We start from the raw sequence: 144,179 nt of genomic DNA, 5'->3' as shown, positions 1-144,179 counted from the left end.
ACTATCCAATTCCAGAATATTTCATCACTTCCAAAAGAAACCTCAACTATACCTAATTTCAAATTCTGTTTTCTAAAGAGGGTCTCGAATTGTTTAAGCCTCAAGCTCCATAAAAATTAAACCCATTCCTGTATTAAGAGACCTTTTGCAAAGCAATCTTGGGCCAGACTTCCGCAGCGCAGCCATTTCCGGAACCAGATCCACTGGGTGAGGAGAGGCAAAGATCCCCTGGAACTCAGATCCCTCACTCGCCTGGGGTTTCTGGTTTTGCCACTCCTTCCCCCAGGGCACTGGGAGGCTGGAGTCTCTTCTGAAGGACCCACCAGAAACTAATCTCCCTTCCTTTCCTGAGGTCTCTCCCCAGTCCTGAGAACTACAGGCTTTCGTCTTGTAGAAAAGTTCAAAAGGCAAGAATTTACCTCTTTGTTCTCTAAATTTTGTCTCCCTTCTCTGAGGCTGGGAAGAGAAAGCAATAGCTACCTTATCAAAGGTCACAAAATCACAGAAAGTAATGGTTACCAAAACCCCACCAGGGTTAATTCATCCAATTAGTGCCCTGAAACAACATAGCTCCAGGCTTTCAGAAACTTAAAGGTCACTGCCCAGGCACTTCTCAGACAGAGGAGTGCCAAGAGTGATGCCAAGTGACACTGCAGCAGGGACCCTCCTGGAGAATGATGCTACCTCCCCAAGTAAAAAGGTAGCTTTATTATCCATATTAAAAAAGGAAAAAAAAAATCTAAGGGTCCCTGTCTCCTTGCTACCACAAGCTGATGAGAGGGTACGGCGCCAGGAACTATGCCTGTGTGAACCAAGCCCTAATTAGGGGGTCAGGGCCCTGGGTCCTGGTCTACCAGGGAATCATTCATTTGGGGTTAGTGACTCACTTTCTCACTCTGAACCTCAGCTTACCACCTACAAATCACGAAGCTTTGGTGCTAACCCTTTGTGAGGTCTTATTTCCCTTCAGAGCTACGTTTTGTATTTTTATTTGATTTCATCTCATTAAAAAGATTGATAAATGGTGGTGGCATAAAAAAACCCAGAACAACCCTCTAGGGTGGCCTCAGCCAGACACTTGAGGGTCACCACTTGCTCCCCTGGAAGAAGACTGGACAAATAATGGAGCCAGTCCAGGTGGAGGGGCCCAAGGTCAGCGCCCTCTACGTTGGAAAGGGCAGACCTGAGGTTGGAGCCATTACAAAGTGCCCAGACGATAGTGATGACAGCGACAACAATGATGGTAGCAGCTCTCCTGTATTTACTACTTGTGAGGCCCTGTGCTGAACAGTTTCCATACAGGGCTTTGTCTCCTTCTCATCACCATTCTATGGTGGTGTTATTATCCCTATTTTGCTGATAAGGAAAAAACACAATAGAGAGTACAAATTTGAGCAAGGTCATACATCCAGGCATTGAGAGAGCAGCATTTTTATCCTGTCTTGCTCTTAACCACTACTCGATGCTTCCTCAAGCAGGCAAAGCCAAGAATGGGCCATCCTCTGGTCCCAGTGCATAGGGATGCCCTTCCTAGCCTGGACCAAACACTGAAGGTCGTTGGGGCCTCTCTCAGGTCAGGACTGAACTTTTACTCCTTTATTTGCAGTAGGGAACTGAGGATATCTGACCTCAGAAGCAACTACCTAAATTATGTAGAGAAAAAAAAAAAAAAAAAAAAAAAGAATCCCTACCTCACACCACATAACCAAATAAATTCTAGCTGTACCAAAGATTAAGTAATATATTGAAATCATAAAAATACAATTAAAAAACATAAAACAATATTATAATATTGGAATGGAAAAAGCTATTACAAGTAGCCACTTAACCAAACTGTCTTAATGAAAGAATAAAGCATTTTTTCTAGAGAAGAAAAACAGCATCATTAATAAAGCTGAAAGGTAGATGACAAGTTTATTACAGACAGAGGCCTCATTTGTTTTATGACTGTCTCCTACAAAACAAAACAAACACCAATAATCCAATGGAAAGTATAAGCAAAAGTTAAGAAAAGTTCATAACAAAGACATTACAAAAGGCTGTTAAATACATTAAAAGTGTACAACCTTGCTCATAATAAGAACATTCCAAATTAAAACTACCCATCTGGTTGGCAAAGATCTACAAGGATCAGCAAGAATGTGGGGAAACACATCCTCACTCAGTGCTGGAAGACAAGGACATCCACTCAGCCTCCAGGGAGAGCAATTAGCCAATCAATCTTTGATCCTACAATTCGACTTCTAGGAACATAGCCTACAAATATGCCAGACGTGTAGGAAGTGATTATGTACAAGAATATTTATGGTATTATTGTTTTTAGTAGTAAAAAACTGGAAGTAACCCAAATATCTGAGTAGAAAATTGGTTAAATAAAATATGGAACAGAATGCTATGCAGATATTTAAAAGGATGCAAAAGAATGAAATTGGATCCTTACCTCACACTGTATACGAAAATTATCTCCACATGGATCAAAGAACTAAATGTAAGAGCTAAAACAATTAATCTCTTAAAAGAAAACATCAGGGTAAAATTTCATGATCTTGGATTTGGGAATGGATTCTTAGATATGACACCAAAAACACAAATAACAAAAGAAAAAAATTGGTAAATTGGACTTCACCAACATAAAAAACTTTTGTGTATCAAAAGATATTATCAAGAAAGTGAAAAGACAGCCCATAGAATGGGAGAAAATATTTGCAAATCATATATCTGATAAGGGTTCAGTATGAAGAACATACATGTAAAGAACTCTTCTAACTCAGCAACAACAAAACAATCCAATTAAAAAATGGGCAAGAATCTGAAAAGACATTTCTCCAAAGAAGAGACACAGATGGCAAATAAGCACAGGAAAAGATGCTCAGCATCCTTAATCATTAAAAAAGTAAAAATTAAAACCACAGTAAGAATCCACTTCATACACACTAGGATATTATAATAATAAATAAAAATGGAAAATAACAAGTATTTAGCAAGGATGTGGAAAGTCTGGAACCCTCACACATTGCTAGTGGGACTGTGAAATGGTACAGCTGGTCTGGAAAACAGTTCGATGGCTCGTCAAAAAGTAAAACATAGGATTACCAGATGATCCAGCAATTCCACTCCTAAGCACACACCGGGGAGAGTTGAAAACAGGTATTTAAGTAAAGTTTTACACATGAATGTTCATAGCAGCATGTTATTCATAATAGCCAAGAAGTGAAAACAACCCAAATGTTCATCAATGGATGAACAGAGAAAAAAACTGTGGTATACCCATACAATGGAATATAACTTGGCATTAAAAAGAAATTAAATATTGATACATGCCATAGCATGGATGGACCTTAAAAACATTATGTAAGTGAAAGAAGCCAGACACAAAGAGCCACATATTATATGATTTTCCATGTGTATGAAATGTCCAGAAAAGGCAAATCCATAAAGAGAGAAAGAAGATCAATGGTTGTTAGGGGCTGGACAGATGTGGGAGGGGATGGGGAATCAGTGCTTAATGGGTATGGAGTTTCTTTTTGAGGTGATGAAAATATTCTAGAATTAGATAGTGGTGATGATCGCAAAACGTTGTGAATATACTGGAATCCACTGAACTGTACACTTTAAAATGGTTAAAATGGTGAATTTTATGTTATATAAATTTTACCTCAATTAAAAAAAAGGATGAGGAAGTCCTTTATGTATCAATAGAAATAATCTCCAAGATGTACTTTTAAATTTAAAAAAGGAAGTTTACCACTGCAGAACAGTGAAGGTACATGCTATCATTTGCTTTCTTCTCAATGCATTGATTGACCAAGTTTTAATATAACTTACCTCCCTGGGAGCAGAAGCAGAGAAAGAGACCCACACCTGGGCTATCTCCAGGCTCAGGGGAGGAACACACCCTCCTCCAAGGAGGATGTAGCTGCTGATTGAGCCCTTGCCAAGGCTGATCAGACTTGTTTACCCAGAGTGCAAAATCAGTCAGGCTGCCCCCACTCATCCACACTAATGCTGGGTCCAGAGCAGGCAGCCACTGTCTGGGGCTCAGTCCCTTTGACACAGCCCCAGAGATCCCATCATAACCAGCCAAGGAGGGGAACCTGGCAAGGCAAACTGGTCACCTTGTGACCAGTTGGAGCCCTGCTGTGTACATTTACTCCACAGTCAAAGCCAATCCCTCAGACAGCCAGTCTGATCCTCCTCAGTTGCTTCAGCTCAGAAGAATTGCCACGTTCAGCTTTGTTATGGATTGCATGTTTGTATCCCCCATAAATTCATACTCTGAAACCCTAACCCCCAATGGGATGGTATTAGGAGGTAAGGCCTTTGGTGGGTGATTAGGTTTAGGTGGGTTCTTGAGGGTGGGGCCCATAATGGGATTAGTGTCCTTATGAGAAGAGAAAGAAACTAAGGGTGTCTCTCCTGCCATGGAGGACACAGCGAGAAGACAGTTGTCTGCAAACCAGGAAGCAGGCCCTCAGCAAACACAGAATCTGCCAGCACCTTGACCTTGGACTTCCCAGCTTCCAGAAGAATAGAAATAAACTTCCGTTGTTTAAGCCACCCAGTCTATGGTATCTTGTTATAGCAGCCAGAATGGATGAGGACAGACCCTAAGAGTGGCCCAGAGAGAGAGCAAAAGATGCCAAGTTCCACATGGCCTGCACAGGTGTGGAGACGGCATGAAGTGGGAGCCCCAGCCCTGCCCTCAGTTCCTGGGGTCCCCTCTGGTACGAGCATCTTACCATGCCAGGTGCCATTTTAGTGTTAAAAGTTTTTTTATATAGCATGGCTCAAATATATATATTTTTATATAGCATAGCTAGCCAACTACTTGTGCTCAATTGGGGAAAAAAATTGTGTTCAGTTCCAACACTGGAAGAAAAACTGGCTAAAAAGAACTTTTTGAAAGATAGCACAGTACTGTATTTTATGGGCACTTTCAGGTATCTTCAAGGATAATTTTGCTCATATGCGATTCTCACTTCACGTGATGGCTATAGAACCTAACCCCTGAGTTGGATATGACTTCACTCTAATAAGAGCACAACCGATTTCTGCTTGTAGAAAATAAGAACCGAGAAACAGGCACAGTTGTATAAATGCTACCCAAAGATTCCCCAAACATCTCCCACCATCCCCTCCTACAAGTAAGTACTGGTCACATTCATTATGCAGGTAGCACAGGGAGGAGCCTGCATGTGTTCAAAACTTACTGTGTTCCTGGTGATCTACACAGAAATCTCATTGAAATTACATTATCAATAGAAGGTAAGAAATCTTGTCCTCATTTCATTTGTGGGGAAACTGAGGCTCAAAAAGGCTAAATGATGAACTGAAGGCAAGTGGCAGAGATGATGTAGGTCCCCAATCTGGGAGATCCAAAGCCCACATTCTAGCTGCTTCACCACTTTGCCTTCTTACTCTGGTCAAATCACACTGATTATCTCAGCTCATCTGCTTTTATCTCTCTATGCTAATTTACTTCTTCAATTTACATGCAATTTAGTCCCTTCTAATCAGGCAACTTCCTTGTCTGCAAATGCTCATGGGGAGATTTAAGACTACACTTACCAAGAAATGTGTTGACCTAAAACTACAGCCCAGGCACACATACCCAAGCTGACTTGCTGAGTCCCTGAAACTAAGCAATTGCATGGTGGATGGCTTTCTCCAGTAGCTTCTCAGCCTTTCCACTAATATTTACAGCCTCTTGTGAACCCCATACTATTCTGAATACTGCTCACATCCAAGACTACCTGCGGCTATTATTATTTTCCTGTCATTGATTTCGTGCTGGGATTTCTAACTCCCCAATACAGATCTCACGCTTTCATTCCTTTTTCTGTCCTTGGAATGTGAAATATCTCCCAATTTACTACCATCTGCTACCTTAATTAATAGGCTGTTTACCGCCCCTGTAAGACCTTGCAGTGATTCTCTTGGACTCCATCCCTAACTTGGTGCACATTGCAGGCTCTCATTAGTCTTGGTTCATAATTCAGCTTTCAATCTCTTTGACAGCTCTCGTCTCTAAGCCAATTTGAATTACATTTTTCTTGTAAAATTTCATAAGACACAAATGCTTTTTTGGAACCTGGAACAAATTACATCTACTACATTCCCTCTGTCCACTCCTTTTATAATTTGAAGGGCACCCCCAAATAAATAAATAATAATATCAATCTGGCTTGTTTGATAGAAATTCATGGGTTCTCTCTCTGCATTGGAGCCTCGGGTTTGCATGGCTATCTCTAAGGAGTCCTCTCCCCCACATAACATGACTTGGTACATCCTCCAGCTTCCCTTCGCCCCAGCACCCTCATTAGCCGATTTGAATTGCCCACAGTGCGATGGTACCCAAATGCATCAACAAAGATGTAAATGAATAAAGGGAATGGCTTTACAGCCTCAACTGCCAACATCACTTATAGTCAGAGGTGACTGGTTAGTCATTCAAACTAGAAAACAACCCATCATTAGAATTTCTGTTGTTGTTAAGTGGAATGGTCATTGTTGCAAATGTCCCTTAAAATGCAATCGTTCTCTATTCATAGGTACAGTATACAGAAGTGAAAGGGGGAAAAGGGAAGATTTGCATTTATTAAACTTCTCCTTTGTGTCAAGTCCTGAGGTAGGGGTTGGCTCCACAGGCTTGATTTCAGTGATGAGTTTTAAATCTGGCTTCATCAACCTCATCTGAAGATTTTGGTCAAGATGCAGACATCCTGACCTCACTCCGAGGTATACTAAGTCAGTAGTTTTGGGGTGGGGCTCAGGAATCTGTGTTTTTCAAAAGTGCTACCAGGCACTCTTGTGGTTACTGAGTGATTTGGGGAAGCATTAAATTCTCAAAGCAACCCAGAAATGTCCATTTCAGACATTTTTGTCCATCATTTGTTGGATGAGGGGGAAAAAAAAGGCTCAGAGAGATTAAATAATTTGCTCTGTGTCACAGACTAGGAAATCATAAACCCAGCATTAAAGATGAGTCTGTGGGCTTCTGGAGCCCATCCTTTCTCCATGAGCCCACAGAGCCTCCATTTTGATGGGAAACAGTTTTTTGTTTTTGTAATTGAAGACACTGAAGCATCATTTTAATGAAAATAAATACTTTTTCAGCACTGCCAAAAGACATTTAATGTACGCTAATGTTCGTAGCTGCATTATTCCCAATAGCCAAAATGTGGAAATAACCCAATGTCCGTCAGCAGATGAATGGAATACATATATAAATGTACCTATATATATATATATATATATATATATAATTCAGCCATTAAAAGGAATAACATTCTGACACACGCGACAACATGGGTGAACCAACCTTGAAAACGTTATGCTAAGTGAAAGAGTCAGACACAAAAGTACAAATATTACATGATTCCACCTCTATGAGGTATCTAGAATAGGCAAATTCATAGAGACAGAAAGTAGACTAGAGGCTACCAGGGGCTGGGGCAGGCGGCAGGGGAGGTTATTATTTAATGGGCACAGAGTTTCTGTTTAGGATGGTGAAACGGACTCTGTGGTGATCATTACACAACATCGTGAATGTACGTAATGCTATTGAACTGTACACTTAAAATGGTAAACTTTAGGTTATGCGGATTTTATCACAATTTAAAAAGCATGCAAAAGATACCTGGAAGAATGAGAGCCCCCTGGAACATACCCTAAGGGTGAGATTGTGAAGTAAGCCCCCAAGACTTTCTTCTGTTTTCCCCTGAAGTTGAGCGAAAAACCGATTTCTGGTTAATCAAAGGTTCCGGTTGGTCACGGCAACACTGTATTTTACTCTTTGCTCATTTTTTCCTCATAGAAAGAACGGCTGCGGGGGGAGCATTTTGGCGTGTAGGGTATGAAGTCACCCTGTGTGGTGGGGCAAGTGTATCTCCTGGTGCAGCTCTGCAACTCCTCTGAGGGACAATCAGACAATCCTCTGGTGTACGTGAGCACGTGACCCAAGTTCAAGGCTCCTTTTTGGAACCTGGAACGTCTCCCCTGTAAGAGTGCTGTGGCTGGTGTACGTGAGCACATGACCCAAGTTCAGCAAAATTGAGCCCTTCTCTTGGATATTTTTTTTTAATTCTACAGACTGGAAACATCCTCCTTTTTTTGGGCACCAAGCTCCAAAGATGCAACCCCCAAGGTACGGGCAGCACAGGTCATCCAGGGCGGAGAAACTTCTGCAATTGCCCGGAGGGGCCCAGTACCTGCTCCTGAGACCCTGGAGCTGACTGGCCCTGGGGCCCCACTTCCGCCCTGAGAGTTACCCCTCTATCTTTTCCATAGTGTCTCTCTATTTCTTGAGCAGGTTTCTGGTATCTGCAACACAAAAAGTCCTGAACACTATGGCACACTTTTGGTTAAATGATTGCTAAAATTTCTTGTTTTAATTTCTTGTTTTTTTAAAAAAAAAATTTTAGCTTTGGTGATTGTGAGGTATAATAGACAAATGAACGTTGTACATATTTAAGATGTACAACTTGATGTATGATTTGTGTGTGCGTCGTGAAATGATCACCACAGTCAAGCCAATCAGCATACCCGTGACCTCACATAATTGCGTGTGTGTGTGTGTGTGTGTGTGTGTGTGTGTGTGTAGTGAAAACACTTAAGATCTACCGTCTTAGCAAACACAAATATACAATAAAGTACTGTTCACTACGGTCAGCATGCTGTATGTTAGATTTTCAGCACTTGCTCATCTTGCGTAACTGAAAGTTATACCCTTTGACCAACATCTCCCCGTTTCCTCCACCCCCAGCTCCTGGCAGCCACCACTCTACTCAGTGCTTCTAAGTGTTGGACTATTTTAGATTCCACATATGACTGAGGTCAGGCAACATTTGTCTCTCTGTGGCTGGCTTATTTCACTTAGCATAACCTCCTTCAGATTCATCTGTGTTGTCACAAATGGCGAAATTTCCTTTTTCTTTTTAAGGCTGAATAACATTCTGTTATGCAGATACGTATCACAATTTCTTTATCCATTTATCAGTGGGCATTAAAAAAATAAAAAACATTTAAAGATTAAAAACGGACATTTAAAAAACAAAGTTAAATCCTCTGATCCTGCGAAAGTCGTTCCATGCCAATTGAAGCAAATTAAAAGTTTCCCTTTGTGAATGAAGTGTCTCGTCTAAGATCCAGGGTGGCCAGCACAGATGATGCTAAGACAAGATGAGAACAGGAGATATAGACGGGAGAATTATGAAATAATTCAAAATAATTAACTTATGTTTTTAATTCAGTTTGAGAAGTTATTTAAGGGAATTTTCTCCTCTTCTATGTTTTTCTAGATGATTTATATCTTCAAGGAAAATGTGATTACATCCTGCAGATCAAAGATACTGAAAAAGGATGCCTATAAAAGAACATTTTAGGCACATGAAAGTTAGGGCTCATGTTCTTCTGCAATGAAAAATGCAATCTGTTCCTTCTGGGAGCAAGAGTGTCCCGTGCAAGCCCAGCATTTGGTTCTAGCAAGGGGAGTTAAAGTTGGAGAAGAAATGCAGTGACTGTTGGTGCTCATTTCTCCTAGGGCTGTGAGTCTGTTGGATCCCAGGGGACAGTGTGGTGAAGGACATCCATCCAGGGGTAAAAATGAGGCTAATTGAACTTGGCAATGAGTTTAAACACCATGAATCTAGGCATGCAAGTGAATCAACATTAGATGTCCTGAGAGCCAGGAAAAGAGCTACAGCTTAAAGCGAGATCTGCTAAAGCAACAGGAATGGCATAGGCTTTAAATAAACTTCAGGTTTGTTAGAAATGCTTTTTTTTTCCCTCTTTTAATAGTTAACCTGACCCCAGCTCAAGAATCCAAGATACTGAGTAAGTCTATTGTGTACCTGGAGAAAACTTTCAAAACCTTAATTACTTATAATCTTGGTTTCAGCAATAATCTCAGTAATGCTGGGGTAACCCTCCTCTTTCACAGCTCCCAGATGCTCCAAACCAACATACATCTTATCTCCGGCAGGAGACTCTGTTTTTTATGATTTTAAAACATAGCTTGGAAGAGTCTCCATCTTATCTTGGAGCAGAAGTGGTGTCACTTGCCAGCCCAAATATTCTAGTAAGAGTTTTGCCTCTCACTCAGCTGCCACAGCTGCTTCTTTCAGCCCCAGCCAGACTCCTGCTGAGATAAAAATACAACTCATTTAGGTCAATGATTAAATGGAAAGTTATAATATTACTAATTAAGTTTGAGCAAATAGAGAACCAAAAAAAAAAAAAACCCCAAACAAATTCCTTGAGGGGTCACCTCCATACCTGTCCTCACAAACAATCCCCCCCATCACTCCTCACCCTGAAAGTAGAAAGTCTTAGGAAAGCCTCCCCCATGCCTTGTCACTAGGGTCTCCGCTTTCAATCTCAAAACAACCACTTATTGTCTCCTAAGCATATTTTTATCTGAGAGCCTGTGTGTTCATTGGACTGTGGAACAAACCTTCCAGAGTCAAGCTCATTTCCTGGGACCGCCAGCCCCTGAAGGAGCTGGGGAAGGAGATGCACACTGGAGAAAGAAGTTGGGGAGCCCACACTGAGAGCTATTTATAGTGCATAGGACTCAGATGTGGCGAAGACCGGTAATGCTTCTGAAGATTCAACCAGCTATCGAGGTAAGGCACACTTAGGACAGGGCCTAGGGAGCTGAGAGCCAGGCGCCTGGGATGCAAAGGGCTCTCAGGTGCCAAGTCTGCACTTACTGTGCCTCCTAAAGACTGGTGCCCTAGGTGCCTCCCTTGCCTTCTCCATCCCAACCCTACGGTCCACACACCCCCAAGGATGGCCATACAGGTTCCGTTCTCCCAACTCGGCTTGTTTAAAAGAAGACTTAGTGGCGGGGAGGAGGGGTGTTTCTTATAGTAAAAGCCAAAGCATGGCTGCCTGAGCTGGTGATCAACTCACAGTGCATACCCCTCAGCCAGCCACATCTTCTGATTCCTCCCCAAGTCACCAAACATCTTCCTGTCGAATTCGTGGCTCGAGTCCCAAGCAGCCTGGGCAGAAGAGCTGGGGCTCCCTCCCAGATCACGGTACAGGAGATTCCCCAGCCACACATGCACAGTGTCCTGGCTTCACTGTGCTTCAGCGGGGCTATTATCCCAGTGATGATGGGCTGACAGTTCTCAAGTAATTAAACAACCCCAGGAGTCTTTAAACAATCCTCTAATTACTAGTCTCACCACCAGAATTACACCTTCCAAATCCTAGCTGATGCTACCGTAGACTTTTGGGAGCTACAGACGCAGACGATGGGAGAAAGATCCCAAGAGAACGTCTCATCTGGGGTCATGATGTGTGAGTGGGTACAGTTTCCCAGGGTAGTGGCACAGTCAAGAAGCAGTTCAGGGCTTTCCTCTGGGCCATTCCAGCCCCCAAACCACAAAGACCCTCTGCGAAGACCCAGACTGGCAGGGATGTTTTGTTTCGATTTATTTTGTTAAGAGCAGTTTTACGGTTACAGAAAAGTGATCGGAAAGTACAGAGAGTTCCCATATAACCTCTCACTCTCTCCTCATTCCCACATATTATGAACGTCTTGCATTAGCGTAGTTCATTTGTTAAAACTGACGCACTGATATCGATACATTATTATTAACTAAAATCATAGTTCACGTTAGGACTCACTCTTGGTGTTGTACACCTTATGGGTTTTGGCAAACGTATAATGACCCGTATCCACCATCATAGAATCATACAGAATAATTTTACTGCCCTAAAAATCCCCCGGACTCCACCTATCCCTCCCTCCCCCTAAAACCGACAGGAATGTATTTTGATCCCCAATGTGCTAGAGACATTTGTATCTTTTTCTCTTTTTTCCCTTGAAAATAAATGGTGGTGATTCATTCAGGTCATAGGCTCATCACCAAGCTGAGCTTGCAAACTCTCATGAAGCCTGGTCAAGAACACACCGTACCTCCCGTGTGCCCTGTACAGCCTGGAGAACCTGGGCCACTCACTGGACCATAGCAGCCTCTCTCCAGGAGCCCAGGGTCAGAGCCAAACTCAATGGGTGCCCTTTTCTGCTGGTAAAGGATGGATGCAGACTGCCTAGTCATCCTCGTCCTACCTTCACGTTACCCAGTGATGGTTGGGTATGCATGCAGCCCAGACTGTGCTGTAGATAGACGAGTACCCAGAAATGGTGAGAATGCAAAGAGTAGGCAGAGCTTATCAGCTTAGAGCTGTGATTCTCAAAGTACTGCCCAGGCACCCCCAGGGGTCCCCACGACCTTCTCAGGGTTACATGGGTTCAAAATGATTTCCGTAACAAGACCAAAAATTGTCTGCCCTTTTCACTCTCATTGTCTGCAAAGTGTACAGTGGAGTTTCCCAGGGACTACATGATTTGTATCACAATAGACTGACTGCACAAGCCAGTACAAGAATCCAGATGTCTTCCATTAAGGCAGGCAATAGTTTTGCAAAATGTAAAATAATGCCACTTTTCGCTCTTATTTCCTTTGGAAAATATCGTTAATTTTCATTTAAAAAGTTACACGTATAATATATAATGAGATTATTATTGTTGATTTATGTGAAGTAAATACTTGTGTTTTTTCTGGTTTTATTTTCTAATATGGTATATGGATAGACATAGCCCAGGTTAACAAAGTTTTTTTTGGAATCTTCAATAATTTTTAAGAATGTAAGGGAGTCCTGAGACCAAAGAGCTTGGTCTGATTTATAGCAAGTGACTTGGAGCCAGACAGACCTGGAATGAAAACCCAATTCTGACATTTGGACGAGTTATTTGACGAGTTATTTACCCACAACCTGTCCACCCACCCATCCAGAACCTTGGCTTCTTTATCTGTCGAATGGTGATAATAATGTTTACTTCATGGGATGGTTGCAACGATTAATGACCTGACATATAAAAAAAGCACCTATGGGGCTTCCCTGGTGGCGCAGTGGTTGAGAGTCCGCCGGCCGATGCAGGGGACACGGGTTCGTGCCCCAGTCCGGGAAGATCCCACATGTCGTGGAGCGGCTGGGCCCGTGAGCCGTGGCCGCTGAGCCTGTGCGTCCGGAGCCTGTGCTCCGCAACGGGAGAGGCCACAGCAGTGAGAGGCCCGCGTACCGCAAAAAAAAAAAAAAAGCGCCTATGGTCGCTGGCATAGACGAGGCAGTCAATAAACAGTGCAGAGGAGAAGGAGGAAAAAGAAAGTTTAAAACTGAGTTCCCATTCTCCAAATGAATATACAGCATGAGATCATTCATGTATCAATACAACTGGGCATGAAACCACAGTAAATATCAAAGGGGACCTTCTCCCTCACTGTGTGCTGCAAGCGATGGCCGGCCGAAGCCGGTGGCCTTGAAAGATGGGGGAATTTCCATGAGCAGAAGGAAGGGTATTTCTCTGCTGTTCTTACAGGAGAGTAGCGGGAATGAAGGCTCAGGGGGAGCAGTGTGCAGAGCCTTTCTGTGGGACACCGAGCAGACGAGCCAGCCTGCCCCTGCGTACACTCACACACCAGGCACGTGGAACGAGTACGCATAATCAAGCTTCTTGCACAACCATAATATAATTAACAGGGCCTTGGTGTATCACAGTTACCAACCATCTCCTCTGTTGCTTTTTTTTTGTTTTTTTTGCGGTACGCGGGCCTCTCACCGCTGTGGCCTCTCCCGTTGCGGAGCACAGGCTCCGGACGCGCAGGCTCAGCGGCCACGGCTCACGGGCCCAGCCACTCCGCGGCATGTGGGATCTTCCCGGACCGGGGCACGAACCCGTGTCCCCTGCATCGGCCGGCGGACTCTCAACCATTGTGCCACCAGGGAAGCCCACTTTTTTTTTTTTTTTGACCGCACCACGCAGCTTGTGGGATCTCAGTTCCCCCAGCAGGGATTGAACCCAGGCTGTGGCAGTGAAAGCCCAGAATCCTAACCACTAGGCCACCAGGGAATTCTCATCCTCTGTTGCTTTTCAACCCTTGTCTGCTTATCCAAATCCCAGGCCCCATCCAGAGATCTGGATGCAATAGGTCTGGGTAGAACCCAGGCATCTGTATTTTTATACAAGCTCCACATGAGCAACGAGAGGAGAGTCCTCCAGTCCAGTCTGGGCAGGTGTCCAAGAAAGACCTGAGAGGTTCTGCCTTTAAAGAGCGCGCCTGTAACATAACTGGGAAGATGAGGTATGGAGAAGGCGCTAAGCCAGTCTGCTATGAGAAGAGAAGGCTCTGTCCAGGGGAAGCAAGACCATCAAGAGAGATCACAGGAGGTGAGAGAGGGAGAGAGGACTGAGGACTGAGACATCGTCAGGGCCTTGGCAGGAACTGGGTGGCACACTGAAGATAGGATCATTCTAGAAAGTGGAGTGAGAGGAAGCCCACAGTGCAGAAACAGGGCAACAGCACAGCCCTTACCACCTTCAGGTATAGTTACCATACCCCCAGGGAACCTTGTATGGTGTGGCCAGCTTGAGAGAAGCAGGGCCCTGGAGTCGAGTGGCAATGCCAGCCTGAGGTGGCTTCACAGGCAGGTAGCTGGGGATGATATGGAAGGAATAAATATCCCAAACCCAGTGGAGGCCAGTGGCCTGCTTGTGTGTCTATATGTGTCAGCCTCTGGGGCAGAGAAGGTGGGGAGAGTAGAGAGTGCTTCCACAGGGGCAAAGCGAAGATGTCAGCCCAGCTCAGATGGCCAGAGAAGGATTCTGAGCAATCACTACACACAATTTCAAAGTGGGAATACCCACTTTGAAAAGTCAACACATGTTTGGTTTGAGCCCTGTGATAATGTTCGCCTGCCCTCCTGGAAAAGGATTGGGGACGCCCTCAGAGAATTATCTAATGTGTCTCACTAGCCCAGGAGGAGGTGATGTGCGGCCACACTAGAAATTCTCATGAGCAGCCCTGGCCACAGCCCATCAGTGCTAAACACGGGAGGCTTGCCGGCCTGTGCCACGCACTCCTCCAGCACCTGGAGCCCCTACAACCCAACACAGCAGGGCTGGTTATATGTGGGCACTGAGGCTCTGAGGAGTTAAAGAGCCTGCCTGAAAAGAGAGAGCTAGACAGCAACCAGGCAGGATTCAAACCCAGGTCTATCACACAAGAGCTTGAGCTCTGGTCATCCTATCATGCTGCTTCTTTCCAGAAAATAAAGTGTGTGAGGAGAATTCTCCATGGGTACCTGCATCCTAAAACTGAAATAAGGGATTGTATTGGTCAGGAGAATTGAGGCTATGATGCAATAACAAACATACCACATATCTGAGAGGCTTAACCACCCAGAAGTTCATTTCTGGCTCCCATCACTGTCTGGCGCAGGGAGGCAGGGGGCTCTGCTCGTTGTAGTCACTGGGGGACCCAGGGGTCCATCTCAGCGTGTGCTTCCACAGTGGCTGTGGGAGGGGAAGGGAATGTAGTAAAGAGTTCTCACCCGCAAGTGCCACACGTCACTTTACACGTATTTTATTGGCCAGAGCAAGTGCTACGGCCCCACCCAAGTTCATGGGGGTGGGAAGTAGCTTCCTCCCCGTGCTGTGTCCTAACGACCTCCATGCTAAGCCCCTGGGCTCTTACTACGTGCCAGGCGCCGTGCTGAGCAGTCTGCACGTATCGTCCCATTTGAACTCCACAACCACCTACGAGGCCGAGTGTACTTATAGCCCCACTTCACCAACGAGGGCTGCAAGGCACAGAGAGGTTAAATAATTCGCTAAGGTCACACAGGTAGCAGGAAATAGGGCCATGGTTGAATCCAAGCAGTCCAACACACTTAACCACCAGACCCTGATCATTTACTGATTATCCAACTAACAATTATTTGTGCAGGGCCTGTATGGGAGGGACTGAGGACCCAGTGGAGATCCATGTCTTTTCACTGGTGGATCTACAGTGCAGAGGACCATGCATTCTGCTGGATTTCATCTTTAGAAGGTGCTTGTTAGGATTTTAACCCCAAATCTCCAAGCTGGGAAAAACCGAAGAACCCGAGTCGAAATCACCCTCTATCCCATCTTCATCCCATTTAATGCGGATTCTCTCCGCATCACCCCCTCCTCTTCCCTGGGGCCTTACAGCCTCTGTGTCAACACCTCTGTCTCTGGGGACAGCTCAGCTTACGACTTCTTCACGGCACCGAGCCCTCGGTCTCCCCATCCTGAGGCCAGGGGGAACTGGAGTAACCCCGTTCCTTGTGGCAGTCCCCTGTCATATACTGGAAAGCGTTACCACATCGTTCTCTGGATAAGAATCAGATAAGAACAATGTTTTCAATGCCCCATCCTGCTCCTGGAACGAGTGAGTTTCTTTAAAGAAAGGCAAAGTTCCCGGCATTTCCCAGCCTGGCCTCCTCCCCGTGGCTGCCTCTGTTGTTCTGGTTGCCATCATGTCCCCACTTCTTTCCTTTGTACCAGGCACTCCCTGAAGATAACATCTGCCAGGCCACCCCTCCGGGCCAGGTTTTTCTGTGGGTGGGGGAATACCCACTTTGAAAAGTCAACACATGTTTTGTTTGAGCCCTGTGATAATGTTCGCCTGCCCTCCTGGAAAAGGATTGGGGACGCCCTCGGGAGAATTATCTAATCAGTTCTAGTTTCCCAGGCCTTTCTTGTTGGGTTTTAACTTCATTTTTAAGAGAAAACAGCCAAGCACCACAGGTTACTAAATTTCTTTCTTTTTCTTTTTCCTTTTTATCATAAAGATTAGGCCCAGGCACTAAGATTTGAATTATTCTATGTTTTCTCAAATGGACCATATCAAGGGGCCATGTAACCATGATACCTAGTATTTGCTCAGTACTTTGAGGTTTACCTAGCACTTTTATATTTATACTCTTTTATTTGATTCTCACGTACTTCCAGTGAGATAGGCATCAGAATTCTGTCCATTTTACAGATCAGTAAACTAAGGCTTAGTGAAGTTCAGAAGCTGGCCCAATGTCACATGGCCTTTACGTGGGAGAGCTGGAGCTTGAACTTCTAGTTTAAACCTACCATGAGGCCATGGCCACTACATGCTTGCCAAATTCCACTTCAGTGAAGCATAATTTTCACTTTCGATGCTTCTGTGGCCCCAGAATGGAACCAAGATGTTTATTCAGCAAGTGTATAAAGCATTTCTGGGCAAGTGCTGTTTGGGAGTGAGCCTAGAAAGGGCAAGCGGGTGGGCAAACACCGGGGGTCCAGCCGAGAGAGGGTGTAATTCATCATTTATCCTCACAGTATGCACGTGGCCCTACTGAAGAGCCAACCGCAAGCGGGCCCCGGGCACTTCACTCGGGATCCGCAGAGAGAGGGCTCCCGGGACTGGGAAGCAGAAAAGGCGTCTCCCCCGAGGGAGAGGTGTGGGCAGGCCTTCGAGCTACGACTTAGAAGACCACGATGAAGGTAGAACGGGCATAGAGGAAGGAAACTGAGCTTCTGGACAAGAGCCCCCAAGGTTTCTCATGACAAAGGTACAAGCTTTGGGGGTCAACAGAGGCCAAAAAGGTGCCCCCCGGAGTCCCTGAGGTAAAACCCTTCAGCTCCAGCTTCTTGTTGTGGTTTTTCGTTTCCTTGTTTCCTCCCTCTTGGCTATAAACTCCCTGGGGGTAAAGAGTAGATTCATGAGACCCAGTGTACCCACCGAGCAGCCCACAGTTGGTGCTTGATCAGTGGTGGCTGGGAGACTGAATGGGAGGGGCATGGCCAGAGCAGAGGCTGGAACCAGAGTCATCAGTGGTACCACCTGGGCCGCTGCCTTCTCCTCTCCAGCCTCAGTCTCCCTCTTAGAGTCAAAAGGGTTGGCGTGGGTCATCTCTAAGACCCCTTGAACTGTCTTCCTCTCTCTCCATCCCAGGAGCATTTCTTGGCAGGCAGGCAGGGGAGTAGTTTTGTTCAGCCCCCACTCATTATCTCCTGGCCCTTTTTGCCCCAGAGCTTCTAAGTTTGCAGAACAACAGGGAGTTCTCATAGTTGGCATGCATGACCCGCCCCCCTACCGCACACCCCTTGGGCGTTGCTTAGCTGGTATGGGGCTGTGCTCTGAAGGAGGGGCCTGAGCTGCGTGAGGCTGGCATCTCCCAGCCCCGTTATCACAACTGGGCCATCTCTCGAAGCCACATTTCAGGATGACGGGTCAGCCTGGACCCAAAAATGTCTTCAGGTCTACCAGACTTAAAAACGCATCCAGGCCTCAGAGGTGTTAATGAGAGGAGGAAAAAAGACTCATCCCACAGCCAGAGGACCAGGGCCTGTCTGGGTGTTGTGTTTCTGGCTTTCTGGCACCCAATCCAACACCCACTCTCCTCACGTTCTCTCTCAGTAACGGCATCCTGATTTCCTTTTGGAAACTTGCAAGCTGTCTGATGAGACCGTCATTCAAGATGCCCCGCTCTCCCCAAGACAAGGGATGGCACCTGAGCCCGACAGAGCCCACTACGCAGGTTTTCCTTGGAATCTGAGTCATAAGCAGAGGGACAAGAAGCAGGAAATGGTTGGTGGCCTTGTTCCGGTGGCACTACCACAGAGAGACCCTCCATCTGCCTCTGCCAAGACTCTCAGAGCCGCTGTGCTCCGATCCTTCGGCCCTGGCTGGTCTGCTTTCCCCTGATTCCGTCCCTCATTTTCAATTGCCTGTTCTGTTGCCCACATCCCCAAAGCCCTATCTGATTCACCTTTCAAATCCAAAGGCAGAGGCATAGAGACTGCACAGCTGGTCATCTTGGGATAGCAGAGCGAGACCCCTGCCTCTTCCCAAGAATCAGGACCGTCAGTGTGGCAAAACCACAGGTGAGACCAGAGCGCCTGTCCCGATGCCACCTCTCAGCTGTATGGCCTCAGGCTTTGGACTTAACTACTCCGAACCTCAGTTTTCTCATCTCTAAAATGGGAAATTTTTTCTACCTGTTGGGACTGGGGTGTGGCTTAATAAAATGCCCAGAGAGGACCTAGCTCGGGGCTGGAAATTCCGGGAGGGTAGATTAGATTGTCATTCTGATGAGAAAGTCTCATTGCTTCTCATCTGTTAACCCCAGATGTATTTGAGAAACAGAGTCAGCTTCTTTCTGTTTAACATGCACTGAAATCATCACCTTCTCAGTTGCCCAAACCATTGGGTCACCAAGACAAGCCTTCCCAAGCCTCTTTCGGGAAAGGACTTCTTTTTCTAGCTTGAAACAAGGAGTCATTTGCCAAACTGGAATAGCACAGAAACCTTAGAACCCACAGATTTGAGTGAATTCTTGGCCCAAACTGGCAGGAGTGTGAGGGTGTGGGGGGAGGGGGTGGATGAGTCAGAGATTCCACCCTTCAGAGGGGGCAGCCTAATATGGCATTGGGGAGCCACGAGAGACGACTTAGGTATGCCTGGACTTCCAGACTGGAGCCACGACTCTGGCCAGGACCCAGCCGTACCCCTCCAGCCCCACCTACCCTCACATACACATGGAGCAGAGCCTTGGGTGGCGAACCAAAGCTGGGAGCCCAGATCAACCTGGGAGGAGCCAGCCAAGAGACCAGGACCTTGACCCCAGAAAGGATGGCACCCACCTTTCTCCCAGCACGCCCTGGGGCTTGGGCCAAAGGTGGACCTGTCTCTTCAGGCAGGACGTGGTCCTCGCTGACTCCAAGGTCTCCTGAGGGCAGCCGACATTGATCAAGTCTGTGATAGGGCACATAAACATGTAATAGTGAGTAATAGTGAGGCTTCACTCCACATAACCTCAGAGCAAGTGAAATTTATCTTCATCCCTGGAGAAAAAGACCGGGTAGGGGAGGACCTTCAAAGGCGAGAAGTGATTTCTGATGGTTTTACAGTTTAACGAAAACACAGAGATGCCTCTTCTTTTTTTCTTTAAGAATAGATACCTGTTTATGTATAACTGAATCACTTTGCTGTATACCTGAAACTAACACAACATTGTTAATCAACTATACTCAAGTATAAAATAAAAAGTTAAAAAAAAACAAAAACAAATAGACAAACAAAAAGGGATGCCTTTAAGTGGCGTGGGTGGAAGCACAGCTGACTTGTAGACCTGGCTTAGCTCCTCACTAGCCGTGTGACTTTGGGCAAATCGCCTTGCTTTTTTGTGCCTGTATATATATATATATATATATATATATATATGTTTAATCATCTATAAATTGAGAGAAGTGCTTCTCAAACTGGAGTGCTCATCAGAATTACCTGGAGGGCTTGTTTCCTGGGCTCGGGCTCAGAGATCCTGACTCAACAGGTCTGGGGTAGGACCTAAGAATTTGCATTTCTAACAAGCCCCCAGGATTACAGAATTGCTCAAGCATATTCATGGGAAAAACAAAGTCTCCTTGCCCTGGATGCCCAGCAAAGGTCCTCTGACTGGACTGGCCTTCTCATGGCTCCATCCCTGGAGCCAGCAGGTGAGTTCATTCCCCCAAACCACTCAGATCAGCAAAACAGAGATTGCCGATAACTGGGAAGGGTCAAAAGAGGGAACGATGCTAGAGAGGTAAGCAGCAAACACCTCCCTTGGCGTCAGAGCTGGCACTGGAACCCCGGTGAGGCATACTCTTCAGCCTCTGTTCCTTCCAGCCCACCTGCCTCCAAAGTGGACCAGATCTGGGAGGAGTCCTAGTTCAGGACCCCACCTCCAGGGAAGACTGTACCTAAACATACCAGACAGATGAACCCATCCACATCCTTCCAGGAAGGAGGTAATTACCTTGGCTCTCCTGACAGGTGTCCCCCGGGGAGACTTCAGCCACACGCAGGAGTCACGCTGGGTCATTCGTGTATAAACCTGCGTCCTGGACAAACAGACAGAAAACTCTCAATCACACTTGGGCTTGCAGACTTGCACAGTGTCTATTTGCTGACCTCAGAGACACTCCCAAAGGACGAGGGTGATGATGAAGGTGATAATGAAGGGACCAGTGTGTCTCTGCCTTTGTCCCTGAGGTTTGATACTCCCTAGGAGGTATCTGTTCAGATCAGGATTTCAGGTTTTAGATGATCTGTTCCCAAAAGTGAGCCAGCCGTTTATCAGCCTTCCTACCCAAGGAATCTGGAATAATATCTTCAAATAATATCTGGAATAATATCTTCAAAGTATTCATAGTCTAGGGGAAGATAAGACCCAAAGAAAGAGAAACCACAGTTCATGACAAACACCATTGCTGAGCTTTGAATAAAATTCTAACTCCACGTGCAAGAGACCAGGAAAGACTTCCAAGGGCTGTGATGTTTGACCTGGGCCGTAAAACAGTTTGCCAAAGAAAGGCATCTGGGGAAAGCCATTCTAGATATAGAGAACAGAACGTTGATTGGTGGAAAGGCTGTCCATGGAATGACGGGTTCAGAGTGACAGGAACATAAGGTCCCTCAGCGGGGAGTGGTGAATGGCAAGCCTGGAAAGTTGGTTAGTACGCCATGCTGCAGAGTTTGGATTTTATCCTGAGACGGCAGGGGCCAACAAAAGTTTTTTTAAGCAAGAGAATGGAATGGGATGAGACGTGACATTTTTAGGACTAAAACTGGTAGAGGGTGGAGGGTGGCCTGGCCAGGGAGAGACGGAGACAGCCGGGCTAGTCAGGAGGCAAAGAGATGGGAGGCCAGAGGGAAGGCCATGGTTATGGAGATGGGAATGACAGGGACAGAGCCAGGACAGGACAACGGACAGGAAGTGGTGGCTACTGGACGTGGGAGAGGACAAGAGGGAGGAGTCAAGGCCACATCCAGAGTCTCCGGTCTGGGAGGCTGATGAACGGTCTTGACCAAGTTAGGGAGTGAGGAAGAGGAGAAGACTTGAGTGGCTTGGCATGAATGGAGCAAATGGACACGTATTGGGCCATTTTCTGTAGGCCACCTCTTCATACTTCACATGGCAAGTAACTCTTGAAAAATACAAATGACTAAGTGATACAGAGTAGATTTTCAAAATTTCCCCCCAGAACAATCATCTCAAGCCTGGAACTCTATCTCCTGATCATTAAAGCCAACAAGATCATCAAAAATACCTTCAAAGGGCAGGCAAGGATCAAAACAAGAATAACAAGCAAAGCAGTACTGGGAAGACAACCTCTTCTTAACTCGTAATTGAATCACGTCCACTGACTCTTGTCGGGTGATATAAATTAACACACTTAAGAGACATCCATGCTAGGGACTCTACCAAGGCCCCACGTCCGTGTGTACCCCAACTGGGAATGATGCACAAAGTCCCCTTTCGTGCAATCCTCTCCCAATAGAAAAAGAAAAAAACAATTTTAACCACGGAAATAAATAGAGAAGATGATGGCTTCAAAATTAAATGTTGGAAAAACGTCATGCAGCAAAATCCCAAACCCCAGTCGTGGTTGAGGATGCCGCAAACCACACACATTTGCACTTCAAGAGTGAAAGATGTTTTGAAAGAGTCCTTGAAATAAAGATTCCCAGGTTCCACTGGGGGAGGACCAATTTCGGTCCAAAACACATCTTTATGGCTGGGTTTTCAAAGCCCAGGAAAGTGTTCCTAATGGAAAGGCTGACCGGCCTGTCCGCACACCACACCAGTAAGGTCGTGGCTCTTTAAGAAAATGAGATTTTCCTTTGCAACTAGGTCAACGTGGAAAGAAAACATGAGTTTCTTCTGGAAAGTTCACAGTTTTCAAACGGGACATTAGAAAAATAAGTTCCTTATGGAATGGGATGCCTTATTGCTTTCTCTTTTACCTGAAGCCAGGTTAACTGGTTGAGAAAACAAAGTGGCAGAAAAACAGGAACCACCTGTTGTCCAGAAGTGCTGTCTGACGGGCTGGGAAGACAGACCCTTCCTAAGTAAGCAAGTTCTACTCAGGTGCCACAGGCTCAGGCCCACTGAGCCCAGGCAGGTGCATTGAGAAGTGAGGCTGGCCAGGTAGGGGCTGACAGGTGGAGCTCATGTGCCTGGACATGAGGGGACAAATGCTAATCTGCTCTGGCCACTGTGGCCACGCGATGCCAGTGTCACCAACATCTGAATTTCCAGGAGGAGCTTGAGAGGTGCGTGTTTATGTGAAATCTTCTGAATTTGAACACCGAGAACCAAGTCCAAAAAAACTGAAACACAACATGGGCCAAACACAGCCCAGCTTGCTGGCACCATTTGAGATCTCTTCTGTCCCGTGCTAATCAGGATTGAGGCAGAATTTCAACATGTCAAGAGAAGGAAAGAAAAGAGAGGACTCGTTTGTTAGGCACTATCTTGATACTAGAAGCCGGGAGACTTGGGTTCCTGTCCCAGCTCTTTGACTAACTCCTCGGTATATCGCTGGGCCAGCTGCCAGCTCCCCCTTCTCCGGGCCTGGGAAAGGAGGGGCTAGGATGAGGTGAATTCCAAGCACTTGGCCACCTACAGCCTGGGATGCTATGCCCTCAGCTGATGGAAACCATTCAACGCGTAAGAGGTGTTTTCTGGGAATCAGGGGTGACCCTCTGTACTCCCCTCTCGGTTTTCAGGTGATTCCTCATGAGGAATCTCCCTAACCTCCAGAAGGAAAAAGAGCTGATAAACTGAAGTCTCAGTGATATGGTGACCTGTTTTCCCACCCGTGTGCTCCACAGGGATCTGCTGAGGCATTGAGACTCTAGGCATCTCATTACGCCTCAGCCTCACAATAAGCCTGCAAGGTAGGTACCCTTGTCCATTTCTTTGCCTGCATTTTGAAGATGAGGCAATGGAGGCTCAGAAGTGTTCATCACCTTACCCAAGGTCACACAGCAAGGAGAAGGCCACGAGAAGGTCACAGTAAACTGAGGGTGGTCTCTATCAGGAAAGGCTGGCCCACCCATTTCCAGGCAATGAAATCCCAAATACTGTAAGAAGAGAGAGCGTCTCAATTAAAAATGGGCCATTTTCAGCATCTTTGCACACTCTGCCCCTCCTACAACTTTCCTGGCCACATAGAGACAGCCGTGGGTAGCTCTGCCTTAGGTCCAACGTAACAACTCCTTCTGGGACCACATTTCTGTGGTTTTGAAAGATCAACCAAGTAGCCCACCCTCTTTCTAGATAACTCAGTTTAAAAAAAAACAAAAACAAAAACAAAACACAGATTCGTTACCTGGAAAGAAAATCGCTTTTTCTCCTTTCTCTTTGATGGTATTTTCTCTCAGAACCCCGGATGTGGCAAAGGATAGGATATTTATCTGTGTTTATCTGACAAGTGCAGGGGCCAGGACTGCCGGGCCACCCTCATCCTGGCGGGTGTCCTGACATCAGAGGAGACATAGCAATTATGCCTTTTTCTCCAGAGAAATGACGTTCCCCTGTGCCCTGGGAGAACTGGGTCTCTCTTTCTCTGGACCCATGTGCCTCGAGCAGCCAGAAAGAACCAGAGAATCCACACCGCCTTGTCCACAGCAGAGGGTCGCCCCCCACGGGACCCAAGACTCATTCCGTCATGCCCGAAGCTCCCCTGTGAACGTGGGGGTCTGGGCAGAGGTATCTTCTTCGTGACCGAGACCTTAAGGTTTTTTATTTACAATCACGCTCGCAGTTGCCCTTTAGACCTGTTTCTGTTTTGCCTCTTTCCAGGGCTTTTCCCAAAGTTACTTGACAACAGCTGTGTTGGGGAGGTGGGGCCAAAGATGATAACTGTCCCTACGTTATAGATGAGAAAGCTGAGGCTCAAGGGACTAAGTGGCTTGCCCAGGGCCATCCGGCTGGTGAGGGCTGAGCTGGGTTTCAAGCCCAGCTCCTGAACTCCACTGGGCTAGGCGGCCTGCCTCACTCTGCCCCCCTCTCACCCCCACGTGAAGGCCGAGAGGGCTCCATCCAGTGAGGGCGGGCAGGAGATGCCAGCCCTGGCTTTGAAGCCCATGGCTACTCAGAAGCCACCCCACTGGCTTGGAGAGACAGGTGTCATGTCTACAGCCCCTGGCTGAGGTCTGTGGAGAAATGCAGCCTGTATCCCGGGGGGACGAGGTCTGAGGGCTGTACGTGAGACCAGGAAGGAAAGGAGAGGAGGAAGAGAGGGAAAAGGACAGCTATGGACTGAATTGTGTCCCTCCTCAACTCACGTGGAAGCCTTTGTTCCCAAATGTGACTGCATTTGGAGATAGGGCCTTTAGGGATGTAATTAAAGATGAGTGATGTCATAAGGGTGAGGCCCTAATCCAATAGGATTGGTAGCCTTAAACCAAGAGGAGAAGAGTCCTCTTTCCCTCCCTGTCCTGTCTCTGTCCCCACAGGCGTTGAGGAGAGGCTATGTAAGGACACAGTGGGAAGGTGGCCATCTGCAAGCCAAGGAGAGAGCTCTTCCCCAAACCAAATTGCCTGAAGCCGTGTCCTGGACTTCAAGCCTCCAGAGCTGTGAGAAGTGAACGTCTGCTCTTTAAGCTCCTCAGTCTGGTACTTTTATGGCAGCCCAAGCAGACTAAGATGAGCACAGACTCAAAGAAGAGGGCGAAAGAGCAACCTCGCTGTGGCCGGCCACCACCCAGGGTGCATCACGCCACCCTCACCCCTCAGTTCCCATGCCTGACACCCTCCCCCAGGCCCGAATCTCTTCCATCTCCAGGAGGCCTATTCCACAGAGACCTGGGCTGAGATCTACCCCAGTCAGCCCAGGTAACCATTCTTTCCTTAAAAACTCCCCTTCACATGGACAGATTTTCTCACTGTTGACTCCGTTGTCCACCAGAGAATGACCCTCAAGGTTTCCTCTGACCTGGGTCATGTGCATTCCTCCTCAGCCTGTTCTATCCTCCAAGAAGGTCAAGTATGGGTCACCACCTCACCCAAAGCTCATCCATCGGGGAGGGACTAACTGCTGGGCAGCTGCTGGAAGTATGCATAATGAGGAAAGTCTCCCAAATCTAGAAACAGGCCAGCTCGGGTTTGGATCCCGGTCTCCCGGTGGCAGCTGTGGAACTGTGACTACACTGCCTCAACTCCCTGCACCTGTCTCGGGAGAGCGGTGCGAACATGAAAGGAGATGCTAGGAAGACCCACCCCCGCTGAGTCCCCTTCTCGCCAGGGTCAGGCAGGGAACGGGTTTACTGCTCTGTCCAGTCAGGACACCAGAAGGCCCTTGGATAAAATGGGAGCCCCCAGATCCACCAACCTGATTGTAAAATTATTTGAGAGGCCACCAAGTCTCAAATATCCCACCCTCCTCCTCTGTAACAGGTTGAATAGTGCCCCCCCAACCCCCAAATATGTCCATGTCCTAACCCCTGGAACCTGTGAATGCGAACTTTTTGGGAAACAAAGTCTTTGCAGATATCATTAAATTAAGACTTTCAAGATGTGATCAACCTGGATCATGAAGGTAGTCCCTAGATCCAGTGACAAGTGTCCTTATCTGAGACGCACAAAGGAGTAGAGATCATAAGGAGAAGAGGAGAAGCCATGCGAAGACAGAGACAGAGATGGCAGTGATGCAGCCACGAGCCAAGGAATGCCTGGAGCTACCAGAAGCTGGAGGAAGCAAAGACACATTCTCCCCTGGAGCCTTTAGAAGGAGCACATCCCTGTTGATATCTTGATTTGGGTCCCGAATGGTGGCAGAATAAATTCTGCTTGTGTTAAGCCACCAAGTTTGTGGTAATTTCTTACAGCAGCAAGAGGGAACTATAGGACTATTCGACAATGAATAACGGCTAATACACCCTCCATCCCTGGGGCAGTGCTGGGCCCACAGCACATAGTTCGTGACTGGCTGGCTTGGTGGAGAGTGCTAGAATGAACATCTACGTCATCTCAGAAGTTGTCCCCTGACAAAGCAACTTCACAAATGTCCTTTGGGAGAGTCTTAAAGGGCCATCTCTGCAGGTACCATCCCCCTTTCTCCTCACCCAATGTCAACTCTACCCAAATAGCCTTTCCTCCCCTGGAAACAGGGTGTGGCCACACATTTCTAGAATGCACCGTGACCCTTGGTTCTGCCTCATGGGAGCTAAGTGAAACACTCCACTGGAGCATCCCTTTGCACAAACTCTGACAGCGTGTCAGCTGTGCAGGACAGACACTGCCCCACGTTCATCCCGTGGAGCGGGGCCCCGCACCAGCTGGAGTCACGCATGACTTCCTAAGGGGCAAGAAAGGATGCTCTGTGCTCCTCGCTGCCTGCGAGGGCTGAGGAGCAGGGGTGGTCAGGAGTGGTTAGAAACTTGGTCTGGGGGACTTCTGGGGAGAAGGCCTGAGAAATGAAACTGCTCAGGCTAATTAGACCTCTCAGAAGAGGCGGGCAGTGGGGGGAGGGGGGTTAGGGACCTTTCAGTGCCCCCTGTCCAATCTCCAAGGCCTGAAATGCAGCAACATCAACAACCAAACCATTTGATTTACATAAAAGTAGAACGCTGGCAATGAAAAAGCAGCTCCAGACCAACTCCCTAAATCCTCAAACCACCTTCCACACCAATTTCAGACCCTCCACCAATTCTGTGAAGAAATTCTGGAACCACCTCTGCCCTCCCACCTCTTTCCTTCTTAATAGCCAGCGTGTTCCTCTGTAGATGTGGAAGGTGTGCTCGGTTCCCATGAGATCTTAAATAACCAGGAGGCCCTATGTCGTGGGGCGACCAGAGGAATTCGGAATATTTTTATTTTTCTGAAAAGCTCTAAAAACCTCATCTACAACAGTGCGTGTGCACAGACACAGGCAACCACAAATCCCCGCCCGGCCGCTGCCCAGGGGCCCCTTCTCAGGTTCTCTTTGGGTCTACAGGTGCCATGTAAATCAGGTCAGGCCAACAATGTGTACCTTTCAAGGGGTAACCACTTACATCCTCGCCTTCTCCCTCGCACCCGCCCCGGTCTAGGCTTTCACCCTGGGGAGCTGCCAAAGGCTCAGCTTCCCCAGAGCAGCTACACACGCCCCGGCTTCCTTTCCCAGGAGTCCCCTTCATGTCACATATCCTGCACTTGACTAAACTCACCTGCTTTCAGGTCAGAAAAAGAAGGGCTTAGTGCTTGATTTGCTTTAAACCTCATTTAGAAGACAAGGAAAAAGCTGAGACCAGATCCAAGCATTTTTATTACCTGTATACATTTATTGCATATGTAGGTTTGCTTTTTTTTTTTTTTTCCTGGATCCGTGTACGTGGGAGAGTCGCTTGTTGATTTATGGGATAAGGGGCTCTGTCATTTCAAGCCTTCAGCAATCTGACCTTTAGAGATAACTTTAACTCCAGCTTTAGGGAAGCAAACAGAAGTCACGCTCAGTGATGGGTCCAGGTGAACTCAGGCAGCACCAACGTGATCCTCTGATGGCCTCTGTGTTCAGGGAGAAGCTTGGACCAGAATGTGTGCCTACCATCTCATCCATGAAAATCTTAATGCACGCGAGAACACCGGAGTGATGGAAAATAAGGTCCAGCCAACAAGACCGTAAGGAGGGCCACCCTGCCCCCTGACCACAGTGTCCCAGCCCTGCAGAGGAATACAGAGTGTGACGGTCCAAAGGTGCTCTTTCGCTGGGAGAGATCAGATTTACTTCCTGCCAAACAAGCATCATTCACATCCGAATGTCAACCGCTCTCCTTCCCCGTTTCTGAAAGAACCACGTTATTTATTTAGGCTTTGGTTTGGGGCTCTCTGTGGCAACCTTGTTTGGAAGAGTACCGGGCATGCTGGTACACGGTGCTCCAGGGGAGAAACGGCGCCAGGAAAGCTTGTCTCGACACATCACATTGGCCGCTAACTGTCTCCAAAGGATCTCAAAACATCCCGCTCGGTCAAAGGGTATTTCTCATGACTTTCATCCCCACCTGCCCAGGCCTTTCAAGTGGACCCTGATCCTGAAAGCATCCCCCAATTTCAGAACCTTGTTATTTGCTACTATCCTTGACCACGAGCCACTTGCATGGGCCTGGCATCCACCTGGTACATCATCATCTAAACCAGGGGTCCGTCAACTTTTTTGTAAAGGGTAACAGATAGTAGATACCCTTACTTGTGGGCCATTTGGTCTCTGTTGAAACTACTCAGCTCTCCGATATAATATGCACTGAAGTGGCCACATACAATAGATAAATGAATAAGCATGGCTGTGTGCCAATAAAACTTTACTTATAGGCACTGAAATTTGAGGGTTATGTAATTTTCACATGTCACGAGATACATCTTTATTATTTTCTTTCAACCATTTAAAAATGGTTAGCTTGCAAGCAGTACAAAACAGCAGGTGGGCTGCCAGATTCAGCCTGTTTGTCCACCCCCATGCTGCACGAGAGAGAGACAAGCTCCCCCACTAGCCACACCCCCAGCCCCAGTCATTTCACTGCCAGTTTCTGGTTTACCGTTTTGTCTTTGCCTTTTTCATTCCCGGCTCTGGCTACTACGGGGTGATGGCCAAAACGAACCAGGAACTTCTGTATTTTGGTTAAATCTAAATCCACTTAGAAGCAACCAAAGGGCTAGTCTCATGGGGAATAAAGACCAGGCCAGGAAGGAGTCTAGGTTTCTGATTTCCTCTCCTGCTGTGTTAGCATATGCACAGATACAGTTAGCCTTTTTCCAGAAGAGGCAGCAAGTCAACTCACAAAACAATGTAAAAAGGCAGCTCCTATTCTGAATAAAGGCTCTGGCCACCTTCTCCCATTTAAACTTCTACAGTACGATTAGCAGCAATGAGAGATGCCTGTAGTCGGCCAGATTCCCCGATGAACTTCCCCACAGAACGGAGAGAGCTTATTTCAGCATTTCCAACCCTGTGTGGGAACTTAACGCTAACTTCACAACTCTCGAAGATTCGTCGGGACCGCCCCTGAACAATTTACAATCATAATCCTTGGACAGCACTGCTTCAGGCCTCCTCTATTTTTTCCATGTGATATTTCCATTTGTCACGGTACCAGTTTTGATTTGCTTATAACGACATCACATGCAGAGCCAGAGAGGAGCTTCCCTTGCAAAAAACCCTTCCAAACTTTTACATTTTTGGTCTGGTCTGCTTTTTTTTTTTTTTTTTTTTTAACTGTGGTACTTAAACCCTTCACCAGCTTGGCTGGTACAGTCCTGAAAGCATTGAATCGTCCCTTAGAGCTCATCCGGGGCATTGCCTGGCAGTATTTATGAGCAAATGCTTGTTTTTTTTTTTGTTTTTTTTTTTTTTTTTGCGGTACTCGGGCCTCTCACTGCTGCGGCCTCTCCCATTGCGGAGCACAGGCTCCGGACGCACAGGCCCAGCGGCCATGGCTCACGGGCCCAGCCGCTCCGCGGCACGCGGGACCCTCCCAGACCGGGGCACGAACCTGCGCCCTCTGCCTCGGCAGGCAGACTCTCAACCACTGCGCCACCAGGGAAGCCCCAAATGCTTGTTTTAAAAGGGGAATATAATTAACATTCTACACCAACCATTCTTCAATAAAAAAAAATAAAAGGGGGACATAACAGGTTCAGTGTTGTAAACATAATTTCATGATTTAAAAAAATTTTGATCATTATTTTCACTGACTTTAAACTTATTTTGTTTGTTTGTTTACAAAAGTGGGGGAGACATGGTCCTAGTGAAATTCACAATTGACTAGCAAGTTCATGAATAAGTTTCTTCGGTAAAAATGACAATTATAAACACATACACGTACATATATTTTTCTTTATATCTGTCTCTACATCTATGTCTGTCTACATCTAGATTGCTTGATCGATAGATTAAATAAAAGAACAGCTAATATTTGAGTGCTATGTAGCAGGCACTGTGTTTAGTAAAATCTCACTGAATTCAACTCTCACTTGAGAAAGGGATCATTTGTCACGCCATTTACAGACCAAGAAAACATTTCCTCCTTTATTCTTAATTTATAAATCCATAAATCTGTCCCTTTCCAAGTACATTATGCTGAGGATTTTGACTCGTAAGCGATGCAGGCAAGATTCAGTTAAGTGCCGTCAACTAAAGAATTAGAGGGAAAAAGAGACTCAAGAACACACAACCCAACAGAAGGCAGTATCCTGAGTCACAGGAAGAGAGAGAGATTACTTACCTGCAAATGTATTTTAAGCCTAATTCCGTCACTAAACTACATGCCCTAGAATTCAATTTTGCAAATAAAAGAAATCCACTGCCTTTTATTTCAAAGGTCCCGGGAGGATGGCAAGGGCTGCTGGAGTTTCCAGATGATTGGCACCGACTGTCCTCATATCCACTGTCCTCTGTAGCACCTCATGTGACCTGTGAGACAGGCCTTGGAGGCAATTTTGAAGCCCCTGGGACACCGACACAGCGGCCAAGTTTATTGGTACTGGGGCTGCCACAGTTGGTGTGGCTGCTTCAGTGGCCAACACTGGAACAGTGTTTGGCAGTTTCATCAAAACCCCCGGAAACCCTGAGGAAAAGAGGACACAGAGGGGCCCCATTCCAGAATGTCACTTAAGACGTGGAAGGCTTCTGTAGTCCTTGCCCAGCCAAGTCATTTCAAGGCTTCCAAGGAATGAAACGTGAGAGAAGATAAACTTCGCTTTCATCTTCAAAAACATCAAAAAATAAATAACATCAAAATGCAGGCTGGATAAGGACGACTCCAATGTGCATACATAAGTAATAGTGCATTAATCGGTCCCAGGGGATTGCTCAAGCTCACTAGACTTTATTTGCTATAAAACTGGGGACATGGGGCAGAGAGGCACTCAAGGATTCCAGCCAGAAAGAATCTCTGTCCCTCTGCATCACGTGTTAGTGCTTCCTTCCTTTCTCAGTCAAGAGGAAAGACGTGGAATTGATCAATTTCTCAGGCCCTCTACTCCGTGAAGCTCCACTGAGCCCCCTTAGCTATCTCGGCCAGTTTATAGGTGCCAAAGCCAGCCAATTCACTGAAATATCTTGTTTTAGAAAACCCAGTAGCTATTATGTACCTTGATCCATGATCTAAGTCTTATTTCCTCAGCTATTGAAATCTTAGGAAGACCTTTTACACCCACTAGGATGGCTATAATAAAAAGTATGGACAACAACAAGTATTGGCAAGAATATAGAGAAAATGGAACTCTCATACACTGCTAATGGGAATGCGGAACAGTGCAACCATTCTGGAAAACGGTCTGGCAGCTCCTCAAAGGTTAAACACAGAGTGACCACATGACCCAGCAATTCCACTGCTAGGTATACAACCAAGAAAAACGAAAACATACGACTACGCAAAACTTGTACACAAATGTTAACAGCAGCACTGTTCGTCACAGCCAAAAAGTGGAAACAAGCCAAATATCCATCAACTGATGAATGGATAAGCAAAATGTGTACCTATCCACACAATGGAATATGATTTGCCAATAAAAAAGGAATGAAGTACTGATATACGCTACAACATGAACGAACCTTGAAAACACTATGGTAAGTGAAAGAGGCTAGACACAAAAGGCCGTATATGATTCCATTTATGTGAAATGGCTAGAACAGGCAAATAGCAGATGGGTGGTAGCCAGGGCTGGGAGAAGCGGGGAGTGGGGAGTGACTGCTAACTGGGACAGGCCTTCTTTTTGGAGTGAGGAAAATGTTCTGGATGGTGGTAATGGTTGCACCATCTTGTGAATATATACTAAAAAATCACAAATATACAAAAACAGGTTCTCAGGAAGAGAAAACGGTTTATTAATAGAGTACCACCTGCCAGAGCTGAGCTAAGCTCCTACGGGCAGCCCTCATGGTAAGACCGTGACACTGGTGATAACCAGTTTTACAGCTGAGGAAACGAAGGTCCAGAAAGAATCCAGGACTTGCCCGACATCACCCAGCTGTAAGAAATAAACCAATCCAGTTCCCTCCCAATCCACTATCCATTGTCTTCCTCCTGGACGGCATAAGGCTGCAGCCTTGTTTACTTAGACCATTTCCCAGCCATGTGACCCTTAGGAACCTCAAGCAGACCCTCAAATTCCTGATCTGTAATAGTGGTCTCTGTACCTAGCCCTCCTAGAGCCTCAATTATACAGTACAAGCTAGCAGACCAACATCTTGTTTCCAGAATGGGGCCTGGGTCCTCAATCCTCAGCTGTTCAAGTCTGTCAGATGGTTTACTGTAACTGCACGTTTTAGTTTCCTATGCGTGGCATCAAGGAACTTCCCAAAACATCTGGTGGAGGGGAGCTCCCTGAGGTAACAAGGGATGGAGAAGCTGAGAGGAGAAATGGGTACCCGGTTCTCAGGGAATCCACCCAACGCCCCTGAAGGCCTGACTTCTCCACCGTGCTTCTCCATCCACGCATCCTTTCCAAGTTCGCCACCAGCTAGACCTTGAGCAGCCTCTCGAATCACCCCGCTTCCGGGCTGGAGACAGCAGCGTCAGGAACCCCTCCTTCCTCACCAAGATGCCTGCGACTTTTGGTTCTTCATGTCTCGATGACAATCACACTGTGTTTCTACTCATTCCCATTGTTTCCTTAAGTCTCAGGGTGGGAGGTGGGCTAAGCTAAGCGGGGCAGGGGGAAGCCTTATGCTCCAGGATTCTTACCAAGCCTTGCCCGTGTCGGTTTATTTGGGGTAGGTATCAAAAAAGAAGTAGCTCCCATCCTTCTCACGGACCACATTACCTTCGTTCCCTTGATGACAAATCTAATTCTAAAACGAAAATGGCCAACAGCTAGGAGTATAATCTACCTTGTCTATTTACAAGATAGCTTACATTGTAAAAAGCCGTAACCTGCTCCTTCAGCCTCAAAAGTATAGAAGATGTACCATGGATTTGCATGGATGTGAACCAGCAAGTCCTTCCCGCAGCCTGGCCAAGGGGAGCCCACTGGTGTAGATGGCCAGAGGGCTGCAGAATAATCTTCCTGAACACATGTGACTAAAGGCTGCTTTCCCTTTTTTGTTTAATTTTAATTTTTTTTATTGAAGTATACTTGATTTACGATGTTACCTTTTTTTTTTTTGGCTGTGCCACGCAGCTTGTGGGTTAGTTCCCCGTCCAGGGATCGAACCCGGGTCAAGGCAGCGAAAGCGCCGAGTCCTAAGCACTGGACCACCAGGGAATTCCCGTGTTATCTTATTTTTTAAATCCCATTCTTTTGCGTGGGATTATAACCCTGCCCTGATAATAAATAGCAGAGGAGATTGGCAAATGCACAACGAGGGCTGAGACCACGCTTCAGTTGGCTGGTGAGACCCTCACTCTAGCACTAATGGCCTCAAACAGAACAAAGATGCCACCTTCTTTTTTTTTCCCCCCCAGGAGAAATATTTATTTATTTATTATTTTATTTATTTATTTATTTATTTATTTGCGGTATGCTGGCCTCTCACTGTCGTGGCCTCTCCCGTTGCGGAGCACAGGCTCCGGACGCGCAGGCTCAGCGGCCACGGCTCACGGGCCCAGCCGCTCCGCGGCATGTGGGATCCTCCCGGACCGGGGCACGAACCCGTGTCCCCTGCGTCGGCAGGCGGACTCTCAACCACTGTGCCACCAGGGAAGCCCAAGAAATATTTATTTTATTCTGAACTGAAAAGTTGAGTTCTGGCCAAGGACGGCACTTTTTAACCACCAACAGCCCCAGAAGGTTCTGAGAGCGTGGCTGAAGTTCAGAAGCCGGATTGTTTTTGTCTCCTTTTCCTGGTGTTGAGGCTGGCAAGCGAATATAATGAAGCCGTAAGAGTCACAGATTCACATTTGTTAAGAGGCCAAAAAAGCCCTTTCCCTCTTCAGATGCTGGGTGGCATGGAAATAAGTAAAATTATTTTGAAAGTTTGTTCAAGTTGTCTTTCTGAGATTTTGAAGCAAATTCTACATCATGAGGAAGGCAGCCTAAAAGATTTCAAGGTGCCCAGTATCCAGACCTTCTGACTATCTCCCTCTCAATACCTCCCAGCCTTAGAACAGCTGCCCGTTTGCGGAGCTCCCTCCGATGCCATTCATGTGCTCCTCTGGGAGCGGCTGGGGCCCAGGAAGGAACACGGACTTCCCTGGGGTCCCAGGGAGCAACGGAGCCAGGACTTGAACCAGCCTCTTCTGATTTTCCATTGGACCCACCTGTCGCAGGTACTGCTGGTCGCGGACAACCCCTCTGACAAGCCACCGTTTGTAGCAAAGAACAGACCTCCCCAGCTCTGCCTTCCTTCCGCAGTCACACCACACAGCACGAGTCCGCACCTCCGAACACGGGAAACCATTTGGTAAGACACGAGTATTAAAAAAATAAGCTGCGTGACATTTATTTTGTCTTGTTAACATTAATATCTGTAGAAACATTTTTATTGTCAGCATAAAAATTAACAGGCTTTATTAAATACTTTCTCCAATTTCATAGCGCGTTAAAAATCAGTGTCATCTCCATTCATGCTGCATGGCTACAGCAGAGTGAGCAGGTGTTTCGAAAGCAAAACACAGCACTTTCATATAGAATGGACAGCGTGGCAGTATTCTGACGCTGGCATTACGTGGGATTCTTTTGGTGAGGTCCTGCTAGGCGGAAGCAATTCCTTAAGAAGGTGGAAGGATCCCCCAAACTATCAGCAGAACAACTCGGTGTTTCCATTTTCTTCGACGGGACGTGAAGATTCTGCAAGGCTTCTCTGTCGCCAATGAATCTGGAAGCCATTATGAAGATTCGCCGAAGAACACAGGCGAATCTGATCAACGTGCAACTCAGGGGCAGAAGGCCAGCTGCCGGAGAGCAGGACACTCTGCTAGCATCTCAACGAAGGGCCCTCCTTGAGGAATGGACTAAGGCATCTTTTTAAGAGAACGGTGGTACCATTTGTCTTGGCGAGCCCAGTTAAACGTTTATGGGCCCAATGACAGAGCTGCACCAAAACAAAACGCCTTCTTACTAACGAGTCCTTTTTAACGTGGGCATCTAGGTGGTTTAAGAGCAATCACCTGACAGCAGAGTTGAAACACAAATAAATCAAAACTTCATTTTCCCCAAATCAGTCCTAGTTTGTAAATATTTCTCTTTTCAAAGGATCTGATAACTAGTTAAGTCCAAGCAAAAGGTTAGCTAGTCTGATGCGCTGCCGGCATACAAATGCCACTTAAATTACCAAAAAAAGCCAAAAAAACCCCCCAAAAAACTATAAACAATTGTTTTGTATATTACCAATTCATTAATAAATTAATGTTACACCATTTTCCCTGAAAGCAAAAGTATTTTTCCACCTCTGCTCGGTGAAAATTAAGAAATTCTGTGTAAGAACAGCATTTAGCAAATAGCTATTTAAAAAAAAAAAAGAGAGAGAGAGACCAATTCTCTAGGTGCATTGGGACATCCATTTAAAATCAATACAAAAAATAATTCCTTGTAAATATATAATATATATTTATACATAATTTGAATATATTTACATACATCCAGCACCTATATACTGCAATTGTGCTCTATAAGTATGTGCTGACATATATTTTCTCCATTTATTACAAAATTCACAAGCAATGCAGAATGCATGTTTGCCTTGAGTCTGGCTGGTCCACAGCCAGTACCCACAGTGGGTCTTCAGAACGTTATGGCCCATGGCAGTCCATTGCCCCAGAAACATTCTTCTTCTCCTGGTGAAGATTACAAATTCTTTACACGTGTGCGGATTACTTTTCCAATTATTTACTCCTCTGATACATATACACACACAAGCCAAGACAACAGGCTCCCAGAGGCAGGGCCTCCCTGCTCAGTACAGCTAGGTTCCCGGTGCCGCCCTGTTTGCGGACGGGGGGACAAGCCCATTCATGTTTTAACACTGCCGTTTCTATGTGGATACTGAGGAAGACAGGGTTCGTAAGGCATGGGGTCCGGAGAGAAAACAGAATCATCTCCCGAAGAGCAAGAACTCCTTGTGTCAGGGTAACTAGGTGAATACTGTTCGAGAGGCTGACTGAGGTCCAAGTATTCCTGAAAGAAGGGAAGAGAGACGTTTTATTTCATCTCGGGTCAGGATAACAAGGTGAATACGGTTCGAGAGGCTGACTGAGGTCCAAGTATTCCTGAAAGAAGCGAAGAGAAGACTTTTATTTCAAACGCAGGCTCTTGAGACGTTGATATGGGAGTTGGGACAACATGGGGGCACCCCCAGCAGGTTGAGACCTGCCCACCCGGGCTTCCACAAAGACCACCTTGAGACCCCAACTTTATCTCCTCTAGGCTGCCCTTCACTTTTCTTCTCAAGCCATCTCAAATGAACTATCGGCAAGTAGGGAATGTTAACACCCAGCTGAGCAGCCACCTCGACGGGCGCAGACCCAAAGACCTGCTTGTTAGACCACACGGTTCAAATCCGCACCCAGCAAAATGGAAAAGACATAAGATGTCGTGGATGCCCGGGACCCCTTTCCATAGCTGAGACCATGAATATTTATTTCACGAATTACATTTTACTATTGTAGCTTCCAGGATAATTTAAGGGATATTTTTATGTCTTCATTCAGCAGGTAATTTCACAGATGCAATTCATTACTCTCAGATGCTCTCTGAGTTGAAAATGTAAACAGGTTCAAAAAAGGCTTGGATATACTCTGTTTGTTACATCCACAATGGACTGTTGGAGAACAGTTTAGGAAAATGCAGGTTGCGTTTTAACGTTTTGAAGGTTTGAAATTCAAAAAGGGCTCTTCTGCTCCCTGAAGTATCCATCGGTGTTGCTGTCAGAAAGCCCACCCGATGGCCCCTAGATAACATTGCTTCCGACTTAAGACAGGGTGAGAGCTTACTGCCTGCTCTTGTGTGGCCCGTGAGCTAAGAACGGTTTTTTAACATTTTGAAATGGTTGGGAAAAAAATCAAAAGAAGAATAACATCTCATGGTATTAAAACTATGTAAAATAACAAAATTCACACTAAATTTAAATTTTAGGGTCCATCCAGTTTTATCTAAACACAGACATATTCATTTACACATCGTCCGTGGCTGCTTTCCTGCTACAATGGCAGAGTTGAGCGTTGCTACAGAAACCCACAAAGAGGCCCATAAAGCTGAAAGTTGACTGTCTGGCCCTTGACAGAAAAGGTCTGCAAAGTATGAAAAGATTTCTAAACTGGGAAACTTCTGGGCATCACTGCCTCAACTGGGCTAGCATGTTGGGGTGCTTCTGCTCACACCCCCAAAAGCCAAGAAGAATACTATGACACATGGTTTTGCTGAAGGGGGGCAAAAAGTGCAGACCACAGCACAACCAGCCTCAGTGTTATCAGAAAAGAGCCCACAGAATGTTGGCGACTATACATTTTAAAAGACAAAAAAACCCAAAAAAACAACAAAACCCAAACCACCCCTGTAATTCATCACCAGGTTTGGCAAGAAAAAGAGTCCCCATCCAAGAATGGGGGATGTGTCAGTTCCAACAACATCAGGAGGAACTGTACAACTGGAAACAAACACGCCCACCACATCAAAAGAGAACTTTTTTGCTTACAATGATAAAAATGAAATTTTGTCCTAAATGGAACCAATTTTCTCCAGCATATGGTAATGATTTTCAGAAGGAAAGAAACTTCGATTTTTATATCCGTTAGACAATATGGCATTCCGCTTTTTAATTTTAGGATGCTAGATGTAAATTTCAGGGTGAAAATGGGCCCACTTTAAATGTAAATATATAAATAAACAGCACAGAGCATGGACACAAGATCATTAAAATGGAACTTTAGTGCTCTCCCAGTTTCTGACTGAAGCCATAAATGTTCAGATCTGATAGGGAAAAAAGAAAAAAAACTAGGGGTATCAGTGGATTCCAAGTCTAGGGTTAAAGGAACTTATACTAGAAACAACAATTTTGGCAGGAGAAGAAAGTTGGTGTTTTTTTTTTTTTTCCCTTGAACTGTTCCTTTCAACTTCTGAAGGTCAGCTGTATTCATTTAAATGCAATCTCTCCCTTTATCAGCTACAGTCAGACACAGATAATATTGCTGGCTTAAGGCTTCAAATCACAATATTTGATTATTTTTTTAAAAAAATCAGTCTGAAACTATTAAATGCATTATTTTAAAATAAAGGTATTCTTTTCCTTCTAAAATATTTAGGCAATTTTAACCCGTTTTTGCTGTTATTAAGACAATTGTAGGGTTTTTCTCCCCCCCACCCCCCACTGTTTGGAGGAACACTATTCTACATCCTCATCAAATATCTCTAATTCGTTCACTAACAAGTTCTCCCTATTGTGGGGTTTTTCTGGCCTTGACGGGTTTATCATCTTTCCTGCTCAGACCACTTTGTTTCCACAACCAGAGATGACTCTCTCCGCATGGTGAAGCAGCCACTGACATGGCCGAGTTTGGACAATGAGTGACAAAAGAGGGTTTCTTTTGTTGATATAGATTATAAATATTTTCTAGAAAATAAATATTTTAACAAAAGGTATGAATTTTCACTTAAAGATCCTGTAAGTCACTCATTAAAGGAAACTCTGTGTACATTTACGCTGTGACCAGGCAGGGTCACATCATTATATAGAAGCTGGAATGTGTCACATAGAAGCTGTGTCATGTGTTATATAGAAGCTGGAATGGCACAACTTCAATGCATCCCATCAAGCTCATCAGTAACGGACCATCAGCAGCCCTCACCCTAATGACCAGGGCAAGGAACCCAACCAGCACAGAAATCCCAGCTCCTTCCCACACAAACCCAAACACTGCAGTCGGACATTTCTTTCCTCTCCCCGTCCCCCTACATATACGCACCCTGGACCCACCACCCACATGCCACAGTGAGGGGCAGCCTCAGGTGGGGTCCTCTGTCTCTGGTTTTGTGAGACAGAACTCTCAAAATGTAGTTCTGAGAAACGTCAGGAGTTGGGAGGAACACGTAGGTTCACTCTGTCTGATCCCTGTGGAACAAGGATAAACTATACCCCAGAGTCCAACAGGGGAGGCTACATTTCAAAAACTGTGCTGGTCTCCCAAGCAAGGACCCTGGGCTTCTGGAAGGAGGTTCTTACCTCATTGGTTGTGAGTGTGAGAATTCGATCCAAGTCTTCTACCAACTGCTTGAAGGTGGGTCTCTGTGAGGGCACCGCATGCCAACAGTCTCTCATCATCATATACCTGGAAGAGATGGGTTTCCTTGGTGAATTAAATCCCTGAGTACTAGGGGGCATGGCTATAAAGCCAGTCTTAATAGTCAATGTGGAGAGATGTCCTCGATTACGAAAATGTATCAGAACTTCCCTAGCAGCTAAATTAGGGGGTGGGATCCACTTTGCCAAAAGAGGCACTGCTTGATTCCTCTGAAAGGCACTTGGATTTACAAAAACATCACGTTAACCAAAACGTTTTAGGAAGGTATATATGCCATCAAAAGAGACACTTCCATGAGTTTTCATGGCTGACTTCTGGTATCCCTGTGGCAGTGACTTATAATAGGGTATCACATTTCCACGGCACTTTTGCACACTGTGGGAAGAGCCCTAGAGGAGCAGGCGGGAATCCGGTCTTCCCTCCCCACACACCCCTGCCTGGACCAAAGCTGCTCTACTGTTATCTGCCTGACACTCTGAACAAAGGTTCCTCAGTTTTAAAAAACTGAAGTTTGAAAACTACAACTTTAAGGCAAGGTTCTTATGAATTAATCTGCTGTCACTGGGCTGTACCTTCACTTCCTGATTAACTCTTGGATAGGCCTAGGTTCCCCGGCCTTATCTTGAGGATGGGTTCCGACAGACCCTCTAAGGCAGCAAAAGCACCAGGAATGACAAGGAACACAATACAACGCAAGAGGGAGGGGATATGGGGATATATGTATATGTATAGCTGATTCACTGTTATAAAGCAGAAACTAACACACCATTGTCAAGCAATTATACTCCAATAAAGATGTTAAAATAAATAAATAAATAAATAAATAAATAAATGCCTTTATATAACATACTATAAAATGTGGCCATTCATCAGATGTCCACTGTACACCGAAAAGCACTCATGGGATTGCTGACATAAAATCCCGTGAAATGATACCCAAGAGACCGCGGTCTCTGGGACAATCCCTTTTCTTAGTCAATTCTGAGGGTTGGAAGGAGAGACTCCTTTATAAAGCACTGACGTTACTGCGCAAGACCCATGTCACCAACACAATGTAATTCCACTTAAAGTGCGGGGTGGGTTTTGCTAGAAACCAGCTCATGGTTTTAGAGTCAGATCGGGTACTCTAAGGATGGCACCTGGACAAGTTTTTAATTCTCTGCACTAAAATATGGGTAAAATATAGGTAACCAGACGCTAGTTCATTCGCCCTGAGGAATGTGGTTGAGGTCCATCTATAATAGCAATTTTCAATGGTCACAAAGAGGCTGCAGAAGCACCCATTCTCCACTACTCGCTGAGCAGGGGCCAGGCACAACCCACGAGGAAAGGGGGCAGCCCCAGGGCTTTTGAGCTTGTGTATGTGGGAAGCCTGATGTACCTTCCTGTCACTTTGACAACAGCAAGGTACAGTACAGTGGCCCAGGAAGATCACCGGGCTCGCTGTGTGAAGTCGGGAGCCCTCGGCCGGGCAGCCCGACACCCTCTGTGGTTTAAAGCTCGCTCCATACACCTCAGAAGGATGCTCTTTCTTTTGGACAGTCAGGGCTGTCCATAGAGCTCTCTGTCTCAGTTCCAGGATTGGGCCCAGAAAGTTTCAGCAATTCTTCTTCTTAGGACATGTTTAAAAAACCAGGGGCCTTAGAAAACCAAAGTATCCAGGAGAAGCATCACTGGCGGGCAGGGGCTCCTGGGGCATCGGGAGAGACGACGGCCCTTACAGTTCATTGGTGCAGTTTGCCGGCTTATCCATCCTGTGCCCTTCCTTAAGCAGCTTAAAAAGTTCCTCCACGGGAATCCCTGGGTAGGGCGAGCCCCCTAAAGTGAAGATCTCCCACATTAACACCCCGAAGGACCAGCTGCAAAGAAGGGAGAAAGCAGCATTAGTAATCCATCTGAATCACAGAAACCTAATCACGCCCAGTTAAGAAAATAAACGCCCGCTTACTTCTTACATTCAGAGACAACTGACCAGGGCCCTCCTACAGTTCATCCAACTTGCCCCTTCCTGCCCCCAAAGAGCATCCCCAGATGACAACGAGAGGCTATTCTGATGGAATTTTCCATCAACAGACAAGTGATAAAGTAAACCACCACTCTTTTGGGGGGCAGAGGGGAGGGTGGAGATTGGGGTTTTTTTTTTCCTCCTTCCATCATTCTCAAATAAAACTCTCTGTCTTAAGGCAAGTGTTATAAATATGAACTTCGAAACTGCAAAGCCCTTTATGCTCCTGTCCAGCTCCTCCGCCGGCCTATGTGCCTGACCCCAGGGCTGTGACCTACAGTATGAGCAGTTGACAGAATAAGGCCAGCACGCTAATTCTGAGAGGTAACAGCTGCCCAAGGTGGCCAGTGGACCATCTGAGGGCACAGAAGTTTTCCGACTTACTAAGGTCATGAAGGCAGTTAGCGCCGGGCTGGGATTAGGATGGAGGAGCCCTGTGCCCCAGACAAACTTCATACGAAAGAAAGCGAAAACATCTCATGGGGCACAATTTATACCTGACCGTGCAGAGACACATAGTTGGATCCGGAGCCTTGTTCAAGAGACTCACAATTCCTGAGCTGATCCTGCATTTGTCTATGTCCCTGGAAATACACCCTCACTGATTCTGTTGAGTTTCAGAAATGAAACCGCCTTTGGTTTTGTGCAGAGCGAGAAGAGCAGCACAATGCAGGCAGTGTGCTCACTGCAGAACTGGGAATCGTAACACTTTCCTTCTAGGACTGCTGAAGAGGACCAGTGGCTATAGCACGGGATCCATGCCTGCCCCAGAAATCTTCCCACCCCCAGAAACAAGAATAGCTCAACTGATTTTTTAATTCATAGGAACTTGCAAAAAGTAGAACACAGAGAGATCCTCTGTACCTTTCACCCAGTTTCTCACAATGGTAACATCTTTCGACCACATTTCCAAAGCTGGAATTCTAAAATACCAGTTGGAGCCTGGCCCTAATAATAGCTTTAAGTGTATCACAATAGAAACATTGTATACTTTGCACTCTATTTCTGTAACATTATCAAGGATGCTACGACAAGATCAGAATTTTTTCAAAGGATAAACAGGGAGCGGGCCCTGTCGAGATCATCCTAGTGGACCGTGTCCCAACCAGCTTTCCCCTGTGAGGACAAACCTAGGACGGGGAAAACATGACAAACTACTCTCGAGTAGGAGAAGTTTAAGGGCGCGAAGAACATGCCAACAGCTTGGCAAATTAGATAGCAGCTTTGTACTTGCACATCCGTGAATTAGTTCAAGGGGGAGAACTTCCGCTCTGGCAGGAGCAGGTTAGCGGTTCCACCTCCTGTGCGCTTTGAAGCCGGGCAGATTAGTAACAGAGCATTGGTTGCCAGCCTACCATAAAATCCATCCTTTCTAAGGCCAGCTCCTGCACCTTCTCTGCATGTGTGAAATGCAGCAGGGACCAAAGAATGAAGGAAGGCAAAGAATGTACGAGATTTTTACAGCTCAGCCCGAGGGAAAAGGCAGAGACAAGGGAATTACTTACACGTCACTCTGATGGGTGTACACTCTATCGAAAAGGGCTTCGGGAGCCATCCACTTGACTGGAAGTCGGCCCTGCAGGTGCAGAAGAAATGTAAAAACCAATATATTAAAACCGATTCATTTTAGCAGGTTCAACCGGGCTGTGCCCTGTTTATTTTAAGAGCTGACACTCTAATGGTTTTTGCTGGACAGTCATTAGCGCAGAAATAAGCTCCAACTGGGACTACACGGAGCGTGGGAGATGCACAGATTTGGACATGTTAATAAAATGTCGTTTCCTTGGATTCTCATCATCATCTATCTCCCTAGCAGGCCCTGACCAACTCCTAGGTGAAAATTAACCCAGAAACTCCCAGGCTCTAACCCTTGCTAGGAAAGTTCTTGACAAGGAGCCTTACGAAGATTCTTGCTGCTGACTACTCTGTATATAAGACTGGTTCACATTTACCAAGAGTATCTTAACTGTAGTCTAACTTTGCTTATTGGGAAGTTTATAAAGAGTAAGGCCAAAGAACAGGAATAAAAAGGCATTGGTCCTTCTAGCTCTGAGCAACACCTTTCACCTGGAACATTCCGTGCCACCTCTCCACCCCTTCCCGCTTCATCACTGCCACAGCTTACGTTTGTGGTCTTTTTGTAGTAGTCTATATTGTTGATATCTCTGGCCAGTCCAAAGTCAGCTATTTTCATCACATTGTTTTCTGTTACCAAAACATTTCTGGCAGCTAAATCTCGATGAATGCACTGAAATCGACAAAGAACTCATTTCAAAATGCTACAAGAATAAAAAGGTAACATAGGCACTTCTTATAATGCAGAGAGAAAATACATCTTACATCAAAAATTGGTATTTCTTTTCTAATTAAAATAAAAGAACAAGGCCCCAACTATTTCAAAGAGCAAAGGTATAGATAAGAAAACACGTGCCCTTTTGTCTGCAGCTGACTGGTATCCTTCGTATTATGAACAGCTAAATGACCTCTTTTTTTTTTTTTCTTTTTTTCGCGGTACGCGGGCGAGACTCTCACTGTTGCGGCCTCTCCTGTTGCGGAGCACAGGCTCCAGATGCGCAGGCTCAGCGGCCATGGCTCACGGGCCCAGCCGCTCCGCAGCATGTGGGATCTTCCCGGACCGGGGCACGAACCCGTGTCCCCTGCATCGGCAGGCGGACTCTCAACCACTGCGCCACCAGGGAAGCCCTAAATGACCTCTTTTAATGCCACAATTATTCCCCCTCTGCAGTTCCGGACACTGCTGCTTTCTTGCTCATTTTTGAAACTGTCCCCCCGCTGAGTTCTAAACCCATCCCTTCTCGATGTGAGTGAGCTAAGGCTCACTCTTTCTCTTTCCCCGATCCCTCAGATTCCTTGGCTTTAGCTTCTCTCTCCCTCAAAATAGAGGACCTGTCCCATTACTTTTGTGTATTTCCACATATCCGCATGGCTTCCATTCTTAGATACATACAGAAGACCTGCAAATCCCTATCTCTAACCTGACCTCTCTCCTGGGATCCAGATTCTCATTTTCAATAGGACACTTCCACATTGACATCCCTTTGGCACCTTTAAATTCAAGGTCTCTACTCAATTCTCATTTTCTTGGTCTTTTTCGTATACACCTGAGATATATACAGCTGAATTCTTTACACACTCCTCCCAAATTCTTTTGATTTCAACCCCCAAATGCCTCTCCAATTTGTCCACCCGGCTCCGTTCCCACTGCTAAGCCCTTAGTTCAGGGTCTCATCACCCTTCCAACAGGTCTCCGTGTTCAAACTCAGCACTGTTGCATCTTCTCTGCTTCCCTCAAATTATGTTTCTGAGGGAGCTGATCACATCTGTTCCAGGCTTATATGAAGGCTAATGCCTGTCTATTCATATTCTCTGTCCAGTTCTCACCCAACACCTGGTCCCCACACGGGGCCCAACCTGTGTCTGCCACATACACGGGGGCCAGATGCTGAGATGCTCGCTACAGGGCAGCTGATTTACGGTTCCGATACTAACTCTTTGGTCTCAGAAAGCTCTAGTCATTATAACTTCTATGTCCCCTTTCTACAAATGATACGTTTTTGTAAGCTGCTAAAAAGTGTTTTAGCTGTACTTTAATACACCAAGATTTTACCAGGATACATGATAATTAGGGACCCAAATCATCACCTCCTAGTTTTGGAAATGGTAAGGTATAAAGAAGTGAACAAACATCCCTAACAAACACTTTTACACAGGTTCTAGGCAAAGGCTAACTGTTATATGAAGGAGAGAGTCTTATCAACCGATCTGACATGGGTGAAATGGGGCTGATTTGAGATTGATACTCCACAACATGGTCCATTGAAAAAGGAGCAGACCAAACTCTCTCTGAAGAATAAATGCGGGATCATTTTTTTCTGCCCACCCTCCAACTATTCCTTGTTTTTAATCTGCTTCTGTGGCTCCCTGGATGGGCCAAGATCATTGAAGGGACGGCAGGAGAGCCCCACAGGCATGCCTGTGCCCGGCCAGAATGGAAGCAGGAAATGTGAGAGCTCCCAGAAGCTGCCCGGGGATCCAGCTGGGGCGGGAGCTGTGTTCCTGGTTTTGGAGGCCTCTTCAAATTGAACTTCCAAGCCCTGGGCCAAACTCTCCCAGTGGTGTGCTCCCTGCCGACACAACTCTGTGAGTCTGGCAAGCTGTGTGGTCAGAAGAATCTGACTCCCTGTGCGTGGGGCTCTGACCACACATAAGGGCTCAACTCAAGAGTCACTACGACGGCGACCCCCATTTTCTCCAAGAGAGCCAGAACTCAGCACCAACCTCCCGCATCCCAGGGTGCTAGGAAACACCAAAGCCCACCCTCTGGGCTGAACAAGAAGAGACTTGGAACCAATACCAAGAAAAAGAAAATAATCAAAGTCAAGCCAAATTCCCATCATCTGCAGAAATCTGAGTTATTCTCCAGTGCAAAGAGCTGACCATTTTACATAACTAGGGCTCTCGGACTGTTTGGTTTTCCATTTCTTCAATAAACAAAGGTCAACGGGTCGCTAAGGGAGGGAAAACTAACACCTCTATGACCCTGACAGTGTGCTGGGTGCCTCTGCACAGCTGATCCCATTAAATTCCCACAGCAACCTATGAGATGGGTATTATTATAGCCATTTTACAGATGGGGAAGTTAGAGCTTGCTAAAAAAAGAAAAGCCAAACAAACAAAAACAAAAACAGCTGCTCGAGTTTAACACCTGGGAGGTTTAACTGGCCTTAGGATTTTGTAAAAAAGAAAAATTAGTGTACTTTGCACTGAAAATAGAAAGGTTTCCATAACTGGTAGAAGGCTCAAATCCCACGTCACCTAATTGTACACATCATGGAGTTTCTTAACTTGTCCACCCCCAGCGTCCCCAGGTCAAGGGCAGGACTGCGGGTTCATCTCTACATTCCCAGCACAGAACCTGACCCAGTAAACGTCCATTGAGCTGAATTCCTAATTACACTCCATCAGCAATGAACCAGATGTCTCACCCAACAGTTCCTCAGGTGTGTCTCTAACAAACTTATCGCCATCCACCGGGAGGGAATGGGTGTGACGGGGCTGACCTGTCCCCTGCTTCTTCATTTTCCACTGTCAGGAATAAGCCCTCCATTTTTGGAAGCAGGTTCCACTCAGGGGACCATTCTTAAGATCTTGGTCTAGAACCCGCTTCAAACCTGTTCTAGGTCCTTAATCGCCGGTGGCCTTCAGCAAAGAGCTTTGGAAACACAACCACAAAGCCTTAGGAAACAGGACTCTGTCCCCTCTACCCCACCCTGGGTTAGCAAACAAAGCCCCAACACAGGGCATCTCAATGGTCCTCTTCTCGGTCCAGGGAGGCAGGGAATACCTGAGAGCAGGATAGGTGGGTAGAGAACAAAAAGGCCAGGTCTGGGACCAGCCACTTTACTCTCCAGGCTGACGAGTCCCCAACTCAGAAATTAGGACAGTGACTTCCTCATACCTGGGCTCAAAGCTTTCCTGGCACTTCCAAACACTCCCCTGCATCCTTATCCATAAGGTGGGGATTTAAACACACCTGTTTCTGTGTTGTTCTGGGGTTATGGACGATACTGTATGTAAAATGCTTGCTCCATGCCTGGCAGACATTAAGCTCTCACAAAGTGGTAGTGATTAGTAATGATGACAATTATTATTATTACAATACTATTAATAAGGGCATTTTCAGTTTGTCATTCTAAAATGTATCCTTTTCCCCATTTTGCCAAGTTCACCTGATTCTTAGCTCTCTCTCCACCACACCAAGCAGCTTCAAAGCAGGAAGGATCTCATCCTCGGTGGTACAGGGGGGACCCACCACTGCTCCACAAGCCAGACTCCACCAGTTCCTTTCTCCTCTTCCACCTTCCTGAGACTCCTTCCGGGGCCTCTGTGAACTACATTCTGGGTTCCCTCCTCCCTCTCTGACCATGTCTCCTCCGTCTTTTCCTGTGCTTTCAGCCCATCTCTAGATTTGAGAGTTTTCTCAGGGTTTGACTCCAGGCTTCTGTTCCCCCTCTTCTCTGTCTCTCCCCAACCTCCCCACCCAAGGAGAACCCATCCATTCCCATGGCTTGAAACTACCCTTCCTTCACTGGCTCCGGCGTCTAGCCCAGCCTTCAGAGCTGAGCCTCAGCCCGCAGCTTCCCGGTCGACACCTGCCCTCGAGTGACCCTCAGACACGTTCAAAACGTACCTTGGATTTCCCACCAGAACCTACTCCTGCCACCGCCCCATGCGCCCACCTCCCTCATCCCGATCAAGCTGCACCACCATCCAGTTTCTCAAGCTGGAAATCCAGGAGTCAGCCTTGATCCCCCCTCTTCTCCCTCCTATACCAACTCAATCCCTTAGCTGTCCTGATAGCAAAATATATCCCAAAGCAACCTACTTTCCTCGTGTCTATCGGGGCCAATAAACCTCAGCCCAAAGCATGGTCACAGGAGCCAGCTTTACAGCTTAAACCTGATCAAAATCACTCCCCCTCGGTGGCTTCCCCAGAGCCCAGAGCACAGGGCAGAGTCAGATGCCCTAGAGGCTCCACACAGCCCGTCCCTCTGCGGGAGGGCTCGCCCTTCACCTCCCCCTGCAACCTCCCAAGTCCCCCCCTGTTCCTGACCTCACACCGTCGGTTTCCTCCACAGCACGGTTCTCAGCCTTTCACATACTTATTTTATGCCCACATTTATTGTTGATTTCACCTGCTGCCCCCCACAGTTCCTGCTCCAAGAGGCCAAGGACTATGTCCATCCTGGTCACCTGACCCGGGATACCAGGCATCCAAATCAGGAACACTCAGGAATATTCGTTGAAGGATTAATAAAATGACCAGGCCAGTCTCCCACCACTTTGGATTTGTAGCAGCACCCGGCTGAATCCAAAAAACCCTTCCTCCCGCTCCCACACCAGGAGGACAGAGGACGGCCAGGACCAGAGGCTCGGGACGGGCGGCCTGCGGACAGGCTGCTTCTGCAGGGTTTTATTCAGCAATAATTCCAAGCTACAGAAAAGGCGAAAGAGAACAACAGCTGTCCAGGTTTGCCAGATTCACTTGTTATACTTTCTTGCTCTCTCTTTCTCTCTATACCCAGCCTCCCTGTACACACACACACACACACACACACACACACACACACACACACGTCTTATGGCTGAGCCACTTAAAAGTGAGCTGCAGACCTCATTAGCACATACCTCCCACCTTACACAAGACCTCTATCACCACCCCCAAATTTAACATTGAAACAGTCACATTATTCACTATCCTATCAATTTCGCATTTCAATTGTTCATAAATGTCCTTTATAAAAGCGGCAGCCCCACCTCCCATCCAGGACACGATCCCTTCCGGGATCACACACGTACATTTAGTTGTCACGTCTCTTAAGCCTCCTTTAATCGGGAACCATCTCCCCAGCATTTTTTGTCTTTTGGGACACGGATATTTTGAAGCAATGTCTTGTCAAATGTCCCACATTCTAGATCTGATTGTTTCTTCCTGCCAAAGACTTGCCAGCTGGCAAAGTCCGCTGTGCACACACACGTGTACACAATCGCACAACCCTGTTTCGGTTTCCTAAAATCTGTACTTTGGGACATCTTACAGGAAAAAAAAAGCTCTGAAAAGTCTTCAACTCTGGACTCTCTTGAAAATAAAAAAACAAAAAACAGAACATGTGGTGGCTCTGGCCACGTTCCCACACGGCTACAGACAGCACGGGCTGAGGTGCAGCCACCGGTCCCCAAATCCCTACTCGGTGTGATGTGACAGGGGCTGCCTCGCTCACTCATGTGACTGGCATGGCCAGGACCCAGCCCAGGCCACAAGGGGACAGACGGTCCACGCCCACCAGAGGCTCTTACTTCTTTGGGGACCAGAGGAACCCCTGATGCTGCATTAAGCTTCAGCGCGGTTAGGAACTGACCCACCTCTGCCCCAGAAGGTAGGTCTGTACTTCCCCCCAGGCGTGGGCCAGGGAAGGGTGTCTTGGGCCGTCCAAAATGCCCCAGGGGCTATCTGGGCACCTGTCTAACTGCTTTCACAATAACTCAGATGTTTCAAGTCCACTGCGTGTGGCATGATTGGACCACAGGCGATTCACCTCAGGGGACCTGGCCAACTTCTAACCGCAGAGGGCCACCCCGCCAGCGAGACAAAATAAATCCAGCGGACACCCAGCACCCGATGTTACCGAAATACCCCTTCATTTGATCTTTGTTCTTAGACTATTTAACGTCATTTCAAACTCAAAACCATGAAGACAACACCCGAAGTCCACGTCCAAAGGCTCAATAACCACAAAAAAACCTCAGAATTAAAGGCAGCGCCCCCCAAACCCAACTGCTGTCCACCTGGAGAGCCGACTCCCCGGCAGACCACAGCCAGCCGTGCCTGCGAAAAGAGACATCTCTTCTGCTCATCTCTGCGGTGTCACTGCTGGTTTATAAGGCTTTGGCTTTTAAAGAGTTCATTAAACCCCAATGTGAATAACGCAAGACATAGTCTCCAGGTCGTACGAGACAGGCAAGGGCTCGATTCAGCAAATGAGCACGTCCCAATGGTCTGTTTTCTTCAAAGACATTTTTCACTGGAATCCACCCAACCAAGGAGAATGGGAAGGACTCACTTTTTGGGAAGCCAAGTACTCCATGCCCCGGGCCAGCTGGTAGGTGCATGACACCAAGTCCTTGAAGGTCATCTGCTCCTCGGGAACGCGGGTGATGTCATAGGAGTACTCCATCCCAGGCGGCCTCCGGGCTCGGAGGTATTCCCGGAGGTTGCCCTTTGAGGCGTATTCGACTATGACATAGAGCGGCCCTGTGGACGAGAACACAAGCTGGAGAGGCAGGGAAGCCTGGATCTGCCCTGGGGCAGCTCAGCAAAGGAGTTTTACTTATTACAACCCAGTGCTTTATCATTTTTTAAAAAAAATTTAAACATACAGAAAGCACACACAGAACACCTGCATTCTAATCTCCCCCAAATGACAACCGACGCTTGGTCAAGACAGACTCAACAGTCTTTAAGAAATAAAACAGCGATACTACAGTGAGTGCCCTTTCCCTGTTTCGCCCAGCCTCTCACCTGCGCCCTCTTGGAAAGCAACAGCTACCATAAATTTGGTCCTTGTAGTGCATTTTAACTATTTTACAGATACCTATGTATCAATAAACAACGTATTATTTTTAATCACATCAATGAGTAATAAAGACATAGCTTTGCACCATTTTTCCCCCCACATATTATCTTTCTGGAAGCCAGTCAGGCTGATAAAAATAGATCTAGATCATTCCTTTTAACAGTTACATAGATTCTATCATATAAATACACCACATTTGTTTCTCCATCCCCCTATGGGTTGTTTCCGGGTTTGGGCCATTGCAAACAGTGTGCAGTGAGCACTGCTATGCACGTCTCTGTATATATATATATGTGCAATAATTTCCCCATGGTATAGACGAGCCCGTTTTTGCGTGTAAATGTTACTGGCACACAACGTGGCCCATTCACTTCTGTATTGTCTGTGGCAGCTTTCTCACTGCGGCAGCAGAGATGGGTAGTTGTCACAAATCCGAAAATATTTACAGTCACCCTTTACAGAAAAAGTCTCCTGACTCCTGGCATAGACCTCAAAAGGAAATTGCTGAGGCAAAGACAGGCATTTTCAAGTTTATTAATTATCATCAAACTGATTCGCAGAGTGCCACAGATCACCCATGAGAGAAGCCAGGGGTCTCGCTCCCCTGAGGAAGATAATGTGCCCCTTCCTATCTGTCTCCCCTCTTTCAGGCCACTCGTGGGAGCTCAGCCGCCTGGTACCCATAACAAGACATGGGTTCCTCAATCCCCACTTTAAGGGAAGAACTTGTCAACCAAAATGTAGGATCTTATTTGGAGAAACCTCTCTCAGCACTTACAAAACGAAAACATAAGGAGGCTGCCTTTTCCGAAAACCCTCCAGGTTATACCCTAAAAACAGGAGGACGCTATAGGCCTTCCCATCCAGAGTCGCCCAATGCCCACCTTCCCGCCCCCAGAACCCAGGCACAGTCATAACGTCTTCTTTGTGTTCGTGGCCAGGAACACTTCCTGAAGGGTTTTGTTTTTTGGGTTTTTTTTGGCCACACCACGTGGCTTGTGGGATTTTACTAATTTTTTTACTTATTTACTTTCATTTATTTATTTTTGGCTGTGTTGTGTCTTTGTTGCTGTGCAGGCTTTATCTAGTTGTGGTGAGCGGTAGCCTCTCTTGTTGCGGAGCACGGGCTCTAGGCACGAGGGCTTCAGTAGCTGTGGCACGTGGGCTCAGTAGTTGTGGCTCGCGGGCTCTAGAGCGCAGGCTCAGTAGTCGTGGCGCACGGGCTTAGTTGCTCCGTGCGGCGTGTGGGATCTTCCCGGACCAGGGCTCGAACCCGTGTCCCCTGCGTTGGCAGGTGGATTCTTAACCACTGTGCCAGCAGGGAAGTCCCAGCTTATGGGATCTTAGTTCCCTGACCAGGGATTGAAGCCAGGCCCTAGGCAGTGAGAGCTCAGAGTCTTAACCACTGGACCGCCAGGGAATTCTCCCTGAGGGAGTTTTTAAGGAAAACTTTAAACATGCACTTGAGAGGCCCTAGGAGCAGGATCTAAGAGTCCATCCATTTTTAAAACGATGCTGACATTGAACCCTGGGTTATGCGGATGAAAGCTCTTTTTCCTCCTACTCACCATCCTGAGTGCAGGCTCCGAGGAGATTTATGATATTTTTGTGTTTCCCAATCATCTTCATCATTTCCATCTCTGACACCAGATCAGAAAGGTCCTTCTCTGTGGCATCATCTGGGAACATCAGGTAAATTACAGATCAGTTTCCTCTAACCCGTTGGTTGCTACCGTTAGCTGATGAAAATTTGGTTGAAGCAGCATGAAAGTCAACTTTAGAACCAGAAAAACTTTCCAAATCATCTTACTGGTGAAGCGGGAAGGGCCCAGCACTGCCCTGCTCCGTGTCGAATAGCTAATTTGGGGTCAATAGGGTCAGAAGTCAGAACAAATATATAGGCCTTGGATGCCAAGGCCAAATCTTTTCCAGCAAACCTCACAAACGAGGGGGCATTTTCCTCTATCGTGAAATAATTCCATCCTCTGGCAGACCTAAGGTACCTGAGAAAATCACATCAGACTTCATGGGGCCTGAAAGCAACTGTGAGGACTTCCGGGGAGGAGGAGGGAGAGGAGTGTGGGAGCATTCCACATCACTTCAGACTTTCTCTGCACCACGTGCTGCTAAGCTGAGCCCTCGCAGTCCCCAGGGCATTCACAGCTGGACTCAGAGGACACCCCGGACCGAGGACAGAGGTGCGTGTGCGCGCGTGCATCCTGAGGGGGCAAAGGTCCACGCCTTCCACGGGCTTCCAAAGGGGCTGGGATTCCCCTCCTAAAAAATGAAGGTTTTAAAAACCTCTGCTCCATAATTTCAAGCAAGAATGGCTTAGGTTCTGCATACACAGGCTCACAGTTAGCTTCCAAAAAGTGGCAAGATTCTTCTCCAGGTATCCCCCTTTGAGCTAATTCAATATGGGGAAATCTGGGCTTACTATAAAAAATGAGGTAAGGGCATGGATAGAAGCCATGCTGCATAAAGCCTTTTAGCTTCACAAAAGGAAGAGCAACACAATTGCCTGGAGTGTAAAATCCACGCAGACTCACGTGGAGGACTGAGCGCCTGCCCCTCGGATGCAGAGGCTCCACTGCGGTGACACTGTGGGGTCTGCTCTAAGCTCTGAGCCACCCACTGGCTGTAAAAACGGTCACGTCATAAGGGCTCTGTGGCTAAGGTCCTTCTCCATCCTAAGGGAAGGCCAGCCTTGAAACAACCAGAGAAAGAGAACTCCCAGACCTCCTCCCCCTGAGCTCCGTAAACCGAATCAGAAGCTCTGTCCACAGAGACCGGGAGCCTGGGCCTTCCGCATACTCGGCCCTGGTACACGGCCAGGGGCTGTCAGGGCGGCCGGTGGGAGCCCACAGCTCTCTGCGCCTGCCACTCGGCAAGGCAAAGGCACAGGCGGCAGGCCCAGGCCATGCAGGATGCAGGCAGAGGGCTGGCTGCCTCTGTTGGTGGAGCTGAGACACGCAGGGTGGGAGAACGTAGTCCTCCCAGGCATCACACCCCAAAGTGGGGAGCAGCTCAAAACACCCTAGTATGCCTTGGGAGCCATTCAGATCCATAGCTAAAAAAACAAACAGGAAGAAAACACCCAACACCTTTCTGACTATTTCCACCTTGCTCCCTCCCCTCAGGGAGAGACGTGGTGACTATCCCACAAAAACCCATGAAAGAAAGAAAAAGCCTAGCCCCCGGGGCGTCCACAATGCGGAGGCCCCCCATGTCCTGAGAACAGACCTCTCTCCTCCAGGACACGTGGGAAAAACTCAGCTTGGGGTGTCCTTTCTGAGATGCCTACAATGGGAATTATATTGCAACCATTCCCTATAACTCCTCTCATGAAAGAACACTGTGGGAGGATGAAGTTAATGGTTAAAAGTTCTTTAAGCTCCTTGGACGCAGGGTTAGAAGGTTAATGCAGAGACATTCAGGCTCCCACGAACGCCACTCGACGTTTACATCCCTGGGTAACGGCTCACACGTCCCAGAAGGCTCTAGACTAGCACCAATCCGGTGAGCCCCCTTTCAGCTTCCCAAGCGACTCCCACAGACAACGTCATTCCTTTGTTCCTCCTGCAAAGGAGTGTGTCCTCCTCTCCCTGAGCCTCCTTTCTCCCTCTGAAACGGCCAATTTTCCTTCATTTGTAAATTAAGGTTTGCGTCCTGAATCCGACATACCACTACTCATCTAAATTAATCAATTCTACGTGAATCGATACTTTCTAAGCACCTACAAATATAAAGGGAATTAGGCTGCCACTTCCCAATACAACTGGCTTTTCTTTTTTATAAGTGCACACAGCTCAAGATAAATAGTCTGTCCAAGATGCTGATTTATACTGAAAACTTCTCAACCCCTAGGTCAACTATGTGCTCTCTAACCCCCTGCCATGACAGAGTTCACATGCCACAAAAGGAACATTCTTGATAAGGCGCCCTCACCCCTCCCTTCCCCCACCCTCCCCACCTCCGCCCCACTCACCTTTCAACATCTTCACGGCCACAGTGACTGCTTCCTTGGGCTTCTCTTTGTCAATTCCCACTGCTTCAGCCATGACCACTTGCCCAAAGCAACCTTCTCCCAGGGGTTTGCCCAGCGTCAGCCTAAATGTGTAAAGAGAGGATTAGCAAACAGCATCTGGTGTAGCGAGGGAAATTCCTGAACTCAATATAAAAATCTTTCAGCGGCTTACAAAAGCATGGAGCATTTATCATATGGAACTAATGAGACTTGGGGTACACATGCGCTTGAGTATTTTCTTAGTGACGTTTGAGAGAATGTCAATTACTGCTGGAACAGCTATTGAATTTCACATTTGTATTCTCGATTTATTTTCTTTATGGACGGTATCCTTGCAAGTGAGGTGGTCAGCCTTCCTAAGTGCTAAAAACGAGGAGCTTTTGATCTTGAGCCTATCGAATTTTCATCATTTAGAATATCTCAAAGAAAACCATTAAAGCTGTTATTTTTTGTCTCTGTGATGTCTTTAAAAATCGCTATTATTCGAATACCAATGGATTTTATGGTCACATTCTGGGCCAAGTAACAAGATATGAATCTTAAACGCATTTCAAGGAATCTCTATTTTTTCATTAAAGGAAAAAGGAAATGCTAGAAATTGGGGCAATTTTTTTTTCGACATAATAGTTTAGAAATCCTTATGACTACCCAACATTAATAATGCAGAAATCCAAAGTATCACAACAAACTTAATTTCTAAGCTCAGAAGCTCTACATACATCATACTAATAGCCATATAGACTCCTTGGGCGTTCCAGAAACCAGCTGAATGGAAGAGACTTTGGAACACTTATGAATGTGGTTTTTTCATCTAAGCATAACACAGCAAAGTACCAAGCTGCCACTAGTAAGCAGTATTTTTGGTAAGTACGCAATGGTTTGCAAAAGTCACAGCAAAGACCGAGGGCAGTGTGTGCTATGCTGAGGTCATTCCCTTTCTATCCTGAGCTAAAATTAAATTTAATATCTTGGCAGAAAATAAACATTTGCATTGGAAAAGTGACTAATTTATGTCCTATTGCCCTGCCGCTACAAGCATAACAATCCTTTCTTTGTATAACGTCTGCCTCCGATCTAATAAACTGCTTCTAAATAGCCTCCATTCATTGGAAATCTGCTCCACCTACGGTTGTGCTAAACACTATTTTGAAATGCTTTGCACTCAGATTTTCCACACTCCGGGTACCCCGGGTGGGAGCTAACAGACAGACTCCCACTGTTGCCAGTGGTGTCACAGGTGTGGCAAAAACTACAGATTGAACCTGAGAGCTGCCGTTTCTTAAAATATCCCAGCTCCCAAACTCAGTCCTATATCCATAGGAGCGTGTGTACATTAACCCACCTCCTTGTTTAATCAAACCAGGGAGCTGGGAGGGCTTACGGGAAACACCCCCTTTCCACATTCTACAGGTAAAGAAATCATTCTTTGTTTTTTCTGGTACCTCACAGGTAAGTGTTCAGTAAACAAGTACTGAATGGATGAACAGTACACAGATAAACTGGAAATCATTTCCATTAACACTCTGACAGGATGACGTCGGTACAATAATTTGGTTCTAAGGTATGCTGTACATTGATAAATGAGCTGTTTATTATTTAAAGTAACGAGCCATTAGAAAACAAAGCTGGTTGGAGCTGTGTGAATCAAAATCACAAGTGCCATGGAAGCTATCTCTCCTTCCAAAGAGAGCACGTGATATCCAGACCCTGGGAGAGCTCATCTTTGTATTTCCAAATTTGTGCATGAGTTCCTTCTCCAGTAATTAGACACTTCTCCGACATAATCTCACGGAGATAGTGCAAATGTCAAGACCAATAGGGTTGCTGTACATGTCAAAAGCTTACAAGTCAAAAACTTACTCCAGCTGATTTCATGCAGAGGTATAGTCAGCGATTTCTACCTTCCATTATTCTCAAGCTGTTTGGACTCTGATTACTACAAGAGAGACCCTGGAAATGAGCTGACAGCCCTTCCATGACCATCATATTCATTTCAGAAGGCGAGTCTGGGGGCTGGTCCCTAGCTAGAAGTTGGAGGGCTGGTACTCCAAGATCTGTCCACTGACTCGATGCCCAGCTCTGCCATCTTGCTGAGATTTGCAGTTCAGATCTCTCAGGTTATGTATGAAGGGAAATGGAAGGAAGGGAAATTCACATGAGCCGAGAACTGTGCTCAGTCCTTGGAGGTCTGTACCGTGACCTTCATTTCATAGAAGTGAAGTTCAAAGAGAATCAGGGAACTCACACAAGGTTGCCCAGCCACTGGCTGGCAGAGCCGGGATTCCAATCCAGCCCAATATAATCCAAAGTCCCTGAACTTGAAGCCAGACCAAGAGACACACAGCTCCCAACAATGCCTTCAGCAGAGCCCAGGTGGCCACACTTTGACTGAACATCTGACTGGAACACACCCATGTCATCCGATAAGGAAAATACTAGGGACCACAAGAAACTCGATGTCAGGTACCGTATTTGAAGATTTCTAGCCCAATATTATATTAAAAACTATTAAAAACAGCAACACTGGGTGAAGATTCTTAAGGCAATCTATATGCTAGACCTAATTTCTCTAAGGAAATGAACTGTAGGACAGACACGTTCTAGGAACCAGAAGTTGGAATGTCAACTCTGTTTTATAAATGGGATAATCCCACTTTGATTCCATTTGACTGGGTTTGAATTATCTAGAAAGCCAAAACAAAAAATGCTACCAAGGTACCATTTTGTTTGGGGATCAGCCATGGCTTAGTAGCTCTGTTTTAAAAGAACTATTAAAAAAGAGAGAGAGAGAATTAGTTCTTCGTTTTTCTTAGAGTTGGTTATTTAGATACAATCTTACCCACTCCTGCTGACATCATCACAGCAAGACCTTGGCAGTTAAGGGTAATAAAAAGAAAATGTCAGCCCAATATCCCCATTTTATACTTCAGCCCCCATTCAGCGATGCGCCCCACAGAAGTACTCACTTATCTCTCGGAAACTCCCATTTTGGATCTTCTGGCAGCTCGTACTCGGAGACCCCCGCCAGCATGGGGGTGTCTGCTGTCGAGGAGAGGCGAGTTGTAATCCTCACCAGTGGGGTATTGGAGTTCATGGAGGAGCTGGACTCAGCAGAAACCTGGATACAAAATACAAAGACACAGATGTAATCCTGGCTCCACCTGCAAAGGCTGGAAGCCGGCCAGAGCCCTGCCAGCCAGTCAGCTCTTAGAAAGGTGGGAAGGTGAGGGTTGGCCACAGTCGTGAATTGAGGACCAAAACCCTGGATTCCAACTCCTCTGTCTTCCCATCCACGCAGTATGTGCTAGATTTCATCCAAATTACACGGTCCTAAGGCCAGGTTTCCAGACAACAGTTTTAGAGAGTGCCTGATAAAAAATGTCTTCTTTCTGTCCTAATTCCTCAAGATAATCACTTGAGGACATAGAGACAGACCCCATGGGCTTCATTCTTGCCTTTTTCCCTGTGCCTGTACTGGAGCCCCGGCTTATCGATCTCCTGCCCGTAGACCAGCAGGGATGGTGAATCAGTGCTGTGCTTATGAGATTCCATAAAAACGTCTGGAAAATCGGCTCTTCAATCGGCTCTATCTTTTGAAACGTAAGCAGAATACCTCAAGGAACTAGCTCTAGGATTTGAATGTGAAAAGCATTCCAGTAGCTCCACGTGCCTTTACTCAAGGTAACCAGAGACCCAGGCACTGGGGACCACTATCTGCTTCTCCCTAGTCCTTCTGGGAACTGGTTGATGCCCAGGCCATTTGGAGAAAATCAACTACCTCTTGTCAACTTCAGTTTCAGAAACTAGTGGAAGAGTCAAGGGAAAGAAAAATACCTCTTTATTCACAATCTCGTGGGAAAGCTCCACTCCCCCCGGGAAGCCTGCAGGGCTTCACCGAGTTTTCTCATTTACTCTAATCCATTATAGTCTGCATTTGATAAAATGGTTATTTCCTAACTATATCATCTTCCCCGTGCTGGTTTCTGTAAAGGAAAACACCATCGCGGGCTGCCTGACCATCACCTTATTCCAAACCGTGAACAAGACTCTGGCCTGACAGAGCTGGAATCGGGGGTTTGACGGGACCCCTCAAACGTGGTTCTGTCCCCGGCATGGCTGCCCACATCAACCCTTCTTCCCAGCTGTGCTTACAAACACTTTTTAAATCGAGGTGGCAAGGACCAAGTAAAGATGAACATATTTAATGGGGATGAACTTTCAAGGTGGAGCCTGGACCATTCCCACAGGGAACCAGAAGACTGTACTTTCCTGGGAACGTCCTACTTAAAAAATGTTGATTCTCTCCTTTTTAAACCCAGACTGCCCTTAAAAAGCAGGTAGGAGACCTGAGAAGTTGTCCAAGAATGGATTCGGAGGGAATCATTTTAGGAACAGGAAGTCGGTTTTCGTATTAATATCAAGAAGTAGGCAATTTTTAACACAGAATTTCTATTATCTTTTTAAATGTCCATGAAAACATTTCTGAGCAGTCTTTTTTCAAAGGCTGTTATTCCTAAATTTTATTATGCAGACAGCACGATCAACGTTTACTCGCTGTGAGCATAGTAAATAATTTTTTTTTAAGGAACTGAACAATCATTAATCTTGGAGCTGAGAGGGGCCTCATGAATAGATATGGTTCTAAGAGGCTGAGGCTTCACACCCAAGTGTCTGGGCCACAGAGGCAAAACAGCAGAAGCAAAAAGAAAAAGACGAAAAGCCCGTGGAAACGACCTCCGCAGTGCGCTGACCTCAGCTGCAGGGCCCACCAGTAATGTCCTCAAGACCTCCACAGCCTTCACTGACCACATATATATGTCTTGAGCTCCAACTGCAGAGAAGGGTTCAGAAAGATTCAAGGAATAAGTTGGGCGAAAAATAATTCCCCAAATCCTAACGCCCTGCGTCGGTTTTGAGCTATGGATGCAAAAGGAGACTGGTGTTCTCAGAGACAAAAAGGTCTCCCACGTGAAGAAGCAAAAATCACCACTCATTGCAGTGGGAACCGGGCTTGAAGATGACAGGGAAGAAGATTCGGAACAGCAGTCAAAGTCAGCCTGGCAATGAGACAGTTACAGGCCCCAACCAGACGAGGGCTGGCAGATTTCACAGACGAACACCCCCTCCGAGGCCAGCAGCGTAGCCCTCCTTGCTGGACCGCAGGGTGGCCAGAACTGCTGTGCATGGTGTGCTGGGATCGTGGTGAGGGAGAAACCCCTGGGGCGGTGATGGGGAGGCGCAGCTCTGGGTGAAGAGGCCCGTCTGGCCTTCCCTGCCACGTCCTCGCACATCACACACGGTTGAGGCTTCAGGACACAACGCAGAGGACTGGCCTTCCCATGGCAAGGTGTGAGGACACAGGCACTGAAAACAAGCCTCGGGAAGGATATATAAGAGGCTTAGCCGTGGTCAGCTTTGGGGAGAGAGATTATAGGACGTTGAGGGACGGGGTGGACTATGTCTTATTTCAGAACTTCCTAAACCATCTGAATTTCATTCCCATGCATATGTATCTCTTTTACGTTCTACGAAAACAAAGCACTTTTCTTTAATGACAAAAATGTTTTTAAGAATAAAGAGGATCTGGACTGAGGCATGGCACTGCGGGGGGGGGGGTGGGGTGGGGCGGAAAACAGGGCATATGCTTAAAATATACTGACTTCTAAAATGAGTTAAAATGACGAGATCACTGCTGTCGCCCCTTCCCTGGGCTAGAGGCTGGGTGCTGGGGCGTCTCTGCGTCCTTCCAAGTGGATACCCAGTGACCTCCCCTAGCCAAGCAGCCAACCCTAGCTGGTGCCCTTCCCCTGCAAACTGTTTATAATGTGGGGCCGTGAGCCGGTGGCGGCATCCTGACCAAGTGCACCACCACAGGCTGTGGGATCCCTGTTCCAACAGTTAACTGTGAGAGTTCCGGCAAGTCACTTGACGTTCCTCAGCTCCAGTTTCCTCACCTGTTAAAGGGAGACCGGAACAGTTCCCACATCACAGAATTACCGTGATGGTAAAATGACGTCACACCCATAAAGCGTTTGGTGCTGAGCCTGGTGCTTGCTGAGAGCTCAGTCAACTTTCGCTACCAACCCCACGAGGGTTTCTCTTAGCATCTTTCTAGAGTCATTTGCTGCTCAGATCCAAGGGAGCTCAGATGGCCCCTCCCCCGGGGAAGCCCAAGGACTTGGAGCCCAAGGCTGTTCTGTGTGTGAGCTCCTGTGACATGGCGTGCAATGTGGGAGAGAGAAACCCCACCGGCGGCGTTAAGGGCAGGACTTGCCTTAATGGTGTGAAAGACTAGATCCTCTGCTCACAGCCAGGATGCGCCGGGGCTCCAGTGAGCAAAAAAGCAAACCCCAGAAATTAAGGACCCAGGAGTCAGGGCACGGTCCCAGGGCAAGAGGAAAGCTAGAGAGCAAGAAAGTCCTCATGACACACAGGGCTTAGAGGCCGCTTCAGAAAGAAAAACGAAACAACCAGTCAGAAGTTAACTGCTCTGCGGCTAACCTGTGACCCCAAAGGAATCTTGGCCCACAGACCGTGACAGAAGTTCACGCCCATATACATCTTCCCCCACAAACAGATTGTCTCCAACAAGGTTTTAAGGTGAGAGTTTTGAACATGGAAAACCTTTCCAAACTTAGTTGCTGTCACTGTGATTAAAGTTATGGAAATTTTGCTCACATTAAGTGTAGAGATTTAGATTCCATGTACAGATCTGGAAAATACTTTTGTAAAACACACAAAGAGAAAAAAGGTAAGAAAATGCCCCCAAGTGTAAGAAACGACAGAATTCAATCACTCTGTCTGTGGACGTATATCTTAATTTTACCTCCATGCATTTTTACTATGCTTTTAAAATCCCCTCTGAGACTGTAAAATAGGACTGGCTTTCTCTTCACTCCGTTTCACTCCGCGTGCTAACGTGTCTGCAGGGCTGGCCCGACCCCTTGCAGGCAATTCCTCCGTGGAACACCGTGTTTCTGGAGCTTCTCTCCTTTGGACCACACTCCTTAAGAAAATCCACTGTCCACCTCTGAATCCTACTTCTGCAGCAATGTTAGATGATCGCTTTTTTTTTTTTGGCACAAAATCATAATCCTCTATCAGATATGCTTCTTCAACTCTGGGTTTCCTTTTTATCTAATTTTAAAATAGTCCATCAATAGAGATCATTTAGTTATGTACAACAATAAACATTAACAGTCTAAAACAAGCTCTTTTTTCCCCACTCCCAAATCCTGGCAGCCACTTTTTTAGCATGTTTTTTCACAGCCTCAATTCAGCTTCCTCACTTTCCAGAATCTCTTTACCATAAATTCCTCGTGCCATAAATCAAGCCTTTAACTAAATGTGCTTTTTGTCTATTTCCACGGTACATAAAGGAGATTAAGCAAGGAAGCCGGGCTTTTTTCTTTTCTTTTTAAAGGGCCACCGAGAAACTATGTTATCTTTTAATACGAGATTCAATTCAACAGTGAGAGGGGGGCCCACAGAGGACAGAGCAGACAGAGGCACAGATGCCACAGGGAAGAGGTACGAATATCCGTGTGCCTGCTTATCCTGAGGACTCACAAACGGACCCCAACCAGCCAGAGAAGCCCTCTGACTCTCAGTCCACGGGTCCGCATTCCCAGACCAAAGCACAACGTCCTGGAGTCGACACAGGTTTGCTATAAGCCCTGCCCATCACTCCCCGACGGCAGGCAAAATGCCTTCACCACCCCAAGCTGAAATAAAGGTCCAAGGGGTGTGGGGACGGGATTTTTTTCCTTCCGTAACAAATTTTAGGTCAAGAGGCAGGGTAGTTGATCTGGCACGCACTTTTCTCCCTTAGCAAGTCTCCGTCTCCCCAGACCTCCCCGCAGGACTCTCCAGAGTAAACCTATCAAACCCCAACCGGCTGGTCTTCCTAGAAGATCGCACCCAGGCCCGAGCTTACAAACTGTTGTGTCTTCTGGAAGCGGAGAGGAGAGAATGGCCAAATGGGGGCTGGGAGGGCCAGGCGCCCACACAAAAGGGCAAATTCCAGTTAAACCATCCATGACCATCTAATTACCCACATGCTTTCTGGAACTGGCGAGGTTTCATTAGACCACTTGATTGACCAAAATACAGAGAATGTTCCGAGATCACGCTGTTTAGCTGCTAGGTAGTAGATGAGCTTCTAGAAGTGGGACTGCCCTTCACGGAGTTCGGTATGTTTCATAGCCATTCATACCCAGCCCCGAGAACTGGCTCCTGAATCACACACGCCATCTTTGCCCTGTTCATGGCGCCCCTGGGAATGTGCCATCTGCCTCAAAGACATTGTTATAAAACATGACCTTGACCAGCCCTTGATTTTTCTCTGGCTTTCAACCTATCTGTATCGGCAGCCAAGAGGGTGAAACTGAAGTCTGAAAAACAAAAAACAAAAAACAAAAAACCTGCAGCCCCTTTCTGAGATGCTGGTGGTGGTGAGACAGCATGAGCTATACCCACATGTATGTCCCCACCCAGGAGCTGCGTTTATCTGTTTATGGAGACAGTTGAATCTCCATCATGCCCTATGGAAGTGCCTGGCTCCAGAGAAAGAGGCTGATATGCTCCCTGAAAAACCAATTCAACAAACACAGCGAGGCTGCTCGCCTCCTGAACAGACGTCCTCAATTCCCTTCACACCCCTCCCTGCCCCCACCCAACCAATTTGTGCAAAACCCCGGGAAGGGTAGCCCTCCCTGTAATTCACGGATGTGCAAGGAAGGCTTCACAAATGGCCACGCCGTCCACCAGCAGCCCTGGAAACGTGTACAAGGGCCGACAGGCTCGTGCAGATGCCCCTCTCTGGACTGGCTCTTGCTGGTCCCCTTGCCTGAGCCCCAGCTCAGAATGTGGGAGGACCCCCGTCAAGGGGAACCAGGAGATGCCCCGTGCTACCCGCCTCCCCCCACCTAAAAGTCGTTTCTCTTTCCCCAAACATCAAAACGCATAAAGAGTCTCAAAAAAATTCATGGTTACTGGGAAACGATCACAAAGAATTTCTTCCTAGGTACTGGAGAAAAAGTATTTTTGTCTCAAAAACAAATAAACTCAAACGTCTGTCTTACACTGGTAAGTCCAGTACAGATTAGTAAATGTCAATGAAAACAAAAAAATTCACAGTAGGATAAAAAAACTTTTTTTAACCTTCTCGTGTTCTAAAAAGGGAGCAATGATTGATTGAGTGAGATACGGTTTGTGCACCTCCAGGGAGGGGCGAGGGTCAGGGCCAAGAAGATGAAATTCGGACTCACCACAAAGACGCAGAATGCTACCCTGTGATAAAGAGAGCCGGGCAAATGCAGCATGACAGGCGCCTAGCAAATGCCTAGGAAAAACCCACCCCCTAAGACATCTGATTACAGGCTCACCTGTCGCCAGGTAAAGGCATGCGTGGCATCCCTGTGGTATGCTCTCCGTCATCAACATATCTGCCGGCCTTTCTGGGGCTTTTCATTCCAGCTACAGTCCAATAACCCCCTTTTATCCAGCTGCCTGCTAAGCGTCTCCTCCACCAAAGGGGCTGTGCTTATTATGGACGAATCGCTCTTTGTGAAGAATCAGTGCATCCCACATGAGCAGCTGAGATGTGTTAACATTTCCACAAATAAACTCCCAGAGATTTATTTTTCCAGGGAACTGTATTTGCCCACTTTGCTCTGCTTCCCTTACAGTACTCGACCTTACTGAAACACAAGGCAATTGCATCTCAAACGAAGGCCCCCAAATGACCCTGGAGCCACTGGCGAAGGCGACGGGCCACGTCTTATATGGAACCTGGGTTAGACTAAGCACTCAGAAACTTATGAAGGAAGGAAGGAAGGAGGGAGGGATAAAAAAGGAGGAAGAGCTCGGATGTTCCCTTTAGTTACACACGGGGGCAGAGGAGAAACGGCCAACTTAGGTGGAGATGACAATGAAGAAAGGCCAGTCAGCCAGAGAGAAATAAAAACACAACGAACAGAGTGGAGCCGAGGGGATTCTAAAGGCGTCTGCCTCTTTTCTGTTAAATAAAGAGAAGCGCATTGTAAACAGCTGCAGAAAAAAAAGATGATGAAATGATTACAGGACAACGGTCTAGCTACACCAAATTACAGGTTTCCTCTAGAAGGCAGCATTTTTCCCTATTAGAGAAAAAAAAATAATAGAGATGGGAACACCACTCACTCTTTCAGCTCCCTGGAGCCAGGCTCTCAAGATGGTGGCTGTAAGGATGGCCCAGAGGTAACTGGTAAGGAGCAAGGGTTGGGGGGAGGGGTGGCCACATCACCTGAAGGTCACCAAGGGTACCAGCTTGTAAGAGTCACCTTAGGACTGGACTCTCCCAGAATCAGGCAAGTGGCCTCATCATCGCTGTCCTGGCCCCAAGAATGACAGTGGTACCATTTTAATAACAACAGCATTCTTGGAGGCAGGGGGACCGATGGGCACCCTTCTCCCCCGCAACTCTTAACACCATTTGAGCACTTGCCTGCACGTGGCACATACTCCAGATGCTACCCTCAGCCTCCGTTTAGAAAGACCTGCTTGAAACGTGGCTTCAAAGAAGTCAGCAAGGACCCGTTCAGCCCGGAGTTTGGAGGTGGGCTGAGAACACCCGGATCTGTGCTAAAACAGCTGCTGACCGAATGGTCCCTGATCCTTGCCAGGGCCTTGTCCAGAAAATGTCATCGCCACCTGAAGTCCCGGGAGGGACAGGGCTGGGATTAACCCAGAGCTGCTCAGAGCGCATTTCAGAATCACCGGAGGACTCGCCTGAGATGCAGGCTCCTGGGCCTATCCAAGACCCACTCAACCAGACTCTCGGGGGCTGAGACGAAGGAGTCCACAGTTTTAACAAGCACCCTGTAAATTCAACTGAAGTACACACTGAGTTAGGGCCCATGAGGTAGCCATCCTCCTTGCTGTTTCAAAAAACATGACTTTGTCGGAACCAAGTTCCAAGTACTTCTGGAAACACTGCCTTCACGCCCGTTTCCCCTTTCCATCTTCGTGAGCGTGAGAGAGAATCAGAGCACTGCCTGCTCTGTCAGCTCTGCAGGGCTTTGGCTGAAAGCAGAGGTGTAGGCTGTACCTTGCCCTGTCTGCCCAAAGCAAGAGTAAAGCAATCAGGAGGAACACACAAGGAAAAAGTAACCACCAAAGACCAAGTGCGGGGCTAACAACAATCTGTTCCCTATTCATTATAAAAATCATTCTGGGGGCCTCCCTGGCGGCGCAGTGGTTGGGAGTCCGCCTGCCGATGCAGGGGACGCGGGTCCGCGCCCCGGTCCGGGAAGATCCCACGTGCCGCGGAGCGGCTGGGCCCGTGAGCCATGGCCGCTGAGCCTGCGCGTCCGGAGCCTGTGCTCCGCAACGGGAGAGGCCACAGCGGTGAGAGGCCCGCGTACCGCAAAAAAAAAAAAAAAAAAAAATCACTCTGCCACTGAATCCACAGTCACAACGTTAGTGCAAACAATACACTACAGGCATACGATTCTACTTTAAGGATCAAAGAGGTGGCGCCAAAGTTCAGTTAAGACAGAGCTCGTGGGGCAGTAGTTCAGTCACCTCCAGGAACAGATTTCTGAACTTGACTTAAGAAAAAGTAAGTCTAAGAGAACTAGAGTCCCTTGCTTTCCAACTAGTGGCATGAGCCTGTCTCCAAAAAAAGCATTAGATGACAGGAACAAAAGGGGCTTATGCTCTGAAGAGACCACTGCACTCGAGTCCCACCAAACGCACCAGGGCACTGCCTGCTGGGTTATTTCCAGTCATGCGGAGGAGCTCAGAGTCTTGCACCACTGGGCTTTGCTGCCCTTGGAACTAGACTCGGTGGACCCCACTGATGCACCAAGACTTGACCCTCCAAGCTCCAGACACTCATCAGATGGCCACGAAGAGGCCCATGGGAACCACTGGCACAGGGACACTCCCAGAAGTAGAAGATGGCACGGAGGCAGAGGAGGAGACCCAAGAGCTGGCTGGGCGTGGGGGAGGGGTAAGGTTCTTCAAACTCTTTATCTACTTTCTGTTACCTGTCTCCTCAGAGGGATGCGCTTGGTCAGCTTGTGCACAGCCGGCTGGCTGCTGAAGTCCGGCTTCTTGGTCGTGTTCTTCATCCGGCACACGATGACCCCCACCACCATACAGGCGATCAAGAAGACCCCTATGCAGTAAATGGCTATCTCCAGATACTCCGGGGAAGCTGTGATCTCCTTTTCTCTTACTGGAGCTAGATTGCAGATCACACGAGAGGAACAGATAAGCAGGCCACAGAGTTAGGACACTGGACTGATGCATCCTGGCAGAACCACAGGAATCAAAAGGCGAAGACCGTTCCCAAGGCAAGACGGGCTTCCCGAGAACTCAGCGCTGCAGGAGGGCATGGGCTCCGGGCCAGCCGTGCACCTCTTCCAAACGAAGGTGAATAGCCAGGGGCTCCTCACTTTACCACCGGGGCCCCGGTGGTCACTATCTCTATCCTCAACGGGCCTCTGCAGTCTTGCGATCGTGGTGGATTGGCTGCCACCCAGCTACAAGGGGCAGGTTACGAGGTCACGTTCTGTTAGACATTTGGGCAGAGTAAAGCAGCCAACCACAACCTCAACAAAAGGACAGTCGTCTTCCTTGATGGTCTCTGAGGCAAACCATTTAAAAATTCTTAAATATGAACGATGCCCACTTTTATTTCTAAAGGAATGGCCTCGGTCTTATTTGGGTAAAGCTCTTCCAAAGGAAGATGCGACAAAGTCACTGACCCAGATGAACACAGTTCCATAGGACATGAGATAAATATTCATCTAGTAGGCCGGACTGGAAAAGGTACCGATTTCTTAATATAGTCCAGTAGGTTATTCAACTAAACCAACAAATGCATTTAATATAAAGACTGAACTGCTTATAATATAGAATCGTTGCGTCCATACAATAAAAAGCTTGTAACGTTCCTTCATCAATAACCATTTAAATTTTTGTGTATCTTGTTATACTGATGTCACTGCAACTTTTCTCTTCAAGGGAAAATAGAGATAGTGTCGCATGTGAGGATACACATAATGACTTAAGTTAGCACATTCTTATGCCAACTTCCAATAATGTCTGCTTCCTCCTTAGTGCTTAACGGTCAATCGACAAGCAGTGTATTTCCAAGTAGTATTTTTCTCAAACTGCATTCTTAGTTAACGTGCTTGTACTGTCAGGCAAATTGGTTAAGAAGTGCCAATCAGGCACCTGCAGAACGCAGTACCGCAAGTAAAAAGCAAGCTCAATACAAGAGGCATCTCATTGTCTCAGAGCAAATATTCACAGAGCAGATTCACAACAAAAGGAAACACGAATGCAATGGCATTATTTAAAGCTTATACATTTGAAACAGAAAACTATTTGCAAGATAGTCAAAACTCTTAGCAGCACAGCACAAAACGAAACGCTCAATTTATTTTTACTGGATATAAAATAAGCATGCAGGTAGGCACCACACTTTAAAAATAAGGAATTAATAGCTGGAGTAGCACATTATGAGCTGGCAAACCATAGTCTATGCAGTTTCACAGAGGAAATGACGAAGAGACAGATGCATTAAAGGAGACAGTAATTATCAAGAAAGCTTGACTAGGATAGAGATATCGGTTAAAGATTCAGACAGCAGCCATGTTTAGGCAACAGGGCTTCGGTGATGTTGATTTCTCTGTAGGGTAGAAATAACATCAAACCCAAGATGGCCAGAGCATGCTTTGCAGTAAAAGCAAACTGAGAGTCCGTTGCATTCCACCATGCAGCAAGCCACCGATCCCCAAGGTAGGTAACACACTGCTTCTGTACACCCTACGCACGGGGGTGCTTCTCCCCGGGCACCTCAACATACACCCATCTATTTACATCTTGTTAAAAATAGAAAGCAGAACAGAAGTAATAAAAGTACTTATGGGATTTTAGCAAAATGGAATTTGACACGAGAAAAAATTACTTTGGATTTTACAAAGTAATTTCAACTTCTTCCTTAAAAGAAAGGGGGATGGGCAAATCTATACATTGACCCAATGACTCACTAAAAATATAAGATCCCTTCGGGTTTGAAGGGTGAAATTTCACTTGATCATAAATGTGAGGGTGGGATCTCATTGCCAGTGAATTTCCAAGGCAACTTTCTTATCCCTGGGGGATAATTTTTAAACATTTAAAAAACTCTTTATGCAAGGGGAAAAGGGGCCATTTCTGAGAACAGAAGCTGTGTTAATTTTATAGCAATCAACCCAGAAGAGGGAAAAAACCATGGAGAGAAAGAGCAGTATATACCTGGCAGAACTGTCAACCATGCAGAGTGAAAGGATATCCCAATAGAATTACCCGCCAAGCACGTATATTCCCCAGCATCCTCAAAAGTTACATTCCGAATATAGAGAACCTCAATTTCTTTGTCCGTGGTATTAACACCGGCGGCCTAGAAAACAAGGAAAGCAAGAGAAAAGGCTAGACGACACAGGAATGATTGTGGAGGGGGCCATGGAACCATGAGGCGTCGCACCGGGGGCTCCGGAGGGTACCGGCCACCGGAAGATTCCGATTTGCAGCCCATCCACAAAGCCCACAACCAAGAGAGACTGAGCGACACAGAGCAGCTCACCTCCACAGGCCCGTCACCACACTGGCTTCACCACCTAGACATACATGCATGCGATCAAAGGCATGGAAAAATCAACCCACAGAGATCCATTCTCTTGGCCTTTGCTTTGCTTTGCTTTGGATATAGGGGTGATTTTCCAAAAGTACGGCACCCAAAAGTCCAAGTTGGGTTCTGGTCCTGTTGGCTGCAGACTCCCACCTCGAAAAAAGGATGGTTCTGTCTAAACTGTCGTGTCGTAAGACAGCACACCACAGATATGCCCAGGTGGACACCTGGCACCTCCTTCCAGGCCTGTGGGAACCACCAGGGTGAAGGGAGCTTGTGCTGGTCAGCAGGCTCTGCTTATGTTTACTCCCGCGTAACCACCTTGACATACATTGCATTGAAAGAAAACGGAAGAAGGCATGATCTTGGTAGCGAAGGAACCGGACTCTGTTTTTTCTTTTCTTAATACAAACATTTGAACGTGGGTCACGACAAATCGGGAAAGGCAACCTGCTGTCTTCAACAGTGGCCAGCAGTACATCTACTCATTCAGATGGAATATCCTTGAACTGGGAAAACAAAGTCAAGGACAGCGTTCCTTAAGCATCAGTTACACAATCAAGAAAATGATGCTCTGTTGAACCGGTTACATCATGCCAATATTTCTTTCAAACTGTGGGGCAGAGGAGGTATGAATTCTGCTCCTATGCAAATGCCACAAATTCAACAGGCATGCCGGCGTGCGCTTACAATGGTGCTGGCGTGCAGTAATGATGGGAGACGTGCAGCCCGAACGAGATAAACCAGAAGGAACAACTTAAAAACTGGGTGGGGGTGGAAGGTAATCTTTAGAAGAAGTTAGAGCAAGCACTTTGAATATTGTGGGCATTTTTCCATGGCTGCTGGTATCATACCAGCTGCATCACCAAAGAAAGATTATGATGAATATACCAAGACCACAGAGTTATCCTATAAGCTGCCTGCAGTCTCCCAAAGCACCAAGTCTTTTCAGCTTCTATATCCAGCCTTCTTTAAAACAAAAACAAAAACAAAAACAAAAAAAAAAACGTTGTTACCTTGCTGTTTTGGCAGGACAGTGAGCCAGGCAGACTGGTTGGCCTGCCCTATATAATTGGAGACCTTACAAACATACTCCCCAGCGTCCGCCTCAGTCACATTGAACAGAGCCAGCACTTCTGCATTGGAACTATTTATCCCCGAGTGCTGGAACAGACATAGGAGAACAATATAATGGCCAACCAGGAAGGACTTCACACTACCTAGGGTCCCACCACCAACACACCACAGAAAAACAACCTCCATCTCATCTAAACAGCAACATCAAAGGGCTGTGGGTTTAGAAGGAAGAAAACAAGTCAACTAGTGGACAGCAGAAGTGACCCAGTGGAGAGGGGAGGAAGGGTGTGATCAATCCCCTTGCAGAACGGGTCCACAGTTCCCCAGGCTGGTCATCTCTTTCCAGCTGTTTGGATCCTTGGTGTTCTCAGCTGGAGAGAACACTTCATTGGTTTCATTGGTTTAATGTTCTGAGTTGAGCTTCCTATGGTCCTGCTGGAAGACTGTTTTTTTTTTTTTTTTTTTGAGGGGGTACACGGGGCTCTCACTGCCGTGGCCTCTCCCATTGCGGAGCACAGGCTCCGGACGCACAGCCTCAGCGGCCATGGCTCACGGGCCCAGCCACTCCGCGGCATGTGGGATCTTCCCGGACGGGGGCACGAACCCGTGTCCCCTGCATCGGCAGGCCGACTCTCAACCACTGCGCCACCAGGGAAGCCCTGGGAGACTGTTCTTTTAAAGGACATTCTCTATGAGCAGCTCAACGTGGGAGACGTGGCAGGCAGTGCACTCAGAGCATTTGTACAGACTTAACTGCTGCTTGCTATCACCATCTTGAAGAGCAAGACAGATCTACAAAATAAAGAGGCTGGTGCTATTAAAACAAGGTCTTGCAAGGAACCAAATAAGGACTACAAGGGGAAAGAAAGTTTCCTTGTTCAACATTACCTGACTGCAGGAATACCTTCTCAAGCTTATCACTAAACCACATGTGAATGAATTTCAAAGGTTAAGGGGTCTCTCTTAAAAGGAAAATCTAAATTGTTTCTAAAAGGTGGCTACTAAAATGTGATCCTAACATCGTATTAAGGGATATTAAGAGAAGACAACATCAGTGTAACAATAAACGTTGGTACAACGCCTCAAGTTTACAAAGCTCTTTCCAGCTACTTCATCCCATTAACTCCGCATAACGCCCTGTAGGGGAGATATTACCACTTCTATAGATGTACAGCTAAGCCTAAATGTCCCATCTAAGACCTCAGGGCCGATAAAGAGCTCAACTATTCTGACTCCAGCTTTGGCAGTCCTCCCGCTACCCCCTGGCTCCCTTCTGAGGCTTTATCAGCCAGCCTAAGGATCTGCTAATTCTTAAACACACCCTGTGCTGAACACGTGAGAGTCGTCTTCTCTCAAATCCAACGGGAAGCCAAAGAACCTGTGGCCAAACCCATCAGGGAGACCCCGGCCGTGGGCGTCTTTGGATTCAGAACGTGCTCACCTTCAGAACCTTGAGGTAGGGCAGCCCGTCGGGCCCGTATTTACTGCCATTCTTCTCCACGTGTTTGATCCACTGGATGTGGGGCTGGGCGTCGCTGTACACTTTGCAGACAAACTCCACGTCGCCTCCGACCACAGCGGAGGCGTTTGCCGGTAGTCCGGCCTGGAGGATGGGCCGGTGTGGCGATCGCTCTGGGGGAGAGAGGGATGGAAGGGGGAGCAGGGCCAGGACGGGGGAGGGGGGCGGGGGGAGAGACGAACAAATAAGTTGTGTTGTCCAGAAGGCTGACCGTGAACTCAAGCCAAAAAGGCCTCGAGCCTGCTGGCTGACTCCTTTGAAATAACACCATAGCCCGACACAGAACAAAAACGACTTCAAAGGAGACGGCTGGAGCGCGACCCTTGTGAAAGGAGTACTTATTTAGAAAACTGAGAGAAGAACTTACTACATCATGAGTCACTGGACGTCCGTGGCCACCTGACGAACAAGGGATGAGATTTTATTCTGACAATCTAAAAGACAAATGGCGGGGAAAGAGTGCCTCTTCTCTCATCCCGCTGGGGACACCATCAGAAGCTCACCTTGGTCGTCAGCTTAACAAATCCCAGGGAAGCGACAAGACTAAGGTCGCCCTGAATTCCAAAATGGTGCCTATAGGCAGTGTCTCCCCGTGCATTTCTAAGATGCTCTGAGAAGACTCCCATCCATTGTCTCAAACAGAAAATAAACTAAAAGCTAAGGCCCAAAGTTACGAACAAACGGTTTCATGTCTTTGCTGTGGCATTCACTCCATTCGGTCATTCTTTGTCCCATGCCCCCATTCACCTCCTCCATAAGTAGTTAAGTGTCACTGTGCATCCCATGCCGGATGCACAGACAGACATTCCTCAGCTTATTCAGATGTGGCACCGAAAGAACAAAAAGCGACACCGGTTCCCAAACCCTGGCCATGTCTCAGGCTGTCTTAAAGGGGGCCCCATAGAGAAGAAGCCAGCAATTACTTCCCACCCACCCTCATCTGCCTCAGTCTCTAGGGAAACTCTCTGGTTCAGAGGCGGTCTCTGCAGAAACCCTGTAGAGGCACCCACACCAAGGTGCAGGAGCAAACACACACCAGGCTCCTCAAGAATCAAGTAACAGACCAGCCTGTTGTGTGATCCTGTCCACAGAGGCACCATAATCACAACTGGACTGGAACCTTCCTACACAGCAGCTCGGTCAAGAGTCACACACCCAATCATCCGTCCATTCACAACTATCACCCCATGCCCACCTACCTGTACGCACGGGCCACCGCCCATTTCCCTCTCCGCGCTGTGGGTACCACTGCCTTCACCCTCCAGCCTAAAACACCACCAAGGAAAATGAGGACAGGCCAACAGGCCCAACACAGCAAGGATGTCTCTATGCCGCGCCTAAGTATCCCCGCGCACTGGGCGGGAAACAGCCCATCAGCACGATGGCTACCTAAGCCTTTCTATATCTGGGCTTTCAGATTAAAATGTCATTCAGTGGAATGTGTTGGACAAGAGCCAGACCATGTGCAAATTGATTTTACTGCAATAAGCCTGTTGCTGGTTGTAAAAACTTTAAAAAAAAAAGGAAGGAAGGGAGGGAGGGAGGGAAAATCGAAAAAAGAAAAAGTGCTGGTAATTACTCTGAGCACATTTCATTCCAGAATCTCCCATCACTTCACAGACACCTATATTTTTCCATTAAAAAGATAAAGATTTCAGATCCCCAAAGAAGTCATTCATTTTTCACAGTATCACCCGCACAGGCTAAGCAAAGAGCCCAGAAGTCGAGTCTCCTAGTTTTTGTGGGCAGAAAATGTCAAAGCCGGGATCCTTTCAAGCATCACTAGAAACACTCACTGCTTGGCTGAGACACCATCCTAGCGATGGGCCACTGCGAGTCTCCTGGTCCAGCCGGGCGGCCAGCTGGATGCTACAGGGACCTGCCAGCAGCTGGCAGGGACAGAGCTCTGGTTCAACCCCGGCTCGCCCCATCCACGTGAGAAGAACAGAATTAAGTCCACACACACTCTCCCCACCAGGCCTCCTCCCAAGAGATTTAAGCCCAAGGTGCACTGCCCTCCGGGCTGGACACGGCCAGCCAAGTTCACAAAATAGGCACCTCTGCACCTATCAAATACTGAGGTAGTTTACGCCTTTCCACAGAGAAGTGAATGTCAGGTATCGGTTCATTCTCTGGCTCAGTTTTCCAGTTTTGCGTGCATGTGTTTGCATGTTCAGAGATAAATATTTACAGTGGACCTAAATATTTATTCTCAGAAACAAAGGTACTATAAAATCTTAAATGTCATAAGCCAGATCAACTGAATTTCAAACCAAGTCCTCTTTCTTAAACATGCTTGTTTCTCATAAATCGTTTCACAAGCAAACACTGTGCATGTAATACCAAATAACGATGCCCATGAACAATGAGGTCTTTCATACGGCACGACAGCTCCAGCCTGCGCCAGCCTTCAGCGGAGAACGTCGTCACTGGGGCAACACTGGCAGGGCCCACGACGGAGCTGCAGTCTTGTTTTACTTGTGGTCAGCGTGCTGCTGCGCTCTGGTTATTAAGTTATTCCATTGCTATCTGGACTATGTTCACCAAAAAAAAAAAAAAAAAAAACCACCACCTTTGCAATGGTTTCATGTTATTATTGCATTTGCAAATTACAGCGTACCAAATGTTACCGCTTACGGTCTTGAATTCATTCTTTCAAGTTTTCTCACCTTATTCAAAATAACCTCTTAGCCACCCCAACTCCCCCTCAGCCCTTTCTCACTTTGGGTACAAAAACTGCAAGCTGGATCGCTCTGTAACCGAAACCTTACACCGCCTTCCAAAACTTATTACAGCTGCCTTCAGTATAAAATGAAACCTTAGAGAATGTTATTTAAAATGTTTTTAAAAAGTCAGTAGGCCTCATGTTTCGTTTCTCCACATCAGGCTTTGATTTCCTTTGCAATCTTATTCTCTGCCCTTAAACAAGTCGGAGAATGAGGCCTGAAACATCTTGGAAAAGGTCCCTGGATGCCAGCATCTGCCGAGCACGGCGCTCCCCTTTCTCAGATCCTTCAGTGATCACTCTTCCTTGTGTCCATCAGACCCTTAAGAACAGGAATCGTTAGTGAGGGGATGACAGCGACTGGACTCCCGTTCTAACTTCTGAAAAGCTGGGGTGAAAGCAGGGTGCAGATGGCAGCTAGGAGAACAGGCTGGGTGGCAGCCCCCAGGAAGCGGGCAGCCCCTCCGAGGCCCGACCCAGCAGGCACTTGGGAAGTACCGCGGGGACAGGGCAGTGCCGGTGGGCACGAAGACCCTCCAACAGCGAATGTGTGCTCCTCGGCCCTGGGCCACACCAAAGCCCTTGGGTCTGCAACTCTTTTGGGCAGCAAGCTGATACAAAAAGAAGAATTAGTCAGTGAATTATCTCTGGATGAGAGAATAAAACCCAGAGCTGGCCCATCTCTTGTTCTTCTGCGATAACAAAAGTCACATCTTCTCTGCCAGGAAGGATTTCGTTTTAGGCAAGGGTCTCTTACAGCATGTTCAACTCTCAGATATTATAGCAAATAGATTTTTCTCTTTACCAGGGGAGTGAAATACATATACAGAAAAGCTGACGAGCACCTCACCTGTGTTTTTACTGAAATGTTTAAAAATACATATTCTGGGTTCAGCAGGTTGCAGGGGCCAGTTCACGGGCCCAAAAGAGGATGAGAACTCTTAACAATAGAGATTCTAAGGTCCCTGTGTGAGCTCCAAATTAAGACAGAATGGAAGGCAGTCCAAAGGGCGTGGCTGCAGCCAATGGACAGTTGGCTGCCCTGCTGGAATGAGGTTCTACCAAATAAATGTGTAGTAAACACAGCCCGGAGTGCTTTAAAAAACACATTCTCTCCCCCGCATTCTCCCTCGCTGCCTTTTGTCAAGTGCTCCAAATGAGTCCACTTTACCGAACCAGAAGACCCAGCTGCTAAGAGTCTAAACGTCAGACGGCCTGTCTCAAAATCCTGCTCTGAAGCTAGGACCAGGAAAGCAGGAAGAACACAGCCTGCTTCATTCCAAGGGCTAATTATTGAGAAAGAGAGAGAGAGAGAGAAAATACCTGAGTGACAGAGAATAAATCTTTGTTAATTGACCATTTGAAACTTTATAACATGCCCATCCTCTCCTGGACATAGTAATACGTTTACTCATAAGAGATCTACAACTTTTGCTCTGACATAGCAAAGGCCATAAAAAATGTCCACCGGGCAGAGGGGCCTCCTGTACGGACTCAGTAAATACGCATCCCGGGGATCAGAAGGAGAACCAGCTTCTTAAATCACACCCTATAAATTAATCAAGCCCAGAGTCACTGGTTTCCCAGCACACACTGGTCTTCTAAGTATCTCTCCCCAAAGTTCAGCAGCGCTTGCAGCAAAGAACCATTTCAAAACCCCGCTCTCTGGCAGCAAAACACCAAAAGACTCCAATCACACCGCTTGCCCAGGACTGATCTGGAAACAGAAAGCCTGCTCTCGGGGCGCCCATTCATTTAAGGAACGTGAAGAACCCTGCCTTCCCTGTCTTTAAATTAAAATCAAAATTTAATTACCTTTCCTCTAAAATGGCAGTTTCTTAGCAACTCCGAGGGGCTGAATAAGGAAAGAACATTCTGCGATTTAGAGAACAAGTGAAAACAACTGAGAATTCTTGTTTCTAAAGCCCAGCCTCCCTTTTTTCTCAAGAGGAGGCGGTGGTGGCTTTTGTTGCATAAAAAACCCGCACTAAACCAGTTAGCATGAGGCATGGTTATTAGGGGAGCCGATCAAAGGCCTCTGAAGTTTGAGGAGCCCAAAAACCTGCTAAAGCCCTCATGCTAATTACAATTAGTAGAATGAGTTCATTGTCTTGTCAAGACTGTGCCAAATGCCCTCAAACCAGACAGGCCACATCTAGCTGGGTTCTGAGTTTTGTTTTCCCTAAGCTTCCTCCAGCCTCTAGAGACTGGCACAAAAGAAGGTCAGAACCAAAAGTGATCTGGAGGAAAAGGGACAGTTAGGATATAGGATGAGAAGGTGTGCCAGAGGAGGAGTACCACATTTCTTTCTTTCTCAGAAAGAATCAAAGTATGCGTAACCAGTATTTTGCTTGTCACCTTCTACAACGGGCTAGGGATGCTGGGTACTTGGAATTACTTTAAAAAGACAAAGGGGGGGGCGGGAAATGCATTTTGGTAGAAAGTGACTGGTTTGCTGCTCTTTCTCCAACCTGCACGTAGCCTCGTTTTCCTCCTGCTTGGACATCTGACTCTGGAAGGTCTTGAGGAACTGGGCTGGGGATCCATCTTCCTCTGAAACATACATGTTTCTCGGCAGAGAGAGCAAAGTCTGGGGAGCAAAAGCTGGTTTGGGAAAAGCCAAAGTGTTCTCCCTCCAGCACTGAGGTTCCTCAGTGACTTATGGAGGCTGCACCATGTGAAATGCTAGAAGCAAAACACCACTAATTCCTTTGTGTTTGCTCGATGAGGTGGAGACGCAGGGTGAAGTGCTGGCTGAGGCTGGAGGGCCTGGGAAGCCCAAAGCAGGCGGAGGCACAGTGCCTTCCTTAATTAATGTCATAGACGGTATTATTTGGCTGGGAGTTGAGTGGCTTCTACCAGCTGGATGTCAATTTAGGTCTTCTTGGGCAAATTACAGGAGCAGGGCCGTGTGTTATTTACACCCCAAATGTTTACGATACCCTGATCTCTGTGCCTTCGAAAAGTTAAACTGGAACTGAAGACTCTTTGGCAGCCACAAAGGTATGCCAATTTTAGGTTCAAAAATGCCCTTCTTTTTGTTAAAAGGAGACATAGCTTTGGGATGATGAAGAAGTTCTGGGAGCGAAAGCGGTGACGGTTACACAACAATTGTACTTAATGCCCCTGAACTGTGCACTTACACATGGTTAAAATGGTACATTTTATGTTATGTGTATTTTACCACAACTGGCAAAAAAAAGAGAGAGAGAGAGAGAGAGACATGGCAAAGGTGACAATATCACAGAGTAAGATATAGTCCTAGGATCATGGAAAAGCTGCCTTCTCAATTAGTTTAGCACGTTTATCTTGTCCCATTGCCTAAATGAAGGTTTTTCTCTCTTCTGACACAAAGACTCTGCACAAGGTCCCCCCCACCACCCCGTATTGTGCTTGGTTTTCACGCTGATGCGAAACTCAGACATCAGTCTCCCCAGGCTCCCTCCTGAGGAGCTGGGGTAAACACAGCTGAGAGCAGTCACGCTGGGGAGCTCCATCACGGAGCCTCAGCACCCCGCCACTCGCCATAGCGGGTGCAACATCTTTCAGGAATGCAAGATTATCAGCTGGTGTCTGCAGAGCTGGGTTCCCTTCATGGGAAGAGTATGCTAGAAACAATAAAAAAAGAAGAGAAAAAAAAAAAAAGTCCAGGAATTAAACAGACCCTCTTGTTACACAGGCAGAACTCTGATTTAGAGTATCTTTTCTCAAATGATCTGCAAAGAAGCTAAAAACCAAACCACGGAGGAGTCGCAAAGACAGCAGCGATCCGAATGAAGGTGTTTAGGATGAAAATGTTGATATCAAAAAAGATCCAGAAATAGGTCCCAGAAAAATATTCACCCAGGTGCCCAACAAATAGGTGTATGCAAAGCTTGTCAACGGAGCCTCTCTGGTAACTGGAAACTAGAAGATGAACACAGGTTAAATACCCAGCAAAAGGGTGACGATTAAATAAATTATACTCTGTTCACAAGAGACAGCACACAGGCCACTAGGAAGAATGAAGCAAAGAGATACGTACAGACATGGAGAGATGTCCACGGTAATAATGTGGACAGTTTCATCAACTTTCACCATTAAAAAACCTTACTTCTAGAGGAAGTCCAGAAAAATCCATCATGCTAATCTCTCAGATGCCTTACTTTGCTCCTGGGGCGTGTCAAGCAGAAGCAAAAGCTTTTAGCCCATCTGAGCAAACAAGAAATGCCTCCCTTTGGTAACGAACCATAGGAGAAGTGGAACAATCAAACCTCATTTGTCTTCTTAGAGGCAAACTCAGACCCTGAAAATAAAAGTGATTCTAGATAATTCCTTGCTATAAGCATCATCTAAAGAGAAGTTTCAAAGTAGTCACCCAGATCACAAAAGGCTCCAGTATGAATTCTACGTCTCTTCTCACCATCCAAGGCAAATGGGAGGCCTCAGGCCAGCCTGCAACCCTGCCCACTGCCCACCGATCACTCAGTGATGGTTCACACACAAGATGGTTTTGTTTCTTTTGGCCAAAATGTAAAATTTAAAGGACTAAATCCTTCATTTCTCAGTCTCAGTCCAGAGTGTATACGGAACCAAATAAAACGAGGAATTAATTCCTTTTTCAAAAAAAGCACAACTTCCAAAAGATTCCTCCCAAATAATATGCAATGCGTATCTTAAAAAAGGAGCACTTTCACGCTGAGATGGTAAAGAACATGCCTGGGGCACCACCTGACCTGTGATGTGCGCATTTATTTGGGATGGACAGAATTCCTACAGGCCTTGTTTGAGAGAATTCTCTAAGGGGGAGGCTCCAGGAGAAAGAAAGTAAAAGGAGAAGTTCTATCAAGATCCAGGAATCTCCATCCCTATTTATCACCTTCTCACTGCGGCAGTTTGGGGTCTTTTGCACTGTAACCTGAGAACCCCAAGAGGCCAAAGCACGTGTTTCGTTCAACCAATTGTCCCAAACACCCTCTAGGCCAAGCACAGGATGCCCCATATATAGAGGATTAATCATTACAGTACAATCAATAAAGACAATCCCTGTCGAACGCTCTGCTCTATCTTTTCCCTCTAAACCAAGGCACTGATGTCCTCATCTCCTCATCTCTCTCTTCTCAGAAGGAGAAACAGAAAAACCTTCCCAGAGAAACACTAACATCCTCCCCTCAGCCATCTCTTCCCCACTTCCAACCTGACTCTGACCTCACTATGGCGAAACTCTAAATGCTGCCTCTCCAACTCAGACCTGCTCTTGAACTTGGGAACACACACACCCCTGTTACGATAGGTCGTTTCTGCCCTACCTTCTCCTGACTGTGAAAATAAACCAAACACAAGACCTGAATGTAACAGCAGGGTGTTCTAAGGGAGGGGGAATCCACAAAAGCACTCCGGTGGAAGTATTATTTAAACGGGGAAGAATCTGTTGGCATTTCTACACTCATCTTAATGAGAGTCGGCATAATACGTCTCAACTGGGGTCTTTTGTGAAAAAAGGTGACCGGTAATTGAAGCTGTATATATACGTTTAGAGAGGAGCTCGGAAGATCCCTTGCATTAGGATTTGCAATATGTTAAAAACCACATACCCCCAAATATAAGTAACTCAGGCTTATTCTATTATTTCAATTCAGCACATACTGATCAAAATCTTGCTAAGTTCTAGCTCAAATTACTGGGCACTGTAACTGCCATGGATGAATCTACATCTTCACGCCAAGCTTACTTGCCCAGAGACTAGTAGCAACAAGCTTTCTCTCCGCCCTCTGCGCCCACCTGAATTATTTCCAGCTACGACGAAGAGACCCTCTTACAAAATGCTGTAAGTCATTCACTTGTCTGTAACACTTCTACATCCTCTTTGCCCGTACCATAGACTCAACGCCAAAGATCAGACAAGAGCTCAAATATCAGCCCTCACCCCAGTCACCGCAGTCAGGCCCACTGCCAGAATCTAAAACAATCAATCAGGCTTCCTTCCTCAACTATGGAGCAGAGGGCAACTAATGGCTTGCAGAGAACACGGCAAATATGCTGATACGGCAGTTCTCACGTGGTCCCATCCAGGCCAGCGTGTGCCTGCTCCAACCCCAGGAGCTGGCACCCACAGGCATCACCTGCCCTCAATGCCCAGAAGGAGTAACTTTGAGCTGGTATCAGTCCTGCAGGAAAGCGCTTTCTGCTCAGTACATTCGGCACTGATGTAGCCACCCACTGGCCAGCTTTTGCCCCTGGAGTACCTGTTGTGAAATAGGTATGAAAAGCCACTCTGTAGCAACCAAAAAGCTCGTTAAACAGTAGCTACCAAAGGAAGTTTTGAAATCTGCGTCCTGAAGGAAAGGAGAGGACCAACCACTCCTTTAGCCAGGGATGAGCTGAGTGTACATGTCTCGGCTTAGAGCTATGAAAGGAGGTGTGGGACGCCCTAATGACAGGACTAGACATCGCTAGTGGGTCCCATTATTTAAAAGCACCGCCCTCCTACCAAAGCATGCCATCCCCCATTTTACAGATGAGAAAACTGAGGTTCAGAAGTTCCATGACTTCCCAGGCCACAAAGCTAGCAAAGGATGGAAACAGGATTTGAACCACTCACCCACGTAATTCCCACCAGTACCTGCAGAGGTGCTCAGGTGTCCCCCCGAGGGTTGATGCTATAGCAACGGTTAGGACGAGGAGGCAGTATTGGCTGCTGGAGCCACAAAAGCAGCAGGACTTGGCCTCCTACACAACCCCCGCTACAGCCCCACCATTCCACGTCCACTTTAACAAGCCCACTTAGGAAGGCACCGCTGTGACCTGTGCCTGGCATGGCACCTCCATCCATCCGTTCTCAGCTGAGGGGCTTTCTGCCTTCCTCCAGCTAGATTTCACAACGTCAAGCTGGCACGCAGAACCAGTATCAGGATAAACACCAAGTCTTGAACTCAGAGCAAGAAATGGAAAAGAATTCATTGGCATCAAAATCATGAATATGGAAAATCAAATGAGGTCTGGCCAGGAAGCTTCTAGGTCAAGATGCTTCAAGTTGAGAATCCCAAGGGGCTCTGTGGAGCTGAGGCCTAGCGAGTGCCAGGGAAATGCACAAGAGCTCCAAGTTGGAAGGTGAGAGTCAGGTGTCCGATGCGTTCATATCTCCAGATACACGGTATTGTGTAGTTTCATGCCACCCGCACTGCAGCCACCCTCTTCACTCAGAGAAACAGAAGCAGTGTCCGGGAGCCATGATGTGACAGAAACTAGGACAGAGAAGGGTCTTCCGTAAGGAGGCAAGTGGCTGGGAATGGTCCTAATTTTGAGAGCCTCACTAATAAACCAACCAGTTAATTAATGAACTAGACCACCATTTCTTCATTTACTGAAACACTACTTTGTTCCAACCTGACACCTCCCACCAAAAAGAAAGGTCCGCTGCACTGCAGAAGTGTGGTTTCAGGGGCTCTGACTTGCCTCAGTCCCCTCCCTAGGGCTCAGGGGTCACACTGGGTCCTCTGTCTTCCCAGGACGGGACTGCCCCAAGCAATAAACGATTGACACCACCTCTCCCACTGGACGGGCTGCCGAGCGCTCAACGTCAGCCCCTTAGTCAGGCCTATGGGTCAGCGCCCGCAATAACAGCCTTCGCTCCTCCTCGACACACACCTGGGGGGTGGCAGTCAGCGCTGGCACGGACTCCTCCTTGCTTTCGGGCTGAGTTCCATGACGTCTGAAGCCGGGTTACAGCAGATTGGCGTCAAGGGCCAGTGGACAGCGCTGTCCCTGTCTGCCACCGAACAAGACAGGGCTGGCGGAGGGGCCTGGGTGATCCCCTCACAGCCAGAAGGGACTCTTGGCCCCGACCGGCTCCCAACCAGCCACCGAGACACTGTGTGTTGCTTATAGCTCTTGCCCTGGGAGGACAAATTTCTGGAAAGTAGACTGTAGAGGAGTAGGCAAGGCTGGCCTCTGCAAATCCAGAGGCCCCGTATCCACCTCTGCGGCTCTGCTGCCCCCCAGGATACCCGATGCCAGGTGAAAAGCTCACATGTTATCTGATGCTCTCTGGGAATGCAGACCTGGACATCGAAAGGAGGCAGAGTTCACAATTCCAAGCCAAGGAAAGGGTCTATATGAGTCAGAAGGAGCAACTGGTCTTCTGAATACTTCCATCTCTCTCTCTCTCACATTTTGGGGTTTTTTTGGAAACAGAGAGCTGCACGTGGGGTTCACCTTTGAGTCTGGCTGAGGCAGCTGCTGACTCCACAGCAATCCTGAAACAGAGACAGCAGTGTGGTACGTGCAGCGCGAACCTAGGATTCGAGAGGAGCCAGCTCTGGAGTTCCTTCGAGCCCTTGGCAAAAGTCACTTACCCGCCCGGAACCTGGAGGTCCCCAGTTGTAAAATGGGGTGAGAGGTGGAGGTAACGAGACCAACTCGATGAACCTGAAGCTCTCAAACTCTACAGCCCTCTTCTGCGAGCTCAAGCAACTATCTCAGTCCTGGGAAAGCCCTGACAACAGCAATAACCAAAGATGGAAACCTCAGCAGGACAAGTGACTGTCAGCCACTGGCCGGTTCTGGCGGTCCCAACACGGCATCCAGGTTGTTCAGTAAACTTCTGGTTGAGTCAATAAAGGCCATTTAAGACGTCTTCTAACCCTCAAAGGAGTTTCCAAGTTTAGAAAGGAGGAAAGTAGCATTTGTTGCTAGCCACCTAGGTACCAGTTGGGTGTTTTCACCTGTTTACCCAACCGATTTCTCATAACCACCATAGTGGGTTGAACTGTGGCCCCAGAAAAGAAAAGTCCATGTCCTAACCCCCTGGCACCTGTGAACGTGACCCTATTTGGAAATAAGGTCTTTGTGATTGAGTTTAAGGATCTCGAGATGAGGTCATCCTGGATTGAAGATGGCCTCCAAATCCAAGGACAGGTGTCCTTACAAGAGAAAGGCAGAGGGAGATTTGAGACAACACGGAGAGGAAGAACACGGGAAGACAGAGCTGGAGGTGGAGTGATATGTCCACAAGCCAAGAACTGCTGACAGCCACCAGAAGCTGGGACAGAGGCATGAACGGATTCGCCCTCGGAATCTCCAAAAGGATCCAACCCTACAGAGAGCCTGACTTCAGACTTCTGGCTTCCAGAACTGACAAGAGAATAATTTCCTATTGTTTTAAGCCATCCAGCCTGTGATGATGTGTTACAGCAGCCCCTAGGAAACTGATACAGCCATCACAGAAACGAGGTAAGCATCACCGCTGAGAGAGGCTCAGAGGAGCTAGTCACTTGTCCCAGTTCTCTTGGTCCCCAGTGTGTGGGCCGACAGAGCCGCTATGCTCACAACACCAGGCTGCCTTTATCTAACATTAGTGAGTCTCACCACCTTCCTTTTCAGACATGAGGAGAGTGAAAAAAAAGATGTCATGAAGAACCTAGGGGTAAGACAGGAATTAGGACACAGACCTACCAGAGAATGGACTTGAGGATGTGGGGAGGGGGAAGGGTAAGCTGGGACAAAGCGAGAGAGTGGCATGGACGTATATAAACACTACCAAACGTAAAATAGATATAGCTAGTGGGAAGCAGCCGCGTAGCACAGGGAGATCAGCTCGGTGCTTTGTGACCACCTAGAGGGGTGGGATAGGGAGGGTGGGAGGGAGGGAGACGCAAGAGGGAAGAGATATGGGAACATATGTGTATGTATAACTGATTCACTTTGTTATAAAGCAGAAACTAACACACCACTGTAAAGCAATTATACCCCAATAAAGATGTTAAAAAAAAAAAAAAAAGTTAAAGGACTTCTGCCAGGCTGCTGCTTCTTGGTGGCAGGGCCCCAGGCAGAATTCTGCGCTTCAGCCTCACTCACTGATGAGCTACGGGTGAACACTTGCCACCTCCCAGAGCTCGCTATTTTAAGGAGAGCCCGTTTTATTATCACCACAATTACTGAGATGTGGAGCTTCACACTAATTTTCCCTTGCAAGTAAATGGCTGAAAAGTAATGGTGTCAATTTTAATGAGGATCAAACAAGGCTCCTAAAAGGCTCCCATAAACCAAAGCGTTTCCCTCACACACAACAATGGCTCGCTATTTAATTCCAGAACACAAGAATGTCACTTAAATCACACAGCTTTTACATTAAAGTGCTTATGGGAATGCCTTTCCAAGGAAGAATTTCAATAAAAAGGTCTCACCCAGTTCGATGCATCGTCATATCCAAACTACAAGCCTATGTATCATAGCAACAAAAATAAAACCTCGGAGAATGGGAACTAGGTCAGGACTTCACTTTCTCTGGGAAAGAGTCTCTGATATTCTGTCAAACAGAGATGGAGCTGAGAGGCTGCTACCACGCAGCCATGTATTAAACTTGGACCTACAGGCCACCAGAAACTCACAGTTCAAGCCTGAACCCCTTTTGTTTCCACTTGCCGAGATGTTCAGGATGACGGTCTGCCAGCCCTGTAAGTCTGCCCGAGACTCTTCAGCTGACTCAATTCTTATTTTATTACCACTTCTCAAAGCAATTACTAGGGTTTTGAGCAAAGATGAGAGTATTTCACACCTCCATCTTTCCTGAAAATGTCTTATACTCCACTGACTTTTGGCTTCTATTTATAAAGAAGGTTCAAGGCTTGGAAAATTATTGGGGTTGAGCTTTAATGGATATTCCCAACCAGCATTGTGTCATTATTGGCCCACGTTTAGCTGGGCGATCTCCCAAATTTGTGACATAATCAGGCCTTTCTCTGCATTACTCCATACACTACGCTCCCTCCACATTACACCACTGAGTCATACGCTCTTTTCAACAAGACTGATCGCCAGGGGATTAACATTAGACGGCGCGATTCCATTATTCAGCAGCCCAATTCAAATCCAACCCTAAACTCTAAGAGAGATTTCAGGGCTTCACAGAGATGAGCTGCCAGAAAGCTGAAAGGGGAGGTGGGGTGAGGGGCTTTTGAACGTTTTACATAACAACTCAACCTAAAACCTGCTAGAAGCAAGAGCCCACGGCTGAAGTGGCCGAGATATGACTCCTGACTCCTGGAATGGCCCCAACCAATCTTAATGAATGATTTGTAGATCTCTGCAAAGCCAGGAGCCCCAAAGACTGCTGTTAACACAATTATTTTATTCCCACAATAAATGACTTTTGTCCAAAATTAACTATTTAGAACTTTTAGCCCCCAAACTTTCTTTCCTTTAATAGGAACACTTTCATGTCAAACTCAGGATATGCGAGGCCCAAAGTGAAATCCAAGTGGTGTGCTCCTCTTTTTTTTTTTTTTTTTTTAATTAATTTATTTTTTGGGGCCGCGCCACGCGGCACGTGGGGTCGTGGTTCCCCGATCAGGGATTGAACCTGCGCCCCCTGCATTGGAAGCGTGGAGTCTTAACTGCTGGACCGCCAGGAAAGCCCAAGTCGTGTGCTCTTTGATCGATAGACTTATGACACATCAATGCCAAAATAAATGTTAACCATTTTCTTCTCATGTGTGAGTGTTACTTCTCTTTGTGTTTGTTTGGTAAAATGTCAGTACATAGTGATTCCCACTAAGAAACATTCCACAAATATCTCTGTGAGAAAAGAAGGCTCTTAAAACTCAGGCTTTTATGAATATCTGTAGAATCTACATTACACAAAATCCTTTCAAATTTCACATTAAGGCTTCTGAATAACAAAATGTTGTTGTTTTCACTGAACACTTTACAAATGGAGATAAAGACTGAATCATGCTTTCTAAGGCAGAGTTTCTTATGGATTTAATTTAACCTGATAGAAAATTAAAATGGTTTTCTATTTAATTTTCAGTTAACCTAAAACTTCAATTAACCACATCTATGTAATTTGGTTAATCAAGCTGTTGCAAAGTTTCTTTAATGGCTCTTTGGGCAATCCAAATATCTATGGGGTCTCTCTCCTCAAAGAGTTTATATTCTATTGAAGGAGAAGAAATGCCCACATGTGAAATAATACTAAGGGCACATGCACAGGAAATGATGGTGGAAGGCCTTTGTTTATGGATGCACAGGGGGTGGGCATGAGTTTGTGGGGTTACAGAGGGTCACACTAATGCAAAATGAGTCAAGGTGAGACTGAGACTTTAGCAGGAGTCAGAAACCTGCATGTGGGGATGTGCAAACCGATTAGGTAACCCACAGCAAGGACTCAAGGACAGGTGGCCACACTGAGAGTCAGGGTAGATGGCAAAGACAAAAGGTGGCTTCTACAAAGAAAAGATCTCAGCCCACCATCCCGAAACGAGACACCTCCTAGGTGTCAGTTTATCAATCCTCCAACAAGACAGAGAAACAGCCTTTCTTCATCAGTTACAACAAAACCCATCATAATAGACCAGACCTAGGAAGAAATTTGAGTTTCCAGGACAACAAGCTATGTTGTCTTAAGATATTTCCTTAAAATAGCTTATTTAAGCACTTTGATTAAAAAAAGTATTCATAAGCCCATTAAAACAGTTCCCTTTTCACAGAAGAAATAGCTTCTAGGAATAGACGTTGAACTTGTAGTGTCTAATGACTTTCTTCTGATGGGACTGAAGGGTCCCTTGACGTTAACCTTCGTCCAACCAGCTATAAGCTCAGTCATTATAATACCTTTTCCTTTACTCTTCAGCCAGCATTATATAGTTGCCCTTCTTTCAGCAACAACGTTCTCCCACAGCCTAACTGTACCTTTCCCTGCAGACACTAACATTTTGCAGAGAAATCTCAGCTTCCAGAACATCAGCACATCTCACACCACATCCACATTACACAAGATGACGCTTGGGAGCCAAGGGGATCACGCAAAACACACAAAACTCAGCTAATCAGGAAACAGAACACTGTCAAATGACAGAAGAATCCTTCCCAAATGATAGCGTGTATTTAGAAAGAATGAAAACAAACCAAGTCTCCTGAAAGCATGGGGAGAAACAAGACTCACTTTCACAATTTCAAATGGGTAAAGCTGCAGCAGGCTGGCACGTGGCTGCCACTCGGGGAGAAGCAAACTCACCAACAACATCGAGGTGGTACGTGTGATTGATGGACCCGTAATCGTTCTCCACCACACAGGTATAATTTCCTTTGTCGGATGGGACCACGCTTTCCATGATAAGGCTCCAATGCTGGGTTCGTACCTGCAAAGATGAGAGGAAAGGTGGTTATTGAACAATCTTAGTACAGAACACCAGGCGCTTTGCTTTCTTGATTTAAAAAGAAGTTGAGGGAGACAAGGAAGGTAGAGGAGAATCACCTGAATTCTAAATTTTCCTCATAATAAATACTCAGACTGGTGACAAAGGAAAACAACAATTATCATCATGGTGAACATCTGGCAAGCTGACATCTTCATGTTAAGATACAAAAGAGTGTTTGCAGTAGGTCTGTCACTGTCATGGGTTTGAGGGGTCCTCCAGGAGCTGCCAAGTGGCCGGGGAACCTAACACTAACCCACAGCATCAGTGCCCCAGGGCAGGTGATCCTCAGACTGCTCATCCACTGGGAGCCCGCAAACCCTACGGCACCAAGGAACCACGCAGAGCAAACGCCAGTGAACACGTACTGTCAACCAGGCACTTTCCTGAGCGCTCCTTTCCACCGCAGCTAATTTAACCTTAACTCTCCCAAGGAGCCCACAACGTAGGTGCTGTTATTGTTCCTGGAAGCTTCTGGTTTGAAGTCCTCTTAGATCCTTCCCCACAGCGCTTAGATGCTGCCAGGACATCTCAAGAAGTTTCAGCTGGAAACACAGGTCTGCCCCTCCCATCTCTGGCTGAATAGATGCTACATGTTCCTGAGATACACTCGGAATTTCAAATATGGGAGCAATGAATCCTCAGGAAACTTAAGCTGTGTATCCATCTGTTTACAAACTCCTTGAGACTTTTCAAAGACAAGCAGCACATGAGATAATAAGTTATCGTGATTCTTACCCTAGTTCTGTCAACATGCAAACGGACTAGATTCTAAGGTGTCCACCTTGCTTTCAAAGTATTTCAATAGACTCAGGCTTTCAAGCAAACATGATTTTTCCTTATCAAGGTCAAAATGCAGATTTCATCTTTCAGGTTCATGGCTTTAATATTTCTCTCCAAATCCGTATCATTCTTTAAAGGCATTTTGGACAAGGCATTCTGGAGAAATGGAAAGAAAAAATAAAAAGCCAGGGCCTCCTCATCTTATTTCAGGAATTCCAACTGACCTTCTGAATGATCCCCTGAGCACTGCAAGTGTTGTCTGCCTTAATCACATAAAAAACCGATAATGCCAGCAGAGCCTGCGCAAGCACACGAGAGATTCAAGGAACTAAATTAGAGAATAAAGAAAGTCGTCTCGTGAACGCTCCATTATAAAAAGGGGAGGGCAGAGCAGCTGTCCACTTTGAAAAGCAGAGCCAACAGAGGTAAGAGGTTAGAAGAACACGCGATAGTACAACTCTTTTCATGTCAGCCGTTCAGTTCAGCACAAGCCATCACAGCAGAGTGCGGTTACTGACGCTGAGTCCAAAAACAAGATTGCTGGTCGTCACTAACAGTCTCGGGAAGCATCATGGGGGTGAAGGCTGGATTCTTCTTAACAGACTACAAGCCCTGAATTAAGACTGCGTTCCGAGCAGTCACTTTGCTTCAGCTGCTGCCTGAAAACAACTCCCCCTGTAAACCATGGAGGTTGTTTCAGTCTAAGGTCCTAGAGCTGGTGATGGGGTGTTCGTCTCACTGTCCCAGGTGAAATGTCTGGCAGTCAATGAACCTGAAGTCATCAGACCTACGATGGAGAGAGTCTATTCTCTACATTGGAGAAGACTCACTTCTGCTCTTGGCTGGGCCACAGACTTTTAGGAGAACCAAAACAAGGGGCTGTGTCTCCTCTTGGGATAAGCACCTTCTTTGCAGAATGTATAAAAGGGATGCTCAGGAAGAAGAGAAGATGTGGATGCTAAAATCTCCAGTTTAAGAATTCCCTATGGAAATCCTGGCCCCCCTGGGGGCTACCCTGGAGCTGTAGGCTCAGAGCTTGGAAAAGGCAGGTGCTAGCTCCTTGATTTAACTCGAGGCAGATAAGCCCACAATGAGACCCTCCCTCTCCAGAAGCGCTCGGCAGTATCAGGAACGGGGCTCTCTCGGCCTCTGAGGAACCAGTCACGTGGAGGGTAACTCGGGCCGATGTCACCAAGCCACGTAATCCAGCATTTAGCCCTGCTGTAAATATTCAGTTCTTTGAGCCCCTGCTCAAATGTCATGCCCATAAGCCCTTAATCATGGCTAGTGCCTGTCTCTGGACCCCATCCAAACTGTCAATGTCTTTCTTGTGCCTGGATCCAGATTTGGCACAGGGTGGATTCCAAATGGAGCTGAACCTGAACTGTGCAGGCAGGGCACGGTCTGCCTCTGCCCCGAGACATTAAATCTTGGCATACACAGCCCCGCATGCCACTGCCTTTTTTTAACCCTAGGGCATATGGTCAGCTCCAGTCTTTCGTCGGGGCTATGGCATTCCACGTGAGATCTACAAGGGCATGTGCTCCCTGGATATTTACTTCCTAGAGATGCATGACAATAACGTTAATAAGTTAACATTTATAAAATGCTTTCACAATGAGAAACACATTTACCCAACAGGGCGCTCCTGCCCTTCCAGAGACCTTGGTACTCAATCAATATTGCCCCGTACAGTGCGGTTAATATTTATTTTCTTACACCGTGGCTCCAGTATTTGATTCCTTGACATACCACCAATCCCCAATTTTATGAGCTGTGGCATTTTCCAATGGATGCCCTTGGAAGCCTCCAACAGGGAGACTATTTGACACTTTTGTAGGGGACATCCTACCGTTAATTATTGGTTGCTTAATGACAAGCTAAGAGACTACAAACAGTAACTCTACAAAGATGGGGAACAGAGGCACAAAGATTTCTGTGCTTTTTTAAACACACCATTTCCATACCAAGATTCCGGGTACACCTAAAGAAACTACAAAAATGTAAGATGTCATCTTCAACACGTTTTTCTCAATTCCTCAGCTTTTTAATGCTCCATTGTTTCTGCCACTTAGGTCAAATGAACATAAACCATCTTTGGTTGCACAGAAGAGGGAATGTAAATATTCAATAAACATATGAAAAGATGCTTTAACCTCATTAAGGAGCAGGGAAATGCAAATTAAAACAATGGTGAGGGCTTCCCTGGTGGCGCAGTGGCTGAGAGTCCGCCTGCCGATGCAGGGGAGGCGGGTTCATGGCCCGGTCCGGGAAGATCCCACATGCCACGAAGCGGCTGGGCCCGTGAGCCATGGCCGCTAAGCCTGCGCGTCCAGAGCCTGTGCTCCGCAACGGGAGAGGCCACAACACTGAGAGGCCCGCGTACCGCAAAAAAAAAAAAAAAAACAATGATGAGACACTGTTATTCACCAGTTGATTAACAAAAATTAGAAAGATCAATGTCATTGAGTACTCGGTGAGGGTGGAGGGAAATAGAAACTCAAATTGATAACATAAGTTGAGGAAAACCTTTCTGTAAAATAATTTGCTAGTACCCATTAAAATTAGCAACACACATATTTTTTTTGGACCCAGCTAATTCCACTTCTAGAAATCTTGCCTACACAGAGAAGAGCAGGATTACTTCAAGGCACGTAATAAAATTGTTGCTTCAAGCACAGTTTGTAACAGAAGAAAACTGGAATCCATGAACAGGAGACTCATTCATAATGAACAGTTTATTCCAAAAGAATAGCATACAGTCATTAAAAAGAACGAGGTATTCTTATGTTCAGTCCCGGTAAAATATCACTGATAGTTACTGATGAATGAAAACAAGTAGCCTGAGTGCAAATATGTATATTCGTGATTCCATTTTGTAAAAAATATACACACACAACACACACATGACACACACACACAACCTTCTAGGCGCATATAGGCCTGAATCTGTAAGCATGACTTGTATACAAGGTAAAATCAGAAAGAAAATGTACTCAATTGTTAGTGATATACTTTATATAATTAAGTAGTAGGATTAAAAATGTTTACTCTTTTCTCATTTTCACTTTCCAAATTTAAACATAAATCTCACACACACACACTCAAAAAGTGAAATAAACCCTAGGGTAGTAGTTGTTTTGTGGCAGAACCACCGCATGTGTAACTCTCCGGCGGACAGACCACAAAAGCCAGGGAGAAGAGAAATCCTGCAGTAACCGACCATGCACAATCCCTTCTTTTCATTCCTCCCTGTGGCTACATCTTTGTGGAATTCATCAGTATTTTTCATCTGCCAAGGAACAAAATGAGAAAGCATGGGGTTTCAAAACTATGTTCACTACAATCTTCTAAAAATAACATTTCAATACTGAGACCAAGCAGACTGAAGCTAATGGCCTCAACTCTCTTCTTACTCGTAATCCAAAAACTGGATCCACAGACATTCTACACCCTGTCATTGCAAAGACAAAAGGTGGCCCAGACAGGTTTTCTCGGAATTCCTCAGTTACCTAAAGCCTCCACGTTGCACCTAAAACCCCTAGCCTTCGGCTGACAACTGGGAATGTCGATTGAGTTGGTAGGACACCAAAACACCTAGGTGAAAGGTCAAAGACCCAGCTGTCACCTGGATGTTTGCTTTCCACATTGCAAAAAACTCTTAACATTTCCAAACACCCAGGTGTTCGATAACAAGCAGAATAAACACCCAGAAGCTGGATGGAAAGTTTTGCTCTGTGCCAAATCGAGGAATGATGTGTCCACATGACGGTAAATACCCCCAAGACTTCCCTCCACCAGTATCAGTGCTCAAATTATGGAGAAGGACAGCACTCCCTTTTAACCCTGGCCTTCATAAGGTGTCCCACGAACTACAATTCAACATAGACCAGGTGTCACGAGGATGCATAAAATCTTACTAGCCCATGCCAAATCCCCATTTTCAGCTGGTTCCTGGCGGACTCCAAGCCATCCCTCTGGGATGTGTATATACAAACTGAGCTTACATGTGCCAAGGGCTGTGGTACATGCTGCTTCCTATCACCATGCAGACCTGGAGACAAACACCTGTTTAATGCTTAAACGCCAAGAGGTTTGCTTTTCGGGAGGGGTCCAGAGAACAGGGCTGGGTGAGCTCTGATCTTTGAGGACCAATGGCAGAAACTCTTCCCTCTACTCAGTAAACAACGGATCTCTCCAGAGAAGGTGGGAAGTGAATTATAAAATGCAAGGCTGATCTCTTCGATGCCTGTTCCCTGACGGTGCCCAGAAAGGTGCTCTGGGGACAGACTGCCAAAAGGGCATCCACTGCCTTTTGAACTTAACTCTTTAAAAACGTCATGGCCTTCTTTAAAAAGCTAAACACAGAATCACCATATGATCGAGCAATTCCATTCCTAGGTATACACCCGAAGGAACTCCAAGTAAGGACTCAAACAGATACTGGTACACCAATGTTCACAGCTGCGTCATCCACAGTAGCCACAAGGTGGAAACAACCCAAGCGCCCATCAACAGATGAATGGATAAACGAAGTGTGATATATCCATATAATGGAATATCATTCAGCCACTCTTTTAAAAGACGGAAGTTCTGATACATGCTACAACATGGATGAACCTTGAACATATTACGTGAAATAGCCAGATACAAAAGGACACATTTCCTGTGATTCCACTTACAGGAGATACCCGGACAGGCAAATTCACAGACAGAAAGTAGATTCGAAGTTACCAGGGCCGGGCGAAAGGAGGAATAGGGAATTAATGTTTAATGGATACAGAGTTTCTATTTTGGATGATGAAAAAGTTTTAGAAATAAATGACAAATTTTATGTTATACTTTTACCACACACCAAAACAAACCATCTCATACAGGTCACGGAAGCTAGAAGAACAGCGTCATACCCCTCCCCCCAACTTTACTCTCAACAGTATACCCTGCATCAACTGACAGTTATATGCTCCTGGGAAGCCATTACTACCTACGTGTCTTTCATTTATCATAACAGTGTTTTGGGGTTTTTTTTAACAAAACATGGAACCATATTTTAATATGGGCATGAACTTTGGAGCAAAAATTGCCTGGGTCCAAATAACAGCTCCACCACCTAGGAGCCCCATGTGCAAAAGGGACAAAAGAACAGTGCCCACCTCTTTGGGCTGTGCAGGGGACAGGGTGCCATGTACACAGGAGGCACCTGGAACAGTCAGGACACAGGTGAGCAGACAACACATGGCAGCAGATACCAACATACACCTGCCCCTCGTCACAGTCTGCCTGATCTGACATTAAAGCAGAAGTGTCTTGGTTGAAAAAAAGCTCAACAAATATAAATATATTAAAACGCACATTAGTAGTGATTTTTCCAAATAAACATACTTTGGGGTTAAGCGTTACACTTAATAACCTAGAAAATGTAAATCTAACCTAACCATCAAAACAACCAGTTCAGTTGTGATAAGAAAATAATTTTTGTAGTTGTCTTTTCTTGGACCTGAAATGTACTTGGAAACTAACAGTCCATACTCTACAATGCTTCCTCTCCTCTGCCAGGCCGCTCCGTGGGAATTCTAACCTCTTGGATGCCGTGGGCTCTTGTGCCAATTCTATGGCCATGTTGAGGGAGAGCTTTATCCCATGATCTCTCTTGGGTCTTATGCAGTTAGTACGTGGCTTGAAAGACGGTTTTTGGGCTTCCCTGGTGGCGCGGTGGTTGAGAGTCCGCCTGCCGATGCAGGGGATGAGGGTTCGCGCCCCGGTGTGGGAGGATCCCACATGCCGTGGAGCGGCTGGGCCCGTGAGCCATGGCTGCTGGGCCTGCGCGTCCGGAGCCTGTGCTCCGCAACGGGAGAGGCCACAGCAGTGAGAGGCCCGCGTACCGCAAAAAAAAAAAAAAAAAAAAAAGAAAGACGGTTTTTAAGAATGTTCTTCTCCTCTATGCCTAAATCATTACCTAGGAATGAGCTAGCAATTGAGCTGGTCTATTAATTATCTCAGTCATCTTCTTGCTTTTCTACATTTAATTGTAATCACTGCTCAGAGCCCTACTAAATATCTAGCCTTAAAGGCAACCTCCTTATAAAAAACAAACTCTGTGCTGTTGTTTAAGATGAAAAATGGCTGATGCTGCATTACGGTCAGGCTACTAAATCACGGGTTTTAGTGCTGGAAAGGATCAGACGTTAGAGATTTCCTATCCCATCTTCTCATCCTAAGGATAGGTGATGTGAAGCCCAGAGAGCTCCGCCAACTTTTTAACTGATGTTAAAAAGCCCAGGCATCAGCACAATTAGGGAGATATGGTTTTGCTTCAAGTCATGCTCTGTCATTATATAACATCTAACCAGCTTCTGCCCACATACTAAGAAAAACAGTAATTTGACTCTTAATAACCTAAGAATGGCTCAGCATGAGTTCTTTGATAAGTAAGACTGAAACACAGAATACCAAAGAGCTCTATGGGCCATTTTAATTAAAATGAGCTTTCTGTCCTGTTTCATAATTCTCTTTGATTTTGTTTTCGTTTTTTGTGTTCCTTCTCCCTTCAATGGCCACATATGCATAATACAGTAGACCAGGGCCAAAGTGCCCAGCCCATAAACAGGTAGAAAGAGCTAGACAGACAGCTGGGCCATCAGAGCACAGCCATGGTTTATGGAATGAGATTTATGAAGGAGAAAAAAAAAAAAAATCACAGACATGCACACAAAAAAATCACAATTTTGTTTGTGGGAAATTTCAGGTCTTGCTTTCTGGAAAAATACATCTTGGAAAACTTGACACTTTGCTTCCTCATTAAATAAAAGAGCAAAAGGACGGGAGTGAGAGGAGGGGTCATTTGGACATCAGTCGGGCCCTCCACGTGAACAATTAGGTCTCGGCTTTGGGGGGAAGTGCCGAGGAATGGAAACTACAAACTGTACAATACGGATCCCTCAAGTCAAATGTTCAGAGACACAGTTCTTTACAAGTGTCATGTAGGTAACAAAGAAAACATCAGAGGGGAAACCCCCCCATCACGACCATGCTCCCCACTCTGCCCTGGAGCTCGGCCCAGCAGGGGTGGCCCTCAGGTGGGAGTCCACCTCTGTGACCTTTAGTGACGTCATGGCCTAGGAACCCGGGGACCTGGGGTGGGTCTAACACGTCATTAGCAAGACTTAGGCTTTAGGTAACTATATTCTCCCAGGAGGTAAGAGATCTCTGTCTTTTCCTTTCAAGTCCCAGAAGCCCACTGGACTCAATGGAATTTCTAAGGGTGTCCCGTATTCCCAAAACGAATGACCAATGCCACAACTGTTGTGAATCCAGGTCGACTACCCTTGCAATGATGCGGCAAGCCCCCAGGCCAGTCAGGCCCACCGTCCCAGCCTCCTTCTCCAGAGAGAAAGGCCAGCTGGGCAAGAGATGCACCCTCATCACTGCCGGCCGGCGCTCCCCACCCCCGCTCCAAAGGTGTAATACTCTCCTTTTTGTTTGCCCTTTTCATTGAAAAGCAAAACAGAGTTTAGATTTTTCTCCCCACACACTCAAATTCCATTCCTCTTTCACTCCAGAAATGACTCCAACATCAAACAACAAAAATACTTTGGTCGTCTGTGCCTCCTCGGGATGAGGCTAAAGGTTCCTAGTTTCGCTTTTAGAACATTAGCTGCTCTTCATTTAGTGGAGTGTTGTCATCAATAATCAAAACCGAACTGCACCTGTTAAAAAGCAAGCAGCGCTTCCTCATTCGGCACCCTTAGTCTTCCAGCGTATTTGTAATCACTAATTCAGATTTGCAAAAAGCTCCTTACCCATAATAATGATGTTGGTCCTATTTATTTTGAGACCAGGAGTTTCTGGGCGCTCACTGACCCTTTGCACTCATTTCCCAGACTTTCTTGAGGAAGGAAATGAGTTAACCACCAAGATTTTGACCACCCTTCTTATACTCAAGTTGTATTTAAATAAATCATTGGAACTGCATCAGTTATGATTTCAGAGAACGTTTGGTGGTTAGAACAATCCCAGGGGCCTTGATTTTAGTGGTTTAACTCTTCCTTTACAACCAGCATCACCTAATGAAATCTCTGTCTATTCATTCTTTAAAAAAATAAAATAAAATAAAAAAGCCAACCTCCCATCTCATTGTACCAGTCTAAGGACTGAACAAAGAGACAAATCGTCCTCCTGCTACTGCTTCCCCCAATGAGCAGGAGTCGTAGAAGACAACCCAAGTATTTCTACTCCACGGCTTCAAAGGCATCCACCTTCCAGCAGATGTGTTTCACATCTGTTTCACACATAAACTGCCCACACGTGCGCTTAGAAATTTACTCTTAGGCTTTCCCAATTATCCTCTGGGTTTTGGCTTCTAGAAAGTAATTTTTCAATGTTAAAACAAAAGTCAAAAGTTCCTACAGACGAAAATACTAACCCTTTCAAGATGAGTAACTGTGTATAGTGTTTCAGGAAAGGGCTCCGGGGCACTTTGTGTGGAGGGAAGTCCCATTTGAGCGCAGCAGGGATGGGACAGGGACTCACGTGCCATCTAAAGTGATGTTGCTGTGTTAACACAGGTAAGGGGGGGTACATCAAGGAAAGTCCTCCTGGGTATCACACTGCTGCCACCAAGAACTCCTCTCCCACATGGTTCTTAAGGACCTGGGGCCTGAGCTGATGCATTTTCTGCTTCATCCACTGTGCAGGTTCCTCCGATGCTCCAGCGATCCCCGTGTTTCCTGACACTCGTGCCCTCAATAATCACCTCCCTTGGTGACTTACTTAATGGTAGAAAACAGCAAAAGTGGTGGGATGGCACTTCTGTGATTAGGTTACAAAGGCTGTGACATCTATCTTCCTCATACTCTCCTCTGTCTTGTCTGTTCCCCCTCAGGAAGCCAGCTGCCATGCTGTCAGCTGCCCTATGGAGAGGCCCATGTGGCCAAAGGGTGGCCTCCAGCCAACGGCCAGTGAGGAACTGAGGCCCCCAGTCCAACAGCCTGCAAGGAAGTGAATCCTGACAACAACCACATGAGTGAGTCTGGAAGCAGATTCTTCCCCACTGACCCTTCAGATGAGACCCCAGCCTTAACTGAAACCGTGATTACCGTCCTGTGAGAGGCCCTGAGACAGAAGGCCACCTAAGCCACACCTGGATTCCTGACCCATGGAAACTGTGAGAGAATAAATGCTGTCATTAAAGCTACCAGGTCTTGGGGTAATTTGTTACAAGGCAATGGGTAACTGATACACCCATTCATGTTCCAAATGCACCAAAGAATTTCACAGTAAGGTTCCTTAAGTCATCCTTATATACTAAATTCGTAAAGTTCTCCCCTTCCACACTAAATGATCTGGAGATTCCATATCACTCTTCTGAGACAACCTTCCTTCAAACTCAGCCTAGAATCCTTTCCTGATCTCCTTTACCTTAGTCTCCCAAGGAGCCAACATCACCTCTCTGCACATCCACAGCACAACTTACTCTTCTAACTTCACCCGTATCAGTGTCTTGATGGCCAGCTCTTCTGTCTGCCTTCCTGCTCGACGAGGAGCCCCGATAAGCTTGGGCCGTGCTTTGCCCAGAGCCTAGGACGGTGCCTGCTACGAGGGCACTCGATCAACATTTGCTCAATGGATGAACAAACGCCTGAAGAGGCATCTTCAGGGAAATGGTTGTCAATTTCAACCTCCCCAGTGAGTGATGAGACTATATTTCACCACATTCTGTAATGGGCTCTTCAGAATCCTTGAGGATGGACGTCAGGGAGATTGCCTCTGTCATCTTGGAAGTGTTCTTTTTTTTTTTTTAGTCTTATTTATTTATTTATTTGGCTGCGTTGGGTCTTCACTGCTGCGCACGGACTTTCTCTAGTTGCGGCGAGCAGGGGCTACTCTTCGTTGTGGTGCACATGCTTCTCATCACAGTGGCTTCTCTCATTGCGGAGCACGGGCTCTAGGCACACAGGCTTCAGTAGTTGTGGCACGCAGGCTCGGTAGTTGTGGCTCGTGGGCTCTAGAGCACAGGCTCAGTAGCTGTGGCGCACGGGCTTAGGTGCTCCACGGCATGTGGGATCTTCCCGGACCAGGGTTCGAACCAGCGTCCCCTGCATTGGCAGGCGGATTCTTAACCACTGCGCCACCAGGGAAGTCCCGGGAAGCGTTCTCTCTTAATAAGTAGTATTTCATACCCCAGTCTCTCATCCAAGTCCATCCACTGTTCATACAATCCTGCTCAGATAGGGCAACTGTACTTACAACACTTCTCAAATTCTGCTTCAGTTTTAGTTTTACAGACCATAAAACATATAGAAAACAGACTCTCAACTTTCGACCCTTCTATTACTAAACTCTCTTCATATAAAGAACAACACAAATGGGGATTGTACTTTAAAATTACATTCAAGTCCAGGGTAATTTTTTAAAAATATCAAACATGGAAACGATTAATTATGATAATTATTGATTTTTTTTAAAAGAATATTCCTTCTAGTTCCTGCTAACTTTTGACTACTTAAAAAAATAAAGAAATAAAAATTTAAGAAATAGAATATTTTGAAAGCTTCATTCTACCTTATAGCCTCCAATGCGATGTTCCTGCTTAAATTCCTTCCCGTTTTTCAGCCACCTCATCGTTGGTGTTGGATTCCCCCCAGCTGGACAGCGGAACTTGACAGTGTTGGCTGCTGGGACGGCGTGCAGCCGTTTTTCCATCTTTTCTGTGTTGGTCCAATACGGTGCCCCTGTTTTGGAAAATGACATTATAATGTACGTAGATGGCTAGCTTCACCTCCATCATTAAATCCTAACAGGTAAGATCATTTTCTTCTGTAGGTGAATGATCCGATGCTTTCAAAATCTTTGGGTAATATTTACATTAGGGAAACATTTTCTGAAGTCTGATCCAGCTGGCCTCCCAGAAGGTCCCTGGAGGTGGGCTGCTTGATAGTTTATAGTTTATGTCTATTAACAGGGAGCCTTCTCTCCCTGTTCTTAGTGCCAGAATATAAATTCATGAATCATGTTTTAAAATGCTACTTTAGACACACAGTGACAACACATACCATAACAACAGCTGAGTACCCCTCAAATATATCATTTTAGATCACCACACCTATGAAAGGATCACATATACACATAAACAAGTTGTGCCCAAAAGCCACATCCATTTTATCCATTGGCGCTTCAAAGGGTAATCAATAGTATAACTTATCTCAGTAGGGTAGAATAGTTCAGGGAGGATTCATTAATTTCCCAGCACTTTATATGACAAGTCAACAAGCCATGTTACTAAATATGTTTTAATTTTTAAAATTAAAAAAAAAAAAAGGTTTCTTTCCTCTCGAATGGTGGTTGTGAATGCCATAATTCTACCAGCATGTCGAAGCAGGTAACTTAATAGGAAGATGCCAATTAAACATTAAAGTGGTGCCCTCTAAGTAGCCCTCAGAGACAGGGACACTAGTGATTTTTTAAACTCAAAGAAGGAGACACCTTTTTCAATTACCACAGGAAGGACATTTTTTTCTAAATTAAAGTCACAGCATCAATCGGGAATACTGCCACAAATTCTTCAAGCCTGCTAATAATGGCTCATGACCACTACTGACTGGGTGCTTCTTATTTGCAGACAAAGCCCTCAAAGCTCTCACGTGTTTACTGTATTAATCCTGACACAATTCAATGATAATCCCTGTTTAGGGATGGGGAAACTGAGTCACAGAGAAGTAATCTGCCCACAGCCACAAAACTAGGAAGAAGCGCGACCAGGATGTGAGCCGAGGCAGTTTGATTGCAGAGCCCACTGTTTGTCTCCCTACCTACTCTCCAAAGCATTGGAATCCATACCTTTAACCTCTCTGAATGTGCAGGACTGGCGTCCGGGACAGACAGCCTCAGCCGAAGGCACACTGCCTCCGTTATTACTGCCCAGGATTTCCAATGAAATCTTATAGAGCAATTTAACTTTTCACATGCGTGATTCTGTCTTAGCAAACAGGTAACCCAAATCCCTGTATCCTCCCCAAAGCATCCATCAGCAGGGCCTTTAACATCCTAGAACATTCTAGAACACTAAAACTCTTGAAGACTGATCCATAAGTGCTTATTTCTAACAAGGGTTAGACTGGGCAACAGCACACACCCTCCACAAACCAGAAGCAAAAGCGGGCGTAAGAAGGGGCTTTGTCTATGATGCAGATTTAGAAGCTTCCTCCTCTGTTCTGTGGATGACACAGCTCGTTCCTGGCGAGGTAACAATGCCCTTCACTTAACAGCCAGGCTGTCATGGTGGAATCAGGAAGTGGAAAAACTGCATCCAAAACACCTACCCTTCTTTGACTCGCCCTTGCTCTTGAAGCCTGCTATAAAAGGTGAAACAGGGGTTTCTTAACGGGGACATGTTGTATCTTCTTTATCCTTCTGCTTATCTAAGTGTCAAGGTGGTGGGGTATCGACATGATGCCAAGGCAGAGCAGAGGGAGGCAAAACTTGCCAGTCATGTGCACCAGAGAGAGAAAGGCCAGTGGGAGGGCGGGAGGGGAGCTGGGGGAGAAAATAGAGCTGCCCTTCTTTCCCCTGAATCCAGTTGCATCTGTAATGAGTAGGCAACTTGGTAGCCACTTGACTTGGGGTGTCAAATGCCCATAAACACACCTATTCTTTTGAGGGTTCCCCAGGGAGTGCTCGGTTCCTATTTATCATAAGTCTCCCAGGGCCTGGCATATACTGAAACAATTTCAATCATCTTTCATTTTAAAAGCTCCTGCTTAGAAAATTCCATCCACTGCCACTAAAAAAGAAAGCATTGAGAGCACAAAATAAATAATAAGCTTTGTCGCTACACAAAGACTTTTACAAATCTGACCTAAATGAAAAGCATACCTCATGCTGTCAGGTGTCTGCATTCATGTTATCTGTTTAAAAGTAAACACAATAGCCTATTCATACGAATTAGCTAAATATTAATGTAGTAGCTCTTTCAGCTACCATCAATTACAGCTGCCCTGATCCCGTGGAATGTCTTTACATTTTTATATAAAAAGAAATCAACAGACGTGTGCTTACGTACCAAGAGGCATGATTTCCACGTTCCCTATGTTGAAAAATAGGTCTCAGCTTTAGCAACTGGGAACGCGCTGCTTCTCCGTCACTGGGCCAAGCTGCTGGTGAGCCTGCAACCCACACGGGGATCCCCAGGCCACGTGGGCCTGTACAGCCTTGGCCTGTGGCAAGAGCACACTGGCAACCAGCACCTTTTTCTTGGAGCCTGAGGAATTATTTAGGGACAAGGGTGAAAGAATTTTGTTGGAATTTCTGGCAGATAGCCACTTCCCTGGGGTGAAATTTCAATCATCAAAACTGCACCTATAAAATCTGCTTGTGCAAAACAGATACACAGCCATGCTTCTCATCTAAAGTCTATGGGCTAATTCAAAAAGAGTCACGTACCACAATGTTCACTGCAGCTCTATTTACAATAGCCAGGACATGGAAGCAACCTAAGTGTCCATCGACAGATGAATGGATAAAGAAGATGTGGCACATATATACAATGGAATATTACTCAGCCATAAAAAGAAATGAAACTGAGTTATTTGTGGTGAGGTGGATGGATCTAGAGTCTGTCATACAGAGTGAAGTAAGTCAGAAAGAGAAAAACAAATACCGTATGCTAACACATATATACAGAATCTAAAAAAGGTTCTAATGAACCTGGGTCAGGACAGGAATAAAGACGCAGACATAGAGAACAGACTTGAGGACCCAATGAAGGGGGAACGTTAGGCTGGGATGAAGTGAGAGAGTAACATTGACATATATACACTACCAAATGTAAAACAGATAGCTAGTGGGAAGCAGCTGCACTGCACGGCAAGATCAGCTCGGTGCTCTGTGACCACCTAGAGGGGTGGGAGGGAGACGCAGGAGGGAGGGGATATGGGGATATATGTATACGTATAGCTGATTCACTTTGTTATAAAGCAGAAACTAACACACCATTGTAAAGCAATTATACTCCAATAAAGATGTTAAAAAAAAAAGAAGAAACCAGAAAAAACATTTTTTTAAATAAAGTCTGTGGGCACCATGTGTCTCATCTAAAGGCTCAGAGATCGCAGGTGGGTGAGGCGCCATGAAATCTCATCAACGAAGTGGAAGCCAATCACCTACATGACTGTCACTGGAAACCCGAATTCACAACATTCGCTTTCTCTGGATAACGGTAAAGCTTGACTCAACAAAAAGGGCCATCAGGTCAAGTTCTCGAGGTTCCCTGAGTGGCAGTGATGAGTCACCACCAACTCCGTGTCCAGCACCACTCCGGGTGCTGACGTCACACAGGCACCATGTGCTTTCACGATGGGCCTTCCTTTAAGAAGTCAAGCACACGAATTTTTTTAAGAACATATGCTGGAGGGGAGGAGTTATTTTATTATTTTACAACGGCTCTTTCTGAAATAAACTAGTTTTATGGAAAACTTGAAGAATCTGGAAGGTCCAGAAAAATAATTACAATGTAGGAACGGCCCTGCTGTGTTTCCATCATCAATGTCCTATGTCCTCTGCGAACTCTTCCTGTCTTCAGTATTTCCGGCTATGTTTGCAGTCTGGACACATGGAAATGCCAGGGTCCCCACCCCAAGAACTACGATGCAGCTGGAGAGAAACAGGGACCAGGCTCCTAAAAAGCTCCTCTACCTAATGAGGCCTCTCTATCCCAAGGCTGTGAACAGCACTAACAACTTTCATTTGGAGGAGGAACTCACTTAACAAATTAATGATCTACAAAAGCAGAGAAGACTCTAGCACACAGTAGATGCTCAATACGGATGGCCAAGGCCACATCATGTTGCTTGAAAGAGGTGTACGGCATCCACTTTGTACACCTTCCCTGACATAATCTTAGGGATATGTTTAGTAGAGACGGAATTGTGGTATAAACCCCTGATGGCATAAAACATGAATTATACTTAAGTCAGGAGGAAATAAGTTGACCTAGATGATAGGTATGGCCCCTTCTGCTCTGACACTTTCTTCTGCTGTAGTATGTAGCAAAAGAAAGACATTCTCTTAGTCATTAAATACTAATAACGACCAAGTTAAGGGAACAGTAAGACCTAGCCAAAATAAATAAATAAATACAAGCCCATCATCAAGGTTTAGCGTATTGACTCATTATCATTTTCTACACCGAAACAGATACGTATGTATGTTAGTAATAATACCAAGTAAGTAGAATTTTAATTTAATACAACAGAAGTCTCTTAACTTGTGGCTGGTTAAGCAGATTTATAACCCCACAGAAACTTCCCTCAAGGTTCCCTCAACACAGCCTTTCTTAACCCCCCTTCAACCCACAATAAAGATTCATCATTCCTTCTCTGGTCCACCATCTTCTTGGTTATTTATGTCTGCTTCCATGCCCAGGGTGTTTCCAGACTGAAATATATTCCTCTCGATGTCGGCTGACCCATAAGGGCAGATCACCTGGAGTGCGCAGTTCGAGCCACCTTCGGACTATGAAGCAGGCACTCAAGTGTTTATTGAGCAGATGGATGGATGGATGGATGGACAGACCAGATGGACGACTGTTAAAAGCCTGAGCTATAAAATGAGGGAGCTGAACTGAATGTTCTGATTCAGAACCCCTCGCGGTTCTAACATTCTTTCCAGGTATCTATCTATAGTCTACACAGATATTGATTCTGTCAACAAATGATAGGACCAGAGGATTTATTTTGACCCTGCAACCTAAACCTAAGGAGAAAACATGGGCTGCTGAGCCAGCTCCCACAAAAACTCTTACGTATCCCCACCCTGACATCGAAGGTTTATGGTCTTCTCTCTCTCTCTCTCTCTCTCTCTCTCTCTCTCTCTCTCTCACCAAATAGAGAGAATACAGCCTGGTGGTTTAAAGGAAAAACATGGACTCAAATTACCACTGTACCAAAAGGGACCTCAGTGACCATCTGGCCCAACGGCTGGTGTGATCAATGTCATCCAGAAAGGTTAAGTGATTTGATCAAGGTCACATGGCCAGAGGCTGGGCTGAGGCTAGACCCAAGTCTCCAGCTCCCTGAGCAGTGCTCTTTCAACCACTCCATGCTGCCCTTTGAACTCTCCCATGGTAATTAAGTCAAAAGTTCAAGATTTATGTGAGCTGTGGCCGCTGATGACTGCCAACTGTATTTTTATTGATGTAAAAAAAGAAAAACAACAGCCTGTTTCAGCTCTTAGATTAAGTCTCACAAACTCTCTAAAGCCTCACTAAGGCCTCTGTCTTAAGTCTATAATTAGTGCCTTTAAAAATATCACTAATCAGGACATTTCAATGCTTTGACCCCTGATGAGGGAAGGAGGCACGTCTCTGAGAGCTCTACCCCATCCTTGCAGTAGACTGCAGTTCATCTGTCTTCAGTTTTGCACAGAGAAACAGAAAACAAATCTAACAAAATATGGAGATGTCAGTGAAGGTGTGACTGTGGGGCTCAGGGGGGCTTTATTTGAGAAATCTCATTAAAACAACAGCTTGCTGACCAACAAGGCATTCAATGAGAAATACATTAAAACAAACCAGGCAAGCGACCCACGTGTGAAACGCCTAAGTCCACTGGGAGACCAGTTGCTTGGGGGAGTTCCCAGGCTCTGCCTTCCAAAGAGAACCCGCTAGTGGCCGGTGATGCTGCTGGACCAGAGGGGAGGCCGAGAAAGAAAAGACACTCAATCTGGCCGAATGGATGCAACACCATCCCCGGCCTTTGTGATAAAACACCCAAACCAACTTGTAATGAGGTTTTCACCGCAAAGGTGTTTTGAAAACTTTAGGCAGCTGGTACATTTTCTAAAAATTTGTTTTCTTCAGTTCCTGGAAACTTCAACACAACTAAGAAACCAGCATTTACCAACTTAGGTACGATCTCTTCCAAGGAAAATCCCAATTAGAGCCAAGGAGACGGTGAACTGTTACGATCAGCAGGTCTATCGATGAACGTTTAGAATCTCAGGCCAAGAACCTTCATTTTCCCCAGTTGCTTACAAAAAAAAAAAAAAAATTGCCTTTCTCCCTAATATGGAGGATGGGCAGATGCAGGTCTGAACGAAAATAAAGCCAAAATAGAAAAATTACCTTCTCCCTCTTCACTCAATAGAAAGAACCACTCCACCTGATACGGCTGTCTTACTATCAATTCCCTCTAGTTAAGCAGCCAACCTGAACCTTCTGTCACTCATGCCCTTCCCAAGAAGTCAGCCTCAAGTTCTCCAGAGACAGGAATCACTTAAACACAAGTCTGAGGTGATAAAAAGTACCTCGAAAAAAACGGACAGACACGTCTGTCTATTTGCTGCCAGATAACCCATTAAGATACCTAGAACCTAGGGAAGGCAAGGACTAGTTAAGTTATGCTTTTTTAAGCTAAAGCACAAAGCTTGAACCTGGACGCATTTCAAAAATTAGCATTTGAAATCACAACTTTCTGTCCGGAGAAAGTCTCTTTCACCAAAGGGCGTATGTAGCAGCATTATTTCCTGGCAGCCGGGCTTGCAGTGACGTCACAAGATTCTTCCACTCAGGAAAACGTCTAGCACTGGTCAAGTGTGAGGTCATCAGCTAGTCAGCTGCTAAAATATGACCGGAGAATGCCCTTCACATCTGTGATGGAAGAACTTGACTTAAAGGGGAGGCAGAGTCAGATCAATCAAATCAGCCCATTGCAGGGATTTTCAAAGCACGTGCAGCTGGATGTGAATAGATGCTATATTTTAAAAAGGGTCTTAACGGTCAGTAAGTTTGGAAAACCCTGGGAAAGGACAAAAAGAAACAGATGTCTTACTACAGAACTTCTCAGAGCTTGTAACAGGCTGATAGGCACTGTAAGTCTTCAAGAAAGGTCAGAGTAGGAGGTATTTTCCAAATTCATTTCAAAATACAACTCATTTTTGGCAGAGAATTATGCTGAACTAGGGTTCCAAGGGATACTCTTTGAGAAACACCAGTCTATTCTCTTAATGTACAAACCAAACCTGAACGCTGCTCTGTTTTTAATGGGATCTGTAAAAGATATACGTGAGGACGGTAGTTCCACAAAATATTCATTCAACATCCAGGCTAGTCCTTGCCCTCCAGAAGCAATCTACCAGAAAAGGCAGGTCTGAGATACTACGTGATACTACACGTGATACAATGTACACTACCTGTGATACAACAGAACCCGTGAACAACATTCAAAGCCACTCAATCGCCCAGTGTAAACAAGGAAATCCTCTACAGAGGAGCCCACTTTTGAGCTGGGTCTCGCAGGATGAGGTAAGAGTTCAGATCAACCTGACCATTGCAGTACATTCCTATAAAACTCAAATCGGACCTGGAGGTTAACGGATACCAGTTTCACGGCCAAAATGCAACAATCCTGCCTTAATTTTTGACTGTTCTTTTCACCATTATATTTGACTACCATACTTTTTGTACTCCGTACAGAATCTAAGAAGAACTCTACCAGGCAGATAAGCTTGGCTTCTGAGAGTTAACTGACAAAATTAGACAAACAAGAATACCAGCAACGAGAGTAACCTACAACCTATTTTTGGAGTCACTTGATGGAGAAGTAACGTAGACCAATCCTAAAAGAGAAAAACCCTTCTCAGAGAAGCTCAGAGCTATCACTGTCAGCACAGGGTCACTGGAGCATCATTTGTTAACTTCACTGAAGGGGAACTTTCAAACACACCCCAGTGGCATCTCCAGGCAATCAGAAGGCACCGAAGGAATCAATTTGGACACATGAGTGGTTTCCAGGTGGCTGAAAATGCAAAGAATTCAGTGCTTCTACAATTTTCCCTATTAATCAGGTCAGGCATTTGACACTCGAGGTGGCAAAAAATTGTCTTAATGGCAACATCCCCTTCCCCGCCTTGCCAGTTACCCTGGCCATGGCATTCCTCTGTCCACACAGGCCACAGCTGCTTCATCTCAGCCGCCCCAGGCTGCACCTGTGAATCTGACCGGCCTAATCACACTAGCAGATGGCAGAGGCCAAGCAGCCAGCTAAGAACTGCTATCACTTTAAATCGCATCTAATGTTTCACAGGCACCGAACAGAGGCAGTTCCCGACAGCAGTATCTGCCTGGTACAGCTAACACCAGCCCTTAATCACTGCAGAGCACCCACTTCGGGGCAGAGTTGGTGTCATTCGAGAGCTAATTACAAAGAACCCTGGTTGCAAGGTGCAGGAAGGCACGGCAATTCACTCAACGTGGGCTGGCGGGCCTTAAAGGCAACACTCTGGGCACTGAGCAGTCAGGACTAGTATTCAGGATGAAAAGAGAGTCACCAGAGAGAGATTCAGTTCATTCAGCCTACCCTGCTGTTACATCTTATAACTTCCTGCATATTCCGGGTAACATGCTATTAGGCAGGGGACTGATCACCAGAACGACACGGTTCCCAGGCATGCCGACAGAACCGCGCTGAATCTGATGTCCCAGTCACCAGCAATGGCTCCCACACGTGGGTACCACTTTAGAGCTGTAAACAACTGCGCGAGCATCCTCCCTTCACCCCCGTCATCACCCTGAGTATTGGCAGAGGGGCGCTGTGATTAGACATGCAACAGGCCTCTCTGACTGAACTGCAGCTCTGCTTTGGGCTCACTGAATCACAAATTGTCAATGAATAAAACACAAACAACTCCTCTCCCCACCTTATCTGGTCGTTGGGGGCACGGACTGAACCAGCAGCCAGCCCAGAGTCGGCCCAGAGCAGACCCTTTTCATCACTGTCAGGGTCACTGCCTCTCCTGCCGGAGCCAGAGAACTAATAAGAAGCGAGCGGCCTGTTGTAACGTACCAGTGTTTTATGACTAAATCGCAATGATGACAACAACCTCATTAGAAGGCTGGTACAGAGCACAGCAGAAGACGCTTTTACTCGCCTTATTACCCACTGTTTTACCAACGAGATCTCTAACAATAAACTCCTTCTGGAAGCAGATCTGCATGTGAGAATCCCTAAGCCAGCGGTTCTTACGCTTCCTGTGCATCAGAATCACTCCCAAAGTTTCTAATTCAGCGGGTCCGGCGTGGGTCCTGAGAATTTTCATTCCCAGTAAGTTCTTAAGTGACGCTGACGCTAGTGGTCGCAAGCTTTCTCTTGCCAAAGAGTGAAAACTACATGAGCCGAAATACCTCCCTTTTTGCCTAAGCTGCTAGGAGACTCAAGAGACAAATCCAGTTCCCCACTTAAGCAAAACATTATCCCAGGTGCCGGACAACATGGATTTTTCTCTTCTTCCTTGAAAAAGCCCTGGGTCTATTTTAATAATGAATTATCTTATTATTTAGGCCTTGTTTAAAGTTATTAAAGTAATATCCTTTTGAGGAAACGTAGAATATAACATCTAAGCAAAGAATGCCACTGACCAATGCAAAATCACTTTGGAAATATTCCAACCATGTTATTGGAAATATGTGATCTTCTTTATTGAATAAACACTCACAAATATTTTTCTGAGCAATGTACAAATATGGACTCACTAACCCTCATAACCCCAAAAGATATTGCGATTATTCCCATTTTACAGATAAAGAAACTGAGGCACAAAAGTTAAATTACTTGCCCAAGGTTACCCAACTCGGCAGTGGTGGAGCAGCATTTGAACCGAGGCTGCCCAGCTCTGAGAGGCCACATGATCTCACTCACCATGTAAAGGCCTCCTAGTGTCAGTTACGGCAGTGCTTTACCTGCCTTTAAATACGCAAACAGCATTTGTTGCCCCCCTTTTCTATCTGCAACGTAAGATACACTTCCCTTATTTCTGCTCAGCAAGCAATAATGTTTCACAAGGCCATGGTTTCTCAACCTTGGCACTATCCACATTTTGGACCAGATAATTCTTTGTTATGGGGCTGCCCTGTACATTGTAAAGATGTTTATTAGCAGCATCCCTGGCCTCTTCAAAGCCACTAGCATCCCCCCAACTTCCTGTGCTGAGACAACTAAACACTGCCCAGTGTCCCCGTGGGGAGGGGGAAGGAGGAGAATCACCCCCCGTGGAGAACCACTGGGACAAGCCAAGCACCGTCGAAGTTTACGAAAGAGACCAGGATGTTACATGGCTCTACTGGCTTTACGTCTCCAAACAGTGAGAAGCCAGAGGAAAAAGGAAAACCAAGGAAAGAAAAGTCATAACTGCTTTCAAAAGAAAAGCGGCTACTGACACAATAAGAAAGAACAAACAGTAGAGAAGGGTGTACAGTAACACTGGTTTATTCTCAGATTTGAAAGTCAAGAGAGGAGACACAGTGGAGAGAGGTGGGGACCGCGGGCGACAGCATCCCGAAGAGTCGACAGGGAGACAGCTTAGAGTCAGGCCTTCCCACTGAGCTCTCCTCTCTCGGGGACCTTCGGAGACAGCAATTACTTACTCTTGCTGTTACTGTTCTCACTGACAAAATCCTCCGAGCCATCTGTGTCGTCCTCATCATCTCCGGATGAGATGGCATCTGTATTCAAAAGAACATATCCATGGTTGTGTTTTTGCAGAGCCAAAGGTTGCAATCATCTACAACTTAGTCTTTCTGGAAAGGGGATTCAACAACCCAGGAACCCAGGCAAGAAGTCTGAGACCATGTTTAGTTAAGATGGTTTTAATGGCTTAAATTTTCACTCCATGATGATAGTTCGTCTATATTATGATTCTCAACGTTTTTTGCTTTCACCTTGTTTAAACATGCTATAAAATTGGATATACTGAAACTGGATTTTAAGCTTCAAATGGTACTCAAGTCCCCAACGAACTTACTGATTGTGTAATATCCAAAGATTCTTTCCAACACGAGCTTTCAGCACTCGGGGTCTACTTCAAGAAAGCAATTAGTCGCTAGAAAAACTTAGCCCCCGTGTGGCCTTATGACCATTTACTAATATTCTGAAAGCGGAACTTTAAACTTGGCTGCAAAAGGGGTCCTGTGCAGTCCCTCCTCACCACATGGAAGAAAAGTCAAGGAGAGAAACTCAAATTTTAACAAAAGGAAGCAGAAATCTTCAGCATCCAAGTTTCAATTCTATGTTCTAAATGCCAAGGATGCCGGTGGTATGGGGGTAAAAAAAAAAAAAAAAAAGATGTGTTTTTACTTATAGGAAAGTGTGCTGTCTTAAATGAAAAATGTTACTGTACAATGAGAACCCTGTCATTTTTAACGACCAGCCTCTCTGATATACCAGGTCCCGTAGAAGAACTTCAAAAACAGATCACAAACTGTGAAGTTCTGTGCCTGGCATCCAATTAGCAGATCCCACTATGATTTCACTTGTCCAATAACACTTTACCCAGAAAAATGGCTACAGAGAAGAGAGAGAGCAGACAGCTGGCAGGCCAACTCACCTGTGACATTGACCATGAAGTAGACAGTCTCACTGTCTACATTCCTAGCAGCAGTACAAGCATAGAGGCCGGAGTCTCTAGGCGTGGCACCTTTTATTTGCAAGTACTCCCCAATTAGCACTGTCCTATTGTTGGGCCCCAAGTGTACCCCATCCTTAGTCCAACTGATCATGGCGGCATCTCGCAACAGGCAGCGCAACTCTAGCGATTCCCGGGGCGCAGCCACGTAAACTTCTGGTTGGGAAATTTGGTATTTGGTTGATGGCTCTGCAGAAAGGTGGGAGAGAGAAGACGGAGACAGATGGGAAAGAGGGAAAGGAGAGAACGTCCAACAAAGGTCAGTGGAGGCCCCTTGACTCCCAAGAGAGGCAGTTCATGCTTTGCAAATAGCCCCAGGGTGTCTGCTTCTCCTCGCACCCCCAGAAGCCGCCCTCACCAAGGAGAAGAGGAGAATCCAAAACCAACCAGAGGAAGCACCCGGCAAAAGCTGCCCCACTGAGTTTCCACAAACTGTAGAGAGTTAAACACAAACCCCAAACCCAACTTGGAAAGACACTATACAAGAAAACTCTAAAGTCGATTATCAATCCAAAGTCTGCGTACACTGTAACCCCCAGGAAAGTCTATCATCGTGGCATTTTTAATCTGTGAGAACGTGTGTTTTACAAATGGTTTAATTCCACATGACTGCATGGCTGTGTACACACGCACGCACGCACGCGCGCACACACACACACACACACACACACACACACACACACCCCTATTTATTTGTGCTGACCCTGCCTGTTGTCATAAATCTGAGCTTCTTAAAAAGAAATGCCTCAAACTCTCAGGCTCAGATCAGAACATTGCTGGTCTGGAGACTTAATTCGGTGCTGGGTGAGCTGGGATACACTGCTTTCTCTTAAAATGATAATAGCCTGGAGGCGTTAACGTCAAAACAGAAAAGAGAAAAATGCCCCCAGGGAGCCAAGAGGCGGTCCCCAGTCCCCATTACACTTAAATGGATCCTGAAATGAAGCTGCTGAAGGCTGCAGGACTGTTGCTCCATTCGGAAAGCTGGACCGCTCCCTGCCCATAAGCCCCCGCCATACACCCCGGGTTTCAGCCTCCTCAGCCCTCGGCCTTTGTCTCCTTTAGGGCTGTTCCTTCCTCCCTTGCCTCCACACTAACACCAACCCGTCCTTCAAGGCCCAAATCACTCGTGCCCTCCCGGATGAGGGTGTGCCACCAGCCACCTTGGCCCAGAGTGAAGCGGGTCTCCCCTCTTCCCCAGCTCCTGGGGACGGATGACATTTCTGATGGACTTGTCCTGTCCCCAGAGGAGATGCCAAGATCCTGAAGCAAGGGCTGAGGTCTTGTGGCTCTTTGTGAGCCCCTCCCCTGCCCCAGGCAGACACATGGAAGGTGATCATTTCGAACAGGGCAAGATGGGACCTGGCAGGATCCAGCCTCCGCGAAAGGACTGACAAGGAGCCGTGCGTCTTTAAGAACAGCCGGAGCTGCCAGCCGGGACCCACGAGGGTCTATGAATCGGCTTTCATCCTCCACAGTGAGAACTATGAATGGTACCCAGAGTCCCAGGCCCAGAAAAACACAAAGCTGCCCAGCTCTGGGACGGTTCCAAAGCAGGGCAACATCACAAGGCAATTGTTTTGTCCTTTTGAATGTGGCCTGGACCAATCTCCCACATAAGATTGAAAGAAAGTTACTTCACGTTTCAGTCCCTGTATCCAAGGACCAGCAAGAGCCGCACGCATCTGGTTCTAGAAAAATCCAACTCCCCACCACCACCGCCAGCCAACATGGAGGGCCGGGCACCCCCAAAGGGGCACCCCTAGCCTCACCGAGGCATCCACGCCAAGAAGGGCCCAGACGTTGAACAGGATGGGAACATAAGGAGGTTACCACAACAAAGAGGAGAAAATAGAAGTCATGGTTAACATGGAAAAACAGACCCCAAAACAAGGGCAGAAAGCCCCAACTGACAAGCAGGTTACATTTCAAAAGTTTGTTTTTCTCATTCAACAATTATTTATTGAACACCTACTACGGGCCACGCTGCTTTTCATTCCGGATGCTCAAGAAGCAACAGGAAACAAAAACAGTCCTTGCACTTACGGGATATTAATTACAGTGGGTGATAGACAATAAATACAACATCCACAAAACGAGAAAGTATGTAGGGTGGTCCTAAGTGTCAGGGAGAAGAATTCAGCAGGTTAGCGGCAGGTTAGAGCCCAGAGATGGAGGCTCCGGGCTCCAAAGCAGGAGTTGGCAAACCACAGCTCCCGGGCCGAACCCAGCCATCGTCTGTCTTTGTAAACAAAGTTTTATAGGCGCACAGCCATGCTTACATATTGTCTGGGGCTGCTGTGATGTGACAGTGGCAGGGCTGAGTAGTTGAAACAGAGACCTAACGGCCTGCAGAACCTAAAATATTTACAGTCTCGCCCTTTAGGGCAAGTTCACCAACTCCTGTTGTATAGGATGGTCAGAGAAGTCTTCTCTAGAGAGAAGTGAAGGGCAAAGCAATGCTTAATAGATGTTGCTGGGAACTTAGCTGGAAGGTCCTCGGATGAGGCCTCCCAAGGCTAAGTCATAAGGCTGCTGAATTCAGGGACTAATAAAAATGTTTTGAACTCTGGATCCTGAGCAGAAATGCGGGTAAGAGGGGAAATGGAGAAGAACAAAGAAATCAGCTTGGCCCGTCATCTCAGAGCATCTCCCTTTTCCCACCTCCTAGAGTCAGGGCCAGTCAGTATCCGAAATGACGGGCCCCCAAAGGCCACCCGGCCCACCCCTTTCACAGCTGGTCAAGGCGAGGATCAGATGTCATTTGGGTCCTGGGTCTCCAACAACTGATTACAGAAACAGCACCCACAATGTTAGGATGAGCTGCCAGTGGCTTAGCCTGGGTCATAAAATAATCGATATTTATTACAACCACATTGTATGATCAGCAAGTTACCAAGAATGCTGTGGAATCTGCTTTCCTCTGAGCCAGCACTGGTCATCAAGAGATGACGGAGCAAGAAGCCAGCTGGCCAGAAGCTGCGACACTTTCCCCCCTTAAAGGACAGCCCAGGACCCGTAGGGCCAACCTGTTCTGTCCTGGCCCTCAGATAAGGGGAAGCCATGTCCCTATTTCATGGAGGCACTGGAAAGCTCTAATACTGTTTTGTTTCTGTTTTGTTTTGTTTGTTTAAAAAGAAAAAAAAAGCAAGACACTTGCAATTATGATGCAGAAAAACTTCTCTCCGGACAAAGGTGGAATTATGATTTCTCCATTTTTAAAGGAAAGCATTTTGACTGAGAAGTCTTTCCTTCATCTGAAATGGGTAAACCACAAGGTCTTGCTGAAACCAGGAGTATCTGAGATGCTGGACCAACATCACCAAAAGGACACTACCACCTGCTGCTGCAGAAGGAGGTAACACGGGGCAGTAGGGACCACGTCCTGTTCAGGCTGGACACACAGGAGATGCTGGTTAAGTGCGTGCGGCCTGCCTGGGAAAAGGATGAAGCCCTGAGGTCCAAGCCCACTCTGCTCCTATCTAGGCTCTCGGCCTCAGCTTCCTCATCTCCTGAGAAGCAAGAATGCCCCCAAAACAGGATATTATCTTGAGAATCCAACAAGCCATTCAATATGAACCTGACCTTCCAACTATACCTTGTTGGGCCCATGACGGTCACTATCTCCATCATTCTTCAAGGCTGAAGACACTACCACGATCTCGAGCGCCACTCTTTTCGGAGGATCATCAGAGAGACTCCTTGGATTTGTATCGCCATAGATACAGAGTAATGCTACTAATGATTGGCTCCCAGGTCAACAGGACTGGTAAGGTGACTGGAGATACTAAGAGTGCTTTTAATTTCCAGGAAAACCGGGTCAAAACTGTCACCCAAGGCTTCCCTGGTGGTGCAGTGGTTGAGAGTCCACCTGCTGATGCAGGGGACACGGGTTCGTGCCCCGGTCCGGGAAGATCCCACATGCCGCGGAGCGACTGGGCCTGTGAGCCACAACTACTGAGCCTGCGCGTCTGGAGCCTGTGCTCCGCAGCAAAAGAGGCCGCGATAGTGAGAGGCCCGTGCACTGCGATGAAGAGCGGCCCCCGCTTGCCGCAACTAGGGAAAGCCCTCGCACAGAAACGAAGACCCAACACAGCAAAAATAAATAAATAAACTAAAGGATTTCATTTCTTTAATAAAAAAAAACAAACAAAAACTGTCACCCAAGGCCTCCCTGGTGGCGCAGTGGTTGAGAGTCTGCCTACCGATGCAGGGGACGCGGGTTCGTGCCCCGGTCTGGGAAGATCCCACATGCCACGGAGCGGCTGGGCCCGTGAGCCATGGCCGCTGGGCCTGCGCGTCCGGAGCCTGTGCTCCGCAACGGGAGAGGCCACAGCAGTGACAGGCCCGTGTATCGCAAAAAAAAAAAAAAAACAAAACTGTCACCCAGTTTTCCAATTAGATGATAAGCTTCAAGGGTAGTAAAATAATTCCCCCAAATACATCAATAAGATAACAATGTTCATTCATAACATTAAGCCATCCACCTTCAAGGTCTGAAACCAGTAACTACTACCAGTGGCAGTTGCTGAAAGTGTGTGCTCCCCCCTTCCCAGCTGATTATTTCACAACAGGCTCATCTGGGGGTCTGTGGCGGCTTTGCGGAACCCTGGCAGAACCCAGCAATACTCCTGCATGATCTAGGACTTCCAGCGCAACTTAGGGAGGACGGGAGAGTGAATAGAAAGGGGGGAAGAAGGGAGAAGAGGTTGGGGATTAAAAGTCGGGGAAGACCAGTGGGGCACGTGGTGGGGGTGAGGGGCAGAACGACACACCCATCCCAGGCCACCCAGCAGCTCCCGTGGCCCAGCTCGTAGGTTCCTGCGTCGAAGACATCCCAGGGCACGGACACTTAGCCCGAGACCCAAACCACTGGCTCAGTGGAGGCAGCTCTGTCCCTGCCCCTCCCACGCGGCCACTGGGGCTTGGTTTCTCTTCCCGAGTGCTCTGTGGACACCTCCACAGTGGTACCGACCCCACTTTGCTCCGTGGAGACGACGGGCCGGCTCCCTCTGACATCGGTCATGCTGCATCTGCGGTACCCTACCCACCCCTCTAACTGTGATGTGATCACCTCCCAGTGTCACAGGTCGGTGCCTCCCCTTGAGTCCACCAAGCTGCACGGCCTGCTCTATAAAATATGATGGTTGACACGGGGCAAAGTATTCCCTGAGAGATTTAAACGATACCTTTTATAGCAATATTAATATTTCCTGCATTTATTTTTTTCTGGTACTGTAGCATACTTTTTACTCTTTCTTACAGACAGGAGTGGAGAAATCCATGCAGAGCACACACACAGCCCAACACTTCCGTCATCTGTTCTCACCAAAACACAACGAGGAGAAGGCTCCAGAAGCCACTTTGCTATGCACCAACTGCTCTTTCAGAGGCTTCCACGGACAGAAAATGTTTCCTCATATCTTTCATAATATAAATTACAATCCACAAAGAAGCAAGAAGGCTGGAGCGCACACACCAGTGCTGGACATTCTTTGTCTCTGTACCTAAAAGTGTTAAACAAACAAGGCGCTGAGTTTACTTTCTGGGAGGACGAAAAGGCACGTGTTTCTACTTGCTGAGGCCACACGCCTGGCGGGGGCAGCTCGGCTGTGCAGATCTTTGGTTGCATCAATCTGAACTTTCTCCCCACAAGTTTCAAACACTTGAGAAGCACAAGTGGCATCTTATCACACAGCTGCTTTCCAATAAATGGACTAATCTGATATTAAAAAATGAGAGATGGGCATCTCTGCAGCTCATCAAAAAGTGAATGGTGTGACTAACAGCCACCACTGCACACGGCTGGTGTGTGATTCCTGTCCGGAGCTGCATCTCCTTCCCACCCCTAAGAAACTCTGAAGCCGGGATGCCTTGGGAGCTACTGGAATGTAGAACTGAGGGGCCTCCAACTGCGGAGAGGAGATTGAGGAGGCGAGGGCTGCCTGACACCCCAAGTCCCACAGTGGATCAGGGCAGAGGTGTGACATCACGCTGATGTCACCAGCTTTACTTCACAGGAAATCAACACAGCGAAATCAATCCTTGCTGGGGGTGAGCAGAGCCCAGGGAGGGGCAAGTCTTGTAAAAAGTCAGAAAAGGCTGTGTTTTCTGGGACTTCGCTGGACATGACCAGCTGAATTCTTCCCTGGTGTCATCGGGAGGCCGTCTTGAGACAATTGGAGAGAATTGGAACAGGAGAGAATTTGGAACAGGGAGCTATTTCAGGTAACACTTGATGCTGCTGTACCAGCCATAGCAGCACTTCAGACTGTCACTTTTTATAATGTTTGCCTATAAACTTTTCCCGTGTGGTTTTTGAAATGGCGCCCAAACGCAAACAGAGAACAGATGGGAAACCCGCGTCTTGCCCTGTCCAATCATTTCGTGGAGGATGGATGACAGATTTAAACTGTTAAGGAAGAAAAGAGCCGCATATGCCAAGGGGACAACTAACTACACAAATTCAGCCTTTTCTGGGGTTTCCTAGGGACCAGTGTCTTTTCAAAGGTCAAGATGATCACAGCTAAGAAATGGGAGCCCCGGCTTCAAGGATGCAGGGGGGTCACCCCTGGAATGCATCCCCCCTGAGGTCTCTCCGTCTGAGAAAGTCAGGGGCATCCAAGCCCTAAAGACATTCCTCCAGGAAGGGGAAGAAATGGAGAAAGAAATCCCTAAACAGATTCCTCAGCAAGAGAGGAGGGGAGGAAGAGACAGGGAAAGGGGTGTCCTGCTAGGGGGTATGGGTGGCAGGCCTCCCCGGGAACTATGACAGCAGCATGTGAGGCAAGAGTAGTAAAACAGCCCTGGTTTCCTGGTGCCCTCCCGACCTTCTGCCACCTTGCACGAGAGGAATAAATATCACTGCTGTGGGGCTGCCACTGTCTTGACAGAAGAAATACACAGGACGTAGCTGCACACGTCACCGCAATGTCACGGGGCACAGAGCAGGTAAGTGTCTGTTTCAGACTCGTCCTCCTGGTCTTTACGATGGCCCGTAGAGGCCACACTCCAGTCCCGGTAAGAAGTTTCAACTGGCCAACCCCCCCAGTTCCTGTCCATAGGAACAGAATACAGAATCCCTCACATACACAGCACTGCCAAAGTACTTTCTACCAGCCGGAACGGAGGGAGTCTGGACAGACAGACATCTATATCGCATTACTTTTCCATAATCCATGATGTCTTAGAGCACAGGGGCTTTGGAAGAGCGAAGCTCACACTTTTCTAGGGCACAGTTTCCATCTAGGTGGCATCAAAACTTAGCCGTAGAAAGATTTAAAGGTCCTGGTGTCCTGCAATCAAGTCAGAAATGACCACCCTCGCGTGCCCTAGCACGGGGGTTCCGCAGACACCCAGATGGCAGCAGCAGAGCTGGCTGTTTTCAGCTCAGACAGGCTCGAAGCTTCTCCTTTACGAGACCGGGCTTGCAGGAGACAAAATCCGGGCCTCAAACAGAGGCCTTATAAGGCCTGGGTACTACTTGTTCCTTAAGGGGGGAAGGGAGAGACAAAAACTCTGCACAATATAAAGATAAAAGTTCTCTACCTCAAGAAATACTGCCAACATAAAAATGGGGGCCTCAAAGAATTCAAAGCACTGGAACACAGATAAGCAAACAGGCTGCAGTTTTCTCTTCCAACCCTTTGTCGGGGTGTCTTGCAGACTCACGTCAGGACTTAAAACTCTCCTTGGCGGTATCACGGGGGCCAGGACAACCACTAATAGCTGTCTCTGCCACAGTAGCCTGACTGTTCCAGAAACTCTAGCCTGGCTCGCATTCCTGGTGATCAGATGGGATAATGGCTAATGCTTCCAATATGGTAACCATTAAAAATTATGTATTTAGGCATACCCCTCATATAATTTAGGTCTGTCTGTCTTTGACAAACACGGTGAACAGCTCTCCAAGTTTGAAAAGAAATGATGTTGTTACCTAAGAGAAAATAAAAATGTGGAAATAGTAAAGTGCCTAAGAAAGTACCCATTTAAGAGTGAGTCACCATCATCGCCCAATATTCGGACCCAAAACGCGGAAATATTCACCCCGTATTTTGTCAGCATCCCATCTTCTTTTGATCCAAGGTTTTAGGCTATTAATGATAGTGTCCTCCAAAAGGAAGCAAGAGGGACACAAAAGAGGTTTTCTCCTGGTCACAACGCGTGCATCGAACTCACGTTCGGAGAGCAAAATTCCCACGGGACCACCAGGAGGAGGGTACGGAACAGAAGCACCTGCATAAAATCCCTAGATATTGGTAGCTTTGCTTGAGCAAGAACTTCAAAATTGAGCCCTTTGTTCAAAACCCAATTCCCAGAGAGACAAGCCATCAGGGTATCTAGTGCCCAGGAAGCAGAAACTGGCACTAAGAGTTGTGTCAAAGTAGCTCCCCTGCCCCAGGTCGGATATACAGTGAGCCTATGTGTTCAGCCACCTGGTCATCCAGGCCCTGAGCCTGCCTTCTGGGAACACGCTTGCTAGACACGGCGGAGGAGGCTGGCCCTTCTCGAAATCTAGGCTTCCTAGGGCATGCTGTTCTAGGAAAAACCACATCATCAAAAAGCTGGCCCTGCCGACTGACTGAGACCACTGGAAAATCTGTCTCTTTTTCTCAGCAGAAGGTTTTGTACTCCCTGTATCACCACAACCAGGAAGGGAAAAGGGGGGAAGGGGGATGGGGGCGTCGCGAGGAGGTAAAGGAATGAAGGGATGAACGGGATCTGCCTGAGCTCTATGAGCACCCTCTTTAAGGTCGAAAGTGGGCTTGCAGAGGCATCGCCTGTACAATGAACAAACATCATCATCTCCGGTCCTGAAAAACGCATCCTCTGCCCCCCAGAACAGTTCTGTCCCCAAGTCCTCGTGGCAGCCCTTGACCCCAGGCAGCCCTCCTCACTGTACAGAGTGGGAGGCCACCTTCCTCATCCGATGCTCCTTCAATTCCTGGAGCTCTTCCCTGTGGTACCTTAGCGTTTAGTCTCACTTCTGTCCCCTCCCTGGTGACTCTTCAGAAAAGGCAAGGACAGCTGGGGATGTTAAAAGACCAGACTTAGAACAGGCCTGAGTCTCAACTCTGCCACTTAGAAATTGTGTGACCCAGGACAGGGCCCTCAGCTTTCTAATCACTTCGTCGTTCTTCCCCTGCAAACCAGGAACAACCGTAACTGACAGTGCACGGAAAGCACCAAGCACAATGCCCAGCGCTTAGCGAGCACTCAAAAGTACCAGCCGTGGGGAAGAACTTGTGGCTGAAAGCCTTATTCCAGGGCTGCAGTTGGCTAACCGTGAACGGAGGAAACGCCCCTGACCAGGTCTTCTCAGCGTGGAAGGCTGGCGATAATAGGAAAGGGAAAGCCCCTAACACACAGTTTAGCGCCTATTTACCTACAGCGGCATGCTGTTTTCTGCTGGCGTGTGTGTGTGTGTACGCACACGCGTGTGAACATGTGTTCTCAAGAACAGGAACGTGCATGGAGACCTTCCTGCCCTTCTGGGAATCCCCTCCCCGCCCCGCATACCTGTGGATACGCTCTGAATTTCACCCCCAGCTCCTCTGGTCCTTCTCCCTGTATTCTGATCTCCTCCATCTCTGCAGCTTTTCCCACCCCTACATGGCAATGCCACTCAAGTCCCTGCTTGCAGGTTCACATTTCCACCTGCCCGAGGGAACACATTACCTGGGTGTCTACAGAGGTCCTATCTAAAACAGGCAGATGACCTTCAACCTCTTCCTCTAGCCTCTGGCTGAATGGAGTCACCACGTGACATCAACTCAAGCTCCAAATCCACCCTAAAGCACCTCTGCTCCCTCTCGCCTCCCACCTCGTCAGTCCCCACATCTCCTCCCCTATTCAGTCTGTCTCTGCAACAGCTCTGGAGATAAAGCAAGGGCGGCTTTCGGTCCCACGGGCCCACTACTCCAGGCCTCTACCATCTCTCCGAAAGAGCTCTGCAACACCCCCCAACCCATCACCCGTGGGCCACCCCCTGTGTCCTTCATGAGCCACTAGAGCAATCTTCTGAAAAGCAAATCTTACCACTACTTAAAAAAAAAAAAAAAGGCACAGACCACTCCACACTTCGATAGGGTGAAACCCAAAGAACATCACCCACACTAAGGCCCTGGCTGCTCCTGGCCCCAGATCCCGCTCTACCCTCTCTCTCACACCCAAGGCTTGGCTGTTCACATGGGCACTGTTCCCTCTACCCGCATCCCCTTTCCCGATACTCTGCATGGCAAACTCCTATTCAGCCTTCAAAGCCCAGCTCAAATATCATCTCCTCTGATTCCCATTAAGACAGATTGCATGGCTCCCATCTCCAATTCATCAGGTCTTTGTTTATCCATCTAGTATATTCCCAGCAGAATACAGTCTGCCTCCACCCACCCACTCCAATTGAGAGCTGGGGGCGGGGGAGGGGGGAGCGGAGGAGGGGGGCTCTGCTTCTCAGCCTTTACTTTGCATAAAGATCACCCAGACACAGCTTCCAGGGGCCCCCTTCTAAAGTTTCTAGGTCAGGAGGCCTGAGGTGGGGTCTGAGATTCTGGATTTCCCATAAGTTCCCGGGGAATGCTGATACTGCTGGTCCAAGGGCCGCCTTGTGAGAAGTTCAGCTCCAGTGTCTAAGGACAAGCTTTAGACCTGCTGCGGCAGTGATGAACCCTGTCAACTTGGGCGGCCCCTTCTCCTCCCTGAGCCTCAGAGTCCTGGTCTGTAGAAGAGGCTACCTCCAGGCTAGGTCAAGGTCACCACAGGGACAAAACCAGAGACTGCCTGGGAAGGCTTTTGTAAAGTGGGGGGCACACCTAAGAAAAGCCTCCACCCCGGCAGGGGTGCCCTGCCTGCCTACCCCTCAGCACTGGCCAGAGCAGGCCAGGCTCCTGCTTGTGGGCTGTAGCTTGATACTTTTTTTTTTTTAACTTTTGAATTTTATTTTATTTTTTTATACAGCAGGTCCTTATTAGTCATCCATTTTATACACATCAGTGTATACATGTCAATACCACTCTCCCAGTTCATCCCACCACCACCCCAGCCCCCGCCACTCTCCCCCCTTGGCATCCATACATTTGTGCTCTACACCTGTGTCTCTATTTCTGCCCTGCAAACCGGTTCACCTGTACCATTTTTCTAGGTTCCACATACATGCGTTAATATACGGTATTTGTTTTTCTCTTTCTGACTTACTTCACTCTGTATGACAGTCTCTAGATCTGTCCACGTCTCTACAAATGACCCAATTTTGTTCCTTTTTATGGCTGAGTAATACATTAACTGATCAGCAGATTACACTTTTCCAATCACATGGGAACCTCAATTTGAATTTGTCTGATTTTAAAAAGGGGTTTTCTTTCAAATGAACAAATCTGCCACATCATATATATGTAAGTTACCAAAGTGGGGATTTCTGGAATGTTCCCAAATGGAACTAAACATCCAAGGACCTTGTGAGAGTCGTCGTCATCAACGGCTATGTACAACACCTGTTTGATTACTTTTGTAAGGGAAGAAGCCTGTGGCTTATTAAAATACCATTTACTATTCATCCATCCAACAAATTTGAGATAACTGATATTTGTATGGGGGGCACGGTAACCCCCCAAAGAACTCCCTAGAAAAGAGGATCCCAGCTGGGCTCAGGGACGACTCACTGCAACCCGACAGCAGGCCATGAAAACCCCTGAACGCCAGACCCAGAGGCCACTAGCTTGAGGACCTGGGCTCCAGTGAGCGGGGTAGTTGGCCTGCGTTCCAGAGAGCATGCTCCAAAGCCCGCAGCCTGACTGCATTCAGAAGCAAGTTTTCAGGGGCGGCCGCCTTTCCACCTTAGTGTTACCTGTGGCTCACATGGCCCCGTTCCCGACATAAATGGTGCCAACTCCAGGGGATACATTTGCCCTCTAAGTCCCGTAAAGGTCAGATCAATGTCCAAATCCTATTGGACATTTTCCCGAGCCCCTCCCTCAGCGAGTACGTTCTGAATACATGAATACTTTTAAAGCGGCCCAATCGGCAAATGAGAGGGGAAACAAACGGGAAGCTTGACGAGGAGAGAGGGAGGTGAAGAGTTACTCCTTGAGGGCAAGGCTGCCTCGGGTTCCGCAACTCAGGACTTTTTGGGGGTATTGTTCAGCAAGTTTACTTAAAGGGCTCGGCCTTTCTTCTCTCAGCAGGACCCCAGTTCCAACACCCGTTCGGAGCCTGCAGATGTGTCCCCAGACTGGTCCCCCCTCCAGCAGCATCCCAGCCATTTGCAAATGAAGGGACAGCAGCTGGATACTGGGAAACAGATGGGCCTCCTCATTTGAATGGGTTTGATCTGGCAGCCCGGGCCTCAGCAAGTTCAGGCCCGGCCAGCGCTGAAATCCGGCTCAGGCAGGCGAAGGCACAGATTCCTAGCCCGAGGGGTCTTCAGCGAGCAGCTCGATCAGAACGGCCCCTGGCAGAGGTCTCCCTGAAGTCAGAGGGGGCGGAGAGCCTCTGTGGCGGGCAGGGCCCATTCCCAGCCGGGGCCCGGGGCCGGCAGGACCCAGAAAGGCAGGACAAGCCACAGGGATCACTTTTCTCCCGTGATATGCGGAGAAAAGAAAAAGCCTCCCTAGGGGAATCCTGTGCCTGAGGACTGAAACCACATTCATTCAGGAAATTCCAAATTAAGACAGGCGCCACCGTGGTTAACCTTTCTCCCCAACCCTAAGCCGCCTATGTGCAGAGAGGTAAAAACTTCAAGGAAACAAACTCTGAAGAGCCCCTACATCCTAATAGAGCCCCTTTCAAAACCCTCGGGAGCATTTGCTCTTGGAAAGGCTGTGCACGGCTCCCCAGCATCTTGGCTTCCCAAGACGTGGACAGGGCGTACCAGGGTCTTTCTTAAGCTGAGATTGTGCACCCCTCTCCATGGAAAGAGGAGGAAGCCTTGTTTGAATCGCTGAGTGCCCAGGTGAGGCCCCCGAGAGGGGACCAGAATCGTGTTCACTAGGTCTCCCTGGCTGCCCGGGGCCGTCTCCCCGCATCCACGTTGGTCTGGTAAGGAACTGCAGCTCCAGACTGTCAAGGAGCGAGGAGATGCCCCACTCAAGTGGCGGCTGAGGGCTGCCCGTGACCTCCTGACTCGCCATACCTTTAAGGGTAGGTACCTCTCACCGGACAGCAGGGAGGTCAGGAGGATTCCCAAAGTGGGCACAGAGCAACCTAGCTGGCACACCTGGCCGGGGCTGACTAGGGCCAACGCGGTGAACTTACCAACAAATCAAGGCGGCACCCACTGCCTTCAAGACCAGCCTCAGGAAGGCGCACGGTTGAAAGACCCAGAAAAACCCTTAACATGGCACGTAGGCTGCCTCCAGCCCCGCCTGGCCTGGCCTACTTCCGCAGCCCCATCTCTAGCACACTGGCCTCCTCGGGGCTCCCCGAATCCCTCTGAGACACACCATGCTTTTACTTCGGATTACCTTCACCTCAGACTGGAAGTTGCCCTTTCGTTTTTTGCAAGTATTTGACAAATGCCAGTCCCATTCCCCACGCCCCCATCCCCCCCAACTCAACAGGACTTGAGACTTCTCTGCTTGTCATTCTATCCCCACAGAGCCCGGCACACAGTAGGACACAGCAGGGCCTCAACATAATTGGGGGACAAACTCAAAGGAGCCACAGCAACGCTGCAATCTGAAAGGTGTGCCATGGTAATGACCTTGGCTCTGGAAGCTGCGGCCGCACCAGGGCTGAGAGGCTCAGAGGGAACCGCGCAGTGTCACCTTCCAGCCAAGCATCCTACAACCTCTCACCCACACGGAGCCCCCCTTCTGGATGCCTGCGTCTTCTGCGTCACCGAGCAGGTGGCCGGCGCGGAGTGCAACTGGCTGAACCAGGCTTGATTCACCTCCACGTCGGGCTGGAACCGCTCAGAGTTCACTTTCTTTTTTTTTTTTTAAACCACCAAACTGAACTTCGTTTGCTTTAAAAACAGGCTCTGCTCCCCGGCCTCTTTTTTTCCCTCGGGACACCCTTCCTGGCCAAGGCTACAGGAAGTATATAGGTGTTGCTGCTTCTGCCCTTTCGTTCTGGGAATTTTTTCCCCTTCCCCCCAGCCGCCTTTTATTTATTTATTTTTGCTTTCCTAGCTTCTGACATTAGAGGGCTCAGTATCTGTCCATGACGACAGGTTGCAGGAGCCCCAGGTATACCAGTGTGCAGAGATAGGCCCTGACCCAACCTCAAACCAGAAATGCTGAAGAAAAGCTTGACGCAATGTCAAACTGACAACCAAAACTGAACGCTGAGGAGGTCCCAGGGCAGACCGTCTGAAGCACCCGGGACGAGGAAAACGGGATGGCCTCGTGCTGGCCGGCCCTTCCTGCTGTGACTCCTGCCGCATGACGCTATCTGGGACTCCGCGCAGTCTCCCTCTGGTCTCCTGCACAGCAGAGAGGGTTAGCTTCTTACCAACGAGCGACGTACCACCAGAGGCCATTCCAGAAGAATCACGAAGTGGTCATTATTGGAATGCTTGTACTGTCTACGACTTTTCTTCAAATAGCTTTAGGGGAATAGATGTGGACAGATGAGAAGAAACTGCATCAAGCAGCACTGTCCTTACATGTTTAAGAGTCAAATGACAGATCTAAGAATGAGCAGCTCCCCACAGTACTCCACAGAAGAGTCACCTGCTCAGGAAAGAGGAGGCCACTGGGAAATCTTTGTTGCACCAATCAATGTACCCCAAAGCCTGGACACACACTCACTACCTATGGGGCCTTGGAGGAATCATTTCATCTCCAGGAGTCTCGGCCATAAAATGCGAATGTGGATAGCTGGGGTCAGCTGCATTACTAAGATGAGAGATGGTGGCGGGAGGAGGTATTGGAGGAAGGTGGTTCAGAAGGTACAAAATTCCAGTTAGAAGGGAAATAAGTACCAGGGGTATAATGTACAGCGTGATGACTAGAGTTAACACTGCTCTGTGGTTGGTATATGTGAATGTCATTAAGAGAGTTTATCCCAAAATATTTTTTTCTTTCTCTTTTTTGTGTCTGTATGAGATGATGGATGCTAGCTAAACTTATCGTGGTAATCATTTCACAATATATGTAACTCAAATGGTTATGCCATACATCTTAAACAGTGCTGCCTATTATATCTCAATAAAACTGGGGAAAGAGATTAGAGATAACATGTCAAGGCACCTATAGCACAATGTCCAACACACAGCAGGCACTTAATAGATGGTAAGAAGAATTACTGTTACCACCAGCTGCAACCTCAGCCTCTCAGGGATACGACCCCATCCACACTGCCCACGCCCACTCACACCCCCAGCACCACGGGTACCATAACAATCTCCTTGAGCTCCCTTCCACGAAGACTGGAAGCCCAGCCACCTGTGCACCTAAGGAAGGCCCAGCAGGCTGCCCGGGGGAAGTCACCACAGGCCAACCTGGCAGAGCCTATCATAACATACTATGGAGCTCCCCTCACGGGCCAGGACAAAAGCAGAGCATGTGACACCCCCCTTCCCCGCCAACCAATCCCATAAACCTCTCTCCATCCTTCTCTTTTTTTTTTGGCTGTGCCGCGTGGCATGCAGGATCTTAGTTCCCTGACCAGGGATCGAACCCGTGCCCCCTGCAGTGGAAGTGCAGTGTCCTAACCATTGGACTCCAGGGAAGTCCCTCTCCATCCTTCTTCACAGGGCCTCTTGACAATCCTTTGTTTGGAAGCCCCAAGCGCAGAACTCCTTGCCAAAATACATTGCTCCTTATGAAGCACGTATCCTGCCGTTATTACATAGCCGCAACTGACTTTTTCGACAGGGAAAAAAAATGTCAACCCTGAACCATTTGGACTGCAAGCAGCAAGAGGACCCCATTTCTAAGGTCCAGACTTGTAAATGCCCAGGATAATACAAAGGGTTGGACAGGCTCCCTTTCTACTTTAATTAAAGTAAATGCCTCTCATCAGAAGATTTGTCATTGTATATCATAGGGTAAACATCCCAGAGATATTGGTTTGACATCCTATCTCAGGTTTTTACCTCTACAAGGAAGTGGGGTGGGGCAGGGAGGAAACTAGCACTTACTGAGCACCTACTATCTGCCAGGAACTACTGTACGGGCTTTACATACACTTGCGTTTGATCCTCATGGTCCCCCTTTCAAGACAGATGTTATCAGACCCACTTTTAGATAAAGAAAGAGAGGCTCAGAGAGGTTATCTAACTTATCCAAGGTCACAGCACCAGTAGATAATGGAAAGATTCAAATCTCCTTTGTTTAGCTCCCAAGGCCAAGTTCCTTCTGTGAGTTTCGGTCCCCAGAAAGCACGTTACATACCATTTTAAATGATTTTATTCATTTCTACGAAAAAAAAAAAGTCAGATGCAGAATTTAGGATAATAACATAGAGTATTCCTGGTCTTTTAAAGATCTGAGTGATTTTCTGTTTGAACCCTAGGATGTATAGTTAATTGTGCGCCTGCCTGGGTCAGCTAAAAAGGCAACAAGTTTTGGTCAAGATCCAGGAGGCTTAGTGGGATGGGAAGGAGGTGCTTTTTTGGGGCGGGGGTTAGGGGCGGCCACCACCTGCGCAGCCAGCTTTCGGGATCTTAGTTCCCCGACGAGGGACTGAACACGGGCCCTCGGCAGTGAAAGCGCAGAGTCCTAACCACTGGACCGCCATGGAATTCCCAAAGGAAGGAGGTGCCTTGAAGGCAGCCACACTCCTTTGGGGCAAACTCACTGTCTACTCACAATCTGAAGTGTAAGGGTTTTCAAAGAGTTTAAACCCTAAACTCACCACTGCAAAGATCTTTCTATACATTTTATAGCACCTCCCCACCTCCTACCTCCCCTGCCCCCTGCAACACACAAAGTTGGACTTTTCGATGTCCTGATATCCTTAAAACATTACAGCTGGTTATGTATGGCAAAACTTAACAGTAAACTGGCCTTTAAAAAGAGGTCACACATAGTAACTCAGAAGAAGTTCTAGCGTTAGAAAATAATCATGACAATATATACAGAGTTTACCGTATTAATGTCAGAGCTCAGAACTGGGTTCTTTCTTTCAAGTAAAGTGCTGTATATAAATCATAAAATATATATGTCCCTTGACCTCAATTCTGAATCTGTCAGTCTTTTCCTTATAAGCTATTGTTTTGACCTCCCCATAAAACACGTTCACCATGACCCGACATTCTATATATGTGCATTCCATTCAGACACAACTCGGAATTTACCATGCTTTAGCTGGACAGGGGTTAGAGCAAAGAGTAGGCCACACCTTAGCTCCCTGACTCAGTACAGTCAAAAAGAAGTTGAAATTTTTAATATTCACATGAAATGGCAAAAGTCCAGAATGGGACGTAACTACTTATGGGATTCCAAAGTGGAATAAATGACAACAGCTCACAGCCAACATCTTAAAACTCCATCATGGTACAAGTTTCCTAAAACCAAAATTACTGAAACTCTAAAGCATGCCTATTCTACTTGATTTGCACTCTTCATGGACAACAGTGGTCTAGCCTGATAATTTAAAATATCCTTTTGCATGATTATATAAACGGTAAAAGCTTGACGTTACACAAACAGAGGCCAGTGAAAGCCTGCAACCACCATCTACCACTGATGTGGCTACCATTTTGGGTTTCCTGTCATGCCCAAAACCGGGGTAGTAACGATCAGAGCACGGGGGAAAAACAACTTGGGAAAAGTGTGACCTTTGTTAATTTCAAAAGGAAACATCTCCAAGACATGGGGGCCCAACATAGTGAAAAGGCCAGCAGCAGCTTGTTCAACCAGACTTCTTTACAGAACTCGGCCTCAGCTCCCTTCCCCACCTCCTCCCATTCCCTGATCCAGGAAAGCCAGAGCTGAACCTGGCTGGGTCACTCCAGGTCTATCTGGGTAAGCAGGAGGAAGTGGCCAGTTTGTGCAGACTCTCGGGCTGCCAGAAAGCCTTAAGGCTTCCCATGAAGATAAACACTGTCCGCAAAATGGAACACGAGTTGTGCATAGCTTTAAAAACTCAAGTTCAAGAGCCTCTAAGGAGTCAAAGCTGAATTCTTCGGGGTTTGTTCACCTTGGATATAATGATCAGAAACCCACCTCTTTGGCTTGAGGCCAAACGTTCAGCCCTTACATTAGGTTCACGATTCAGCCACATATGGCCTTCAGCACTGTCACCATCAGTTAAAAGAAATTACTGCTAAGATGGCAAGGCAGAGAGAAGGACGTGGGGTGAGGGTGTGGCATCAGGCATTGCAATGCCAGGGAAGCCGGAAAAGCAGAGCCACCTCTAAATCCCACTTGGATGCAGCAAAAGCATAAGAAGGATGCAGAACCTAAGGCTAAAGTCATCCCTCCAGGAAAACAAAATAATAATAAAGACCATGGGCCTTTTTGCACAGCCTCATAAAACCCACTGGATCAGAATCATTTGTGGGACAGCCTGAAAAACTTCCGAACAATCACTTCTGAATTGCCTACCAAGGCAAGCACCCTGCTAAGAGTCAAACCGACACAGCGGAAAGTAGCACACTAGCTGTATTTCCTACCGAGCCTAAGATGCCGGCACCCAAAAATCAATTTCCCACATTTTCCTTTAAAGACTAAAATTAGACAGCATTTTTAATGGAAACGTAAAATTAAGCCAGACTCTGATGAAAGAGGGGGGCAGCCTTTTAACAACTACCCTGGATAAGTAAATACCCAAACAAGAGACTACAAATGGGAGGGCTCCTGGACACATTTTATTGGGAATACAAACATTAAACAAAACTCTTCCTGTGTAAACACTACCCCAGTGATTTCATAACCATGTAATTATTCATTAAGTCTGATATTGGAAACATCTCATATTGGGTTGCTCTAGTTATTTGAATTCTCACCCTCAGCTGAGTGGGAAACACTTGAGAGCAACAAGTCTTCAGTTATGGCCTAGCAAGGACTAGTCACCTAGTAGGTACTCAGTGTTTTAACTGGTTAAAATAAAAAGGCAAAATACAAACACACAAACACACACACACACACACACACACACACACACACACACACACACACTTGGAATTTGGATGAGAGCGAGCCAGTATAGAAAGTATACAAATACCAATTCTCTGGGCTTGCCAAATTTTTGCTCTAGAAGTAATATTAAACACAGCTCTTTGTCTATGAATTGTGAAATACTTTATATACTAAAAAAGAATGTGTACTTCATTGTGTATTGAACTGCATAAGCCTACGTTTGGTTTAATTTACCAAGAATAAGTCCTTGTTCCTAAGCTATCACGTTACAGTCAACTCTTAAATATTAACACTCATACTGAGGAACAAAGATGCAGATAATAAAAAACAGAAGATTATTTTAAATCATTCATTCTTGGTATGCGGATATATTCTTTTTTTCTTTTCTTTTAACTTGCAATTAAATGCGTATGGCTGATATCATGGCATTTACAATACTTCTAACAAAGGACTTAAACCATACTGGAAAAATCTGAGGTAAGGAGGTCTCCGTGTGGACCCCATGCTCAATCTCTCTGCTACTGAACTTTGGACCAGCTCACATCAGTCAGGATCACCTTGCCCAAAAATTGATTACAAAAAAAAAAAAAAAAAGGCATACTACTTTCTTCCCAGGTTGTTGCTTTTCAGAATGACACTTTGTGGAGGGTGGAAAAGTAATAAAGGGTTTTGGGTTGGAAAAGCCCTTTTATTTTAGCTCCTACTGGGCTGATGTAAACAAAGATGTGGTTAATGTCAACAATGACTTAATTAACCAGAGTAGGTGACAATGTCAGGAAGAACTTGAAAGTAAGAGTCGCCTCCACCCCAAGGTAATCAAGCTTGACTATACTTTAAATAATTACAATCTTAATCAACAGAACAGTACTTGGCATTGAGGACTGGCCCCTTTGAGTCAACTGAGTTTAAACCCTTCGCAGCTGGTCACCTACAAAAATGAATGACCAGTTGAAAATATTCATTTTTAGTCTGGAATACTAACAACTAAAATCTTTTAGAGATTATTTTCTTCTTAAGTCAGTTGAGTAGACCCAAACCTACTGCTACCACTTCAGAATGTGTCCAGAGACAAATGATATATGACAGATGATGGGATATATGATATGATGGTACATGGCAGATGAGATGATGTGATACATGATATGATGGATGGGATAGGGTGATGATAGACGACATGATACTGTACAAAGCTGGGACAATTGGAAAAGGACCCTCTAGCATTAGGGCTCCTTCCTGGAACTTAGTTACCTCTTTCTCCACACAAATTTTCCTCTGGTCCAGCCCGATACACATTATCTAAACTGAGCTTCCCAATTAGCAAAACAAAAATAAGATAAGGCCCTGTGCACTAGAAGGTCATGGTTGAACTTATTTTAACCAAAGCTACAGTTAAACTCACCATGGAGGACAGACAGGGACTGATGGACACACATGGATGGGGGACACTCTGTCTGTCTCTCTCCAATTCGCTGGTACCACAGCCTAAACTGGAGCTGCCCCACTTAGTCTACTTCCAGTTGCTAAAAATCTGCTCTTCCTCATCTATAATTAGATTACCTTCCTAACAACCTCTGACACCAAAGCAAAACTCCGGCATTGGAAGAACTCATCTTAGGACTCAAATCAGTTAAAAGGGGAAGTACAGACCCTACAGAAAGCAAACACAGCTGCCTGGAAACATGAAGGGCCTCCTCCATTAGAGAGCAACTTTCTACTCAACTGCCTCCAAAAGCCTAGATGTTTCCTGACACTGTGGCAACTGACCCAGCCAGCCCATGGGACCAGGAAGATGCACGTGCCCAGCTCACTGGGAACAATGATGACAACACATCCCAGGTGCCAGGCCCTGTGCTAACCGCACTTCACGTCCAGGCCCACCTAAATCTCCCAGCAAGCTTTTGAGGCAGGTCATCAGAAGGCTTCTGAGGATATAAATATTCATTTAGCACGAATGAAGAGACCCGGAAGACTGTCTTATCCAACCCTCAGACGACAGAAAGGGAAGGAAACTGAGGTCCAGGGGTTTGTGTGCTTTTCCAAAGTCACCTCTTTGCAGGGTTTTGCGGGGTCCACTAAATCTCTTTTTTTTTTTAACCTCTCACAACTCTGGACACAAACCTCATAGAAGCTATGAACCCCGAAATATGCACAGAAGGACACCTGCAAAATATGACCTACCATTTCAGGGGATTCAGGCACCTCCCCTCAACCCGCAAGCGCATCCAGAGATGCCACGTTGGGAAGACCTGCTTCCAACAATACTCACATTGTTGGATGCACATTTTTAACAAAGAACCACCGTGCGGACTCCATCCCTGTCCACTGCTTTTCCCCCTCTCTGCCTCACCTCTTTCTTCCAGTATGTGCACACATATTTTAAACTCTCTTCAATAATTAAATATGATAAAAAGAAGTCCTCCAGGACCACTTTACACTTTATGTTGAAATAAACTCCCAATAATGCTGCCCTGGAAGTCTAAATGAAAAATGACATTTTCCTCCTAACCTGGGCCATTCCTGGGAAATCCCAGCTCAGCTGCCTCAGTGTGGGCTGAGCCACGCACTCGGGGGAAAACTGGCAATTAGAGAAACATCCATTTTAATTATTAGCAAAATTAAAGAAGTACAGGCGTGACTTTCAGAAACCAGGACCCTTTTCCCTCAAGTTAAACCCTTTAAAAATGCATCACCTGGGCTTCCCTGGTGGCGCAGTGGTTGAGAGTCCGTCCGCCTGCCGATGCAGGGGACGCGGGTTCGTGCCCCGGTCCGGGAAGATCCCACATGCCGCGGAGCGGCTGGGCCCGTGAGCCATGGCCGCTGAGCCTGCGCGTCCGGAGCCTGTGCTCCGCAACGGGAGAGGCCACAGCAGTGAGAGGCCCGCGTACAGCAAAAAAAAAAAAAAAAAAAAAAAAAATCACCACTGCACATTACAGCCATGCTTATGTCACAAGGAGGCAGTCACAGACACAAGCTCCTACCAGATTTCCTTCCCGGAGATCTGGAAACCTCGGCGATGTCACCGCACCTGTTCATTATAAAGCCTCCGTACCTCTGTGTAAGAAAAAGGGCACGAGCCTCATCTCACGACTGCTGGACTGCTTCCGGTAAGAAGTCCCTCCGTCTTAGAAAAAGATACGCCTTTATGCTTCCTGACTCAGGGTCTCAGCGGGAGCCCCCCTCGGATGGGGACACAGCCCTCCCTCCCGCATGGTCCTAGACGGGCTTGCGGTCCTCTTCTGTGCTGGGTGCCTTTCCAGAACAGCTGAGCTGACCCCAGCCCACTCAGGCCCCCGAGCTCAGCAGGCACCAGGTGGGCTCTCAGCAAACAGGTTCATTAAGTGGCGATGAGTGCTAGGATCTGCCGTTTTATTCTCAGATTACCACTTGAAAAATAGCTCAGCTACCGATATTCCCTACTGATGACAGATTTCAGTGCTGCACCGAGTCAAGGCTTGGCTACCGACGTCTCAGAAGGACCTGCGGAAGAGTTTCCAAATCTGCCCGGCGGGATAATTCAGCCCTGTTCGGTGCTCACAACTGGCCTCACGCCTTTCTGTACCTCCCAAAATGCATAATGTGTTGCCTTCATGCAATGTCCAAAGCTGAGACACCAACGCACACCCTGTTAGATCTGGAAGTTCTCAGAGATTCAGGAAAGGCCCAGGTACACTTCAAATTGACTTAAAATAGAATCTGCCGCTTTGTGACGTACTGCTTAAGTATTATGAATTACAATGGCTCAAAAGCATGTAATGTGTCAAGCATCTCTGTGCTGAACTTCAGAGGCTGCTGCTTCCCCTTAGACAATGAAAATAAAATGTCAGCATTTCAGATGTTGGCAATTTCCCTTAGTGACTCCTTTTGTCAGAAAGCAGCAATTCTTTACGCTGTGAGGAAAACTTTCTCCGGTAAGCGTGCTCCTGCAGAAAGCCCTAGATGGCCTTCAGCTACAAGCTCCCCCTCCACGGCTCTCCTGGACACTGGATAAACTGCCCGCTGCCTCCCTCACCCAGGTCAGAGACACGCACATGCCAAAAAACCACCAAACGACACCGCGCTGCCTGCAGTGTCCCAGCTGGGAACCTGCTCTCGTAATCTCTGGCTTGCGGGGAGCAGACAGCCCACTCTCCCTTGCTCTTGGAAGACCCATTTACAACGCGAGGGGCACCTGATTCTCAAACAGGCCTCCACCTAAGTGCCACTTCCCCGGACAAATCCCAAAACAAACTCGGTACCCTGAAAGTGAAATTAAACAACTTACCTTCCGGCTCCACCGTGGTATCCTCAACTAAGTTGAAGGAGGGCCGGGCCAGGGACAAGGTTGCCATGGTGACCACAACCAGGCCGACGAAGCGCCCCCAGCTGACCATGGTTACGGTGCCAATCCCCCGTCCTCTTCCATATCTCCATGTGGACGTTAATCCCATCTGCACACTTCCTCTATGAGCATGGACTGCCTGCAGCAATGCCTTCAGCCGGCGGTGGGCTCGGGAACCGAGGTGCTGTGACAGCCTCTGCTGGCCCTGCAGCCACTTCTGCTGCTGCTGTAGCCTCTAGAGGAGAGAGTCGGCGAGTCAGTGAAATCTTCCCCAACTCCAAGTCATTTCAACCCAGTTCTTTTTCATTATCTGCAAATGCCTTCCATCCGCACGTGAGTCCCAGGGGTTTCCACCAGACCCGTCCACAAAAGGTGTTAGGCTGATCGTTCAGAAAGCCTACTTTTAAGAAACAGAGATAAAAAAAAGAGGAGCTACAGGACACAGATACGTGCGGCCACTTCTGTTAGGCAAAGTGTACTCTCTTCTCCTACCCACTGTCACCTCTACCGCCCTCAAGAAGCAGAAGCAACGTGACCTTAGTTTCAAGGGCAACTACAAAAGCAAGTTAATGATGCTCGGGCTGGCATACCCAGCCTCTCGTTAACTTCTCTCGGGCCAGCTGCACTTCAGAGGCATCTGCTTCTGGGGGCTGGAGCCCTCAGGGAGAAGGGAGACAAGCAAAGTAAAAAGAACCCCAGGAAGGTGACCGAAAATTCCCACCAGTTTACACTTGTCGAGATTCATTTTCAAATGCAGAAATGTATTTCAATCTTTTGCCAAGCAACCACTTACAAAGAATGAACAGAACTGCAATACATTCAAAGCAGCTGATCCAAAAAGAGATTCGAAGGCTGAATCCCGTTCCACTATGACTAACGGCAACCCAGGCCTAGTGAATGTCTTCAGACAGAGAGGGTTAAGAAGTGGAGCAAATGCAAATTCTGATGAATATCACAGGCATTTATTAATGATGCTGCTTCTGATGATATGTAAATTATTATCAAGGTATGTGATTGGGCCAATAACTTTCAGTATGCTAACCTACTGGCTAAAATTTCAGAGCAGAAATTACAAGGGGGTGCCCAACCTGCTATTCTGTTCACTCATTTGATCCAAAGGCAAAGAAAATTTTCCACACTTAAGATATTCCAAATAACTTTAAATTTGTTCGGTATCAATTAGTAAGTATAGAACCGAAATGCACAGACTTTAGAGAATTTGATCGACACAGTCAGATTCTGTGAACTATATATGAATGAACCACATTTTATAGGATTGAGGGTAGGGGTGAGAACTTTCTAAACCCCACGCTCTCTGCATGACTTGATATTTCAAATTATGACTACGATTTCAATACTGCTGGAGCCTCCCCAAAGCTACAGCAGAAAAAACGTCTAGCTTTAACTAAGGATTTAAGTGGGTAAGGGAAAAGAGGATGCTGCCCCACTTCCAGAGGAGGAATAAAGAAAATCTCTGCTTCAAAGAAAGCACATGTGAAATGGTGTGATTCATAGCACAAGCAAGAAAAGCATGTGTGCCCACCCTGTTTTCAGTCTGCTTGAAGGATTTTTTGGCCAACTTTTCTTTCCTCTTCAAGTTAAGAGCCTCAAAAGATAATTCCATATCTATTTCTACATACACGTGGGAGGGAAACACACAAACATTCTCATTGACTTACTAAGCATTTCCAGAATGCATGGGAATTTTCTGCCTCACAGGAACAATCTTGAATCCTGGCAGGAGGGTGGGCCCCAGGCTGCTTCCCCAGCCGCCTCGCCCACCTGTCCCAGCCTAGAGGAGCTTCCTTTGCTCTAGGCAGGGAAAGGTGGACAGTAAGTGACCTCAGCTAAATCCCAAACCATTCATTCATCCCATCAGCTTGCACCAGAAACTGACTTTTAGCCATTTCCAGGTCCAGGCCCCGCGGCCACCCCCTTCCCAAATCTCTGGAAGGTGGAGGCCTAGGGCGGCAGGTCTGCACAACTCCTCACCGGAGTGGACAAAAGTATGGAGGGACCTCCTAGGCAGGATAATGAGGTCCCCAGGCTCGGTGTTGGGAACACAGGCCCAGCATGCCGCTGGCGGCCACAATCCCAGCTTCCTGCCTTCAATACCATAATCCCTCCTGGAGTCTGAGCCTCAGTGAAAGCCCCAGCGTGTTTATTTTTCCCCTTGAAAGGGAACTCTCTTCTCCGCCTGGGCGCGGGAAGAGGTGTCACCCTCCCAGTGATGGATGGCTCTTCATGGCCACCCGTCCCCCTGGTCCATTTTCACCTCTGCACAAGCCCGCCCCCAAAGACAGGCAAAGTGACAAGCGAATGGGCTTGGCTGGGGAGTGGTCCCTATGCAGGTCGATGCTGGGCTCCTCGGTTTACCAGAACATTCCCAACCCCCCCACCACCACGCTCCAAGAAGACAGCCCATGCAGCGCCCGCCTTACCTGAGTTTCTACCCCTAAGAGGTTGTCTGCCTGCCTGCCCGCCCATGACGAGCACTTGGGTGTTTTGTTCCCAGTATATTTCACATCAGTCAAGAGAGCCAGGCAAGGTGCGGGGGTGCCCAGGTCCCCCAGGGGGCAGACCCACCTCCTGGCTCAGAGCCTCCCTAGCTCCCCTTCTCCCCACAGCTAACAGGGCAGGGGCCTCTCAAGGAGTCAAATGCGGTGGGTGTGGGGATTCCTCAACATACTGAAATCCTCAAAAAATGCAAAATACAGGCTGACCTGGGACCACCTTCTCTTCCCCGTTAACGCTGGCAAGCCAATGAGGACTTGCCGCCGCTCCGGGAGAACTGAACACCACCAACCCGGCTTCATTGTAGCACTTCTTTCATTTGTTTGCTTGGAATATCTGATTTTCTCCCCCTTCTCTGGGCGCTAAAGAGCTCAGAGAAATCTGCATTTTAATTGACATTCCACGGGGAGAGAGAGAGAGAGAGACAGAGAGAGACAGAGAGAGACAGAGAGAGGGAGAGAGAGAGGCTCCCGATTTCTTTTCTATTCAAACTAAACAGTCTTTTCAGATGAAAATGAGTCGAGGCCAGTGGAAGATTTACAGGGATTTGGGACCAAGGGGACAATGGGGTTTTAAATGTTGATGGCGTTTCACACCAAACACATAATGGGTGAAAGCAGGTTTGCCTTTAAGGGTAGGTTTTATTGAATTGGGCGAGAGGAAGGAAGGTCGCGAGAAGAGTCTGCAAGGGAGCGGACGGCGAGGGGAGCGGCGGAGACTCATCGCCCCCGGGCCGGACCGCTGCGCCTGGCCCTCCGGCCGCGAGGGTCGGAGCCAGCTCCTGGCCCGGCCCCCAGCTGATTCCCCGGCGCGGTCCGGCAGCCTAAAGAATGAGCGCGCAAGTTAGAACTCGCCTGCGCTTTCGACATCTCCGAGCTGCTGCCGGCGGAGCAGGCAGCGAACTAGAAAAAGTCGGTCCAGTTCGCCCCCTAGCCCCAGGCGCGCCGGGCTCCCTCCAGCGCCGACGGCGGCTGCCGGCCAGGGACGCCCGGCACTGCAATCGGGGAACCGGAGCAGCCCCCTCCCCAAATGTGCCACCCCCGAGCATCTCCTACCCTACAGAGGTGTCGCCGGCCCCACCCCAGCGGCTCCCTCCCGGGGAAGGGCACCCCCGTCGGGGCCTGGATGGGACGGGACGGGTGCTCCCCGGGCCCCGTAACGAGGCACCCCGAAGATGCCCCTCCGAGCTCCGGACCTGCGCGGCTGTGCCACCATCGAGGCAGCCCCGCCGCTCGCCCGCCAGCTCTGGGGTCGGAGGATCTCGCCGGCCGGAGTTTGACAGGGGGGCGGGTGTGAGCGCCAGAGGCAGATGTCAGCATCTGGATGGGGGTGGTTGAGGCAGAACTTCCCTAACGCCAGCCGTCAGCATGCACCCAGCTCCCCCATCACCTATGCAGCCAAAGAGGAAGAACAGGGAGCAGCCTCCACAGTGCCAGCCCTCCGCTCGCGGGACCGTGCACCCGGCGTCCCGGGCTTTCACGGCGCCCACTCTCCCGTGGGCCCACTCTCCAGTCCCGCGAGGCTCCCCGAGGGGCCCACCACGGAGGTTACCTTGAATGGCAACGATCCCCGGCGACCGGCTCTGTCCCCGCGCCCGGCGTGGGTCGGGACGGAGCAAACGACGAGCTCCCCCCAAAAAGTGGTCCTTGGGCCCTCGCCGGCGCCAAGGCTCCGAGGCTTCACGCGCACCCCAGGTTGCGGAGGCGCGCGGGCATGACGCCCGCAGGCTGCGCTTGGATTTGGGGAGCGAGAGGAAGAAAGGACTCAGGCTTGGCGTTTCCTCCAGCAAACTTTGCTCGCAACTAGCGAACGCTCGGAGCGCGCAGGAAAGCCGCGGCCTCGGGGCGCCCGGGGCTCGCGGCCGGGCCCAGCCAGCATGGAAAGGAGTCGCCGCGCGGGGCCAGCTACGCCGCGCGCAGACCCCGCGGCGCCCGAGCTTTGTGGCGGCCGCGCTCGCTCGCTCGCCCGCCCGCCCGCTCCGCACCCGCCGCCCGCCCGCTCAGCTCTCCGCGGCGCTCTCCACTGCCGCCGCCGCCGCCCGCGCCGCCGCCGCCGCCGCCGCCGCCGCCGCCGCCCCCTCCCGGCGGGTCACGCCCCCGCTGAAACCCGAGCCGTTTCCTGGACGGCGGCGCCCGCTCTGCCAATCAGCGCCGCGCGCCCCGACCGCCCCTGCTCCGCGCGGCTCCCGACGCCTGCGTGCGGCCCCAAGACCCCGGCCGGGAAGGCGAGGGGCCCGGCCAGCACCGGGACGGAGAGAGGCATCAGCATCCTCGGTGAATCAGGCCGGGTCCCGCGCCCCCGCCCCCGCCCCCTTTCTTCGGGAGTTGGCCTGACCGACGGTTTGCCGGGCGGTTGCGTTACGTTGTCTTATTTTAAGTCAAAACAAATGACAGAATGCCTGCTCTACCCCCGAAAGAGACTTTAAAATGCGTCTGCGTGGTATTGGGGGGAGAAATGTAATGCAACTGAAACTTTGAGAGGAGAGGAAGCAACTTGGGAATGGTTGCTGGACGCTACACTGCTCTGTCCTTCAAAACGAGAGCAATGAGAAAAGAATATTTATGGAGGCCCTGCTATGGGTGGGACACACGGAATAGAGTCTTCTTTTTAATTGACACAGCCACCCTGCAGAGTAATAGTCCCAGTTCCTGGTAAGGAAACTGAGGATGAGAGAGGTTATTTGTCCAAGGTTAAACAACTGGTTACTGGCAGCAGCTGAGCCTGGCTCTGAATCTGGATCTCTTAGAAAAAGTTCAAAACTGGAGGGAAAAAAGTGTTGTTTGGTAATATATATTTGGATCAATAAATTCGGAAGATTCTAAAGACTCAACTCCGCTGTAAATAGCTGTACGACCTTGAGCAAATCAATTCCTCTCTCTGAATCTTAAGATTCTTCAACCAAATGCCAAGCTGTAACTGGTTAAAGTGCATATTTTCCATTTTCCTTTTCCACTAGGCTGTATCTACCGGATAATTTATTCTTTAATATACTTTCTCTTCTTCACTCATCCAGCTCCTAAGCAGTGGTGCCTTAAGTCCAAGACAATATAGATAAAAACCTTAATTATTTTTCCTTAGAAAAAGGTCATTAAACCCAGAAGTGCTTTCGAGTCCTGAAGATGGATGAAGCAGCAGTACCAAAGTGACCTGGGAAATCGACTTTTCCTGAATTTAGAAATGCAGTTGCTCATGGGTCATTGACACTGCACACTTCATAACATTTACGGAAATATTTTTTCAAGGTGCCACATCATTAGAAAATCATTTTTCTTCACAATACATCTCAGAGAACTTTTATGTAAAATTCCCTAAAAGCCAGGAGTAACAGATCCATTGAAATGCTTCAGGCAAATGGCTATGAAATTCTATTTTGGAAATGTGACAGCGAAAGTAATAGTCTGACTCTCAAGTAAAACAATTAGTTCATGTATATGATTGGGGGAGGGCTATGTGTTTTGGTCAAATCTTCAAACCCAGATCAGTCCCAGAACCTTTTAATTCATGGACACCTCAGCCGGGTGACCCTCAGCTATCCACCACACCTGAGTTGTTATGACCACATCAGTACCTTTTCTACATCTCAGATCAGGGGTCACGGAAAGAGACGTGGCTGAGCGTCTGCCTGCTCAGAGGTTGGCACTTACATCTTTATATTCCCTGCCAATGGGGAACTCAAGTGTCTCAGTACAGATTCCTTTCCCATCCTGCAAGGAATCCATCAGCCATTGAAAATGCTGTTAACACATTCTCACATAAATTAGTGGTGCAGGAAGCTGCCGTCCCTATCCCCCATTCATCAATGGCTCTATGTACGTCAAATAAAAAGGAAGCCTTCCGCTGAAAATGACAAATAAGAACACCTACTTCAACGTCCAGATGCAGATTGCAGAATTTATTCTTTATAGGGATGAAAAGACACCAATCCATCAAAAGCCCCTTATTCCCTTAAGAGTGTCCGTTTTTAAGTGAGTGAAGCCCACAAGCCCACAACAGCAAACTGGTTTTGAGAAAAGCAAAAGCATGTTTGGAATTTAAAAAAAAAAAAAAACCAATCCTGTCATCATATTTAGGCTTCGAGTGACCTCAGAGGGTCTAGGAAAGCTTTCACACCAGCGAGGCTTCTGAATGAGAAAATAATCTCTTTACAGTTTTTTTCTCTTCCCTCTTCAAGTGGCTGGAACCCCTTTTGTCAATGGCCTCCTGTGAATGGTGTAGCTAATAAGCCTATTAATGAGCGTCCACAGCCGAGCGTGAATAGGTAAATAAGCCCCAATCTGTTGAGGTTCAGGGCCGAGGGCAGAGAAGCCAGAAAGAACTAAAGGTGACAGTTTGAACTGAACCACGAACGCCAGCACCAGGTTTCAGCTGGAAGAACCGCCAGACAAGGCCCCATTCACAGCCCCTCCGCCCCCCACTGAGGCCCCTTTTCCTCGCAATTTCCCCCCCCTTTACAAAATGTCTTGAGTAGTCACCCATTTTTTTTCAAAAGCCCTCGAGACGCCCTTCTTTTTTTCACTCCAGTAATGATACATCAATGGAAGGAAGGAAAATGAGGACACCAGAACTCCAATGCCCCATAAGCTTCAAGGGACAAACTGCTGCTCGCCCATTGGTTCTGCGAAGAGAAAGGGGGAGGGGGTGGGAACCCTAGCTGCCATGGGCCTCTCTCCTTTAAAGATTTAGAATTTCTCTTTTAATAATTTGTTTTTTAATGGGTGGCTGTTCCTTCACCCGATAGAAAAGTTAGAGGAATAAAAAGGCTACTGACATTTAAGTGCTAACGAGCCCTTTTAACGTGGTTCTGAGCGCCCTGCAAAACTATGAATTTTATTCTTTAAGCTACATCTCAAGAATGTCTGTAGCATAAAAGAAGCTTTCGAAAGGAGAAATCTACAATAGTCCAAGGACTATGGTGAGAGTCGTTAATCCTAGGATGGGCTGGTGGAGGCGGGGGTCGGAGAGCGTGGACCCATCTTCGGGGAGCTTATGACATTTTAGCTGAAGCAAAATCATGAATCCCAGCACTGATCATCACCAATGATTCTACACTTAGAACAGGGCCTGAATCTCTGAGCCAAGACTTCCCTGGAGAAAAACTTAAGTTATCTGAGTCTTCCATGTTCTCAGCTATAAAATTAGGAAAACAACGGTACCTATCCTGTTACAGTAAGTCCCCTACAACCGAACCTTCAAGTTGCGAAGTTTCAACGACACAAACGTCTTATGAACCTATTACAGTACAGTACTATATAGCTGATTGTGTTAGTTGGGTACCTAGGCTAACTTTGTTGGACTTACGAACAAATAGGGCTTAACGAACGCACTCTCGGAATGGAACTCGTTCGTATGTAGGAGATTTGCTGTAATTTAATAGAGTCACTCAAAGAATTAAATGAATTAAGGTGTGACAAGCATTTAGACCTTTTTATCGAGATACCCCATGGTTCTAGAGCAACTCTCGGGCACGTGGGAAATGCAATGTGTTTGCTATGATTATTATTAGCTGTTAGTATTTTTCCCACCTCCTGGGACTACTGGAAAAATTAAAGCGAGTCTGGAGCCAACACTGCTGGATTCCCCAGTCCTCCTCTGCCCCAGCTGAAAGGCCTGGAGGTGCCTACCCAAGACCCCCCCTAAGGTGAAATGGCTGGAAGGCAGTCAAGTCATACAAATGGCCATCCAACTGGAAAGCATTACAACACTCATTGGTACCCACTGCCCAGAAGCGGTCCCAGGGAATGGCAAGGAAGATAGAGGGGGTGGTGCTGGGCAGAAGACACTTTAACACCAGTGAACAGCTTAAGAAAGAGCTTCTTTGAAAACGTGAGGAGCATCTGAATAAAAATTGCCACTCTGCCCTGCTCTGATGGTTTGCTAGATTTCCAAATGGCTTGAATGACACGGGTAGGTCTTCCTAGGGAGACTGGGCCCAAGGTGAGGAAATCAGGGTGCAGAAAGGGGAAGTGACGGGCTCTAGGCCACCACGCTGGCTGTTGGCAGGGAAACCCAGAAATCTGTTCTCCCGATCAGGCTGGGATTCTTTTCAGTGGCCACGAGAACAAGTCAGCTACTTTCACCTGTTTACGCCAGGCGATTCCGCTCAGTATAGAACTGAGATATTTTGAGTAGAATTCACTGCCTCCCAAAATGTTAATATTTCCAGAGAAATTACCCACTCCCCATGGGTCCAGCCCATTTCTCCTTCTTCAAGTGTTCCAAGAAGAATCTGTGTAAGGGTTATCATTGCTGTTCCGTTATGTTTCAAAGAACCTTCAAGTTCAGGTGCATGAGATCGTCTGACATCTCCTTTGCACACTTACAATTTCATTAGCTGGATTTGCACAGTCTTCAAAACAGGGGAAGAATTAAAGGCCAACATTTTTCGTTCGTAAAATGATTCTTATCAGTGATATTATAAAAACAAATGGAAATGGAAGATTCTGAAGAATCGCTGAGGCTTGCGTTTGAAAAACGAAGGCTTACAAATCCACCCCACATTTGCTATTTGCATCTGGGTAACTGGGTCTGTTACTCAAAATGCAATTGAGGGGCAATTCAGGAACCTTGACTGTGTTCTGGTTCAAGAAAAGCAAAAATCGCTGGAAAAGATAGTGGGAGAGGGCATAACTGTCCCCTAGTGCCACCCCCATAAGCTGCAAGTTCCTCCCTGGCGTCTGCCAGTCTGAACACGTGAAGGAAATCTGATTGATCGATTCAACGGTTGGCCAAACCAGCCAGATGCGATATCTATGAAGCCCAAAGTCACAGGGCACTTGACAGGCAACCTTGTGCAGCAGATAACAGCACGAGGCCAGGGCACCCAAGACCTGGGTTTTCATCCCAACGTTGTCAGGGACTAACAGCAAAGTCATTGAACGCGCCCGCCCCACCACCCTTGGCATCACCCACCAC

General features: G+C 47.1%; 1 protein-coding gene across 5 annotated transcripts; it reads right to left on the bottom strand.

Annotated features, from left to right (window-relative positions):
• Positions 1 to 35,065: 35,065 nt before the first annotated feature.
• Positions 35,066 to 138,900, bottom strand: FGFR2 (fibroblast growth factor receptor 2). 5 transcript variants are annotated; one of them, XM_065894496.1, is made up of 18 exons: positions 138,819 to 138,900; positions 134,697 to 134,988; positions 111,336 to 111,602; positions 110,377 to 110,454; positions 99,525 to 99,694; positions 88,001 to 88,124; positions 72,204 to 72,394; positions 70,702 to 70,849; positions 67,053 to 67,249; positions 57,987 to 58,138; positions 54,982 to 55,103; positions 52,562 to 52,672; positions 50,481 to 50,671; positions 43,964 to 44,086; positions 43,344 to 43,414; positions 41,555 to 41,692; positions 39,755 to 39,860; positions 35,066 to 36,714 (listed from the first exon to the last, which is right to left on the bottom strand). In XM_065894496.1, exons 2-18 carry the CDS (start codon positions 134,860 to 134,862, stop codon positions 36,550 to 36,552), a joined length of 2,520 nt encoding a protein of 839 aa, XP_065750568.1. In that variant the 5' UTR covers positions 134,863 to 134,988; positions 138,819 to 138,900; the 3' UTR covers positions 35,066 to 36,549. The 5 variants fall into 5 exon arrangements, with proteins under 5 accessions (XP_065750568.1, XP_065750569.1, XP_065750571.1 ...); XM_065894497.1 differs by lacking the exons at positions 70,702 to 70,849; positions 138,819 to 138,900 and adding an exon at positions 69,313 to 69,457 and having other exon boundaries at positions 134,697 to 134,853; XM_065894499.1 differs by lacking the exons at positions 111,336 to 111,602; positions 138,819 to 138,900 and having other exon boundaries at positions 36,520 to 36,714; positions 134,697 to 134,862.
• Positions 138,901 to 144,179: the final 5,279 nt, after the last annotated feature.

This window comes from Phocoena phocoena, chromosome 16 (genome assembly GCF_963924675.1).
Source record: "Phocoena phocoena chromosome 16, mPhoPho1.1, whole genome shotgun sequence".
NCBI lineage: Eukaryota > Metazoa > Chordata > Mammalia > Artiodactyla > Phocoenidae > Phocoena > Phocoena phocoena.
The sequence above is the reverse complement of the archived record's forward strand: the minus strand, read 5'-3'. Positions and strand labels throughout refer to the sequence as shown.

What these genes read in the sequence shown, in the direction of transcription:
- FGFR2 (XM_065894496.1), bottom strand. Translation starts at nt 134,862, where the DNA reads ATGGGATTAACGTCCACATGGAGATATGGAAGAGGACGGGGGATTGGC. An exon ending in TGAGAACAGTAACAGCAAGA is followed by an intron (nt 99,695 to 110,376) that starts GTAAGTAATTGC and finishes TTTCCAAAACAG; the next exon opens with GGGCACCGTATTGGACCAAC. An exon ending in CGGAGCCTGCACTCAGGATG is followed by an intron (nt 50,672 to 52,561) that starts GTGAGTAGGAGG and finishes TCTCGTCCACAG; the next exon opens with GGCCGCTCTATGTCATAGTC.